At 35.3% G+C, this 143,088-nt stretch overlaps 12 protein-coding genes and 2 long non-coding RNA genes across 19 annotated transcripts in view; 2 read left to right on the top strand and 12 right to left on the bottom strand.

Annotated features, from left to right (window-relative positions):
* LOC113707912 (vacuolar protein sorting-associated protein 2 homolog 2) overlaps window positions 1-1,715 on the bottom strand; it is a 7,432-nt gene extending 5,717 nt beyond the window's left edge. Inside the window, exons 1-2 of the mRNA XM_027230307.2 lie at window positions 1,484-1,715; window positions 1,248-1,292 (exon numbers count right to left, since the gene is read on the bottom strand). Coding sequence (XP_027086108.1) covers window positions 1,248-1,292; window positions 1,484-1,517 — 79 coding nt within the window. The 5' untranslated portion in view covers window positions 1,518-1,715. The remainder of the gene's footprint in view (window positions 1-1,247; window positions 1,293-1,483) is intronic.
* An 18,162-nt stretch (window positions 1,716-19,877) lies between these two features.
* Window positions 19,878-21,836, bottom strand: LOC140014205 (protein FAR1-RELATED SEQUENCE 5-like). The gene has a single exon (XM_072064630.1). The coding sequence runs from the start codon at window positions 21,834-21,836 to the stop codon at window positions 19,878-19,880; it is 1,959 nt and encodes a 652-aa protein (XP_071920731.1).
* Window positions 21,837-24,039: 2,203 nt separating this feature from the next.
* Window positions 24,040-30,540, bottom strand: LOC140014354 (alpha-glucosidase-like). The gene is made up of 5 exons (XM_072065108.1): window positions 30,068-30,540; window positions 27,291-27,967; window positions 26,429-26,659; window positions 25,603-26,249; window positions 24,040-25,108 (listed from the first exon to the last, which is right to left on the bottom strand). The coding sequence occupies exons 1-5, from the start codon at window positions 30,505-30,507 to the stop codon at window positions 24,221-24,223; spliced, it is 2,883 nt and encodes a 960-aa protein (XP_071921209.1). The 5' UTR covers window positions 30,508-30,540; the 3' UTR covers window positions 24,040-24,220.
* Window positions 30,541-37,362: 6,822 nt separating this feature from the next.
* Window positions 37,363-38,468, bottom strand: LOC113710626 ((+)-cis,trans-nepetalactol synthase NEPS1-like). Its single transcript, XM_027233742.2, has one exon. It carries the CDS (start codon window positions 38,362-38,364, stop codon window positions 37,570-37,572), a length of 795 nt encoding a protein of 264 aa, XP_027089543.2. The 5' UTR covers window positions 38,365-38,468; the 3' UTR covers window positions 37,363-37,569.
* A 1,525-nt stretch (window positions 38,469-39,993) lies between these two features.
* On the bottom strand, window positions 39,994-46,141 carry LOC140014313 (alpha-glucosidase-like). Its single transcript, XM_072064950.1, has 5 exons — window positions 45,552-46,141; window positions 43,929-44,605; window positions 42,340-42,570; window positions 41,536-42,182; window positions 39,994-41,014 (listed from the first exon to the last, which is right to left on the bottom strand). The coding sequence occupies exons 1-5, from the start codon at window positions 45,809-45,811 to the stop codon at window positions 40,118-40,120; spliced, it is 2,712 nt and encodes a 903-aa protein (XP_071921051.1). The 5' UTR covers window positions 45,812-46,141; the 3' UTR covers window positions 39,994-40,117.
* Window positions 46,142-49,507: 3,366 nt separating this feature from the next.
* LOC113707740 (vacuolar protein sorting-associated protein 54, chloroplastic) lies at window positions 49,508-78,776 on the bottom strand. Of its 2 annotated transcripts, XM_027230044.2 has the most exons (19): window positions 77,626-78,775; window positions 76,261-76,323; window positions 75,467-75,546; window positions 72,891-72,993; window positions 66,425-66,499; window positions 65,514-65,670; window positions 64,834-64,922; window positions 61,269-61,501; window positions 59,544-59,715; window positions 59,362-59,445; window positions 58,894-59,276; window positions 58,448-58,601; window positions 57,072-57,153; window positions 55,498-55,577; window positions 54,522-54,683; window positions 53,051-53,118; window positions 51,467-51,547; window positions 51,072-51,320; window positions 49,508-49,893 (listed from the first exon to the last, which is right to left on the bottom strand). In XM_027230044.2, the coding sequence occupies exons 1-18, from the start codon at window positions 78,424-78,426 to the stop codon at window positions 51,182-51,184; spliced, it is 3,006 nt and encodes a 1,001-aa protein (XP_027085845.2). In that variant the 5' UTR covers window positions 78,427-78,775; the 3' UTR covers window positions 49,508-49,893; window positions 51,072-51,181. The 2 variants fall into 2 exon arrangements, with proteins under 2 accessions (XP_027085845.2, XP_071921206.1); XM_072065105.1 differs by lacking the exons at window positions 49,508-49,893; window positions 53,051-53,118 and having other exon boundaries at window positions 51,208-51,320; window positions 77,626-78,776.
* On the top strand, window positions 68,483-69,405 carry LOC113707741 (uncharacterized). The gene is made up of 2 exons (XR_011821101.1): window positions 68,483-68,812; window positions 69,148-69,405. It is a non-coding gene; the product is annotated as an uncharacterized lncRNA (long non-coding RNA).
* An 886-nt stretch (window positions 78,777-79,662) lies between the features above and the next one.
* Window positions 79,663-86,236, bottom strand: LOC113707786 (probable choline kinase 2). Of its 2 annotated transcripts, XM_027230108.2 has the most exons (8): window positions 85,590-86,235; window positions 84,574-84,695; window positions 84,229-84,424; window positions 83,387-83,504; window positions 83,260-83,307; window positions 81,883-81,983; window positions 80,435-80,543; window positions 79,663-80,136 (listed from the first exon to the last, which is right to left on the bottom strand). In XM_027230108.2, the coding sequence occupies exons 1-7, from the start codon at window positions 86,163-86,165 to the stop codon at window positions 80,451-80,453; spliced, it is 1,254 nt and encodes a 417-aa protein (XP_027085909.1). In that variant the 5' UTR covers window positions 86,166-86,235; the 3' UTR covers window positions 79,663-80,136; window positions 80,435-80,450. The 2 variants fall into 2 exon arrangements, 1 of the variants encoding a protein (XP_027085909.1); XR_003452332.2 differs by lacking the exon at window positions 81,883-81,983 and having other exon boundaries at window positions 85,590-86,236.
* Window positions 86,237-90,925: 4,689 nt separating this feature from the next.
* Window positions 90,926-102,406, bottom strand: LOC113708011 (uncharacterized). 3 transcript variants are annotated; one of them, XM_072065214.1, is made up of 14 exons: window positions 102,100-102,406; window positions 100,056-100,224; window positions 99,582-99,926; window positions 98,620-98,804; window positions 98,151-98,231; window positions 98,029-98,070; window positions 97,877-97,921; window positions 96,480-96,566; window positions 95,763-95,889; window positions 95,552-95,632; window positions 93,209-93,334; window positions 92,587-92,651; window positions 92,120-92,225; window positions 90,926-91,237 (listed from the first exon to the last, which is right to left on the bottom strand). In XM_072065214.1, exons 1-14 carry the CDS (start codon window positions 102,139-102,141, stop codon window positions 91,140-91,142), a joined length of 1,599 nt encoding a protein of 532 aa, XP_071921315.1. In that variant the 5' UTR covers window positions 102,142-102,406; the 3' UTR covers window positions 90,926-91,139. The 3 variants fall into 3 exon arrangements, with proteins under 3 accessions (XP_071921315.1, XP_027086241.1, XP_071921314.1); XM_027230440.2 differs by having other exon boundaries at window positions 100,149-100,224; window positions 102,100-102,404; XM_072065213.1 differs by having other exon boundaries at window positions 99,582-100,224.
* Window positions 102,407-114,225: 11,819 nt separating this feature from the next.
* On the top strand, window positions 114,226-115,121 carry LOC140014331 (uncharacterized). The gene is made up of 2 exons (XR_011821077.1): window positions 114,226-114,644; window positions 114,897-115,121. It is a non-coding gene; the product is annotated as an uncharacterized lncRNA (long non-coding RNA).
* A 4,262-nt stretch (window positions 115,122-119,383) lies between these two features.
* LOC113708524 (uncharacterized) lies at window positions 119,384-121,163 on the bottom strand. Its single transcript, XM_027230990.2, has 5 exons — window positions 121,078-121,163; window positions 120,650-120,781; window positions 120,382-120,513; window positions 120,058-120,252; window positions 119,384-119,968 (listed from the first exon to the last, which is right to left on the bottom strand). The coding sequence occupies exons 1-5, from the start codon at window positions 121,120-121,122 to the stop codon at window positions 119,762-119,764; spliced, it is 711 nt and encodes a 236-aa protein (XP_027086791.2). The 5' UTR covers window positions 121,123-121,163; the 3' UTR covers window positions 119,384-119,761.
* A 5,435-nt stretch (window positions 121,164-126,598) lies between these two features.
* On the bottom strand, window positions 126,599-128,641 carry LOC140014375 (uncharacterized). 2 transcript variants are annotated; one of them, XM_072065178.1, is made up of 5 exons: window positions 128,534-128,641; window positions 128,120-128,242; window positions 127,842-127,982; window positions 127,528-127,722; window positions 126,599-127,418 (listed from the first exon to the last, which is right to left on the bottom strand). In XM_072065178.1, the coding sequence occupies exons 2-5, from the start codon at window positions 128,222-128,224 to the stop codon at window positions 127,218-127,220; spliced, it is 642 nt and encodes a 213-aa protein (XP_071921279.1). In that variant the 5' UTR covers window positions 128,225-128,242; window positions 128,534-128,641; the 3' UTR covers window positions 126,599-127,217. The 2 variants fall into 2 exon arrangements, with proteins under 2 accessions (XP_071921279.1, XP_071921280.1); XM_072065179.1 differs by lacking the exon at window positions 128,534-128,641 and having other exon boundaries at window positions 128,120-128,512.
* A 3,637-nt stretch (window positions 128,642-132,278) lies between these two features.
* LOC140014397 (uncharacterized) lies at window positions 132,279-135,418 on the bottom strand. Its single transcript, XM_072065230.1, has 5 exons — window positions 135,281-135,418; window positions 134,918-135,043; window positions 134,656-134,796; window positions 133,885-134,076; window positions 132,279-133,784 (listed from the first exon to the last, which is right to left on the bottom strand). Exons 1-5 carry the CDS (start codon window positions 135,329-135,331, stop codon window positions 133,584-133,586), a joined length of 711 nt encoding a protein of 236 aa, XP_071921331.1. The 5' UTR covers window positions 135,332-135,418; the 3' UTR covers window positions 132,279-133,583.
* A 2,935-nt stretch (window positions 135,419-138,353) lies between these two features.
* On the bottom strand, window positions 138,354-140,737 carry LOC140014007 (uncharacterized). Its single transcript, XM_072064275.1, has 5 exons — window positions 140,608-140,737; window positions 140,261-140,402; window positions 139,992-140,141; window positions 139,249-139,422; window positions 138,354-138,714 (listed from the first exon to the last, which is right to left on the bottom strand). Exons 2-5 carry the CDS (start codon window positions 140,378-140,380, stop codon window positions 138,532-138,534), a joined length of 627 nt encoding a protein of 208 aa, XP_071920376.1. The 5' UTR covers window positions 140,381-140,402; window positions 140,608-140,737; the 3' UTR covers window positions 138,354-138,531.
* Between the last annotated feature and the right edge of the window lie 2,351 nt (window positions 140,738-143,088).

Here is a 143,088-nt window from a genome sequence, read left to right as displayed (position 1 = left end):
AATTCAGGGTTCTAAACTATTGCATAAGGAGTATCACAGTGCGTCTGCTTCTTAGCATTGGGTGATCCCTAAGTTCCTAATCACTGAGCAATCCTTTTGTTAATTTTCATTGTAAATTTATGTTAGAATGTACAATGTTTAGTGCATTGACATCAAACTAACATCACATATCCAGCCCAAACATCTACATATTAAGAGTACAAGCAAGTTCCCCTGAAAGGCTCTGGCTCTGTCATTTAACAATAGTAAGTATAATTGAAGTGGTTAACTCTGTTGTCTTGTCTTTCCAGTTCTTCATAACCAACAACAAGACAAAGAACAGAAAGGAGATCAAGCATTTTAGATATAATATAACATCTGCTGGACATACTAAGCCTTCAATGACAACGTATAGAGATGCAACACCCTAGAAGAAGCACCAAGCCAACAAAGCTTTTTTGACACAAAGACGTCATTTTTCCCAATCCAATTCAATCATCATAGATTTGTTGAATCATAAGAGTAGACTAACACCAGATAAACAAGAAGGGAAAAGCCAAAAAAGTGCTAAAGTTTAAGCATCATTCAGCATATTCACATCCATCACCAATAAGAAAACCAAGGAAGAACTTGGTTGATTAACATGAGCGAATGAGCAACCAGCCAACAAATACAAACAAAAGACATCATTTTTCTCAATCCAATTCAATCATTATTAAATTTGTTGTATCATAAGATTAGACTAACACCAGGTAGACAAGAAGGGAAAGCCAAGAAAGTGCTAAAGTTTAAGAATCATTCAACATATTCACATCCATCCCGAATAAGAAAACCAAGAACTTGGTCAGTTAACATGAGCGAATGAGCATCCAGCCAACAAATACAAACAAAAGACATCATTTTTCTCAATCCAACATTCTGAGTCATTTCCCCAAATGAATTTAGAAGCACCACTCTACTTTTCAAACCTCTCAATTTGATGTCCTGCTTCCCAAGACTCACAATGCAGGATTAAACAATAAACCATTTCTGTGTCAACAAGCCCTCTAGCTTATTTTAATTTCAAGTACGGTACAAGTCGAGCCAAACCACTTCAAAATACCACTTAGGCCAACAAATTAACACGAATTCAAGCTTAATCACATCTCTAATCGTCCGACATTTGTAAAAATAGATGCTCCCCACGCCATCCAAAAGGAAAAAAAAAGCCAAAATTTCTAATCGCAAAGCAAATCAAATGTAAAATTCTTATCAAACAAAAAAAGTACCTCTTGTGGCAACTGCCATTTCCCTTTTGCTGGTCCGCAGTGCCTCTGTCAAAAATTTTACTAATCAATTCAGAACAAAGCTTAAAAGAAAAAAAAAATCCACTTTTACATTTATATGAATCTAAAAGAAAACAAAAAATGCTTGATAAAATAAAATCCCAAAAGGGTAAAAAAAAACCAAAAAAAAAACTGAAATAAATAGAAAATGAGAAGTTTCAAGAGAGAATTTTGAGTACCTTTGGGCGAAGTTTTCTTCTTGAAAATGTTCATCGTTCTGTTTTTTTTTTTTTTTTTTTGGTTAATTTTTCCCAAAAGAGACTTCTGCTGCTGCTGCTGCTGATTGAAGGAAAAAGAACCCTTTAACCCTAGCAAGTGGTAGTAGAAGAAAGCATTAACTTTCTTCCTCTTTTGGGCTCTCTCTCTCTCTCTCTCTCTCTCTCTCTCTCTCTCTTTTCCTCCTTTTCTTTCTTTCTCAAACTGAAGAGTGGAGTAGAGTAGAATTGCTGAGTGAGAGAGAGTGGCGAGGGAAAGATGGGGAGTGGGGGGATGCCTAGGAGAGCGTGCTCATTTTCCCCGTACCAAACGGCTACGTGACGTGAGAACTGAGAAATAGCCGTTGCAGTTTTTGCATTTACTTAAATGCCCTGCCTTCTTCCTTCGAATTACTAATTTATTTTGGCAGCTACTATAATGCTATAGAAAAAAAAAATTAAAAAGATGGATTCTTATAAGAATAAATAGGGTTAACAACACTTTGTCCCCTGACCCTATGATGTGGTAATACTTTACCGCCCTGAATTTTTCTCAAGTAAATTATATTTATACTTTTATTTTTGACAGATGCATGTGCATATTTTTTCTTCCTAAATTAGCTCCAGTCTTCCTATTTTCTCAAAGGTCAACTTTTAACTTGTTTCATTTTCTTATTATATATATTCATCACAATATTCTGCTACTACATGATATAATGTTGGACAACATTTTAATTAATTTATTGTGTAGGTTTATGTATAATTTAGCATTGGTTTAAATAGAACTCTACTTGCACCCTGCCCTTGCCTTATATATAATGTATTATAGTACTAATATATATGTATATGTTCTAATTAAAAATTAATAAAATGGTATTTTGTTGGGATAAAATAATATACCATTTATTGGCAATTTTTTATGTTTGTAGCAAAAGTATGATTTTTGTTATGTCAATTTGTTTGTTTAACTTTTTATTTGTCACATGTTGCATATTGTTTATCAAAAAAAAAAAAAATCCATGGATATTGATTTAGATTTTGTGTAGTATCACATGTGAAAAATGACTGATAATTGCCGTTGTTATTTTTTGCTAACTATTCAAAGAACTGATAATTCGATTATTATTTGGTACTATATAATTTTTTAAAATATTAATATCAAACAAAAAATAATAGTGATCACATCAGGAGCACCAGTAGTGAAAAAGGGCCGGGAAAAGGGACAGTTGGGGCTGCTTTTTTATTTAATTTATAATATAATCTAATATCATAACATGCAATAGTGGAATATTATGATGAATACAAAATCGGAAAATACAATAATATAAAAGTTGATTGTTGAGAAATTAAAAAGGTTGGGGGTAATTTGGGAAGAAAAGTATGTCCATTGATTGGATACAAATCCACTCTATCCTAATCTAAGGCTGTGGTAGGGGGTAGTAGATATACAAATCCAATTAGACCAAGAAAGTGTTATGACATAATTCTTAAATTTTTTTCGCTGTAGATGAGGTTTGAACCCTCACCCTACAACCCAAGGAGGGACTTAAGTCCTTCCTGGTAGCCACTGAACCATTGGTCCGGTGGTTAAAATTTACCAGATATAACTTCCTCTTTTTTTGTTGCTGTGGGGTGTGTGTGTGTGTGTTGGGGGGGGTTAAAAACCGAAGTCGAGGAAAACTTTTATGTGATGATGTGATGACCAGCCATGCACGACTGCAGATACGGCGCAGGAGCGGTCCTTCTGAGGACCGCTCCTGAACGGTCCCCTCACAAAATCGAACGTGAGGCGAGAAATGGTCCAAGTCAGCAAGCCTTCAGGTGAGACCAAAACGACGACGTTCTATTAATTGAGAAGGGAAAAAAAAAATCTAAAATCGTATCTGGGGTAACGGCAAGTTACGGAACGGCAGCAACGTTGGTAAGTGTCCTTCCGCCCAAAATGAAAGGTTGAAAATGAAGGTTCCCACTTAGACCCTCTCCCAAACCCACGAAGCAGTTGCCACTATTCGAAATTCATAACTATCAAAAAACTAGGGCAATAGACGAGAGGAGAAATAATAGAGAAAAAGAGGAGATTGGCAAGAACAGTGTGACATTGGAGTCAAGCTGTGGAACTGTGGCATTGTTGAAGGCTGAGCAGAGGAAGCAGAAGGAAGAAGTGGTGGTAGAAGGCCAATTTTGTTGTGAATCGGCTTTAGTAAAAGAAGAAGAAACGTGAACCTCAGCTTCAAAGTTGAAGAGCGTGGGATCCTGAGTAGTTAAAGACCACAAATCGTAAAGGTAAAACATGTGGAAACCTGGGATGATACAGTTGTGTAATTTATACTTCAAAGTGGAAGGACCTTACTTGTGGTTGTTTTTGGTGTACACTATGACGCTTTTGTGTATAGTAAGTAAAAAAGTTCAGCGTGATAGAAGTGTTATGTAAAATTGTATGTGATCATCGAAACAGGAGATGGGAAAGGAGGGGGAAATCTTGCGGCACAACTGCTTGATAAAATGTGTGAATGGGTTTGGGATTTCGTAGGCGTAAAAATGGGTGTAGATGCTGAATTACAAAATGCTAAATAGATAGTACAATGCGTTGACTGTATCATACACTGCGAAACTAAATAATGACAAGATAATTCAGTGCAATGAAGGGTAATATAGCACGTTGGCTAAAAATTATGTTATGTAGGAAAAAAGTGACATGGAGAAACATTGATACGGTGTGTTAAAGTGTAAAACATTAACATAAGAAAGTCAAAACTTGTGAGATGTAGTACATAGTATAAGGAAAAGATCTAGAAAATGACAAAGGGTAGAGGCGAAGGACAAATTAGAAATGATAGTCGGAGATTGGTATGTTATATTTGAGATTTCATTGATGTATGTCTAGTGTATCAGTTGATGTACATGAACATAATGTTGGATAAGTCTTACATGTCGTGGACTAACAGGCACAGAGAAGCAAAGAGTAGAAATGTTAGTGTAAAATTGGTATGTATCATTTTGTGATTTTCATTAGTGTATCTGTTTTATTAGTTCACGTGCATGAAGAGAATGTTGGATAAATCTTACATATTGGTGGATAACTGTTACATGGTGTAGATTAATAGGTACAGGACAGAAAGAAAAGAGAAATGTTAAGACTGAAATTTGAATGGCGTATTTGGGACTTCATTGATGTATGTTTATTGTATTAGTTGTTGTGCATGAACAAAATGTTGGATAGATGCTACATGGTGTTGGATAACTGTTACATGGTGTGTATTAGTAGATACCAGGCAGAAAGAGAAGAGAAATGTTAGATTGAAATTTGAATGTCGTACGTGGGACTGCATTGATGTATGTTTATGGTATTAGTTCTTGTGCATGAACAAAGTGTTGGATAAGTGTTACGTGGTGTTGGATAAATGTTACATGGTGTGGATTAGCAGGTACTGGCGAGAAAGAGAAGAGAATTGTTAGATTGAAATTGGAATGTCGTATTTTGGACTGCATTGATGTATGTTAGATTGTATTATTTATTGTGCATGAACACAGTGTTGGATAAATGTTATATGGTGTGGATTAACAAGTACATAGAAGAAGCAGAGTAGAAATGTTAGCGTGTAACTCGTATGTCGTATTTGAGACTTTGGTGGTATATGTTTATTGTATTTGTTGTTATGCATGAACAGGATGGCACGAATAAGAAGCGAAAGACGGAACAAGAGTTTAGGCGAAAATGAAGGAATAGAGGCAGCGGGTACAAGTGAAGTTAGAGAACCAGTTCCACCGTTGAATGCGTGGATGAAATTTAGGTAATATTGATGTTTATTGAAAATAATAATCATGAGTAGAATGCACAGCTAATTGGTTAATATTTAATGTGTGTAGGAAGGAGTATCAAAGCACCGTTCCAGCGAAAGGCATTAAGATAACAGAGGTATGTATTAAGAACTAAATAAAGCATTAATTGTTTATAGTTGTTGCACGGTAAAAGTAAAAAACACTATTAGAAAAGGGTTAATATCAGAAACCTCCCTTGAGGTTTCTTTTAATCACACCTAGCACCCTCCATGTTTTCGAAATCACACTTAGCACCCCTGCAATGACAATTTTGGTGTCATTGTCAGCCTCTCTATTTCAAAATGATAGGAAAAAAATGAATTGTAGGATAGAGACTTTATTTTTGTTCCACCTGTACCCATAGCCCAAAAAGAGTTTATTTTCTAGTAGCAAAACAGGTCTAAATCTTGTTTTTTAGTATATGTAAATGATCATCTAATAAATAATAGGATAGCATCAGGGTTGTAACACAATTACATATCTTCATACACCATGGAGTATGCTGATATGTATCGTTTGGAGGGATGCGAGGTAGGGAAGGGTGTTAGATCAATCATCCTTGAATAATGTAACACGTTTTGAACATTCTGTAATTTTATGTAAGTTTCTTGTATATCTTTACAAAAGATTGCGTCTCTGCTATTAAGGTTTACAAATAATTCACGTAGAGTTACACATTATTTAAAAAATGTTACATTGATCCGAACGGGGATAAAAAATATGAGTATGGATTCTCATAATGGCAGCAATAGTTTCAGAATGTGGTTGTAGTTGTAAATAAACTTGCTCTTCCATATTTGGGAAAATGCGGTCGTATAAATAGCTTTTTTCTGCATCGTAGTCGAATGGAGTTTGTAAGTTATTAATATTGCAATCCTCAGTGTCTAGATTATTGCTTGTAGATGGTGTTTTGGAAACATATGGATTGCGATACCCCATTATGTAGTAGAAATGGCTCGCTTAGGGTATATACTCATGAATTCCCATCATCTTTGAACTACGTTTAGATTGTGTTATTATGTAGTTAGGAATTGCGATTTTGGCAATGGCACTATGTCCATTGCCAAAAGTTAACATTACTGGAAACGACATGACTAATTAATATTAAGGAGGGGGATAAGAACAGTTGTTAGATCAATCATCCCTAAATAGTGTAACATTTTTTCATCATTTTGTAATTTTGTATAAACTTCTTATACATCCTTGCAACAGAAGTGTGATAAGTTGTTAGTGTAGATATGGGTATAGTATGTAATAATCGTACTTGTGTTGGTAAGTTTTACAGATAGTTCAATTAGAGTTACACGTTGTACAAAGAATATTACATAATTTAGAACAGTTATCAGCAGTTTGTCAAAAGAATTTTTTGATTTTTTTAAATCTTTTTTGGTATGCAGTTTTCTTCTTAGTTCTTGTAGTGGAGTATTGGTCTCCGTATACTGCATTGATTATTTTTAAATTATGAAACTTTGGTTATGGTATAACAATACTTATCCGAATTTCTTTTTGCCTCTGAACGAGTTAAGGTTGTTTGTGGCATGGGATAGATGTTGGTGATTTTTGGATAATTTCTCACCTTTTGATTAGGAGAACCTGTCACATCCTACTGTCGGGAATGCTATGTGTTATTTCAAAAACTTGGGGGATGCTACATGTGATTAGAACAAACATTAGGGGAGGTTTCTGATATTAATCTGTGTTAGAAAATATTGAATTACATATAACATGATTCACGATTATATGCATCCAATGCAGTATAATAAAATGGTTAAAGCAGCATATGATAAGTTGAGCGAGGAAGAAGTCCAGAATCGAAAAGAGAACTATCGAAAAGAGAAAGAGGAATACAAGAGAGAAATGGCGCGTCTTGGAAAGACTATACCGGGAAAACAGCAGATTAAGGTAAGCACAAGGCATGGATGCTGAAATAGGTTGTTACGTGATAATGTGTGTATATCTAACTAGTTTTTGTGCTTGAATTATAATTATAGAATCCGAAGTACACCATTCGTTGTTCACCAAATCAGATGGTTTGGTTAGCATCGAACATTGAAACAAAAAAACAGCAAATCAGAGATTTGGGGTTTGGAGGGCTGCTGGAAATAAAGTGTCGCTCCATTCCGAACGGCATAGCAACCTGGATGATCGACAATTTTAATCCTATACTAAGTAGCTTTCAGCTACATAGAGATGGTGTGCTACCCTTAACAGCAAAAGACATCAGTTTAATCCTTGGAATTCCAAATGATGGCCCATTACCAGTTGAAGATAATGATAGCAGTGAGGGTGGAGATTCTGGACCAAGTCGCCGAACATACAAATGGAAAGAGCTGCCCGAAGAGTTAGTAAGCATGAGCGGTGGGGACGAGTTCAAGCGACTATTTGTTGCATTTGCTTGTGGATGTCTATTAGCTCCAACTACACGGGTTGAGCATAAAATTCGGCTATGGGATTGCACGAAGGTGGTTACTGAGGTGCCCTCATTAAACTGGGCAGAGTACGTTAGAAATGTACTATGCAATAGGATATTAGAAATACAGAAGAAAAGCAGAAAGCAGCACCAATATGTTGGGGGTTGCATGTTTGTCCTACTGGTAAGTTTAGTTATGTGATATTGAAAATTAGTAAGTGATCTAAGTAGTAGGGGATGCAACGAAAAGAAATTTTAAGTAGGCACATGAAGGTTGTTTATGCATAGTACTTGAATTGCAGGTGATATAATTGATGTGTCAGTGTCTAATTATATTGCAGGTGCATTACCTTGATCGAGTGACAATACTGAAGCACAGAGTGGCTCGAGTTACACCAAGAGTAAAGGCATGGACAGATGCTTTAATTTCAGAACGGGATGCATTGAAAATCGATAATCTCGGAGGTTATGGAAAAGGAAAACTAGTAAGAGCGATAACTTTTTTTTGATGGATTTTAACTTACTAGTTTGTATGTATAGGCCACACATACCATGTACTTATGAAGTGATGGTTTGATTTTGTTTTCGTAGATTGGGACGCATGAAGAAGAAGAGGCTGAATCTGGTGCACAGATAAATGAACTACCCCCTGAACTAGTTGGAATAATGATGGACAACGGGCATCATGATATCGCAGTAAGCTGCCTAACTGTTAAAACTGATACTTCATTATGCGCTATTGTTGCTTAAGTTAAAGTTATATATTTTTTATAATTTGAACAATCATTCGTAAGCAGCCACAGCTACGTAACTTAGGAAAGTAATCTTGTCAAATACAATCATTAAGTGTTGACGTACAGCATACAATCATTTTGCGTTTGCTATGTTTGACATACAAAATCAGGAAAGTTAGTTGTAAATCGAGTATGGGACAAAGAAGTAGTTAAGCTTTGTAAAAAGGTGGGAAGATTTTTCGAACGCCGATCACAAATAACACTAGTGCTCAACTATAATCTAGCTACATTTGAAACGCAGTGTGCTCATGTCGTTTGTTCCATATTTTATGACAGAAACGAGAGAGAAAAAAAATTCTCGAATATTATTCATGCAAAATACAAAGTTAATTGTATACTTCATGCAATTCGTGTGCCAAATACAGCTTAGTCATTTTCATGTAACTTTTCTTGAAAAATATTTCACCACCTGAAAGCGAACAGGCAGATTTCATGAGGTCCATGAGTAAATAATACAGATCAATGCATAATATGATGAATTCATCTGTTCAGATTAAGTCGAAACGGGCTATTCATTGTGGTTTGTTAATGTATAAGCAGGTTGAGCTTTCAGAAGTGTACAGTATGACAGTGAGTTGCCAAAAAAGGATATTAAATATTGCAGAATTGCTGTGTTCTCATCCTAGGGCCAAAACAGCAACAACAGAGGTCTTTTCAAACGAAAAGCAGAAACAGAGGATGTCTGATTCAGAGCAAATACATCTTGATATGGACAGTGAAGATCATTCGGAATATCAATCCGCAGAAGCAGGAAAGGACTCCAATGCTGACCATGACGGTGATTGTGAAAAAGAACAAGATGCAGGCGGTAATAATGATGACATTGGGACCTCAACCAGAGCAATAGATGAGACTGAACCAACAAATCGACATTCGATGGGGCAGACGACAGTTGGAAAAGAGCAAAGTGGGAGAACCACTGATGGGAAGGAGGCAGAAAATGTTGGCAACACAAGTGATGGGAAGGACATTTCAGACAGTGTGTACAAGTCAAATAATACCCCAACAATCATCCAAGATGACTCAACAGGTCCCTTTCGAATTGAGCATCCTTTGGATCTGCCACACACACCGAGAAGGTTGCGGTCTTATAGTCGCAAAAGGAAAGGTTAGTGAACAAAAAAACAGTGTCTTGAATTTGATGTACAAGTACTCACAAATTAAATTTATTATGTTGTGTTCAGAAGATAGAAACCTTGATAGTATTTAGTCTGAATTAATAGTTACATCTGAGTTTTGCATATGAATTGAAGAATTCTTAGCTGATCGGTTAAACGTTATTGCAATGTGCTGCCCCATTAAATTTTTGTATAACATGTATACCTAATCATTAGGGTTAATATCAGAAACCTCCCTTGAGGTTTCTTCTAATCACACCTAGCACTCCTCATGTTTTCGAAATCACACTTAGCACCCCTGAAATGACAACTTTGGTATCATTGTCAACCCCTCAATATTTTTGTTCCACTTTTACCCTCCTTGTGAACTCTATTTATGTAACTCACATCCCTTCAACTTTAGTAACACTACAATATCGTGCCTGAACAGCGTAACATGTTTTGAACATTTTGTAATTTTATATAAGTTTCTTGTACATCTTTATAACAGATTGCGTTTCTGTTATTAAGTTTTACAAATAATTCATATAGAGTTATACATTGTTTAAAAAATGTTACATTGATCTGAATGAAGATAAAAAAAAATGTGAATATGGATTGTCAAAATGGCAGTAATAGTTTCAATATGTGGTTGTAGTTGTAAATAAACTTGCTCTTTCATTGTTGTGAAAATGAGGTAGTATAAATAGCTTTTTATGCATCCTAGTTGAATGGAGTTTGTAAGTTATTAATATTGCGATACCCTATTGTCAAGTAGAAATGGCTTGCTGATGCTATATACTCATGAATTTCCATCATCTTTGAATTACTTCTAGATTGTGTTTTATTCACTTAGGAATTGCAATTTTAGCAATGGCACTCTGTCCATTGCCAAAAGTTAACGTCACTGGAAACTCCATGACTATTTAATATTAGAGAGTGGGATAGGAACAATTGTTAGATCAACCATCCCTAAATAGTGTAACATTTGTTGAATATTTTATAATTTTATGTAAACTTCTTGTACACCATTACAATAGAAGTGTGATAAGTTGTTAGTATACATATGGGTCCAATATGTAATAATCATATTTGTGTTAATAAGTTTTATAAATAGTTCAATTAGAGTTACACTTTATACAAAAAATATTACATAATTACAGAATAATTTTTCATAATTTAGGGAAAACCTCAAGGGAGGCTTCCGAAATTAACTCTACATAAATAGAGTTCACAAGGGGGGTAAAAGTGGAACAAAAATATTGAGGGGTTGACAATGATACCAAAGTTGTCATTCCAGAGGTACTAAGTGTGATTTCGAAAACATGAGGGGTGCTAGGTGTGATTAGAAGAAACCTCAAGGTAGGTTTCTGATATTAACCCCTAATCATTATTCTGTCAGTGTGAACTACATAACATTTTGATTTTCTGATGTATTGATATCTGCAGCAGTTGTTGAAGATGAGAATGAGCACAGGCCAACTCGGGCAACGAAGAAAAGCAGCATGCTACGGTCAGCCGAGTACGTTCTGCCTTCGCACGTGACAATCAGCATTTACGACAAAAGGATCGCTGCATTCGCGTGGGAGGTACATAAGAATCCCAAGTAAGGTTCCTATATATTTATCATACGATTATGAGGTTATAATACAGGCACTTAAGGATTTATTGGTGCCACTATTTGTTAAATGCATCCCTCCAGTCCATTCGTAATCAATTCATGCATTTTTATGCTCTTCGAATTGGAATTCAATTTAGTCTAAAATGGTATCAATTGTAACCATAAGATTGTAACATTTCTCCCGAATTACGTTTCTTGAACATCCTTTTTGTAATGAAGAACTAGCATAAGGTAGTAAAATTGATGAATATTAGGGAATGCATGGTTTATTAGCGCTAGTATTTGTTGGCTAAAGTTGAATGTAACGTTATGATAAAGCATTTACTTTTTGTAGAACATGGTTGCTAACAACTGCCAATTTTAAAAGTAACTCTTTATCTGACTTAATGACAGGGAGACACTCATTCAGATGTTTCAACTTTCTCTAACACGAGATGACCTCAGGACTCTTTGTGATGGCATGCATGTGTCGACTCGGGTTAGGCATATTTTTTCAGCCCGAGAAATAATACATTGTGTTGGTTTGGTAAGGTAAAGCGATACGTTTTCCGAATGGCAGTAACTAAACCCATTCTGTTACTTGGCTGTAACTGTACGCAGGTCATGGACATATTTGCCAGGCATATAAACTGGGGTGGGGAGGCTAGTACAACCAGTAGACTCAAGCGCTATATTGTCGAGCCTATAGCAGTTGTAAGTATTAAAATTATTGTTAGATAATGACTACCATTCAATAAAATATTATCAAAGTTTCACACAAATGCATGTACCAATCTATTACCCAAGTCAGTGAAATTCACCCTAAACATCTATATCCCCTTGTACTGATTGCTAACAGGATGGCATTTTGAATCTTCGAAAATTCGAAACACAACCCGATGACATCCTAACTACTAAGCTTATGAAGTTGTTCAAGATCCGCGGGCCTGATAAAACGGCTGATCCATCTAAGTATCAGTTGGTATGGATATAACCTTATTATAACTATTGATGAGACATGCTATATATTGGCAAGTTATTGGTAAACTACTCTATTATGCTCGTGCTGATGAAATTTTTTTTTATACTGCAGATTCTTGTTCCTGTCCTCGTAGACAGCTGCTGGTTTGTGTACTCCTTCCATGTCTCACAACGCATAGTGCATCTGCTAGACCCTGACCCACAACAAGCAAAGAGCAAAGATATTACAGTTCTAAAGCGCTTGGTATGAGTGTTTATAGGAGTTGTTCATTAATTTTTATCATACAAATAATTACTTGACTCTGTTTCATGCAGCAACGTGCCCTCGGACTGATAATGGTAGCTAAATTTGGGATGGAACTTGACTTTGCAACTTTCAAACTCTTAGTTGCTGATGTACCTCATGTGTCACCCGATCGCATGTAAAATATGGGATCTTTCAATACCACCCCAATACCTTACTATTGCAATGTGTACTACAATCACTTTAGTATATTGTCCATATTTCTGAGTCACAATATGTTGATCTGTACAGGTTCGATAGTGGAGTTTTCACGATGACCTTTCTTGAACACTGGAGTGGAAGATTGGCTGTGCGAATTACTGAGGTGTGATCATATTCTATAACTATCTGTTTTTCTACTTGTGGCAATAAAACGGGTAATAAACACCTCAATCCCCGGGTTTACTAATACAAGAGGTGAAATTGTGCAGGAAAATGTTGCGAAATATCGAATTATCTACACCGCGCGGCTTTGTAGTTCGGAGCATAATACAAAGTTTCAGGACACTATTTTCGCCACGGTTGGGAGTAAACAGTAAAAGGTTGCAAGATCATCCTTGTTAAGAATGTAAATTCAGGACTCTTTTTGTATAGTAGCAAAGGATGTTTTTGAAGTAGTAGTTTTTCGACCTGGCCATATTAGCGACGAAATGTGCGTCTTTTTGTAACATACTGTTTATTTATCGGTTTTGGCCATAAAATCTGATTTTAAGTCATGTATTTTGCGTTCTTCGAGTTGCAGTTGTCAGTAATAACATTAGCCGAACATGTATATTTATGTATATTTTCCGTAACTCTATGCCAACTACTTGTAATACGGGCACTATGAAGAGTATAGACAATGAAGACCCATGGCATCAATGCCATTTAGATTGAGGTATGATGAAGAGTATGGACAATGAAAAAAAATTAGTTACATTTTCAAAGCATTAAGATGCATCCATGAAGTCCAAACTTGGTGCGAAGGACGCTGCCCTTCCAAATCTCCCTATTATATGTACCAAAGACACCATTTATTGTCATTAATAACCTCCCTTGTACAAGTATTTTTATAAAAACAAAACGTAACTATATGCTAAGAACTTGTAATACCGATCACAGGCATTAAAGTTTGGAGGTTTTATTATCTGTATCCATTTATTGTCAGTAACTACCACACTTGCTCAAACATAACACTTCTTTGAACAAGGTGTAAAGCCACGTCAAGTACTTGTGCATCAAATATTAAATATGGGGTCAAGATGATAAAGTGTGTGATGAAATAATGTACAGGTAAGGCATAAAGCATGAAAAAATTCTTATTTTTAACAAATACTGCATGAAAAAACTTTATACACATATAAACGGTATACGGAAGGTCGGAAGCCTCAACCAACGCACATGACCTGCTGAGTTTTTGTTAAGTTCCTTTCATGATAAAAAAAGGGCAAGTTTCCGTAACTGTTTAGTAACTCGCCGTAACACTCATCAAACGTCTCGACACTATCTCCTGTACGCCTTGTACTCAAAGTAGGTGTGAAATCAAATGGACATGATTCCAAGAAAGGATGTTACTCTATAGATTTCAATCCCGTCATCTACTTCCTGGCATGCCTATTTCATAGGTGCAGTAATGCAAAATTTGCGGACATACACAGGAAAAGGTTCCAAGTGCAATCGTTGCTGAAGGTGTGTGCATTTTGTATACTCCATAACTCTGTTTGCACATGGTGTAACTCCCGTTCGACAACGTGTAATTGTAGTACAAAATTAGAAGGGTTCCACACATATTGTTAAAAAATGTGGTATAAGATGATATCTAAACTGGACTAATTTTGTTTGGCCGAATATTAGCCATGAACAGCTCGCAAACGTGTCGTTTGATGTCTGAGATGTTTTTGTGTTAGATCCCAGTCAACATGTTACTTATTTCATACTTGCTAATTTCTGAGAAGCATCTTTGCTAGTTTATATCGTCGACAAAAATATAATTTTCACCCTTAATGTTTAAGGTCTTAACCAATTTCATCCCTAAAGTTTCATGCACAACACATTTTATCCTTGTAATTTTATAATTTTGATTAATTTCATCCTTCAAGTTCATAAATACACATTCCATCCTCATAATTTCCTAAATTTGGCAAATTAAGGACAATTGGTAGATTGTCAATCAATTTGAATGGGATAGCGTCACTTAATTAAAGGGCGCAGTTGTACTACAAAATTTCCCACAACAACAAAAGTTTGTTCATCCCCCTTTCATTATCGTTTACACTTTTCATTGTATTCCACTTCACACTTCCCATTTCATACTACTGAAAGGTGGCAATGAACCCGAATACAAAATTTATTATTAGTAGTCTTCCACCCCTCTCAAAGTTGGTGTACAGGACCAGAACAAGAAGACAGCTGCAACATTTATTTTATTGTCTGAATTGATTTGAAATAATTCAGTAGCAGCATGTGACGCAGCATGATGCTTCCACATTTGGGACGACATTGCTGTCATGTAAACGATTAGAAATAGCACGTAACACGTATATTCACTGTCGGTACTACAAATCTAATGCTTTGTATGTAACGAAACTTATCTGACATGGTTCAAGCACTGCATGTGAGTCTACAGTCTCTTCTCCCGTGATATACTAGTTGGCTTCATATGCAAAAATGTCGATCTCATTATTTTAATGAGATATTCGAGAATGCCTCGCTACCGAATGTTTTGGGGTTCGAAATGATCATTGTAACTATTCTCAATAGACACTTAATAAAGTGTCTAAGAAATTTAATGTGTCAGTGGGAGGAATTATCGTTTCTGCCAAGGGCAATAGCACAAACAAAAGAAGAGGAAAGTTTCATCGAATATTAACTAGTTGTATTATCACTAGTTGTAACATCAGGGAATATCTAGTTGGAATATTATTTAGTTTTAAATAGAGCAGACGAAAAGTTGCAGATTGCAAATTCATTAGTTATAATTAATTGTAACATACACTCAACTGGTTGTAATGCAATCCGTACATAGTGAAATGTACAGGCCACTGATGTGTAACTCTTTATCCACGTGACCCTTAATATTGGTATACAGGTCATTTCATGACAAAAGCTGCATAATTTGTTTTATTGTCTGAACAGATGTGACACAGTTCAATGGCATGCATTGAACTCTACAGCTTCCATTGCCAGGACGAAATTGTTTGCCCTGGAATGCATTGTCCAGTGATATTTTAGCACATTGTTCTTTGTTGGCAGACTATAAAAGGGCGCGGGTGCAGTAGTATATCCCTCAACAACAAATATTTTTTCGTCCACCTTTCATTACTACACAAATATTTTTCATTTTAAATTACTTCACACTTCTCATATCATTCTATTGAAGGGTGGCAATGAACTCGTGCCTGAAATTTATTATTAGTATTCTTCAACCCGCCTCTAACTTCAATTGCAGTGTTATCAATAGAGGGTTTACACAAAAATCAAGTTCTTGGCTGCCAAATAGCAGCCAGTAGGTTGTACGATGTTCGAGAAGATCTCGCTAATTTAATGAGATGTTCGAGAAGGCCCCGCTACATCAATTGTTTTGGGGTTCGAATCGATCATCTTTATGTTCTCATTAGACACTTACTAAAGTGTCTAATGAAATTTTATGTGTTGGGGGGAGGACTTGTTGTTTGTGCCAAGTGCAATTGCACAAACAAGAGAAGAGGAAAGGTTCATCAGATATTAACTAGTTGTAGTATCACTAGTTGTAATATCAGGAAATTTCTAGTTGTAATATCACCAGTTTTAAGTAGATAAGACGAAAAACTGCCGATTGCAAATTCATTAGTTGTAATGAATTGTAACATATATATAACTAGATGTAACTCAAAATGGTACATGGCGTAATCAAAATTTGTTGCATTTTAAATATTAGTTACCATACTTTCAAATTACTTGTCCCAACGAAGTATCATGTTCTTCTGTGAAACTGTTACTTATTATGTGGTCACGTGGAACCAAGCCGAACCGCCAATTGTAAGTTCATTTCTGTACTGAAGGAGTACTACATATTGAAGTGCTTGTAGTACTATCTGTAATACTTATCATTAATACAATTATAAACAAATTGTCTAAATTTTAACATACAAGCAAATGACAAGGTGCCTGTACAAGCACATCAATAAGCGGTAACAGCTTATTAATTTCTTGTAACGTACATATGCTGGTTGCAACTTCTTGTTACACTTGAAAGGTAAGGTGACTGACGTATAACTGGGTATTCACGACCCAATGGTTGTTGGAGTACAGGTCATGATCCAATCGAATTGAACCATTATTCCATCAACACATTATACATTTGACCAAACGTTGAGTCTATTCTCTCGTTAATAGGTGGTTGCCATGGTTTCATCAACTCACCTAGGAGTACTATCCTGTGGAGAACAGCATGAAATGACACAGCAAGCAGTTGGTCAAGTTGCCAGAAGAAACCATTTACTATGCATGGTCTGAAACAGGTGCTCCATTAAAAATTTCTACATCTTTTTTTCTCCCACCTTTTTCTTTATCAGTAGATCCTTTCTTTCATCCAACCAAAAAACAGTAGCTATCAGTATAGTCATGCAATCCACAAACGAAGGATCTCATACAAGCTCACCATCAAATGTTCGGCAAAAAAGACGGAAAGTATCGTTGGGTCCAACAAATGCCATCAGCAAGTACGAAACACTAGACGGGAGGATTTTATATGGTACCAAACGCGAGTTCAAGAATGCTCCGCTTAACACCAACAACTCTCTGGGACTAACTGGTCACATTTTTAAAAATACCGTCAATAATCATCTACCGTCTGGCTATTCCGTTATGAACCATGAACCCATATGGGAGCCTGTTCGTGAGCGAAGAATGGAATTAGAGGTACTTTGTAGGCTGGCATGGCCTCCGCGTCCCGAGAACAAGGTCGGCGGATCTTATTATAGGACCACAAGCCAATGATGCAAGCGTATTACATAGACTACAACGAGAAGTTATGCAGATGGAGCGTAGGCTTCACAGGTTTCACGAGATCCAAGCCGCAAAAAGACATGGTATTGGAAAACAATTTGATGTTCAGCACATTTTAGCAGATCCCATGCTTATATCCGATCCGGACCTATCTGACTTTACTGAATCAAGCGACGATGACTTTCAAAGGTACATACCCCATTGTCTAATGCATGACGGCGTTCCCAGGTGTTGTATGGGATACAACTGATAACAAGGGATGTAGTTCAATGTTTGTTAGGGTAGCGGTAAAACTATACTCATTATAATCTCTACTCAAATAAATTGCTTACCATATTTGGATATTAATCATGCCTGTTAAACAGTCGTAACTAGTTGTAACGTAACAGTAACATATCCCTAACTGGTTGTAATCCATTGTGTACTGTTCGTTCTTCCTTTTTTGTTGCATTGTAAAACTTCATTTTAACGTTACAAATTAGTTCTCCAAGAAATCATTTTCTTATGCGCACCTATTACCAACATGTGGTCGTGACCTGACTTGACCATAATTTAATTAACCTAAAAACTTGTAATACCAATTGATATGCCTGTGATATATCATGTCAATGGTGCACTAAATTCGTCAAGCGATGCAAAACAAATGGTCTAAATGATAATGTTTTATAAAAATAGCCCAATAATAATTCAAATTTATCATCATAACAAAATCAAGACAATTTAGACTTTAGATTGTGTTATCCTATATATCGTACTTTTGGCGGTGCGATCTATGCCAATAAATATGTTATTAAGGTATGCAATTGAATGTAGTAGAATGGTATACATATCACGATAACCATTCAACTGTTATGGTCGATTTAGTGAAAAATATCCGATCACAAAAAAATACGTTCAATTCTATTGTAAAATTGTTACTTCAATTTTCTACCAACTTTATAATTTTCTAACAATTTTATACAACCCAATACAAACTATTGATGACTACTAACATTAGATGCGATTACAATTGTAATCCATTTGTCTAAATTTGAAAAGAGTGAAACATCAATGGTGCCTGTATAATCTCGTCAATAAGTTGTAACAGCTTATTAACTGCTTGTAACGTACATATGCAGCATTTTCAAGTTGGGATAACCACTTAATGTCTCGTTCAAAATGTATAGTTACACATCATTCATCAACCTCATTTTGGGGGGAGGCGACATCAACGCGTAGTTGCAATCCCTGTGTGTTATTTCTTCCCTGAAATGCGTAACGATGGCAAATCAGCAAATATTATTAATAAAACATACGATTAATGATATACGATGTCCAAGTCTCCAATTAATAACATTATATAAATATGTGCTGTAACGATAAAAGTTTATCACCTGAGGTGATGGTGCAAATACATGATATGCATCAACATCACAGTGTGTTGAAATTGCCCCACGCTCCTCCTACATTATAGAGTATAAGTAATCGACTGTCAACAAATCATTACCAGTGCCTATATTGCTCACTTATAAAGTTAAATTGGACTAGACATTATAACAAAAATGATATATCAGACCATTAAGATATCTCTGATGGAGTTATGCTTGGAAAAAATAGAAAATTTGGGATGCATCCATTCTGTAGGGACATTTGCAGGAGGCCCCTGATTAGCCAAACGGTGGATCTTGAAATAATAAAAAATAATACGTTATTAAAGCGAACATACGTTAACTACATAATTTGCATGATTTGACAGCCTTCGGGAGCCCACCGTTACAATTAAAGAAAAAAAGGTAGCTCTACTACATGAACAAGAAGGTTTTATTTTAACTACTAAATGCATGCATACCGTTTGACTTTCATCGGTATCGGGAGCAACAACATTTGGAGGGTCATTCACTGTCTGACTCATTGAATGCGTCTACAAGTTTCGTATGGGCCAAATCATTGTATAAGACAAACAAAATACATATATCAGGAGGGATGACGGCCGTAACAACATTATCACACAATGTAACATCAATGTAACTATTTATGCTGTTAGAAACATCCAAATAAAAGTAAGAGTCATGTCCATTTTATACTAATCGAAACAGAGTTAGTAGATGAACGGCATCCCATAAACATGTATTCCTCAAATGAAACTGACGTCGGCTCCGATTCTGAGACCTACAGTATTGACACGGCAATAATATTATTTCATAATGAATGTTACCTAAACTTTAGTTAATAGTATAACAATAACTTAGTTTTAGCATAAATGTTCCCCAAGTACCAAAATTTGATCCATACCGTAGTCTGTGTAGTTCTTGATAATCTAGATTTTCTTTTTATTCTATCAAATTTATCGACCCAACTTCGCATCACTTTACTTTTCTTCCCACCGCCTCGTTTTTTAATGCCTCTTGCGACTACTGCCTCCCCCATTTCATTTACAATTTCAATTTTATCTCATTCCTCCATATTCAGATTTTTTTGATTTTGCAAAGGTTGCTCTTCACTTTCTGAGAGGAGGAGCTCAACTCTCTTTGACAAATCGGATATGACAGTGATTGCTACTTTGCTGGTGTCCTCCGACATTGCTGCTCGAGTTGCGACCTTAATCATGGCTGGAGCGAGCTCCCGATAACGAGTTGAAATCATGACTTTAGGATCAGCCACAACTTCCTGTCCTCGCCGATCAAAACAATCTCCAGCCCGAGCTCTTTTTGTCCATCGCCTCTTAATGTATTCAGGAGGAATTATTTTTATGCCCACGGTATCAAACACCTTCAACGCGTGCCCACATAAAATGCCTTCATTCTCGTATTTTTTGCAACTGCAACGTACACTTAGATCATTCCGATTGAATACTACTGTTCTTTCAGGTCCTCCATCATACCTCATGACCGTAAACTCCACAAACATCGCTGCATCTTGTTGTCTCAATATAACCATAGCTGTTGACTCGCCATATTCATTTTGGAATGCAACAAATACGGTTGGTGAATACGTCTCTGATGCATGCACAAGCATAGGTGTTTGCCTTAACCCTACCATGGGGAGCTTTTGCCTCATTTCATATTCTGCGATCAGTTCATTATGTCTCTTTTCATCAACCACCCGATTGAAATGTCTAAAGAACTGCACAAGGTCATGATCCAGTTTCAAATGATTTTTAATTGCTGCATTTAGGCTTTCGCTGAGTTGGGTGCTTCGCATTCCCGCGGTCCATCTTTCTTTCATCATGCATCTTGCCCATTTATCACGAATTTTGTACAACCCCGAGAGCCATTCATTATTTTCAAGATTGTGTTTCTTCACCGTCGCCTCCCACACCCTATTGAATTGTTCCAATTCTTCAAACTCATACATGCAGGCACCAAACATGTATGGAAGATCACTATTTTCCTTGTAGTGATTGCCAAGATGTTTCATAAAATTACGCCTTATGTGAAACGTACATAGACCGTGAAATGTTTCAGGCATGACAATTGAAAGAGCGGCTGCCATGGCGTAATCTTGGTCGGTTAGTATGGTACTTGGATGTTTTCCGCACATTGCTTCTAAAAATGTACCAAACACCCATTTGAAAGAATCTATCATCTCATCATACATAAGGGCAGCACCGAATATCATAATTTGCCTATGCTGGTTAAAACCCACAAATACTCCAAGTGGCCGGTATTCTTTATTTGTTTTGTAGGTTGTGTCGAATGTGACGACGTCTCCAAAAAAGTTGTAGTCAATTAACATTCCTGCACCAGCCCAAAAGATATTCGTTATTTGTTCTTCACAGTCCAGCTGTATGGCATGAAAAAAGGATGGATTATCGAGTGTTTGCTCTTGAAAATAATTCAGCATACTACCTGCTTCTCCATATTTCAAGCTCATTTCCCCTCTTGTTCGAAGATATCGTTTAAGATCATCCAGAGTATATCCCACATTACCCATCCCACCTGCTTCCGTTCCCATAAGCTCATGGTTCTGTTTCAATGAAAGCCCAGCATCTTCGCTTATTTCAGTTTGGAATCCTTGAGCCACACTCACTTTTCTTTGTGATGGCATCATGTGAGCACATTGAGCAATGTGCAACTCATGATTATGCTCTAAGACAAGGTCATGCACACGGTACTTCATTGTCCCTCTAAACAACACGATAACCATCTTAGCTCCATACCCTGTTTTCGTCGGCGCTCGTGTCCTCTTTGGCATCACATCACCTTCGTACTTGCGTTTCACACCTTCCTTGCAGCAACTATATCTTCTAGACGTGGTCATGCCGTCTTTGTCTTTATTCAGATAGTCTTTACGTACACTGAAACCCATTTTAAAGGCATATTTGTTGTAAAACTTGTACGCATCCTCTTCACTGTTGAACTCCATTCCTAATTCAGGGGTCCCATTTTCTGCCAATTTGCTGCAATCCATTACTTCTACTCCTGCTAATTATGCATCAAACACCATAATTTGCAACATTTCATGAATAGTATGTACATAAACGACAATATAAATGTATATTACCATTTATAATGTGTTATGAATCACACATTACTCGTATACCAAATCCTATTATTACGCTTATCAATATGATTAATGATTCACATCACCTTACTTTTACTCTAAGACAACGGTATTATCTATGTACAAATACAACTCCATGTACACTAACTTATACGGACTGTAATGTATTGGTCACGCGTTGTAAGTCTATTTGAACTGTATGTACATCCACGCTGGTGATTATATTTTGATTCTAGATTCTTTAGCTTACTGGACCTTATGTCATTCGTTAATGACAACTGCATAAACCAACTCCACATTTTCTACTTTTTCTACATTTTGAGGGCCAAACAAGTACTTTCTACTCATTGTAATATATTTCTTACATCATGTAATTGACTTACAACACAAGGTTCACCCATTTATTATTCACATATGTGTCTTTTCCTCTGTTTCACCCCATTCAACTCTACGCCTCTATTTTATACACACTGTATGGTCAGGAGAGGGGCAAACTAATATTACTCCATGAGCATGGACCAATTACTAGATGCACAATAATTCATATCAATTGTAATACGGTGGCTATAACATGTAACTAATTTACAACAAGATGTATATTCATTCACTTGTTAAATGTGACTTTGTTTCTCTCATCTTTCCCTAATTCCAGTCGATGATTTACTTGAATACATAACCCTACTTTCTATTCATTGTAATATATTTCTTACATCATGTAATTGACTTACAACACAAGGTTCACCCATTTATTATTCACATATGTGTCTTTTCCTCTGCTTCATCTCATTCAACTCTACGCCTCCATTTTACACACACTATATGGTCAGGAGAGGGGCAAACTAATATTGCTCCATGAGCATGGACCAATTACTAAATGCACAATGATTCATATCAATTGTAATACGGTGGCTATAACATGTAACTAATTTACAACAGGATGTATATTCATTCACTTGTTAAATGTGACTTTGTTTCTCTCATCTTTCCCTAATTCCAGTCGACGGTTTACTTGAATACATAACCCTAGGTCTTCCAAAAACTACTATCCCATTATAGTCCATCACTGAAAAGCTGAATGCTCACACAAACACAGATACGGTACACACATACAAATACAGTACAACTTCACTATTCTTCTATCATCTTCATATTATGTCTTCAGTGACTCTAATTTCATCATTCCTTTAACAGATGTGCATTTGGGTGACAAATTATTGGCCACAATTACTGACATGGTTCAGTCATATTACCTTGGTCTGCTAATACGCTTCACGTTTCACCGAAGTCGGAGACGTAGCTGCTTCTGCTATTAAGTTGAAGGACAAAATCTGGTTTCGTGAGATGCTGAATTTCCTCTATTTGCTTCTACCTTACCGCCGCTCTTGCACGCATTCAGAATACATACAACACTCTTATACCCAATTGGAGACCACAACTGCTTCTGCTATTCAATTTTCCGGACAAACTTTGGCTTCATCTCTGTTTGCTTCTTCCATGCCGCCTGCCTCTCCACCCATTTTTCTGTTAATTGCTACTTTCATCAGAGTAGACTACACCCACTTCACCTAGAAACACCCAATAGGTTGAATCCCACCTGAACTTCAGCTTTCTGCCTTCAGTGAGTGGTTGGTCAGAGTAGATTACCTTCACAATTTAATTATTTGGCTTCCCTCAGTTTTGTTTTCTGCGGCTAATTCAAAATTTCAACTTGAATTTCAAAAACCAATTCTCTTCCGTTTGCTCCGTCTGCTCCCGTTTGGAAGTCAACATTTTTTTATTTGGAACAGTATCGTTTTTGTGCCCTGCTTCAGCCTTGCTGACTTGGCTCATTTGTCTCCTCACGTTTTTTATTGTGAGGAGACCGTTCAGGAGCGGTCGTCTGAGGACCGCTCCTGCCCCGTATCCCACGACTGCTACAGAGAAGAGGTAATTAATAAAGAAAATTAGCATGCCTGCAACAAAGGGCACTTGTAGCTTGCGAATGATTTTGACTTAATTTTGACTGTCCAAACATATGGTTGCAAAACACAAAACAAAAAATTTGAACGCAGCATGCCTGCAACAAAGAGCACTTCTTTGCTTGTGATTTGTAAATGTTGGATTGCTGGAGTACAAGAAGTATAGTTCTATATGTAAATGTCACTCAAAAAAAGAGTTGAAGGAAACAGCAGATGCATTGCCATGTATTTGCTGGATTCTGGTTCCTGAAAAACATGCTATTGCTTTATTATTGTTATCTGAAACAAATACATTTCCAACAGGAGTATCCTATTTATCTTTTTCTTCGAAGATCACACGCTGAGATTTAGCTCTAACTTGAACTCTTCTTCAATCAACATATTAAGGCCGGAGACCTCAACGGAGGCAAACTGTCCACTGAGCTTAAAACTACTACTTATTCCTGCGTTCTGATTCCTTCTCTGTGCGTTGCTAGTGGAAATTTGGTAGCCCTTTAAAGCTCTTACATCTTCAAGGCCTAGAAATGTCACTTTGTTGATGGTCCACTTCTGGCTTGAAGCAAAGTTTCCATTGACAACCTTGGTTTCAAGCCTAACGAAACTCTTGTAGACATGGCTATTGAATTGCACCAATGTCCACCTCCCTTTCTCACTTCCCATCTCCACTTCCTCTCCATCATCCAGGAACAGTTCTCCTGTACTATTCTCATTTTTGCTAAGAACAACTAGAAGATTAAATTGTGTTTTTCTTGCAGCTTCAGTGGTCATTGCTTCCCCTTGCATGGCCAATACATTGCCTTCCCTAACATGTACATTTATGTGATCTGGTGGTGCATCAAGTGTCACATACTTTCCTTGGCTCAAACTCACCGACTGTGAATGATTGAAGAGGCTAAACCAGTTTCCTGCAGGAAAATATGCATCAACGGTGACTGCTCCCGGCTTGAGTACAGGTGAGATCATAACACCTTTGCCAAGAAGATACTGCGAGCTGATTCCATATGTGTTGACATCTTCAGGGAACGAGAAGAAAAGGGGCCGTGCAATGGGTGTCCCTTTAGTATGTGCTTCATACATTAGCATGTAGAAATAGGGAAGTAACCGGTAGCGGAGCCCGAGTACTTTTTTGGCAGATGCTGCAACTGAATCCCACAGATAGAGTTCTTGAGAGTTACTATCCTTTGTAGTGTGATCTCTAGCAAAAGGATAAAAGGCCCCCAACTGCATCATCAAAGTGAGCTCTCTAAATTGCAGCAGGATCGCGAGAACAATATATAACAATCAACTATCCAAACTGCTTTAGCGAACTGGCAAAGGCTTATAAAAGCTAGATGAAATGAACTTTTACAATTTCAGTTTTAAATAGAGTTAATTGTTCAATTTCTGCATGATGAAAAGTTAGACATGCCTTGCCTGAGAGTGCCCCTAGTTTTTAAACCTACATTGACTTCTTCAAGTTATTTTTAACTTTTCTTCCCCTAATGTTTAAATTCATTGAGTTTTTGTTAGACAGTATCAAAAAGGTGATTCTGAAAAAACAAAAGCGCAAGTTTTACTGACTTCAACATCTGGCGGAAAATTTTACTGTTACTTTAGGAACTAAAAGGGATTTCTCATGAGCAAAACAAACATCAAAAGCAGATATTATGTAACTCTTCAGCTGAAAATCAGTCAAATTCATAATCTAGTGTTAAGAAAGAACCACCAAAGCATACCTGTATCCAACGACGACAAAGCTCTTCTGTGGTGTTTAAAGAGAAACCGCATATGTCTGCTCCTACCATAGGAATTCCAAAAAGTCCAAAACTCAAAATGGTCGGAATTGAGTATGCCAAATCATCCCAAGTGGCAGCATTATCTCCAGTCCAGTGTGCTGTGAATTTTCCAGAGCCAACAAAAGTTGATCTGGAAAGTACAAATGGCCTTTTACCTTTCAGTTTGACTAGTGCCTGATTGGTTGCTCTGGACTCTAAGAACCCATAGAGGTTGCGGACATTGTACTCGGTAAAATCATAAAAATGCATAGCAGTTGCAGGGACAGTTAAGTAAGTGATGGACTTCTTAGCGCCATGGTTGTTTATTTTATAAGGAGGGTCATCAAGGGGAGATGATGGGGTAGGAGAAGAAGTTATGAAATTTGATAGCTCATTCATGTCAATCCATAGACCATCAAATGAGACAATATTGTGAAATTGGTTGATCTCATTGCTCCAAAAGAGTCCAGCTGCGGGGTTCACAAAATCCGGGAAGTAAACATTCCCTGGCCAAACTACACCCTGGTAAGAAATATTGTCACGCTTTATAAATATATCTTCTGCCTTTCCTCTTATGTAAGTCCCATATGTCTCATTGATGCTGATACCTGCGGTAGGAACAAGTAATCCACTCAGATTGTCAGATAGCGACTTCAGTTCCAGAAGGATGACAGACAGTACTTAGTCCTGTTACATGTAGATCATTGCCTAACCTACTAATCTAACACAAAGGAAATAGAAACTAATAATCAGACGAAAAAAGAAGTTTCAGAGGAGAAAAGTTTACCAGGATCAACAATGAGAACATATTTTTGACTGTTTAGATGAAGGGCATCAACAAAATTCTTCATCTTGTCAAAAGGAAAATTGACAGGATCAAGAGTAAAGTCCTTAAATCCATCCATGTAATCAATGTCAGTCCACATGACCTCTAGAGGAATTCCAGCTTTTGCATAATTAGCAACCACTGCCTCAAGATTTGAAACATTTTTGTAACCCCATCGACATTGGTGAAATCCTGCGGAAAAAAATCAACCAGATAGAATTCAGAGGTATACAAAAGGCCACCATGTGCATTATCAGTTTTGCAGATGGTATGGAAATGGAACAGAAGTATCATAACTGGTGTACTTATTCTGTCATTTACAAATCGAATACAAAGTGTAACACTTCCAAATGTATAGTGGTCCTAAACATGTCTTGTGGAGAAAAATAAAGATGAACTTTCTCTATCATCTCGCCAAGTGTAAGAGCTTTGCTGGAAACATGTTAAAATTAAGCATTGGCTCCAGCTTCAGGGTTGATCAGTCATGTTTTATATTAGAAGACACCCTAGAATAAGACTCAACTGTGGAATATCATAGGAACAAACACAGTAGGTATTCAACTTCAAGATAACATGCATGCTAACTGCAGAAGGAAATAGAAGTAAATCATTCAATATAAAGCATTGTTACATCTTCTTTTTTTTCCCTCCCTTCTGTCCTTAGGATTCAAAATTGACGTTTGAAATTATCTTTGATTCTTTCCCAAATGGTGTTAAGAGAATAGCTAATTAGTGGTGATTAATTAGCACAATAGTAAGAACCAGATAGAATAGCTTAGATCAATAAAATCAGGTAACAGACAAAGAGATATGATCTTATTACCAAAGGACCAGTATGGCATAGCAGCCGGACGGCCAATGAGCTGAGTGTACTGATCAACCACCATATTTGGAGTTGGTCCAGCAAAAATGTACAGATCAATAATCCCCCCAATCACCTTATAGGTAATCCTGTCTCCTGTATATACAACGTCCATTCCATTACTGTTAAGCAATAAAACTCCATGGCTCCTCCCATTGGGCGATCGAACATCCATGTAAAATGGATGGAATCCATACAAATTAACATCGATATTTGTGCTCAAAATGTCTGCATTCCAAAGGGTCAATGTCTGATTATATTTAAGCTGAAATGAACTCTTCGTATGCTCGCCAAGTCCGTAAAGATTGGCTCCATCTGAGGGCAATGAGGAGGAGAGCTGGAGATATTGGTCTTTGAAAATGAGGAATGTGTTGGGATTGTTGGTTTCTGGGGTGGTGTCAAACAAGGTCTCCCCGGTTGACAGGCGGCTGACTGAGAAGCCGAATGGGGTGGTGCTGCTGAGGCGGAACTCAAGGTCTGATGTGCGATCAGAGAGGAGGTGGCGGTTGTGGGGCGGTTGAGGAGGAGTGTGAGGCGGTGGTGGTGGCGGTTGGCGCGGGAGAATGTCATATGGGACTTCCCATCTTCGGCTGTTGGGATCAGTAATTCGAATTCTTAAACGGCCATTTGTTTCAAAGCTGTACAAAGAGTCAAAAGCAAAAATAAATGCATTAACTATTGAAATATTTGTGATATCAATAAAATTGTTTGAATTTAATCAATCAAATGAAAGAACAAAAGAATATGTACGTAGTTTTATATGCATGTGCTCAAGTAAAACATAGACACCTCTTACTATCAATAATGTACAACATAAACTTTGATGGTGCAATTTCAAAACAAAGAGGAATTTATGGTATTGGCCTTGTGATTCAGAATTATACATCGTACTTTGTAGCTGAAACACCTGAAGCTGTCTAGGCTAGAAAAACCTATTGCATGATTCCAAGTCTTTTCATTTAAGGCCAGACACCTTTGATTAGTCACCTTTTGCTCAATAGAAAGGATGATTTTTTTTTTTTTTTTTCATCATAGGATCTATTATTCACTATACATGAGTTACTTTGGATAGTATTAGTGATATCTGTGTAATAAAGTTGCAATTGCCTTTGCGTTTTATGGCAACAAATTTGGTTAAAATTATAAGAAACCAAAATTTTGTACATATTGCTCGTGTGATTTATAGTTTTCAAAATCTACTCATAATTCTCTATAGTTAAATTTTTAATTTGACATTTGTGTATTTTTTTTTTAATCTTTTAGTTGGCTTGGTAGAGTAAGTTGTGTCATTTTGACCCTTTGGTCCAAATAATGAAAAGTATAATTGTTTAAACCATAACAGGATTATGTGAAAAGCGTTAAACTATAAAAGGGTAAAGTGTAATGCACCTTGTTTTGAACAATCAAATAATTGTACCCTGTTTTAAACTACAAAAGGGTGGAGGTCAAAAAAAAAAAAAAAACTACAAAAGAGTAAAGTTTGTTGGTTCATGTTATTTGTACCTATTCCTGTAATGATGGTTCGTTTCCCATCATGCTTTTGCTTGGTCTTTCACCCTTTGGTTCTTAGAAAATTAAAGAACTTAACAATGTCTTTGGATAGCTCAAATTTGCCAAATAATATCTGCTTGCATCATATACACATTTTCTAATCCATCTTTTTATATTTTCAATTACCTTTTTGTTTCACATACATCACATCACAAAATATGCTACAGTAATTATTTCAAATAATACTTTATCTAAATTAACTTGGGTATGGAAAGCTACGAAATATTTGAAAAGGTAGGTAGTTTTAGAAACAAGAGTAATATCAAAAGTTTTTTTTTGGTAAGTAGGGTAATTTGGAAGTTGTGTTGGTAATAAATGAATTTTAGGAAAAACTAATACAAGGCATAAAATAGGAAATAGTGGTTCTATTTTTTTAATATATTGTACAGGAGAATATGTGATTAACCATAAAGGCTAAGTTTAAAGCTTTTGTGTGATCACCAAGTACAAACAAAGAAGTTACTTTCCCAAATGGAAACGTATGCATGTTCTGTTTGCTATATTTACATAAGAGACAAATAGAAATGGACCATTATGTATGGACATTTTGACCCCTATAGATTCTATACAACAAATTTGTATTTCTACATATTAAAATTGGATTAACTTTTTATACATTGACAGTATAGTAATTTTTTTTTACTCGAACAACTATGGATACATGATATCAGACGCATGATTTAAATTTCAAATTTAAATTCATATTATTTGTCGTGATCTAAACTTGCTAGCGTACAGAAAATTATACGCTCATAGTGTATTAAAAAAAAAAAATCTCCATTAAAATTTGGCTACAAGTTCCGACTTGATCTTTTCAATAAAAGATGCCAGGTCAATAGCCATTCATTAAAAATCATGATCAAAGAGTCCTCGTCCACTGTTCCAAGTTCACAGGATCACACGACAGAATGGAAGCTAAAAGGTAACCAAATTTAATGGGGAGAAAAAAAGGGTTTTACAAACGTGTGCATAATGGGCATAGTTACGAGGGGTTAGTGTCCAAGTGTTAGTTCTATAGAGAAGTGAAGTTAAATTCGAGAAGTGTCCAAATGCAAGAATGATAAAATCAAGTTTAAATTAAGTATACTAATTTGTGCCGATTTCGTTATCCACAAATGAATCTCTATATCAAATGGTTTCTACAGCTAAAAGATGAGTGTCTATAATATAGGAAGAAGAAAAAGCACCTGGCAGTGAGCAGGAGCTGGGGCAAATCTGGGCAGAAAACGGTGGAATTCTTGATCAACTCAAGATGAGCAGTCAATGAATTTCCAGCAGAATTTATGCCTACCGACTTGACTGTATATCCATAATCTACAAATTCCTGTGGTTCTTCTGCTGCCAAAAGGGATTTTTGCAAGTTGAACACCATTAGCAAAACACAGAGCTGCCACTGAAATTGCAGAAGAAGCTGTAGAAAGTGCAGGTTTCTTCTTGACAGAGATGATAGCTTTGGTGTCATTTTTAGCACTAGTAGTATTGCTTTGCTTGCTGAAAACAATCTTTGGCTTCTGCTTCTTCTTTTTTTATGTCCGAATGCCATAATACCATTGCTGTCTAAATTATATATCTGTTTTCCTTCTTCCAGACAAAGAAAGAACAAGGTGTTGCTTCTAATCCCCCACATTTGCCACTAAGCTTTGTCTTTTCGCTTGCTGCATCTTCTGTTCAGGCTATTGTTCTGTTCTTTGATGGATGGTGGTCACGTTAGAGTATTGTTATAGGTAGCCCTCAAATATACCTTAGATATTCCAAGTATGGAGTAGTAATAACAACAAATGCCTCCCTTTATTTTTTTTTAAAAATTTTTTGAAAAGATAACCAGCCAAAATACCATCACACAACACTATCAAGCCTATTTGGATTGCTATTTCTAGAAGTTCTTTTACAGAATAATGTATTATAGCGAAGGTAAAAAAATGATTGGAAAATGTTTTCATGAAAAATGAAAAAAATTTTCTACAGAAACTCACAATCCAAACAAGTCTTAGGCTGCGTTTGATAAAACTAAAATCTAAAATTTGAAATATGAAATGTGAATCCATTAAGTTATTGAATTGTTAAATATTAAATCAAATATATTTAAGTATATATTACATTCGGTGATAAGTGAGTAACTTATCACTTGTTTTTGGAATCAAGTTTTGCCTAAAAAATTTAGTGCGATGTAATTAATTCAGATGTTCAATTTTTTATTATCAAACACGTATGAATATATTAAGATTTGAATCTATTAAGTTTAAGTGCTGAATTGAGTTATCAAACAGGATCTTAATTAATTAGTTAATTAGCCATTAGAGTAATAGACTGAAGACTGATAATCGAGTACAACTCTCTGAAATCAGAGGGATGGCATTGGCAGCTTCTCATTACATTTGAAAATGGGACCAACCCATTGTACCCCCAAAAAACTAAAACGTAGGATCCAAAAATTATTGGTCACGACTCACGAGCAGGGGAACTGGAGGTCTGGAGGGGAACTGGCGGAAGCTTTTATCTTCTATTCCTCAAAAGGCCAAAAACCATTCCCCCATTTTACTTGGGATTCGCCAAGTTTGCTCTGAATTGTAGGCCAGGATTTGGGCTTTAAAACTTGCAGTCAATAGCAAAATTAGGCAATATCACAGGTGCCAAAATTCTCTAAGCTGCCCTGACATGTCAGGGTGATCCAGCTGGTAAGCGGCTCTTAAGATGTCTTGAGATTCTGGGTTCGAATCTTACCTGGACTTAAGCCCCCGTGACTCGCCCTCGCTGCATGGGGCCATGACACACTCCTCCGGTTTGGTGTGCCGGCTCGAATAGAAATCTTTAGGATCACAGTCTACAAGGACATTGACTCCTTAGGACTCAAAAAACCAGCTCGCAAGGGCTTCAAATCCTTGGTCACAGACATTCGGTGGCAATCCAGTCGCGAACATAAAAGACCCTTCTGTTGAATTCACTAATTTCATCACATGACAATTCTTTTGATTTTCCATGTAAGTTGAGTTACGGAATCCATGTGACAGTGCTACATTTGAACGATTGAATTGGGATCGAAAACTTTCGCAGCTGAGGATTTGAAGCCAGTCGCAAGCGGGTTCCTTGGGTGATTGCTTGCCACGCCACTTATAAACCTTAGCTTATTTCTGCTATTTATATAGATACTAATTTTTTTTTCAATAATACATCCAATCAGAAAAAAAACATACTAAGTAAGTACAAGCAAAGTCGCCCTCGCGTGAATGGTCCAGCGGCAGCACCTCTCACCAGTGAACCTTGAGGTCACAAGTTCGAGTCTCCGCTCCGCTAGATTCTTCCGCGCACTTAACGTGTTTGGGCCGGGTTGGGGCGCCGGACCCGGACAGCAGGGGATTAGTCAGACCCCGTAAGGATTGACCCGGACACCCCTGTGTCGACAAAAAAAAAAAAAAAAGTACAAGCAAAGTCATCAAACCCATGCCTTACTCCAGAATCAAAAAAGTACAAGCAAAGTCATCAAACCCATGCCTTACTCCAGAATCAAATAGCAGAAGTTCCCAAGATGTTTTACACACTAGCCATTTAACAAATTAAAAGCATAATGCCTTTCCACTATGAGACTAAATTCACCATTAAGAAACAAAAACAAAAGGGCGGTTGACAATTTTTTATTTCTACATCTGTTTCCATTAAATATCAAAACAAAGCCCTTCAGAATTATGGAAAGGGAAAAGCTTGGGAGAAATAGTATACCTTTCAGAGCTATAAGGAAAAAAAAAATCACCATGTATAATAAACCACTACATATTCTCTGCATGTCTCCTGGAGTAGGCAGACAAGTCCTTCCTTCACAGAATCTTGAATGAACTTTTTTCCAAAACTTCCACTTATAATTTTAAACCTCTTAAATATGGAAATACTGTACTATTTTGTCAACAAAAAGGTCATTTTACCAAGTGCGGACAAACAAAGGAAGGGGAAAAGAAAAAGGAGGGGCCCTCCATATAATTCCAGGCGGAACCCATTAGCGGTGGCATGCAGTTTCAGGCTTGATGATTTGGATTTTTAGGCTTTACCACCAGTTTGGGCTGTCATTTAGATTTGCAAAGGGCGGCTTAGTTCCAAGTAGAACTTCGACCAGGAACTTTCTCAAGTCGGAATGAAATAGAATCGTGTGCTTCCATGCATTTAAATTTAAATGTGGTAATAGAAATTTTATTATCTTGATGATAATTAATCAATATTTGTGCATACATATCCAAGGCAATCGCCTAAACAATAGCATGAGAAATATATATCTGTGTTACTTTCAAGCGAATTTAGGTATTACAAATGCTGGTAGTTGCATTTATTCTAAATTCATTCAAGAGTATGCTGTGATCATAAGATGCTAATTGTTGAAATCAAAATATAAACTACTGCATGTATAAAAAGGCGAAGTGATTTAAAGCTTGTGGCCATACCTTATACCTTTGGTCTATTTATTTTGCAATTTGTAACTATTATGTCTAGAGTCTCGAATAAGGTGTAATGGTAAATCTAAACATGTTAACTCTAAAATATGTCTAGAGTATCTTAGCAAATATGAAAAGAATGACATTGTGTTTATCATATATGAAAACTACAACAATTAAGGATATCTGTTGACTAAACCTTTGTCAAGGAACTTGGTGAATTCAATGTCATTGGATATGCGTTGAAAACCTTAATCTAAAATCACTTGCAATAGGAACCCTACCTTGATTCTAGCACTACCACTAGATGAAAAGGTTTAAGGGGTAACAACAAGTTGGAAAGTGATTGTGAGAACTAGATACTTTTGCGTACATTTCCACCCCACTAGTGCATATTGTTATAAGAGATTGAGTACATGTTGAAATTATAATCCTAATGAAGTGTAAATTCTTTCTTAGTGCTCGGTCCTATAAAATTTGAAAGTGTCTTCACCAATATCATCATAGAAGTGGTGCCACTTCTAATAAAAGTTGGGTTTGTTTTTGTTTATGATCATGAATCTAAGATGGAGCACATGGGCGGTAATAATGCTAAATTTCTTTGTGAATTAATCAATGTTTATAATACCATGTATATAGTATATCTAGTCTAATAGATTTGGTGATGTCTTACACTAAAAAAAGTTTAAATATAATGATACTTTTCTTTATGCATGGTATTTTATGTGTTAATTTGTTATTTCATTCACAAACTAAGTGGGAGATTGTTGGAATAGTTTGTAAATGAAATAGAAATGAGACTTATTAGAATAAAGAATTTGGAAACTTAAGGGTCTGTTGGAAGCCAAAAGTTTTTGAAACATTTTTGGCATTTTCTGTCGATTGAAGGGGGTTAATAGTGCCTTTCAATGTCCATAAACATGTGAATAGTGGCTGAATAGTTTGTGACGCTTGGATTGGCCTTTTACCATAACAATGACAAGTTTCTAATATATAAACTAACTAGAACCTTGATCATGTCTTTGTAAGAGCAAGTTTGACATTTGCTATCAAGTTTTTCCGAAATCTTGTTGTATCATAGATGTTATTTGCCATAATTCTATAGCAAATACTATGTGCAGTGTGGGTAAATAACACTTTAAAGATAATGTCAAACGCGCCTCAGGATCATCAACAGATCCCCTTGCTTTTGTGTAATTTGTTAGTGAAATTACTGCACTTTTCTATTGTCTTTTAGAAACTTAAGGGTATGTTGGAAGTTAAAAGTTTCTGAAACATTTTTGGCATTTTCTATCCATTAAAGGGGCTTAATGGTGCCTTTCAATGTCCATAAATGTCTGTAAACATGAGAAATAGTGGCTGAATAGCTTGTGACTCTTGGGCTATCGTTTCACTATAAAAATGACAAGTTTCTAATACATAAACTAACTAGAATCTTGATCATTTCTTTGTAAGAACAAACTTGACATTTTCTATCTAAGTTTCTCCAAAATGTTGTTGTATTCTAGAGATAATGTGCCATAACCCCATAGCAAATACTGTGTGTTACGAGGGAAATAACACCTTAAGAATAGTATCAAACACACCTCAAGATCATCAACAAATTCCCTTTCTTTTGTGAAATTTGTTAGTAAAGTTTCTGCATTCTTCTATTGTCTTGTTTTATTTTCTTAACATTTGACACAAGCCAAAATGCTTCTTATGCCAAAACACACATAAACTGCAACCATGAGAATGGATATAGTGTCCAGCAAGGTTAGATGATGGCAGTACGATAGCAATTTTTTGCTCGCAACCAAAAGAACATTCATTGCTACAACTGAATTGTGAAACATCTCCATTGTTTTGGTCTCCATTACAACCACCTCCTTCACAATATCCAATACTTTGGAAGATTTGCATCGGAGCACGTTTATGATTTCAGATTCCGCCATCTGTGACCCAAAAAAAAAAAGAAAAGAAAGGGAGACAAAGAACATTGTATAGAAAATCAGTTATGTCCAACTTATGTTAACCACAAATTAAAGAGAGTATTGTGTAGAAAATTAATTAAAAGAACATTGTGCACAAAATTAAAAGAACATTGTACAGAAAATTAAAAAATGACCTATACTGTGTTAGCCTCAAAAAAACAAAAAAGAGAGAAAGAACATTGTGTACAAAATTAAAAGAACATGTTAAGAAATTAAAAAATGACCTGAGTGGTGGGGTACAAATAGTGAAGTGAACTGCTGCAAGTGGGAGCAAAGACCAGAGGCGAAAGGAGAGATTGGAGAAGACAAATTCTATATTTATAGAGTAATAGAAAATTGGCACATGCATTGGCACATGTGAATGAGAGACAAATTCTGTTTTTAAAAATGTTTTTCTTTTTCTTTTTTTTTTTTGGGACTGAGCTTACTAGTAATTTTTTTCTCCACTGTCCAATTTGCCCATGCAATTTCTTTGTCTTCACATACCACATGTCCATGGATGTTTTTTTTTTTTTTTGACTTCTCATTATTTCTTTTGGGCCGCATTTGCAGTTGTTCGTTGTTTTTGCATCTTTTCTCTCCTTTTGCTCCTATGTCCTTTTTTCGGTTTCACTGAGCGTGTTTGGATTGTAAGTTATTTGCCCAAATATATTTGTTTATATCACTATTACAATTTTCAATACACCTTTTTATCTTTTCAATTACCTTTTTATCTCATATACATCACATCACAAAAAGTGCTACAGTAAAAATATCTCAAATAACTTACAATCCAAACACACTCAGTGTCATTTTTCTGTTCCATTCGTTATTTTTGGTCTTTTTAGCCATTTGATTGATTGTATGGTATGGTTTCCTTAGACTCTATAGTCTATATAGAGTGTTGGTATACGAACTTGTGCATTAGTATAGACCCATTTCTCTTCTAAATTCTAACGTCTAAAAGTCCAAATTCTAATGTCTTCAGTACTTTATCGTGGAAAGGGGAAAGGAGAAAAAAAAAAAGAAAAGAAAAAGATACATAAGCGGATAGGTTCAGTTCATTTTCGTTCTCTACCCAAAATCATCTATAGTGAAGGTTTTAAAGATGTTTAATTATAACTTCAGCTATACGGGCAAATTGCAAATTCCAAGCATCTTGATTTAGGAGAGCGAGGGCCGGTTTTTTTTTTGGCTGCCACAATGGCCAATCCTCTTGTGGTCTTCACTCTTCAGGGTATATATGATCATGTCAACTGTTTAAATTTCTTGACATATATATTTGTCAAATTTTTTTCCCTCTTGGTCCACTAATTGTAGAATTGTCTTTCTTGATTTCTTCCACACGTTGTCCTTAATCTGAAATCAGTAGTGTACTTTAAAGAACAGGAGGATAAAAGGGATTTTGTAATATCCAATAATGGACGTGAGAAAGTGGCTTGAATTAGGGAATAGGTAAGTTTGTTTTCATGTCTTATTTGTAGGCCGGCCTTGTTTTATAATTATACATAATGTTGTTTATTTGCATTGTGCTTGAGTGTAATTTAAATGGATAGGATGGAATTCTACTTCTATGAATCTTAATTAATCCATCATGTTCTGTTCAAAACGTTGAAACTACAGCAATGGACTATTCTCTTTTTTTTTTTTTTTTTTCCTCGAAACGGTAGAATCATTTCATTCAATGTAACGGGAAAATTACAAGTGCGAGCAAAGGCTCAAAAAGACTGTATGTACATCTAGTGTTCGGTAGCGCTACTGAGGAAATTCCATTCCTCATCCACAAGGATGCCTAAGGCATGGGAACCATGGATTTACTACTAATAATAATATCGTAATAACAAAATGATCCCAGTACAAGCTTAGCTTTGCAGGCAGGACTCAAGGAAAGAAATCTGCTAAACCTGCCGATTGCTTGAGATCTTTGTGAAGAAGAGGTGCAAGATTCCCATTCCCCCCCCCCCCCCACGTCAAGTCAAGGTTGCAGTGGGAGGCCAGGAGGTGTGCGTATGAAGGGTGTGAAAGAAGGAAGGAACTTCGGTCGACTTCTATCTAATGATCTTGAGTGAATGTTTATTTTCCCAAATCCAAATGAATTAGAATTACAAAAGCAAGCAGGTGTAACATTAACCCTTCATACACGTGCCCCATAACAATAGCGTTTGAAAATGGGAAAGTACTTCCTTCAAAAAAAAAAAAAAAAAAAAGATTGAATTGATGCTAATTGGTAAAAGAAAAAAAAAGTGAAAGCAGCAGCATATCACAATATCACATCCATTTCCGTTGAGAATTGAAGACTTTTTATGTGCGGGGTGCGGTCGATCAATTTGTAGGTATATAGCCAGCATCCACTGCCAAACTATGCCCCGTAACAAAGACAGAGTCATCACTTGCCAAAAACAACACCGCATCTGCTACATGTCTGGCCTTCAGAAATCCTGATTTCTTGATAGCGATCTCAGCCTCAAAACACCTCTCCGTGTCCTCCGCACTCATCTGAAGCCGCCCGCAAATCATCGGAGTAGCCACCGGCCCCGGCGCCACACAGTTCACCCGTATCCCATGCTCACCTAGCCCTTTACTAGCACACCTAATCAACCCCAGAACGGCATGCTTGGACATCACGTAATCTACAGCCGCCCCGGTGCCATAATTTGCCATAACACTAGCCGTGCAAATTATGCTTCCCTTGACGCCGCCCTCCACCATGACACGGCCCGCGTGCTTCACACACGCCGCCATGCCGCCGACGTTGACGGAGAAGAGCTTTTCATAAGCACTCAGATCGAAAGTCAAGATGTCCTGCACGCATTTGCTGACGATCCCAGCGTTGCTGAACATGATATCCAGTTGTCCGTGCCTCTCGACGGTTGAATCCACGAGGGACTTGACTTGCTCCTCGTCCGACACGTCGCACTTGATGAACGTGCAGCAATGCAGGCCGATTGATTCCGCTACCTGCTGGCCTTTTTCCTCTTGAACGTCCGCAATCACCACTGCTCTTGCACCGTGCTCGGCGAAACGACGGGCCGTTTCCTCCCCTAGGCCGCTTGCGCCGCCGGTTACAATGGCGACTTTATTCTGCAGCTTCGCGATTTGTGAAGGTTTGCTCATCATTTTTAACTGAACTGGCTGCTGCCGTATATTGAGTTGTTATCCCTAAGCGTATGTTATAAGGGTGTTTTGGTGTTAGATTTTGTGGTTATCTTAGCTGTTTTTAGTGAGCATATCATGTCCATAAGATTATGTTGTTAATAATACAGGTTAATAATACAGGTTATTAAGTTTCTTGCACGCAACTCTGAGTTTGTCAGTTTAAATGCTCTGGATCCCATGCAGTTCATGTGAGAATAAAATACTCCCTCCTCCTTTTCCGTCCCTCCCACTTTGATAGTCCGATTTTCCTTTTTCGTCCATCCCAAACTGTAATCCGCTTTTCAATTGAAAAATATAACTGTATTTTAATTTTTATAAAATACCTTTATTCAATATAAGTTGTTGTTACTATAAACTTACTCTATTTAATGAGAGTTGATTCTTTTTTTACCATCATTCAATTCAAGTTTCCATAAAATTATACTCTAATTAATGTGAGGGTATTTTAAAAAAAATGGTTACCTAAATTGATTATTCCAACAAAATTAACAACTTTTTCTTAAACTATGTTAAAAAAAAAAATCAGGACTAATGAAAGTGGGACGGAGGGAGTATTATTTTTGTTTTTTCTCAGATTTGAGAGGAACTTGTAGGCGAAGATGTCGCCCTAGTGTTGATTAATGCAGATTTCAAGATAAATTCCCAGGGCACTACATAATAATGTTATCTATATGACCAAAGGATTTTTGGTTCCTGCAGTCTAGACATTTCATTTATTCTAGATCCAAAAAAAAGAAAAAAAAAAAAGAAGTGCTGGAAAATTATGAAAGAACTATGAAAAGGAGGAAAAAAAAAAAAGGGATCTACAGATCAAGGGATCAACAAGGAATTGTAAATCGAAGAAAAGAAAAAAAAATTATGAAAAGGAGTGCTGGAAAATTTTCTAAATAAAAAGGGACCTGCAGATTAGGGGACAAACTCTGACTTGGATAATTTGATCAACTATATGTTCATCTAACAAAGCCACAACATCAGATTTATTAGATAAAAAAGTATTAGAATAAAATTCTGGAAACAAAGGGACAAAAGAAAACAGGAAGAAAGCTAGCAGGAAAAGAACACACACGAGACATGGAGGAACAAACAAAATGAAAATGGAAAAAGAAGAGGTAAAACTTGTGCACCGGCCTTAGAAGAGGAGGAATGAATTGTATAGAGATTAAAGACAACAATTAACAGAATGGCCATCTCTCTAACCCTATACATGTTCTTGTATATTATAGGGATAAGGAAACTCTAATAGAACAGCAGGAAGGAAATCCAGGAGAGGCCGGTTGTCTATGTTGCGGATAATTATGTACGTAAATTAGAGAAGGAAATTGATGACAGGTAAGAAAAAGGAATATTACCAGTACATTATTATGGTTGCATCAGGTTTCAACTTGAGGCAACCTTTGAACGTCAAATCCAGGTTTTGAGTTTTGACTAGCCCAACTGCGTAATTTAGCATATTCTTCTGGGGGGATGTCACTGGAGACTGTAGTGGTTTGTCAATGTCTTTAATGCCTATTTGTAGTTTATGTGATTTCCTTTAATTCACCTATCGACCAAAAAAAAAAGTGGAGAAGAAGAAAGATTATGCTTGTTCAATGCAAGAAATTTGCTGGATCGTTTAGGTTCTTGAGAATGTATGTTTTATTTGTTGTTGTTATTATCAAACACATGAATGTCCAGTAATACCATCGTATCATCTTAGGCTGTTGAAGATCTTCCCTCAGATGCTGAGTTTAAGCTCTAATTTCAACTCCTTCCCGACAAGCATTTTCATCCCTGAAATCTCTACTGAGGCAAGCTGTTCGTTGACCTTCAGTTCACTTCTCATACTTCTCATTCCAGCAGTTTGATACTTTTGCTGTCTATTGCTAGTTGTGATTGCATACCCCTTTAGTTCTCTTACATTGTCAAGGCCTAAAAATGTGACTTTATCGATGATCCACCTCTGACTTAGAGCGAAGTCTCCATTAACAACCTTGGATTCAAGTGTTACTGTACCATTATATATGTAGCTATTGAATTGAACCAATGTCCACATCCCTTTATCACTTGCTATCTCCGCTTCCTCTCCATCATCCAGGAACAATTTTCCTGTGCTGTTCTCTTTGCTGCTAACAACGACCAAAAGATTAAATGAGGTTTTCCGTGCTGCTTGAGTTGTCATAGCCTTCCCTTGCATGGCCAGTATATTTCCTTCTCGAACATGTACATTGATATGATCTGGAGGTGCATCTAGTGTAACATACTGTCCTTCAGTCAGACTCACTGATTGTGAGTAATTGAAGAGGCTAAACCATTTTCCTGCCGGAAAGTATGCATCAACTGTGACTGCTCCTTGCTTCAGTACAGGTGAGATCATAACGCCTTCGCCAAGAAGATATTGTGAGCTGATTCCATAGGTATTAATATCATCCGGAAATGAGAAAAAGAGGGGTCGTGCAACAGGCGTTCCTTTCAAGTGTGCCTCATACATTAGCGTGTAGAAGTATGGAAGTAACTGATAGCGGAGTCCTAGCACCTTTCTGGCTGATGCAGCAACTGAATCCCAAATGTAAAGTTCTTGAGAGATGGTATCGATGGAGGTGTGATCTCTGGCAAAAGGATAAAAGGCCCCTAGCTGCATCAAAGTGAAAATTGAAAGATTCAAGATGAACATGAGAACAATAATAATTTAAACTCTCCAAATGCTAAGTAATATTAATTTAAATTCTTCAAATAAGGGGACAAAAAAAAAAGCCCAAGAAAAATGAATGCTATCATTTCCAAGCAATTATCAATTTGACAGCTAACATTTAGTTGATGGTGTAGTATTCTGACCTCCTCCAATGTTTGTTATAAGGACATGAACCTGTTGTGGTTTCCTGAATTACAATAACCTTCCACATTAGGTATTCATTTAAGTTTTTTGCCTTTATAATCTTGTTTTACAAGTTCTTTCCTTATAAAGTATCTCTGCAAATAGTATCAATAAAGGTTTATTTTGATTGAAAAAGCAAAAGTGTTACCGAGTTCAACATCTAGGGAAGGCTTGTCTAATATGATAAGAAACATACAAGGAAAGTAACTTCTTGGAAGGGACATTCTGAGCTAAAAATAAATGAAAAAAATTGAGCTAGTCAGGGCACCAAGCAAGCGTACCTGTATCCAACGACGACAAAGCTCTTCTGTGGTGTTTAAAGAAAAACCACATATATCTGCTCCAACCATTGGAACTCCAAAAAGTCCAAAACTCAAAATGGTGGGGATTGTGTACGCCAAATCATCCCAAGTGGCAGCATTATCTCCAGTCCAATGTGCGGTGAACTTTCCTGAACCAACAAAAGTTGATCTGGAAAGTACAAATGGCCTTTTTCCTTTCAGTTTGACTAGTGCCTGATTAGTTGCTCTAGACTCTAGGAACCCGTAGAGGTTGTGCACATTATATTCAGTTACATTGAAAAAATGCACAGCAGTTCCAGGGACTGTTTTCGAAGCGATGGGCAAGTGAGCTCCAGAGTTGTTTATCTTATAGGGAGGGTTATCAATAGTCGATGTTGGGTTAGGAGAAGAAGTATTGAAATTTGATATCTCGTTCATGTCAATCCAAAGACCATCAAAGGAGACAAGCTTGTGGAATTCACTGATTTCATTGCTCCAAAAGAGTCCTCCAGCCGGATTTAGAAAATCTGGGAAGTACACTTCCCCTGGCCAAACTCTACCTTCATAAGGCATATTTTCACGCTTAATGAAAATATCTGCTTGCATTCCTCTAGTGTAAGTTGCATATGTCTGATTGATGCTGATACCTGCAGTAGGACCAAATGATCTCATTCAGAAATGAAGAGAGTAAGCTAAAATCCCAGAGAGTGAGAGAAATTTAGTTAGAATCAAAATGTCCCACAAACCAAACCCATATCTTCATTTAAGCCAGGTATTCAAACAAAATTCAAGAGAAAAGCTTACCTGGATCAAGAATGACTACATATTTTTGACCATTATGGTGAAGCATATCAATAAAAATTTTCATCTTATCCAACGGAAAGTTGACAGGATCTAGTGTGAAATCCTTATAAGCATCCATGTAGTCTATATCTGTCCACATGACCTCTAGAGGAATTCCTGCTTTTGCATAACCAGCAACAACTCTCTCAAGAGTAGAAACATTTTTGTAACCATATCGGCATTGATGAAATCCTGCATCATGAGATAAAGGAAAAATTCAAAAGTAAGCAATATAGAGTACCATGATTTGTATAAGGCCAGCACTTAAATTGCCAAATCAACTGAGCAGATATATTGAGAAGTTAAAGATGGAAGTAGAGTAGAGGATCCCCATTTAGTACTTGACAATATGCCTTATGCACTCATTCACCATTCTTTTTTAGGTGAAACCTTGAATAAACAGAAAGAGATATGCCCTGCTCTTGCAACGTCAAGTATGACAGTGAAAACAAATGTGTTTATGCTGCACATGAATGAATATATACTGGCACTAAAGATGTGCTTAGCATGGGGATAAAATCCATTCGTTGATTTCCTTCTCAATTCAATGAGAAACTGATTTAAAATAGTCATCCAATATGAAATGCGTGTGATTGGTTGTAAAGAGAAGGAGCCCTTATAACCAGAAGCATTGGATGTAAAATGCAAGTGCAAGAAACTGACAACTACTAGGAAGTTCATCTTGTAAGAATATTCTTCACTCCACTAAATTCCCTCAAAATGTTGACACTGAAATTGGATACTCATTCTAAACATGTTTAAGACGTATTTTTTAAAAGATGTTGCCTCATTTGATGCCCTTGTAGAACCACTATGATGTTCTTGAGTGATTAACTTGTGCTTCTCAGTCCTCTATCCTAGTTGCTTGTTATCGGTACATTGCTCCTGAATACTTTGAGTTAAATATGATCGGAGCAACTTGGCCAAACACAACATGATTTATGAAAACCAGGCAGAACTCTAACATTCTGACTGACATATACATTGCAGGCAGTTCGTACTTGTGTGTTTTTCTATTTTTTTTTATTTTTAGAAAGACCCCTTTTGTTTAGCTTTTTATCAATATTGGGCTAACAATCTGTATCTGATGTTCAGATATGTCTACTGCCTTGTCCAGTTAAACCCAAAAGACATCCTAGTCAAGATAACAGATGACTAACACCAAACATTCATTGCTGATTTCTGCGTTAAACAACCAATACTACTAGCCTCTTCTTAGTTCTTAATGGTAATTTTGGGGCCTGAACAATTGTGTGCTTAATAACTGTTGAATCAATTAAACCGGCGAAGAGTGGAGACATGAATGCATCCCTACAACATTTTTGTTAGCTTAAAAGATTAGCATTAATCGTCAAAGAAATGTAAACCGCTGTCCTCAGACTAAATTAGATTAATGCATTAGGATACTTCAATTTAACCACTATTATTTCCTTGTAGCAATAATTTCAAAGTTCAGATATCAAATGCCCTGCTGCTTCCCCTTCAATAATCAATCATATTAATAAAAGTAACAACCCACAAAACAAAAAATCAGTAAAATTAGCACTTACCGAAGGACCAGTAAGGCATAGCAGCAGGACGCCCAATGAGCTGAGTATACTGATCAATAACCATCTCTGGGGTTGGTCCAGCAAAGAAATACAAATCAAGAATCCCACCAATCACCTTATAAGTAATCCTATCCCCTGTATATACAATGTCCATTCCATTACTGTTGAGCAGCAAAACTCCATGACTCTTCCCATTGGGCAGCCTAACATCCAAGTAAAATGGATGGAATCCATACAAGTTAAGATCAAGATTAACGCTTCCAATGTCTGCATTCCAAAGGGTCAGTGTCTGATTATGTTTGAGTCTGAATGTGCTCTTCGTATGCTCGCCGAGGCCGTAGATGTTGGCTCTGTCTGGAGGCAATGAGGAGGAGAGCTGGAGATACTGATCTTTATAAATGAGAAATGTGTTGGGGTTGTTGGGCTCTGGGGTGGTGTTGAAGAGGGTCTCCCCCGTTGAGAGGCGGCTGACAGAAAAGCCAAATGGGAAAGTGTTGTGGAGTTGGAATACGAGGTCTGAGGTGGAGTCAGAGAGGAGGTGGCGGATGTTGCTGTGGTTTGGCGGTGGTTGGAGAAGCTGAGTTGGTGGTTGGCGGGGAAGAATGTCATAGGGGACTTCCCACCTTTGGTTATTGGGGTCAGTTATTCGAATTCTCAAACGCTCATTTGTTTCAAAGCTGTAAAAGTCAATTTTTAAAAGCAAAATCAATATATAAGCTTCTAAAATATAGAAGAGATTGCCTTTTTTTTTTTTTTGGTTGATAATCTCTTTGACACTTTCAATTGTATGGAAAAAAAAAGGCATATTCCAATACATTTTTCCAATTACATTATAAAAGAAATTGGGTTGTTGTAATTATGGTAACAAATAGGGATACTTATGTCTTTTGATATGATTAAAAAAAAAAGTAAAATACACCTTACCCTGTGGTTTAACGCTTTTTCACGTAATCCCTTATAGTTTCAAAAGGTATATCTAACTTCTTCACGGTTTGAATTAAAATGTCAAAATAACAAATTTTGCATTTCATAACGGGGTAAACTAAAATATCAAAAATACATTTATGTAAAGTTAGAAATTATTTATTAGCCATGGGATTTTATGTATATGTTTTGAAAATCATAAGGAAATTATATCGTAAAACATAAAATCAAATAGGGTTAAAGTCGTGCATATTATGTTTATATATTTTAGTCACTTCAATTATTTTAATTTTTAAATAAGAATAATTTTGACATTTTTATGAGTCCTATCGCAGAAGATCATTTTCGTCACTGTAACACTTTAATCCAAACTACGAGGAGATTATATATAACTTTTGAAACTATACGAGAATAATGTGAAAAATCGCTAAATCACGTGAGAGTCAAGCGCATTTTATCAAAGGAGTGCTGTGAACAAATATGAAAGTGTCGGCGACGCATTATTTGACCTTTATAAGTGTAAAGGAGGAACAGAGTAAAATTAATCTCTAATTAGTTAAAAACGAGAAATCAATCTAAATCAAAGCCAAATACCAAATATTCAAAGTTTTGATTTCCCATTTGGAAAGAACAATTATTGAGTACTACCATGGAATAATTTGTTGAGATAAAATCCAAGTCAAATGTGGTAAAGATTACCTTGCTGTTAGCAGGAGATTTGGTATATCAGGGCCAAAAACAGAGGACTCCTTGATCAAGTCCAGCTGAGCAGTCATTGACCTTCCAGCTGAATCAGTCCCTACTGACTTGATTACGTATCCATAACCAACAGCCTCCTCAGTTTCTTGAGCAGCAAAAAGGGATATCTGGTAATTGAATACAAGTACCAAGAGCCATTGGAATTGTAGAAGAAACTGCAGATATCTTCTTCTTGCAGAAGATGATAGTTTTGATGTCATTTTTTCCTCACTCTGATCAGTAGCTTCGCTCACTAGAATCTGTTTAGCTTTGTCCCTTTTATAACTGCGGTTTTCTTGCTTCTCAGTTTTCACCACACAACCAGAAAACAAAAGGAGTTGTTGCCTTCTGAGCCTACATATTGCCCACAGAGCCTGTTTTTTCGTTTGTTTTGTTTTGGCTTCTCGTTTTTCTCATGCCAATGGATAGGATATTACAGGTCAGTGGTCAGTCATGGGAAAGTGAGACATTTGTCCTCATTGAGTGGTTGAACATAGATGGTCATGGAGGACCCAATAAAAAAAGTCTGAAAGAAAACACGTTAGCAGCTCAATTGCAAAGGAGATATGGGCATTCAGGATATGTAGACGCTATCCATCACATCACAATCATGGTTAAATGAAGAAGTATGCAGATTTCCTTCAGAAAATCTTAATTGAAGACTTATTTGACATGAAGCAATAAAAAAATTCTTCTATCCCACGTCGAAAGATCGTGGGGTCTTCACTCTGGGTTTAAGGTCCATGGGAGCATCTTCCTGTCACCAATTGGCTGGATGGATGTTTCTCGTGGGTCCCACCTTAGATTGCTCGTTTGGGCCGGTGTGTTCGGTGTTACCTCTGCGTGTCTGTTCATTGTTTGGGTGTGTGTATTTATTTCGCTTCGGCAAAAAAAAAAATAAAAAAAAGGAGAAGCTGATTTGACAGAATTATCTGGCAGTAGGTCATGTGATTTTATTTAGGGAGCTGATTTTACATTATATTTACACACATATTTTAGGGGGAAAAAAAGTATGGAACAATAAATTAGTTGCAGTAAAAGAAGTAATTACAGGGTACTGCAATTTTCTAATTCTTTTATTGAAGTTAGTAGGAAGACTTAGGATAGATAGAGTAATAGTAGATAAGTACAGTAGTATCAGTTATGTCAACATGGGAGTATGAACATAAGCTAGTTGTATATTACTCTATCATGCAAGCGTGAAATTGGAATAATAAATAATGGCAGATTTTTTTTTTTAAATACCAAATCCATTGCCCATGCATTATATATAGAAAGATATCTAGATTGCTAAATGCTGATTAACATATTTATGCAGTTGCAAGATCTTATCCAATTTTATTATTAGGTTTTGGTTAGTAAGTGCAGGGTGGACATTCTAAGTGTGACATTAGGTGTTAATTTGTCGGAAAGATGAAATTAATTTGGAAATGTATCTCAATGCAACATAGAATAAATGGATTTTATTGCGACAATAATCTTCTTTTAAAAAAATATTTTCAAACTAATGTAGTTTCAAAAATTATTCCCTTGTTAATTTACTTGTTGCCATATGGACTTCAAATCACGCTTAAACTTTTCTTCTTATCTTCATTCTTTTCTTGAGAGGTACAATTCCCATTAAAATGTTAATAACTACTCTTAGGAGCTTAATTGTTAATTCACATTAGATGAATCCACAATTATTTTTAATAGTTCAAAATTTACTACTTGCCTACAATCTCCAAAGTGAATAAAAATTCTTCTCTATTTATTATTGGTTGTCTACTTCGAAATTTCTTAATATATGTGGAAATTTCTTAAATAGTCATAATAACTATCTTGCCAAGTGTATGATGAAATGCCATATAGATAAACTAAAAATCTGTGGAGATCTATTTTTACTAATTCATGATTTTTCACTCTTAGAATACGCAATGATAACTCTTCCAAATATCGACTATTAACTAAACTTGGTGTTAAATCTGGTGCTAATTATGACTTAGATTCTCTATAATGGGTCAAAAATGCAAGAAAAATTTCCTTGTCATTTTTTTTTCCCTATAAAATGGAACTTTTATAGTTCACATTAAATTATGGTGATTATCCTGAAATGCTTATTAGTGTGCCATAATATCTGAATTTTCCAAACTTCTTGAAATGTATAAAGTCAATAGTTCATCATTTACGTTATTACATTTAATAGCAAATAAAAAAAAAAAAAGAAACTTGGTGATATAACAATCAAGAATAATGTTAGGGTGGAACAATGGCAGCCAATAAACAAAAGCATCATTGTCAAAAGATAGGATATATGTTTAACATGAGTTTGTTATTTGGTGCCATAAGAGTACACAATATTTGGTATGGTGTTACTATTATTTTCGTGAAAGGGTAAATTTTTTCTGTAAAATTGTTGCAACTCAAGCGATAATTGATAACTTTGAAGCATTAATTAATATGGATTCATTTTCCTTTCTTAGTTTGGCTATAGTGTGCCTATAAAGCACCAAATAGAAAAAAAAAACCATATAATATAAGAAAGAAAATAATTACGAGTGATTCTTTTCTTTTGATGGGGAGCCTATGTGTCAATAACAATTAGAAAAAACTGGAAGAATATTACTTTGGAATTATTTTCCAAGAAATAGATTATTTTGGCCAAAAACTCAAATTAGAGTTTTTTGCCAAAAATGATTCAGTCCTAGAAAAATATTCCCAAAGTAATTTGAAAAAATTACGCCCTTTTTAATATATTTCATGCTACATGGACTTTTAATGCAAGTTATTGAATGTAAGTATCTTCTTTTACTTTCTAATATGTACCCTATATACTTTCAAGTTTCAACCCCACGTGACAATTGATCACCAACAATTGTCTTGTCCTATGAAATGCTGGTCTGCCTTGTACCATCAACTTCGAGCCGAAGGAAGTTGCATTGCTATTAAGGAAAATAGTTCAAAACGTCATTAATATTTCATCAAATGAACTTTTTTTGTCAATCAATTTTAAAATAGTAAATTACGTCTCTTACAAAATCAAGTCGATAAATTTTAATCCAAATCCAGGTTTTCAAAAATTTTTTACCTTAAATCCATTACGTAGCCCACACATGATCATTTTTTTAGGAGTAAAAAGATTAAAATAACTTGACCCATATTCACTTTTTAAAAAGGAGGATCTAATCTGAATCATATTTCATATTTTTTTTCTCTAAAAAAAGTAAAATCAAGCTTAATCTATATTTATTTTTGCCATTAAAATGGCATGATCCACCTTCTTATATATAATATATATATATATATATATATATATATATATATAGACCACATGGTAATTTTAAACTAAAAAGTGATCAAAAACTTAAATAGGAACACAATTTTATTAATTTAAATTTATAAAAAAAATGTAAAGTTAACATTTTAAAAATGATGAATAAAAAAATTCATTTGACTCAAAATCTATTGAACGATTTTCCCTTGCTAGTACTCAAGGAAAAAGACCAGTTAATGCTGATAGGCTCTTTTTTTTTCTTTTTTTTTTTGTCGGATATAATAGACCTATAACATTCTATACTAAAGAGAGAGAAACCTAAAGAGCCCCAAGGATAATGTGAAGGAGACCGAACCACCATTAAACCATACGGATTACACCCGTATAGACTGTTGTTTAGCAAGCCCACATATTATGACAATTGATGTGGTTCCAGTTAATGCAGATAGGCTCGTACACAGCGAATAATGCATGCATTCCACTCGGTGCGCAATTGCCAATTCGGTTTTACGCCAAAGATTCGGAGTTAAATAAAACAAAGAAAAGTTCTTACACTGCAATTCCCGGGACTCTCATAGATCACGAGTTGCAACAGATTTACACCAACTCAATATATATTTTCCATAGAACTGACAGAAGCGCAAGAAACAAATAGTCTATTGAATTCGGAGGTAAAACGAATCATATTAAACGCATACTTGAATCAGAGAAAGATAATTTATGCAGTAGTTTCACATCCGCACATTGCTCAATTGATCCGTACGATAATATATCAACCTGAAAAAAATTGGATGACAAAACTGAAGAACAAAAAAAGGAAAAAATAAAAAAGGGTAAAAACTCAGCAGCCCCATACTAAAACAACAAAATCATGGGGCAAAATGAACTGCACATATCTGACTCCTTTTCAGCTGTTTTAGGATTTCTATAGACAATGGTTTCGCAAATGGTACACATGATTTCTAAAAACAACAGTTAAAAGAGATCCTCTCCTCTCCTGCACATTCGAATTTGCACGAGGAGTGATACATTGAAAGAGCAAACGAACTCCTGCAAGTCCAAAGTTACCAAGAAAGTGAGATGACTATTTTGATGCCTTCAGTTTCTCACTCTAAAACAGACGGAACGCATAGTACTTACTAGTTGAGTCAGCATCAGAATATTTCATGCAGTGCACATGTTATCAAAGTTTCTATATCACATAAGCTGATTTCCACACACAAACTAAATTTCACGTCAGTGCAAAATACAAGCAAGCAGTGCATGAGAATCTTTTTCAATTGCTTGATATGATAAGATGCTTTCAGAACAACTGTTACACGTGTTCTTTGTTCCCTTATTCAAGAGGCACACAATCATCTTCACTAAAACATTATTGTCATAGCTAGTTAATAACCAACGGTAAATTTCTTATACAACCCATACCATTGAATCCTGAAACGAGAAAAAGGGGATGGGAGCCTAGAAATTTGCAAAAGATAGCAGGTTATACAATTTAACAAGAATTACTCATCTTATTGAAGGTTCACCTATGTCACTAAACTAAACAAGCACCCCCAGTCAGAAACTCATTGTCATGAGGATGGCAAATGGTTGTATTTCGATGTCACCCCTCAAATCATCCAGTGCGGTTGTGCTCAACATGGTGAGTTTCACCAAGTACCACATGCAAGCACACTTTAGAATTTTACACCTATTGTGCCTCTGAATCAAAATTTTGAACTAAGAGAAGCAAAAGGCCCCTAATAAAGACAAAATAGTATTTTCACAACATAAAATTCATGTACTCAAGTTTTGGAACGTCTGGAAGAGGAAACTGTGGTAGTAGCAATGGCACAACGAGAGCATTACATGCTTCTGGTCGATCTTTTATACGACAACTCAACCACCCTATCCCAACACCATTCAGGTTGAAATACAAGTCAATAACATTGTGCTGTTAAATAAGCAAAGCTATTAAATGAAGTCTAATACCATTCATCTACCAACAACTTTGACCTTTAAGTTCTCTTTCATTCTCATCTATCAGATATACAATATAAGGAAAATGACAACTAACTGATCCAAACAAAGGAAGTCAACCAGCTGTATCTTTCTCATACTTCCACCAAAAGAAAACAAAGCAAACTCAGGTAATGGGAGATAAGTAAAATCTTATAAATTTTTTTTGGGGGGGGGGGGGGGGGGGGGGGGGAACAAAATGACGAAATATCTGACAATTCTCTTACCTCAATTGGAGGCATAACAATCCAATTATAGGCTTATGGCACCTCAGATTGTCCCAGCAGATACGATTAGTTGTTAATCCACAATTATCAACTAACTACTTTACAAGCATCTACGGATCAACTTCTCTGCCAAATCTTTGCACCGAGAGTTCATCTAGTTGCCCCCAATTTGGTGGACTAGAGTCACTCCAATTTCCAGAAGGCAATGATCTAATGCATTGAAGAAGGCTCTCAATATCACGATGAAGTCTGTTTGAAGGGGGAAAAGAATCCAAGTCAAATAAGAATCCACCGGAAAAGTAAAGAGAGACATTTTTCAAATGAAGGGATCATAAGAAGAAATTAACCAACTCTTAAGAACTCAAAAATGCGTGCCAGCTTCAACATATAACTACCTGGTTTTAGCTTGTGGAGTGCTAATATCAATTTTGGATAATGCCTCCGAAATTTGGGCATGGAATATCACAACCACTTGCCTGCAAATAGCACACAATGCAATGCATGATGATCAGCTGAAGATGAGTAACTTAATGATATTGAGAGCACTTGTGGTAAGAGTAACACTTTGACATTAGTAAGAAGGGATAATTCTCAGGGAGAATTCTCAACTTCTTATTAACACTAAAAGAACAACTGCTTATTACCATTTTGATGTTAATAATAAGGAAGAATTCTCAACTTCTTCACACTGAAAGAACAAGTTGATTAAATGAAGGTAGACTAATTAACCCTGTAAAATGAACTCAAAAAGGGATTGACTGCTTGGTATTAGAATTATGGCTAGATACGGGAGAGTTCATTTCTTACTGGATTAAATATTGTATTACTCTTCCAAATATCTGCTAATTCTCTAACCAATACTCTCTTCATTGTATACTACCAGATAAGTGGGAAATACAAGAAACACCACATGCAAAATAATGTAAAACAGATAATTCCATATTTCAAATTGTAAATTTCTTAATCCCAGGGGACTTTAAGTATAAACAGACTCCTGCTTTCTGTTCCCCCCCCCCCCCCCCCAAAAAAAACACAACTATTGACAAAGGAGTGCCAATACGTGAAAGCATTTTTCCAGATTAATCACAATAATAAAAGGTCGTTTGGACCAACGATCACAGTGAGGAGGGAGAATGGTGGGGGTGGTGGGTGGAGGAAGGGTGGTGGGGGTGCTCGTGTTGATGTGCGATTTTGGTATTTTGGGGGTTGTTTTTGGGTGTGCTTTTTCGGGTGTTTCTATAAAACTAAGTTGTTTTTAGAGAGCTTTAAATTGTTACCACATATGGTGTTTATAGATGAACTTTGTACTTCTAAAACAGGCCAAAAACAGGCCTGTCAAACAGACCTAAGGATCATAGATACAGACCAGAAGAACATAGTAATAGGCTTACACCAAAAATTCCTGTCTATTTGCAAAAAACACAAGTTTCATTTTCAGATGCAGACTACTAGGAGGTAGGTTCAATTCTTTTACCAACATATATTCAATCACAACATCCCTCTCACTGATAATTAACAAGCTAATATTTGATTTTGTGGTGAGCATTTTCCAACTTTACAACTATGGCTCTTCTGATAATTGATTATTGAGGCCCTGATACCTTAACATTTCCAGGTAACTACTGCCAACAGACTTAAGCCAATGGTATTGTGATCTGTTTTTCCGTTCAGCACTGAGATGATATATTAAGCTCTTGGGAATAAAGCCTCATAAGACAAAGAAACTTCGTTCAATGACCAGATTTGTGTCAAACTCAGCCTGTTCAACCTGAATAATTAGCTCTAGGAAATCCAACACATAAAAGAGAATCATTACAAGATCGGCTCTAAGGTAGGAGGTGTACACTACCACGAAGCCAGAAGAAAAATCTGGTAGGCACACATGATTAAGTATGTCCTACATGAAAAAGGAGAGCTAGAGATAGAAGGGCAAGAAAAAGGTGACATGGACTCCTTATGATGTCAAAATTAGATCAAACCTGAAGATAGATTGAACTTCAAACTCATGTAGAGTACGGGATAAGACACGCTGTAGAACGTTAACTTCCTGCAAAGAAAGTAGACATCCACAAACTGTCAAAGCGAACTCGTATTTGGAAACTGTGCCAAGCAAACCCTTCACTCAAAATCCAAACCAATCGTAGAGATGAATGAATACAAAAACAGAGATATTGTAACTAACCTAAACTGAACAATGAAACAGGTTCTGGAACTCTATCAAGAGCAAACATTCATTTCAATAAAGACCAGAAAGAGTTTTCACATCAAGATGTCTACATTGAGCTCAAACTGTGAAGCAGCAGAATGGCTACTTTCAGTCATGTCTCCATACTTTTTCCCCATCTCCAGTGGGGCGTGAGTGCACATGACAGACCTAACTAAAACTAACATTATGAGAAGGCAGGAGACTCAGTGCAAGCTGAGAAACTGGAATGGCTGAGGTTTTCATTTCTGTCTCAGATTGGAGTTAATGACCACAGTTTCATGTCGATTTCCCCATTGGTAAAAGGAAAACTTCTGTCAATATTCCAAAAGGCTCTAAAAATGTAAACATAAGGAACTTGGTTTTTGCAAAAACTCGAGGCAGAAAATTGATCAGAAACCGATGTATTAAGAGGCACAAGATGATTACTATCCCATGGTCTAACTAATAAGAATCACAGCCCAAAATCTTACAACAAATTTAATATGCTGATACTAAAAAAAAAGAAGTAAAAGCTTATACAGTAGTTCTTAACAGCTTCAACATAGTGGTTTAACTGATTGAGCCAATTCTTTTGCCACAGGTTGAGTCTTAGCAATGTTACATGCATATATGCATTTTCATTTCAAGCATTTCTGGGTCAAAGCAAATCCCAATTTCTCACGAAGAAAAATGTCTCTGGTTCACCAAAGGAAACCTCTAGGATTAAACCTTCATGGTTTACGATTATTATACATCTACGGGGCCAAATAGAAGTGGAGAGTAACTATGAAATAGACATACATGTAGACAAACAAAGAGCTGCAAGATCATTTACAAGGGAATTTTTCTTGTGTGTGTGTCCAGGGAGAAAGAGAATTTAATGTGGGATGGCCAATGCATAGCCAAGGGTTACCATCAGCCAGTCCGAAAGTACAGTTGCTCAAAAAAATTAGGAAAAGGGCATCTTAGTTGACTCTGGTGATGCCAAGTGAGCATGAAAGAGTCTATAAGATGGCATAAAGGAAGTGGAGCAGGCCAAAGAAGATCACGAATCAAATCCATGCAATAACAAGAGGTTTGGGCCTCCAAGAGCAGGTTGTATAAACATCTAATGGTAAAATATTGTACTAAAAGTTGTAGTCTTATTATCCTTTGGGTCACAAACAGACATACTGTACCAAGGCAGTATACTCCAATAAGAGGAAGGCAACAAACCAGAAGTTCAACTACAGCATATCATATAACAACTCACTGCTCCTACCCACCTTAGTGATAGACCGAGCAAACTGACTTGGCTGTGTATTGGAATCTTCAGAACTGCTCCAACTGTCAACAATTTCTGGCAACCCACGGAGATGAAATAGCAATCTTTCTTTCATAATCTGAACCAGCTTTGAGTGTATCTCATCCTGGTGAATTTTATAATCCTAATAATATGGAGAACAAGAAAGCATCCATTATTAACATGTTTGACATGAAGGCCGAATTATGCATTTAGTTTTACTGCTCTAATCCATTTTGGGACTAAAACTCATAAAACAACCATAAATGCACTTGATTTAGCATCCTATGGTATGAAATCAGATGGATAAAATTCAAGCTGCATTTTCCAATACAAGTTGTTGGACTTTCAGGATTCATGTATCACTTCCTCAATTATTTTCAACAACAACGGAAGATACTTGCAGGTTGTTTTGCTTACTTTTCATCATGTTTTCCAAGACAGAGAAAACCTGTAATAAAGATTTGAAAGCTCAAAATGCAATGACTACACCGAAAGTTTGATAAACTATTAGGTCAAACCACATCAGAAAACCTTATAAAATCCTGATAGCTCAGTACGTTAACCATTTGCATAACTGAGCAGATTCCTAAAGACAACTAAGACAATCTGAAAATTCATATCTTGGACATTTCAAGGTATGAAGTCATGAACATGGACAAAGTAAAACATTGAATGAAGCATTGGCTATAACCAGCAGAATAAAAATACGGCTTTTAGAAGCCTTAAACTAAAAGCTATCAGCTTCTTTATGAGCCAGAAGGCCTTTTAGTATAAAGGAGCGGTTATTGGTGTCAGACAACTAAAACCAATTTTTTTGGCTATAATTAATGTCATCAGCTAATTCCTAGTTGATTCAAAAGAATTATTATTGACTCGTAGTTTATTATCAACAAAGTTCTTTTTTCTTACATATAGATGCATGTGAAACAGAAGAAACATCATGAAATATTGCATACCTGTGTCACTCGATCAAACTCGAATGCAATTACAGTCTTCCGCGTCTCATGTACTTTAGAGAAAAGAATCCTCCTGATTTCTTTTCGATGCAGAGAGCAGTCAGAAACTTAGGCATAGTTTTACAATAGTCAACTGAAAATTAGAGCTTATAAAAATCATGATGATACAGCACAAACAAAATTATGTCTCCTTGAGAAAGAAATGTCTCATTTACATGGTATTGTTCACATAAAGGCAAGGAGATACAGAATATTTTTGTGTATAAATTTTGGTATGCATTCAAGTTTAGCCAGAGTAATCACTAAGCATTCTAGAATGCAGGAATGCCAAAAACTTGAAGTGCAAAGCATATCAAGCAAGGCGGAGGTAATGAAGCTCGTATCCTACACTCTGCAGGACTGAGGTGATATTGGCTGCTTTTATCATGCAATTTCTTGAGAAAGCAGAGCTGGCAAGAAATGGGAGAAGTCGGATGAAAATAACAAGGTCAGCTTTAAATAGTTATTCTTCGGTGCTAAGTATATCTTAGAAAATTTAATATTCCAAAAGTATGTAATGTTGCCTCCGACGATGCCATGCATAAGTCTGCCAGCCAAAAACTTTAAAGGTAAAACTATGCATTGCATTTCAATACATTGTGCTCAAAAAAGGGTAAAATCTCCACATATTCCACTATCTCCTTAAGTTCCAGTTAAAATTACTTCTGTTGGTCAACATAATTCCATTCTCATTTATACAACAATAGATCTTCAACATTTTCCAAGCACTCTTCTTCGTCAAACTAATACACTTTGGGACATAGCACATTACACATGATAACACTAGGCCCGCATCCAGTTTTCCTACTTTCATTGTCTTTCCTTTCTTTGGGCTAATAAAATCAATAATCAAAAACTACATGCAAAATCCTTTATGGCCAGGCACGAAGGTGGGAATAGAGTATATCCAATCCCTGGCAACCTCATAACAGAAAATTGTGCTGCAAAAAAATAATGATAGCATGCATGACTCAATAAAAGTGCCACAAACAAACATGCACAAACATACAAGGCAATATGTCGCTTTCATCCCATGTTGACTACTATCTCTAAGCTCCTGTTGTCAAAGGTTTTGTCATCCATATAATGTCATGTATATTTATGTTGCCAATTCCATTAGTCAAAAGAAACAGCTAAAATAAAAAAATAAAAAAAAGCAATATATCCCAATTTTTTCAGAACATGCAGATAATATTATGCATATTTATCATACCAAATTTCATTAGCCAAAAAGTAGGCGAAATAAGACAAGGAAATATGTCAAATGTTTTCCAGGGCACCAATTGACAACACAATACTGAAGCTCCTAGGTCGAGTTATCTTAAAAATAAACCAATTCCTTCAATCTATTAACCATTTGCCATGTGAAAATCTACCTTCAGGCATCCTACTCAGGGAAAAACTTTTTTGTGAACTGCAGGTGTGATGTAGAGAAATGACATTTTCATCAACTCAGTGTTAATATCCATAAGCACAAGCCAACTAATATGCCATAGAACATTGAAATTGCAGGAGATTTAACAACTACTACCTACCAGGAATGACAGCATACGTGAAGCCGATGACCTGACTGGACAAAGCCAGATGCTTAGAAGTAATAGACTTCAGACCAGACACCTGCAATGCAATTAAGATTCAAATGAAAACTCATAGAGGCCAAGTGAAACACAATCACTGAGAAGACAAACATTCAGGAATAGAAACATAAATGAACATAAACTTACAAGTGAAAATGTGAACTAAGTTAATTCCAACATAGAAGAAAGACAAAAGAAATAAATAAAAATAAGTAAATAACCAAATAAAAATCAACCAATGACCAAAAGCAAGGCCAATAGCCTGAAAAGCCTGTTATACGTGGCAGCAAATGTACAAAACTCTTTCCAGCAATGTCACATGAAAAAATATACCATACAATTAACCACCATGCCTTCCCTTTTCTATTTTTGAAAAACCTCAGAAAAGCAGAGGCTCCAATCCAAACCAATAACTGTAAGTCATCTACTATCAAACCTATTGAAGAAATCTTCCCGGTGGCAAAAACTCTAAGTAAAAAACTCCTAAGTCAGTTCAATACACAATTCCAATACAAAAATTTTTATTTAGCATCAAGTCACGTCTGTGCATCAAGAGTTTCATAGGAAAACACTGTAAACCGCCAACAGATTTAAACTAGCAACAAAAGGCAGATAGCATGTAGTTAAAAAAAAAAAAAAGGCAAAACCAAAAACAAATATAATAGGGACATTCATCACAATCGCATCTTATGGTTATCTCATCTCCAAGATAGCTCAAATGGAAGTAGCATTAATATTTGGATGACTTTATTATACACTATCAGTGTATAATTTTTTTTACACTAGCAGGTTTAGATCATGCCACATAATATGAATTCAAATTTGAAATTCAAATCATGCACATGTCGAATACATTCAAAGCTGCTATTGTAAAAAAATCACTACACTGTCAATGCATAAAATGTTAATCCGTAAAATTTTTTAGAAGTCTTTTGATACTAAGTATGGGTGAAAACATCCACAATGGACAGCAAACCAATATCACGTATTCAGCACAAAAGCTGGCAAAAATATGTTCAACAGAAGAAAGATATCAAAATTCTTAATGACTGCATTTCCTCTCAATTTAGTTTAAACAAGGGACATGGTCCAGAGAAGTATGCAAAATCGAAAGGAGGACAGAATTCAGTGGTCAACAACAGGTACATTTCAAAGCAAATGCTGAAGTTGACTAATTTATAATTACTGCAAGGAGACTAAAGAAATATATAGCAAGAGAAACAGATAACCATCCACTGATTCTAATAAATGAAATGAACTGGCAGCAAGAAGTACAGGCATCTTCAAGATTTAAGCAAAAATATGAAGTTACTAATCACTAGGTCAAGTAGTACCTGCATGGCTCCAGCACCAAGAACAAGCTGAGCAGTTCTAGTATTGAAAAATTTCAAGAGCTCCACGAGACGCTGACCAATTTCTGGAGATTGTGCGGGCAAATACGTAATCATCTCAATGTATTCTGACAACATCTTTACCAAAATCAAGCCACTGAAATTTCAGGAATATGGCTTAAATTTTAGTGCAAGTTCAAGGAAAACAACAGCATACAGTAAAGGCACTTATAATGAAACCACCATCATGATGAACGGTAAAATAAGTCACTAGGATAAAATATCCCATAAAAATACGCAAAATTGCATTGAATTTTACAGCACCAGAGGACCAAAGCAGCTTGTAAGTAGAAAATTATAGTAAAAACACAGCAAAGGAGGACCTCCAAATGAAATAGCAACATATCAAACTAAAAGAGCAAGGGGAAAAGCATTGTCCTGTCACTCACCAATTTACCATGTGATATGCAAGGCCCTTAAATAACAGAGTTCTACAGGAAGACCTCCCACGTTCCCTGTGTCTAGCATCACTACTTTGAGCTACAGAAGTATCATTTTCGGTAATATTGTTCTGCGCTGGCAGAGGCTGCACAACACTATCTCCACTTGATCCAACGGAATCAATCCGGTCAACATTTTGGGTTGAATTTGAACCATCACCGTTTGTGCCCATTTCACCATTCCTTGTTGCTATATCAACAGGAGGATCATCTGTGTCCCCACTTACTAGCAACTCTGAAGAAAACAATGAAGTGACAATGTTCTGATATTCCTCAGGCACGTCTATTTCATTCCAATTTTCTTGTTCAAGTATAGCTTTCATCTTGGTCATCTGCATATACCAATATTTCATAGATAAATCACAATAACAAGAAGCTAGGAAAGAATAATAGAACTCTTCAAACAGAACTGCTAACCTGAGATTCATGGTGGCACTCAACAAAATTTTTAGCTTGTGACTGCAATATCCCACGAATGCTGTATCCCAACCTTCCACCAATCTGTTTATGTTAGCAGGATATGCTATCACAACCACAATCATGTCCACAGGTATCTATAAAGGAATTATAGTTATCATAACACAAAAAGCAAGTAGTACCTTCTCTGTTACATTCATGAATTCCAGAGTCAAGTTATAAACACTTAAAAACTCCTGTAACCTCAACTTTTCATGAGTTTTAGCACGCACTCCAAGAAGCTTTGCCCATCTATGATGAGCAGCATCACAAGCAGCAACCACAGCTTCTGTGTTCTCCCTTAAAACATCAGTTCTGAAATTAAACAAAAAGGATATCAATTATATTAATATTAGTCATCCAGTAAGCAGCATATAAACATCAGCTTTTTAAGACGTAGAAGCTTAAAGATAGAATCTCTAGACTTTATTCTGTTCTTTTGTGTAGATAAATAGTAAGCTGAAGATTCTGGAAAATAGTGACGCAGCACAACAGCTTGGTAGGCCGAAAAGATTTGTAGGACAGGCTTTGGGCTTTGAAACTTGCAGTCAATAGCAAAATTAGGCAACATCACAGGTGCCAAAATTCTCTAAGATTCAGAACAGAGAACTTGAATAAAATCACAGGAACACGCAAACAAGGAGATCAGAACACTCTAGGAATCACTACAAGAAATCTTTAGAATCAAAGTATGCAGGGACGTTATAACAAACCTTCCTTAATAACTCCAATTCTCACAACTAAAATACTAATGATCAAAAGTAATATCCAAACACAAAACTTTGATCAACATAAATTTCCTGTAACCAACTGAAATTACTAAAATACCCCTGGTGGCTAAAATCAGAAAAAAGACTCCTTAGGACACAGACAAACTTCCTAGTAGGTTCCTTAGGTGATTGCTTGCCACGCCACTTATAAACCTTAGGTTATTTCTGCCATTTATCTCAATCAGATAGATACTAATTTGTTTCACTAATGCATCCAATCACAAAAAACAGATAAAGAAATAAGAGCAAGGAAAGTCATCAAATCCATGTCTTACTCCAGAATCAAATAGCAGAAGTTCCCAGATGTTTTACACACAAGCCATTTAACAAATTAAAAGTACAATGTTTTCCACTATGAGACTAAATTCACCATTAAGAAACAAAAACAAAACGGCAGTTGTTGAATTTTTATTTCTACATCTGTTTCCATTAAATATCAAAACAAGCCCTTCAAAATTATGGAAAGGGAAAAGCTTGGGATTGTGCAGCACTTGCTCTTTTCTATGTAATAGAGATGAAAGAAATACTATGCCTTTCAGAGTTAAAAAATCACCATGCATAACGAACCACTACATATTCTCTGCATGTCTCCTCGAGTAAGCAGATAAGTCCTACCTTCACAGAATCTTGAATGAACTTTTTGTCCAAAACTTCCAATAATAATTCTATACCTCTTAAACATGGAAATACTCTTTTGTCAATAAAAAAGTCATTTTACCAAGTGTGGACAAAGAAAAAAATACAAAAGCCCTCCATATAATTCCTAGCAGAACCCATTAACAGTGGCATGCAGTTTCTCTTTTCAAACTAGACTTCTTTCAAATGACTCAAATGCTGCCAAGAAAACATTAATAGTCCACAGTAACCAAATCTATAACTGATTATTCTAGTTGACAACGAAAGTCAACACTAAGCCCTCTGTATCAATTTGCAGCAAAGAAATACAAACCTTAGCGTAGATAAAAATTTCCCTCAAGATATCTTCTACCATTAACAAAGATAACCTCATTTTTTTTCCTTATATTTTCCCCTTCTTCTGAGCACGTTTGAGGAAGCCATAAATACTCAACAAGAAGGATGAGAAGGAAAAGAAATAACCGAAAATCTCCTGATGAATCTGATGGCCTTGTTGCATCATTGTCTCTAGCATCTCCGATAGATGAGTATGACAAGAGATTACTGCCATGACTATCAGTCTCTTGAGTTGTTTCTGCAGCTGCTGCACCAACTGCTATTGCAGCAGCAACAGTATTAGCAGCATAATGACCCTCACGACTGCACATTATCCACTCAATTGCTTTTTTTACTTCAGAAGCTCGCACTAAGTGTGCCTGCATTCACTAAAACAAAGAATCAAGTTACCATTAGAATAAAGAACGCAGAAGCCAAATACCAAATAGATTTCACTTAATGATGGAAACATATAATCACACAATGAAATAATTCTTTAAAGACCTGCAGGAATTTCTCAGCCCCACAGGCCAATTAAGTGAGAAAAACTTCTTAAATGATATTCTAAAATTTTCATAAACAAATCGGCAGTCTTGCTGGAATTCCTGCTGCAAATAAACCATGTTCATCAAGCACCTTCATATAAACCATGTTCATCATTGTAAGGAACAGCCTCCCCTTCCCTCCCTTCTAGGGCTGTCAACGGGCCGGGTCCGGGCCGGAATTCATTATTCCGGACCCGGACCCGAATTACTATGCCGGATCCGGACCCGACCCGTTTACCCGACGGGTCCTTTATTCTACGTTCCGGATCCGGATCCGGCGGTCCCGGATCCGGATCCGGGTCTACCCGAACAAATTTACCAAATTTTATAATTTCTAATAAAAATGAGAAAAAAATATATTTGTAAACTAATTTCTAACTAATGCAAAGAAAAAATCAAATAAGAAAAGAAATCAAATTAACTTTATTAAAATACATCACCCTAATCAAATTATATTGATAAATATATATTTTTTAAATTATTAATTCATTTATATCCGGATCCGGGTCTAATACGGGCCGGAATACTATATTCCGTATCCGACCCGTTTTTTTGTTTGACAAAACGGATCCGGATCCGGATCCGGGAAACGGAATTAAATCCCTACCCATACCCGCATTAATTTCACGGATCCGGTCCGGATCCGGGTCTAGACCCGACCCGTTGACAGGCCTACTCCCTTCTCTCCCCCCACCCCCCCCCCCCCACAACACAAAAAAAAGGGGGGGTGGCAACAAGGAGAAAGAGAAACAATTTACGATAATGGAAAACAGAGTAATAACAAACTAAAGAATCTCTTGGGTCGTGCGAAAATCAAATACTTTTGGTTCTTCCAACGGGATTGAACTGATCCTTGAAACTCTAGTGCTAGAATTGAATTCAAATGAAGAAAGTCAGAATTTGATGCAGCTATCTAAAGATTGCAGGAACAGGAACTAATTCTAAAGATTAAATAAGTAGGTTATCAGGCAAAAGGATACAGGAGATTCTTGGAATATTACCAAGGATTTAGTAGGTATCACTTTAGAATATTACCAAGGATTTAGTAAGTATCACTCCAACAAAGGTTAAAACACACCATTATAAGAAATTCTCCTGCAATTCGTAGCATCTCCTTTCACAGAGGTGTATTTTGCAAATGGTCCCTGGTACGTTTTACTAGGTCACATCACCTTGTACAAGTCAAAGAAAAAGCCTCATTTCTAAAGGTTTTGACAAGAGAACACTTAGTCCTAGAAGTAACTATTTGTCCTAACAAACTTTGAACCAGCAAAATCTAAAATTAGAATTAGGATTCACCTTTAGTAGTGGCTAAAAACTTGGGGTTAAAAAGCTAAAGCCAACTTGGTCACATGCTGAGGTTTAACTCTTTTGCATCAGAATTAGTTGACACAAGTACAAAACTTTGATTCAACAGTTAACCACACAACCTTTTTGCAATATACTCTAAAGCATTAGTCATATAACCGTCCAACTATTAATGGAAGTTAGCTATATTGTTGTCAAATTAGTCATAATGCTCTACTATGAAAAAGCAAATATATTTATCATTGCAAAATAGAGTTTGATTTGCTGACAGGTATGCAAGTTTGCTTCCATGTTAGTCTAATCCTCTATGATAACTAGATAAAGATACCAGTCATTGTAAACTAGAGTTTAAAATTGTAACAAAAATTCTGATAAGTTGTTACGGAAAAGATTTATAGAACATGTAAGATACAAAAGAGATTAATTACACATTGATAATTAGGAAAAAAGAAGTAAACTTGCAAGAAAAGTTTGGGAGAACAATGTGACAGCAACCCAAATCTAAACATATATTTCGACGTTTCCTATTTCAGAGAGAAGGCAAAGAACATGGCCAGGCTCGTTAAAAATTCTTTTCAACATTGATGGCAACAAGAAACAAAAATGAGTTTTCCAAAAGAAGAGAATTGATGCAAAAGTATCTTGAGCTTTTAATATTTTTTGTTCTGTAACTTAACTTGATTGCCCAGAATTTGTTAAATACTGCTGTAATTTTTCAAGAGTTCCCTGTGGACAAACTTGGAACATTTCTGTATCTAAAAAAGAGGCATTATCATCCATGCAGCAACTCACAGAAGCATACTAAATGGCAATAAACCAAAGACGCATAGCTCAAGACATTAACTGCATATGCCTTAAGAGTGAAGACAACTAACCACCTGGCTATATGCAATACCATTGCCAGAACAAAGAGAATACAACTTCTGCTATATGAATGGACCAACAAAAAGGCCTGCTGTATAGCTGAATCTTTTACAGCAGGATAAATGAACAGAACAGACCCTTTGGACTGCTCACTACACAAACTTCTGGCTACTATGATAACAAAGAAGAAGTAAAGCTTCCAAAGGACTTACGAAAGTTCAGAACAGCTATAGGCAGCCTTTTGGAAACTTATTATTGAGAAACCACGAGGCAGCAAGTTAAATCAAAAGGAATAAGCTATGTACATGTTAAAATTAATGGGGAAAAAAGCAAACAAAAAGCAAAAAATGAGCCTTCATGAACGTACAGCTGAGTCAAAGATCAACAGCTACTCTGCATCCTACTACAAGAATTTATGGCAATACAGTTGAAGAGCTAAAGTTATGTGTCTAGAGTTACTTCATTATCAAATATTCATGAATAGCTAAAAAACTATTCAGTTTTATGCAATCTGAGCAGGAGGATCACTTCAAAGTGAAATTGGTAAAATCTACCCTAACAAAATATAGAGCTGCATTAGTCTTATTCAAGTCCTCTAATACAAGATTACATGGAAATGGAATTCACTGGTGACAGAAAATGAATGAAAGAGGAGAAATACATAACTGTTTAAGTCAGCATCAAACTCATTCGTAGATCCCCATAATTCAAGAAAACATGCACAATTTACATCCAAAAGGAGGGAAATAGGTGACTCCAAATACCATATATCTTAAAGAGGAAGGAAACCATTCAACAAAACCTAAACTAAGGGCAATCTAAACTAATGTCGGCATCATGAAACAAGACATCAGTCATTACCACGTTTGAAGTGGTAATGACTGATTTCCATTTTGTAATGAACAGTTAACCAAGAGATAGTTAATTAATATTAAGTCTAAAAGATGAATAAAACAGAGAATGCAGCATTAAAGTAATGAGCACATATGCATTACCTGTACGACAATGAAAATAGCACTTAAAAGTTGGAGAAAGCATTCAGGTGACAGATTTTTCAGCTTATCTGCAAGCGAGGAACCTCCCCCTGACAATTTATGTTTGTCAAAAAGAGGAACAATGAAAATAAGAAAGCAATGTACTAAAAGACATGGAATTATCATATGTGCCCGGCAAAGAACTTGAGGATGATATAATTGACATCAGCATTCATGATCAATTGTTACTGACCCAACACCCCCCCTCCAAAAAAAATATAATAATAATAATAATAATAAGAGAAACAAACAAAAGAAGTAAAATAAAAAAATTCAATAGTAGCAACTAGCAACAAACAACTATTGATGTTGTCACTGGTACTACTGAAGCTGTTCTTTCCACCATAAAAAATAAAAAAGATCTAGAAACAACAAATGCTTCAGCGATATCAGCCACTAACCAATGACTATTTAAGCTTCTACAGTACCAATGGCAACTGGCATTATGATCCCACCATTAAAAAAATTTGAGATAAAATTTTTTAAAAAAAAACCAATCATAATAACTACCAACCTAGGAATATTGAAGGTTCATTAGTCGTCAGTTGGCAACTAGTGCTGTTGAAGCTTTTCTTTACACAGTAAAGGGCAAAGAAAAAAAAACAAAAGGATGAAGCGAACAAGCATGTTATGAGACCCACCATCTGTATTCACCATTCTTCCACCTGAAATAAACTCCAAGCCCAAAGATTTCGCAACAAGAACTGGAAGCAGCTCAGAAACTGCTGCCTTGAAAGCAGCTTTCATATCAGCAGTAAGTGTATCACGATATATTCTCAACACAGCAGGGAGTCTTGCCTGAAAGCAAGCATCATATATTTAACAAATTATCCTAAGTGACACACATGACTAAACTCTAAACAAATCCATAGAAGATGGAAAAATCAGTAAAGCAGAGAAAGCAAAAGAAAGAAAGAAAGAGAAAAGAAAAGAAAACAAAGGCAACAAAAAAGTAACTAAACAAAAGCAAAACTAAACACTTATCACAAAACATGTTAACAAAAACTTCGATGAAACCAACTAAAGCAATTCATGCACAAGTCAGGTAGACTTGTCAGCGTATGAGAACAGCAAAAACTCCTATACCTAAGGAGGAAAAAAGGGGTGAGGAGTCAAATCAAATGCTCAGATGTAAGCCACCTGAAGCACTGCATAATTTAAGCAATCACCTATGAAAAAAGCACGCACTGCAAAATTCCAGTAATTACCTATCCTGTAAGTAAGCACTGCATCAAATAAGTAATGACCTATATGACTCCATCTAGTTCACACAACAAGTTACTCCTCATCTTTGACTGATACAAGCTGTCAAGGCAGTCTATCTTTATATCATATAAACGTTTTATGTAAAATTTTTCTTTACCTTCATTGCAAGAGCAAACAATAATCTTAGAACAACAACGCATTTCCTTTTCATTCAACATGCTGCCAAATCAAATACTAAAGAAAAATATTTGACACAGTTTTACAGCCGAATAATTCATCTTATCAACAAGTAACAAGTCAACATGATCTTCAAGAACAAAAATGGCATACAAGATATAGAACTTACAGTTCTAAGCAATCCAATAATAACAGGAAGAAGCCGATCACGAAGATTTGACACCTCTTCTTCATTTAACTCAGTCTGCAATGTCAATTTCAACTTTTAACATAAGCAAACAACTTAAGCTTGGTACCCAAACATCATGTTTTCACGTCTCAGTACATAGGAAATCAGCCAAAGTTAGATCCAACAGGATGTTAATAAGCAATTATCATTCAATATCAAAAAATATAAATCAGGGAGCAACACAAGCTACTATTCTTATTTCACAAATGCTCAAAGAAAATTAGCTGGAAATGATATTTAACTTGACTCTTGAGCATCATATACTTTCTTGTACTTGTGCTTCCTCGTTTTCCAAGATCGCAAGAATCAAGAATATCAGTCTGAATTATATGGGTTTACAAGCAAAATTACCTAATAAATTAGTGTCTTCAACACTTCCCTTGGCCAGGTTTATATAGAGTCATCCTAGGTTTTCTCCACCATAACTTAACTGATTATTAAAATATTATTCGAACATCCATTGCTGTGAAAGCCGACCTGGTCTTCAAGACCAATAGTTACCTTAGTTAAGCAATTTATTATAAATCTACAATACTACTTATGACCAAATCAAACACATGCTTGAAAAGTAAAGACTCCTATCTTTGGATTCAACGTCCGAGTACAAACCGAGGAGAGATCAGAAACCACAGCGATGTTGTTTATCATTCTCAATCCATTTATCCTTGTCGAAGATATTATCTCCTATGATTATGGGAGATATTATCTTCCATAATTACCTCCCATAATTATGGGATTTTATTGCTTATGATCAATCAAGTTTGAATAGATAGGATATGAGTTGATTATGTAATCCCTAAAATCATGGTTCTATTACCTTAAGTGATGGCAGAACTATGATAGGGTTGTCCTATATATGCCTACCTTGTAAGCATATTTAGTTAGTGGGAAAATAAAGAAAAGGAGAGTTTTTTGTTCATTTTTTCCTTTTCTGTTAAAGTTTACATGGTATCAGAGCTCCGGCTCTGTACCAATTCCTGCCATGAACTACCGAGCAGCCATGACTGGATCGACTGCTCACACAAGAGAAGACTCATCCTCGTCTTCAGTAGTTATCCAAACTACAGATTACTCCGCTTCAAATTCTTCTTCCCTACAAATAACCGTTCATAAATTAAATGGTTCCAATTATCTGGAATGGGCTCAATCTGTAAAGCTGGCTATCGATGGCAGAGGTAAACTCGGCCACCTTACTGGAGAAATTCAACAACCAGCTGCTGAAGATCCCAATTTGAAGAGATGGCATTCAGAGAACTCTCTAGTTATCGCTTGGTTGATAAACTCTATGGAACCAGCAATAGGAAAGCCACACTTATTTCTGCCCACAGCCAAGGATGTGTGGGACGCTGTCCGGGATATGTATTCCGATATAGAGAATTCGTCTCAAATTTTCAATCTCAAGACGAAATTGTGGAAATCAAGACAAGAAGATAGAGATGTTACAACCTATTACAATCAGATGGTAACTTTATGGCAGGAATTGGATCTTTGTTATGAGGATGAATGGGACTGCCGTGCAGACAGTGTTCGATACAAGAAACGGGAGGAGAACGACAGAGTCTATGTCTTCTTGGCTGGACTAAATCAAGAACTCGATGAGGTGCGAGGTCGTATTTTGGGCAGGAAGCCTCTCCCCTCCATTCGTGAAGTATTTTCTGAAGTCAGAAGAGAAGAATCAAGGCGTAAGGTGATGCTGAAGTCATCACCAAAGTCCAAGGCAGAGGATGAAGTTGAGACTTGAGCATTGGTTTCTAAGGGGACAGATTTGGACGGGGATAAAAGAAGGAAGCCTTGGTGTGAACACTGTAAAAAGTCGTGGCACACAAAGGACACATGCTGGAAATTACATGGGAAACCATCGAATTTCAAGAAGAAAAATGGAGGTGATAGCAAGGTGTTGCAGACTGTGAATGAGGATTCTCAAAAGCAACAAACTGACTTTGAGACACCAGCCTTCACAAAGGAACAATTAAGCCAACTGTACAAACCCTTATGAAGTTGAGACTTCAGCATTGGTTTCTAAGGGGACAGATTTGGACGGGGATAAAAGAAGGAAGCCTTGGTGTGAACACTGTAAAAAGTCGTGGCACACAAAGGACACATGCTGGAAATTACATGGGAAACCATCGAATTTCAAGAAGAAAAATGGAGGTGATAGCAAGGTGTTGCAGACTGTGAATGAGGATTCTCAAAAGCAACAAACTGACTTTGAGACACCAGCCTTCACAAAGGAACAATTAAGCCAACTGTACAAACTCTTTAAGTCTCCACAATTTTCAGTCACTGAGCCAAAAAGCTTCACTCCTTTCTGTTCTTTTGCTAAAAATGGTAAACCTTTTACTATTGCTCTTTCATGTAAAACATCAAATGCATCTTGTCCACGGGTTATATGGGTTATTGATTCTGGGGCCACTGACCATATGACTAGTGTGTCACAATTATTTTCTACCTACAGTCCATGTGCAGGCAATAAAAGGGTCAAGGTTGCTGACGGATCATTATCCGTCATAGCTGGCATAGGTTCCGTTGTCATCTCTCCTACTCTAACACTTCATAGAGTTCTTCATGTTCCAAAGTTATCATGCAATTTGCTGTCCATAAGTAAATTAACTAGGGATCTCATGTGTCGGATTAATTTTTTCCCCTCTTTTTGTGAGTTTCAGGAACTGACCACGGGGAGGATGATTGGATGTGCTAGAGAAAATGGGGGACTTTACTTCCTTGAAGATGGATCAGATATGACAACACCAATCAAAAACACATGTTACGGGTCTGTCTCTATTACTAGTAATAAAGAGATTATGTTATGGCACTTTAGACTAGGACATCCTAGTTTTTATTACATGAAATACTTATTTCCAGATTTGTTTAAGAATAAAGATTCATCTTCTTTTCAATGTGAAATCTGCGAATTGGCTAAACATCATTGGTCTACATTTTCTATGCATCCTTATCAGCCCTCAAAACCGTTTTTTCTATTACATACTGATGTTTGGGGTCCCTCTAGAATTTCAACTTCATCTGGAAAAAAATGGTTTGTTACATTCATCGATGATCACACAAGAGTTTGTTGGGTGTATTTGTTAAGAGAGAAATCAGAGGTTGCAAGTGTGTTTCAAAAATTCTACAGCATGGTTTTGACACAATTTCAAGAAAAAGTCAAAATTGTTCGGAGTGACAATGGAAAAGAATATTTCAATAAAATTTTGGGAAGTTTTTTTCTTGAAAAAGGGATTGTGCATCAAAGCTCCTGCAATGATACCCCACAACAGAATGGCGTAGCTGAAAGAAAAAATAAACATCTTTTAGAAGTGGCGAGGGCATTACTTTTTTCAAGAAATGTTCCTAAATATCTATGGGGCGAAGCAATTTTAACTGCTACATATCTCATAAACAGAATGCCCTCAAGAACCTTGAATTTCCAAACTCCTCTGAATTTTTTCAAAACCATTTATCCCATGTCTCGATTAACATATGAAGTCTCATTAAAGGTGTTTGGGTGCATATCCTTTGTTCACAATCATGAACAAGGTCGAAGTAAGTTAGACCCTCGAGCAAGAAAATGCATTTTTGTTGGATATGCACCCACGCAAAAGGGGTATAAATGCTTTGACCCCATTTCGAAAAAAATGTTTGTAACCATGGATGTAACATTTTTTGAAGATAAACCTTTCATTGGAGATCCTCTTCAGGGGGGGACTCGGCATGTAGAAGAACTTGTAGAAGATGATGATGTTTTTCGTATTGAAAATCAAATTCCTGATCAAAATTTTGTTGATAGGAGAATTGATTTTTCTGATTTTTTAGAAGAATCTGCAGCACAATTTCCTCAACAAGAATCTTTTCAAGATAATAATCCTGAAAAAACAAATGACACTCTTCAATTTGCCCGTCAAAAGGATTTTGAAAAACGTGTAAAAATTGATCAGGGATTACAAGAGGTTCTCTTGTCTTTAGTGCCAATAACAGAGTCGAATTCTCTTAGTGAAAGAGATGGGAATGTAACTGAAAAAACCTTGAAAACCTATGTCCGGAAAAATCATCGAGGAAAAGATAAAGCTCCCCCTTCTCTTCACGACAAGGAATCCGAACCTAGGACAGAATTTAATGTTTTTGAGTCATTAGATAAAGTTTCCTCTGATTCAAAGATTGCTGATTTGGATCTTCCTATTGCACTTCAAAAGGGAGTGCGTTCTTGTACCAAACACCCTATGACTAACTATGTCTCTTATGAAAAGTTATCCCCTACCTTCTTGACATTTACTTCACAACTTTCTTCTGTGGAAATTCCAAAGAATGTACAGGAAGCATTACAAGTTCCAGAGTGGAGAAAGGCTATTGAAGAAGAGATGTATGCTCTTGAGAAGAATCAAACATGGGAAGTAACAAACCTGCCACAAGGGAAAAGGACAGTAGGATGTAAATGGGTCTTTACCATCAAGTATAATTCCGATGGGACATTGGAACGGTACAAAGCTCGATTGGTGGCTAAAGGGTTCACTCAAACCTACGGGATCGATTATCTTGAAACTTTTGCTCCAGTGGCAAAATTAAACACTGTTAGGGTGCTTCTCTCAATAGCAGTAAACCTTGATTGGCCGCTCCAACAACTTGATGTCAAGAATGCATTTTTAAATGGTGATCTGGAGGAAGAGGTGTACATGGAGTCTCCCCCTGGATTTGAAGGGAAGTTTCAGTCTAGAGTTTGCAAGCTAAGAAAATTGTTATATGGTCTCAAACAATCTCCTAGGGCCTGGTTTGAAAAATTTACTAGGTCGGTAAAGAATCAAGGCTATACCCAAGCTCAGAGTGATCACACCATGTTTGTTAAACACTCCAAGGACGGGAAGATAGCAGTACTCATTGTGTACGTGGATGATATCATCCTCACAGGAGATGACTTAATTGAGATGGAACGGCTGAAGAAAAGTCTTGCTTCTAGCTTTGAAATCAAAGATTTGGGAACACTACGATATTTCTTAGGGATGGAGGTAGCTCGGTCCAAGAAGGGCATTGTTGTGTCCCAACGCAAGTATGTTTTGGATCTTTTAAAGGAAACAGGGATGAGTGGATGTCGACCTGCAGACACTCCTATGGATCCGAATCACAAGTTAGCAGATATAAAAGATGGAACACCAGTTGATACTGCTCGATACCAAAAGTTAGTAGGCAAGCTAATTTACTTGGCTCACACTCGTCCTGATATAGCTTTTTCAGTGAGTGTTGTGAGCCAGTTTATGCATTCTCCATATGAAGAGCACCTTGATGCAGTATATCGAATTCTGAGGTACTTAAAAAGTACTCCAGGAAAGGGATTGTTCTTTAAAAGAGGAGATCGAAAGACCATTGAAGCTTATACAGATGCTGATTGGGCAGGATCAGTCATTGATAGAAGATCAACCTCGGGGTATTGTACCTTTGTATGGGGCAATTTGGTTACTTGGAGAAGTAAGAAACAAAGTGTTGTAGCTCGTAGTAGTGCAGAGGCAGAGTACCGAGCTATGGCTCATGGTGTGTGTGAGATGTTATGGCTGAAGAGAGTTTTAGAGGAGCTGAAAAGACCTATTGAACTTCCAATGAGGCTCTATTGTGATAACCAGGCGGCAATTAGCATAGCTCATAATCCTGTGCAACATGATAGAACCAAACATATTGAGATTGACCGCCACTTCATAAAAGAGAAACTTGAAGGAGGAATTATCTGCATGCCATTCGTTCCATCAGCTCAGCAAATAGCTGACATTCTCACCAAAGGACTCCTCAGACCAAATTTTGAACTTCTTACAAGCAAGTTGGACATGATAAATATATACGCACCAACTTGAGGGGGGGTGTCGAAGATATTATCTCCTATGATTATGGGAGATATTATCTTCCATAATTACCTCCCATAATTATGGGATTTTATTGCTTATGATCAATCAAGTTTGAATAGATAGGATATGAGTTGATTATGTAATCCCTAAAATCATGGTTCTATTACCTTAAGTGGTGGCAGAACTATGATAGGGTTGTCCTATATATGCCTACCTTGTAAGCATATTTAGTTAGTGGGAAAATAAAGAAAAGGAGAGTTTTTTGTTCATTTTTTCCTTTTCTGTTAAAGTTTACAATCCTCACTGTCTTGGCTATCTTACTTTGAACATTTTTATTTCTAACAAACAAATATTTTGAGCAAATTAGAGGATTCACAACATCAAGTAGAATAGCGCAGCCTAAGCATATATCTTAATTGAGTTGATTCAAACAGATAGCAGTTCTTCACATATTTTGTAAAGAACTAAAAGCCTAAACCATCAACAAAGTGCTAAAGATTGTGCTTTTAAAAGGGTGAAACCTATTGAATGCACCCATGCAGTACATACATTAATGAGAGAAAAAATAAGTTGACAGAAATGGCGCTTACCTTCTCCTCCTTTCCATTTGTAGCTATGCTGGTGCTAGCTCTTACACCCTCAATGCTGACCTCGTCATGCATAGTCACGTGCAGAAAGTCTGCAGAAAGGATACTGCAAGAGTATTTATGAGACAACATGCATCCAGACAAGCATCACTTCATAAATTCATGGTCCAATATCACATGCAACACAAATTTCAGTTTACCAAACAAATAGACAAACTAATAGTTGGATAAGATCTATAAGGTTGTGATTCCATTAAAAAAGCAATGGATAATAAACTAATAATACCCAAAATCCAAATGAGCACTAGATAACTAATGTACTGATATGCAAAAAACACACTCAGGACATTGGATGATATCTAAAAGGTTCTTCTTATACTAAAGTAACAATGCTATATCTAATAATGAACCATTTATGTTCATAATCCAAATAAGCATATAGTAAAAGAAACAGTAACATGAGCGACCATAAATAAATAATGCAATTCCTCTTTACTGCCATCTTCACTTGATGCTTAACCCAAATTCCCCCACATGCAAGCACTAAAATCAAGCCTACCTCATTATTTTTATAATATGGACATCCAACACTTCTGAAGAATAGGAGCAATATCTTCAGCTGTATAAGATTAACTACTTAAAGAATTGTTTTATTAGGACCAACTCCTTTTCAATCATACGATTTGCCTATTTCATTATCACCCAAGATTTTGAATATTCAGGCAGTTTGAGCAAAACCATACAGCTTACTTCTCACTTATTTTTGTCAGAAGAAACAAGATGAAGAAAGAAAAAGATCATACTCCATCCCATTTTGTATGTCTTGGTCTACTTTGCACATAGTTTAGGAAACATAAAATTTGTCCAAAACACATCAGCTACTGAAGCGACTCTTCCATTATTGCCCCCTTAATCATAGTTCAATATTTTGTAGGTTGACTTTGGAACACAACTACCAAACTACAAAGATGGTTTATAACACTAATTATTGAGGGAACATAAATCTTTTCTTCTCAGAAATAGTACAAAGGGTATAATAGGAAAGTTGAGCTTTATTTAATTCCATTTTTAAGCCATGACAAGTATTTTTGCACAAACCAAAATAAAATGTAAAATGGGACAGATGGAGTACTTAAAAGCAATGTACTGTAATACCCATCAACGTCACAAAATTTGCCTGATGAGAGTAGTGCAATGCAAGGACTCCTATTTATCATCCTTGAAGACTATATAAAGTTGCACCAAATTCATACTCCGAGAAAGTTTCAAATAAGGAACAACATACCATTAGAAAAGATGGGAAATTGACTAATTTCTTCATGTAGGATGTAAAAATAAATTGTAGTCAGCCAGAAGTTTCCATAAATTAATCTCATGTAGAAACACAGAATTAATCACTTAGTTCATTACCATATTTTGGGAAGCTAAGGCATTCAAGAATTTTCATTTGGTCTGTGCGGAACTTTCAACAACACAAGAAAGGACCAGATGGTAGATACCATGTAATGACATATAAACTTCGTTTGCATCCAGCGACATACAAAGCGCCATGATTATACACATGGTTTTCAAAATGGTCATTGGCACTTTTAAGACTTGTATTCTACTTCAATTTGACAAGATTGAAAGTCCTACTTTGACTAGACAAACACATTACCAGTGGAAAATAAATAATAGCCCAAAAAGAAAGTAGAAATCCCATTCGATCACAACATTAGTCAACATGCATTTAAGGTAAAAGTTAAAATCATATGCGTCCTTGTTGTTTGGTGTGGAAATTTCAACACAAGGATAGTGTGAATATTCTGACAGAATCAACGAGGAAAGATAATCAAGTTGGGAGAGTAATGATCACAGATAGACAGTGAAGTACCAAAAGCCAACTCCTTTAGATCTTAATATCCATCCCGGTTATAATATTCCCCTTCATCACTAGACTCATCTATCTGTTCCTCTCATAGATCGATTTTGTTTAAGAAGCACACTCACAGTTAAATATCTAATACATAGAGTCATGTTCCATTCACATAATCTGCATATGCTATTACCAGTCTCAATCCCTTGGTGGAACATAAAACAGATTTGGGAAAAGGAACAGAGGCCTATTGGGTGGGCTTACAATACCATCCACTTGGGAACAAAATAACCCATTGGAATTTTCAATAATCAATAGTATGGGTTTATTTCCCCTTTATTCCAACAAATATAAAGGAAAAGCATGGCCATATTTTTTCACTCTTGTTTTCCTGTTCTCTCAAGTGCACAAGAGTTTAAGAAATCTCATTTCATAGTACTCAAAGAACCGATGTTATTGTTAAAAAGTGGGGCACTAGAATCATGAAAGTAACTAGAAGATACTAGCATAAAATTGTCATCAATTGAACAGTACAAACTATTCTCTGACATTTTCTCACAGAATAACATAGATATATAATTGCTTTTGATCATACACGCCTACATAGTCATCAACTGCATCTACAGCATTGGATTTTAAAGTTTTCTGTTACCTAGATACAAAGGTCCTCCAAGACTGACAGTAAGGAGTTCAACTATAATAACAATTGCAGCGCCGAACAAACCTGTTAATAGAGTCCACAGAAGCTGCTACATGATCACGAAGGTTACGAAAGCAATGCATACCAGTCAGCTCATTGCCATCCTATGAGAGAGAAACATGAAATCATGAATCATCCACAACAGATTGCAGAATCAACTACAGAGACAGCTCCCTAATCTGCAAAAGTATTTTTCTAGACTTCCAAGTAAAAATCAAATTTGCAAGTTTCATTAGAAATTCAGGAAGCAAAATCCCAAGATTATTAAAAGATCCATCCATGAGCTCTTAATTGCATCTCAAGGGCTAATGATTCTCAAATCCATAGAATCAAAACAATTCTTCCTTCACATAAAGAACAGATATCCCCAAATACAGGAATAGACCACAGAAATCATCCACACAAAGAAGTGAGAACTTACTTTTGGTAATTATTTTCAACCATTTTGAAAAACTGTTATTACTTGAGCTTTGTTGCTTTTGTTACTTTACATTCTACTTATTCTTTAACATCAATCTAACACACGATGAAGAAAAATGACAGCAATCTACCTTCATTTCCACAAAAAGGAAATAAAGAAGCAGCAAAGACACAAAAAGGAAACATCTGAAAAGACTAATCCTATAAATTTAAACTAGTAAAAAATAGAACAAAAAAAGGGCGACAAAAGCATCTCTAAACTTGTGGCGACCATCAACTCCTCTATAACGATATGCAGTGAGAGAACAAGCCCTCCTTTCTAGCAAAGAAGTTAAATTGAAGAAATCACCAAGACAGCTAAAGATTAAGCAAAAAGATTTTGGTTGTGATAAACATACCAGTAAATGCTGCAAATCAAGAGTAACATCTAAAGCTCCAGCACAATCTGCAGAAGTAATAAGCTGTATAAAGCAAATGAATGTAGCATCAGCCTAAAGTCTAGACAGAGAATAACCAACTATTAGCCAATAATTTAGATGATTAAACCTAAAAGTGAAACCAATCATGCAATTAAAGAAACTGAAAACTAGATAAGACTAAATCCTAACTAGTTTATAGAAACCCTATTAAACAAATCGGTGCAACAGCTACATCGTGTGCTGAAATTCACTGCCTAATTAAATCTCAGACCAAGAACATCATTTAAGAAAAGTTCTTGGTCCAAAGGAAAGTCTAATGTAAGATCTTCCTGATTTGTAACTTAGATACCAAGCCCATTTTATTGTTTCAATCCAATTTGCTAAAAATTTGGCTGCAGAGAGTTTTTTTTTTTTTTTCCAGAGCTGTGAAAGGTCATTGACAGAGGCACATTATTCATTTTACTCGATTAATGTCCAACAGGGCAATACCTAAAATTCGGGTTTGTTGGTGTGCAGAATTTTAAATTTTCAATCTAAAAGGGTATAGTTTCTTTAACTTTTAACTTCCTTAATTTTAAAGAGCATACTAGGCTGATTTAAACCCTCAGAAGTTTTAGTATTGTATAATCAAGTTCCTCCCTGGTTTGTCAGCCAGTGTAATTCTTCTTCAGCACGCTTAGCATATTAAGTTTAAACCTCCAAACAAATAAACTGCAACTCAATCAACTTAGTTCCAAGGCTTTGCAACTAGGCAGTTGCTAGAGGTTCCCCTTGGTCAAACCTAAATAGAATAATTTGAGTATCATTTTTTCCCATAATCATGTCCATCTTAAAATTATCCTCCATAATCTTAAATTTGCCAGGGGAGTAATATTCTTTATCTGAAACCCCTTTTTACCCCCAAATTATCATCCAAATTCTCAAAGTTTTATGGGAGAAGCATTCCATGTTAGTGCTTCTAACCCAAAGAAAAAAGTCCTCCTTCCAAACAAAAGGACTCCAATGTTCTCCTGCAACATAATGCGGACTAAGACTTCAATAAGAACGATATCATAATCTAGAATCTGCAGTCAAGAATCTTCTCCATCCTCCACCGTCCAAAATAAAATAATAACTAGCATATTCAACATCTTGTTCAATCCATTATATTTGTCATCACATCCAGATTATCCTCATGCATGTCTTAGATGGAATTTAACTTCTACACTAATGCAAGTCTTCGTCCACCGGAAAACTAGAAAAGCAAATTGTACACAATCACAAATGTCAAAAAGAATAACTTGCGAAGCCAAAGCCAAAACCAGAAACAATTTCCGAAGATGAAATGAAATACACAATGCTTACCAACTTGAGAGTTGAGAGTGCTTGGTTCACATACTGTATAAGCATCAACTTTTTCCTCAAAGCAACCATATTTTCCCTCCGAATATTGACCTCCTGTACCCGCCTTGCCGACCCCACCAAGTCACAGTCCAGAAGCCTTATAGTCTCCTTCAATTCCCTAATTCTATTACAACCTTCAACAATCTTAGCATTTAAATCCTCCAACTGCCCTTGCGCCTCATAAAAAGAGCTCGACCGGAGTGAAATCTCCTTTACCAAATGCAGCTCCACCGTATCCAAGTACTGCGAGAGCTTCTCCTGCAGAACTAAATTCTCCGCCGTCGTTTTAAACGGACACGCCGCCTTAAAAGTCCCGCCATCTTCCAATTGAAAGTCCTCCTTGAAGTACAAAGCTGGAACTTCCCTCAAGCAAGCCACCAACGCCTCGCCCTGGCCTGCGAACTCACTGTCCTGCCCCTCGAGCGATTCATGCTGCTGAATATCGTGGAAACGACTGTAATGCTCGGTAATGGAGCTAAGATAGGGTCCAAAATCAGGTTTGTTCACTTCGGATCCGGGTTTCGGGATGCCGGCAGAATTGGCAGCGGGTAAAGGCGCGAATTCTGGCGCGGGGATGGAGGACGTTGGTGACCACCAGTAGTCCGATTTTCCGGCGTGTGGATTATTAAGAATTGAAGCTAGACTTTGACTGCCGGAATCGGAAATCGATTTCGCCAACGACGACGAATTCCGGACAATTTTGCTACTGTGATTGGCGAGATTGCTTTCGTACCTTCCCAATCGGGAAGGCGATGAATCCATTTGCCCTAACTTCTTCTCAAGATCTACTCAATAACTACGCAGTAGCTACCGGCACAACGGCGACGTCTCCCGCGGCTGCGACGGCGATGGAGAGTCTGAAAAATAATCTATTTTCTTCTATTTTAGTTGATCATAGTAAAATTTTGGAGAATTGGGTTGAGAGAAATGTGAATAATATACTGGCAGATCTATATATGAACGTGATTTTGATTGGGGATTGGGTGATCAAATTTTTTATTCGGTGAAGATCTGAGAAAAGATTTTGGATCTACGGAAGGGGGTAATAACTAATAAGTAATAATAAGAGGAAATGTGGGGAAATCGGAAATGGACCGGGCGCCGGCCGGTTTGAGACGGGCATTGGATTTAGTTCGCTTTGCTTTTGTTGGTAATTACATTTGATTCCCCAAAATTTTGAAAAATAACAGAAAACCCCTTAAGGAGCTTAATTTGTTGTATTATTGCCCAAACAAGTTTTGCAACTAGTTTTGTATATTTTCTACCACATTTTCACGTATATTATATTACGAGAACAACATGGATCGCGATAAATAACAAAATGGATGTTATGAATTATGTACAACGGTTAATCATTTTTTGGAATGGAATAATGGGCTTCAGTTCTCGATCAAAAAATCTAGCTACTTTATATCACGAGAACATCATGATCGCTATAAATAACAAAATGAATGTTGTGAATTATGTACAATAGTTAATCATTTTTCGGAATGGAGTAATGGGCTTCAGTTTTCGATCAAGAAAACCAACTACTTTATTTATCATTTTTTCAGCATCGAACGTAGAATATGAAATTAAGTTAAATTGTTTAAATGAATATTTATGAAATCTCGAATCACACGTAGTGCCTAATTTAATTGTTTCGTTTCAATTTTTAGTATTTCTTCTCAAACAATCTTTTGTACAAATTGACATAAAACAGTTTTAAAGAAAAAGGTAATTTATCTTGTTTAGTGGTATGAAGAGATTTTGGTAGATTGGAATTTTTAATCCTCAACCCAAAAATAACAATCTAAAGGGGCTCTTAGGGACTTGAGTTTGTAAGCTTTTACTTCTGCATTCAAGCTACCTACCTCCTTGAGTTTGTAAGCTTTCAATTCTTGTTCTTGAATTGGTAATTCCCATGTTTGACTCTTGAGAAATTAAGGAAAACTGCTATTGCAAGAAAACAATCTAATGTACATCAACTTAACAGCCAAAAAATAAATAAATAAAAACTTTAAAAAAAAGAGTTCAGATTTTATGCTCTTCACAAATAGAAGAAACTAACACAGATATCAAAGCATGAAAAGAATGTCTTACATTTAAGGAAAAAATCAATCATAATTTTGCACCCTAACTAACAAAAAAAACTCTCTCTTGCTTTACAGAGGATAACTGCCACTTGCACCTTTCCTTAGCCAAGAAAATTCCAATCACCTGACTTAAATTTTCAACAACTTGACAACAAGCCAAATAAGATATCACAGCAGCATTTCATGTCAATGACTAGCACCCATAGATGATGAAAAAATCCGACTCAAAAGTTGATTCCCATGTTTCTAGTGGACTGCTACGCTGGACATGGTATTTGTCTACTTACAGGAAGAAGCCAAAATGGCAGGGGCTGCCAAAAGGCCGACTTGTGAACTGTTCAGCTTCCACATATGCACATAAAGAGTTGGCACAGAGTTTCATACTTTGCTTGCTAGCCTGCACACAAGTAAATAATGATAAAGAATTACAAAATCTTTCGAGTCTGAAATGGAAGAAGACATTTTCATGCACTTCTCTCATCGACCTCTTAATGAATCAAAATTTATGATCACAGTGGCACACAAGTTGGACTTCCTAGGTCCAACAAAATACAGAATGATAAAAGAGCTGCTTGTCCCATAGGGAATGATTTGTATGCAATAAACTGGGATTGTGTACTCTTCTTGTCCACTGGATATCAAGACAACTCCATATGAATAAAAGCTCATGCTCCAAGATTACCATCAGTTCTTACCTGTTAAAGTATAGCCCTAGCACAATAGATCTGGCTTCTTTAACCTGTACTGCTGAAACCTCTGCCTAGCATACTCCAAATAATCGAAGTCGATTTTGTTAACGTGTTCCTGAAAAAAATCAATGCAGTTAAGTTGAACACTGAATTTGTAAATATGCATGAATCTTATGACGCTCAATGAAGTCTTATTATTTAAAATGAGACGATATCAACTATGTCAAGTGCCGGTATCTTTAACTGCAATACTAAGCTAACTTCAAAACTGTCAGAAATTATCTTGACGACCACAAAATCCGTAACCTAAAAGTACTCCTATTTGTAAATATGCATGAATCTTATGACGCTCAATGAAGTCTTATTATTTAAAATGAGACGATATCAACTATGTCAAGTGCCGGTATCTTTAACTGCAATACTAAGCTAACTTCAAAACTGTCAGAAATTATCTTGACGACCACAAAATCCGTAACCTAAAAGTACTCCTAATAGCTATATAGTCCTACCAATCACCCCTGTTCTGTGTGTCAATATATGTTGAAAGAATTACAAGAGATATCTCTTGTTATTTAAGGGGCAACCAAATTTGAACATGATTTCATAAATAACCACAGTTTGCTATACAAACCAGTTCCACAAAGTATCCAAAAGCCTGCACAGAAACCCAATCAACTGCCAAAGTCCCTGCTTGTCGTGATGACTCATTTCTAGCATTCAGATCTTAGAGACCAAAAATAGAGAAACCAGGAGAAAAACATTACAACCATTTTGAGACATAAACTGTCAATTGATGAAGGGCATAAATTTATCCTTTGTAATCATGTGGGAGGACAGAGATCAGGAAAGCATCAGAAAATACTGGCTCTGATCCTTATTTGAGCAGTCAAATGACATTTTTTCAGCACAAAGTACTTATTCTGTGAAATGAATGAATACTATAACTTGTTCACATTTGTCGAAGGCACTGAATACTAGGAAAGACCAACTAACTATAGGAGATATTCTAGTCCACAAACATTTTAACTTGGTACAAACATGCAACTCCGTCAAAGAGGATGACTCAGCAGATAAAACATTTCAGACACCTTATAAGGTACAACCATGCCTTCAGTAGAAGCACAAAGCAACTTATTCTATGGGAAATTGAGAAATAAAGAACTACAGATGTGCACAGGACACTGTGGTGCCTCATGGTCAAGAAAGCAATTATCTTCTCGGTAAACCCCTATCACCCAAATTCCACATACCACACGTTTGATTTTTCATAATTGCTTCGCGCACATCCTTGTTGCTGTCTAGATTAGACTTGTTTAGCTTGTAACATTTGGGTGTTTCTCTTACCCTGGCGCAAGTAATTAACTAATAGTATTCTAGACTAAAAGCATTTAATGCTCAGAGTATTATAATAGTGTACTAAAACATTTATGCAGTGAATGGATCTCATACAATACCGAGATAATTCCCCACAGGCCCCAGAAGAGATGGCTTGCAAGAGTATATTTCTCTACTTCTTGGACTAGCTGGTCCACCTTAAAGGTATTAGGTTGATCACCTACACAAAAGATCACAAAGATTGAGATTGGAACTTATAAGAAAGTTCATCCAAAATTTTCTTCTATTGAAAACGAAAAAGCACTGGAAATTAACAAATACTAGACTTGGACCCCCTGATTAAAATTTCTTAACGCATGTTCTTCTAGCATCAGTGCATGCAAAAACCGCTTGGTTGACCTTCCTACCTGACAAATGCCTATTTTCTATCTCTGAAGCCTACAACAAGAAGTGGGAGAAGCAGGATTCGAATCTACATAGAAAAACTTCTTATCAGGGTTTGACAACTTGACTTGAACACAATATCCCTTGTCTTTTGTCTTTTTCTTTGGTACTCTATGGCCTATCGACTGCCCTTGCTTGCTGGCAAGTGTTGAGGTGACATAAGGGAAGACTCCCTATTCTGCTGGACCTTGGTTCTCAACCGTTTCACTAGAAGGGCTGCTGCTTATGGAAGCAAGGTCGCTAAGGTGACTAATCCATCACCCATACTTTGCAGGTAATCCCTTACAGTGCCAAAGACCGAAAAAATGCATATTGATTACCTTAATATTTCTTACAACAGCTACTATTCATTTTCCTTTGAGTGGTTCGTGAAGCAATTGATGAGGCGCAGTATATATTAGTTCTTACTAGGACATATTCCAGATGCTTACCTCTGCATGTGTAGATCACTATTTGTTTTTACTAATTTCCTTTTGTATGCGCTAATATTGGTTGATGGCCAGCATTTACATTAATGTTTGGTTCACTTCTAAGACATAAAAGCCTCATGATCTGACAAATGGCGGATCCTCTTTCATTGATCAAATTGAGACTTTTATGTTCTACCATTTGGGAAAGGCCCCCTTTGGCGAAGTAAAGTAGGAGACTGCATCAACTGGTTAGTGAATTAGATACATCAAAACTTCACAGGCAGGATGAAGTTTGGAATATCCCAAGTGAGCATGAGCAAATCCATGGAAAAGGTACTACAGCATGGGACAATATGAGCCCCATTCATAGAGAAATTAGAACGTAGGCTGTATATCACGTAGCTGAAGTATGCCTTGGGTAACTTGTCAGGCACTGACGGCCACAAATTTTTTATTGTTGTAGGCGTGCATCTAAGCTACATAATCTGAATAATCTCCCATGCCCCCCATCATATACAAAAGACAAGCTATGGATACATATACTTTTACATACACCACAGACAAACAGCCCTCATATAATGCACAGGGAGAGAGAGAGAGAGAGAGAGGGAGGGAGGGAGGGGGCTTTAAAATGTTCGGTACCTGAATTACTTAAATATATCTGGACAAACCGCTTCCGCTCCTCGACATCTGTTCCAAGTTGTTGGTCAGTGAAAAGCAATTCAGATTCGGTTTTCAACCTAACACAAAGAAAACCATACAGACTCACCGGGATATTTACTGTAGTCCAAAATATGAGGGGTTTCTGTGTGATAGTCAGCAGCCATTTCACAGAAGTGATTTGCGATATCAAAAGCAACAGGATTGTAACTTGCATATTCATAATCCTGTGAACAACAACAACATGATTTATAAAAGATTAACAATGAATAAAACTATATAGAATACAGAAGGAAAGAAGAAGAGGAAGAAGAGATTACTCTGTTTTTAAGCAGAGAGACATAGATAGCTATCAAGTAAAAGCATATTCGCTTAATTCTACAGAAAGTCACAACGGAAACACACACACACACACACAAAACAAAAAGAGGTGATTCAGTAACACTATGTTTTATTTGAAATTGAATCACTTGAATTCACTTGCAAAACAAATTACCCTATATTAAGGAGGAGCAAAACCATGGAATATAAGATAACAAGCTCATCAACAAAAAAAGGGACCACAGATCTCTGTAATATAAGAACCCACTTGAAGGAAAAATCAGGTCACAATCTCAGGCAGAATACTTATCCTGATCACAAGATGGAACGTTTCCAACGTACTCCATGTTTACCAAGTATATAGTAACTGGATGGTGACTCAATTGAAACAAAAAGAGAAACTGCAGCTACAGTTATTTTCCCTGATTCTGCTTCAGCGCAATATACTTACTGACAAGAAACAAAACTAGTAAAGAAATCAATTTAGCAAATTTTGCCAACTGGTAGATTACCCAGCTGACTTTATTACTTCAACATAATATAAAGGATGAGGATCACATGAAACTACAAGAATTTTCCTTCAACATGCTATAATCAGAAAGCACAAAAGTAGACGGCAGTTATACTTACTATTATGGTAATGGATCTGGTCTCTTCATCAATCATTATGTTCCCATACTGTAAGTCATTGTGGCAGAAACCTATTTGTTGATTGTCACTTGTCATTTTCTCTTGCATGCCAGATATTTCATCCTGTAGGGTATCCAGGGAAAAGGCTTTAGCTTCTTCCGGTGAGCACATGTTCTTGGCAGCATTCAACCAATTGCTGCAAAATCAATGCATGAAAAGCCTCATCAAACATCTATTGAATGAAAATGAAAATAATTATCTGTAACCATTCAAAGACCTTCATTTTGGTAAAGGTGTCAACTTTGCCTCTTTTGTCAAAGATGACTTGAATTTAGATGAGCATACCGCAGTCTATCCCAGAGGAGGATAGTCTTCAGGGCAGGCATATCAAGTTCATGAAATTCCCTCATTTTGACGGCTATAAGAGCAGATATTTCTGGATCACGTAGATCAGGTGCTGAGAGAGTCTGAAACGCAACAATGGAGTAAAAAAAAAAAAAGTTATACTATAGTGAATTCAGAGCATGTATCAGAATGTAAAGAGGCAATTTGCTGGGGAACCCAATGTTTTACCTGAAAGTTCAAAGTCACGCACATAAAACATCTGAGAACTAAAATGTCCTAAAGTCCACGATTGGAGGCATGTATTACACGTCAACAAACAATCTCTTCTTTACTTCCAAGCTACCTTTTAAGAGGCTAGATTAATGATTAACTTTAAGCAGAGTGGATCCTTCAGAAATATGTGATGCTTCATCTCCTTCATCCTTAGAGTGGGATGGCTTAAGAGAATATCTTCAATGCAATTAATCACAAACAATTAATCTAGGAAAGTTTCAGGAAACAAGATAAGGATATATCATCGTGTATTTAACATCTTGGTACATTACATTCTTTGCATTGCAAAACAAACTTAGCACTATGATTTCAATACAAGTTTAATTCTGGAGATCAAGTTGTCTTCAGTGCCAATTGAAGTTGCACCCAGCAACTTCGAGCCCACATCATTTGCATTTAAAAAGGATTCTAAGTCATGGTAAGACAATTAAAAGTTTGGCCTTTGAATGAAGAGCTTGGATCTCCAATTTATAAACATTAGGTTGCCATGGAATCTTAAATTTTAATATTTAAGCCATACTGAATACGCAAACACATTATTTTTTCAGCTCGCAAGTAGAAAAACAAAAAAAAAATCACAATCCAGTGCATTGAAATTGATCCCATCTCCCTATAATTACATATTAGAAGTGCAGAAACAATTCTAAAATGTAAAAACCCAAAGCAAGTACCACTGTACAAAAACATAAGCAAGCTTTTTCTTGATAAAAAAGGTAGAAAAGAAATAGGAAAAGTTTACGTACCCTGGCACGAATGAACTCTTCAACACGGCCATTGGAGAACCTGGCAAGCAATCTAGGCCCCTGACCCTTCTGAGACATAAACTCAAACGTCTTGATCTCATTCTCCCTATCAAAGAAGATATCCACCCCTTTACCATAAATCCTCACGAGCACTTTCCTGGATCGCTCGTGAGTAGTGGGCCATTTTATTTGAAAAACTTCGTTAGTCATAGCCCCCTTAAGTGGGATCACGTGCAATTGATCCGGGTTGATCGTATCCTCCCATTTTGAAGCCAATGCTCTCAAGATCTTCTTGGCCTCTTCAGGAATGCAATCATTGTTGTTGCTGCTGTTCTCTGCAGGCGAATTGGATTGGTTTTGGAAAGAGCCCATTATTGGGGGTAAAGAGGTGCTTTTTCTTGGGATTTTTCTCAGGGTGGCGGGTTCGTTTGTGGGAAATGGAGGGAGAGGTGGCTGGTGGGAGGAAATTTTGGAAAGGCCGTTGTGGAGATTCGTCATGGAACTATGGAAGAGTATTGAATTTGGAGTCAATGGTGCTGCCGAGTTGGGAAGTTTGAAAAGGACACGTTGCGACATACTGGGGAGAGCGACTGGAGCATCAGCATTGCACGTGCGGCTCAGGCGCCAGCAATGGACGCGAGGCAGTACGGTCGATCTGATAACCGTTTAATTAAATGGTATAACATTTTCTTGAACGTTTTGTAACTCTATATAAACTTCTTGTATATTATTCTGATAGTATCTATGTTGCAGGCCAAAATTGCCGTAGGTAATTGTAAAAGTTCTTGATCCAAATGGCAAGGGAGTAGGCATCCCTAGGCAACAAAGGCATAAAAGTGAACCATGGACAAATTGGATCATTGCACTGTACACAATAGAAGTAAGCAATATATAAGCCTCCGGGGTTTTGGTCTGGTGGTAGTAGCCTAGTGTCAGTCCCTTAGGGTGCGGTCCAGATGGAACATGCATGATCGTGGCAGATTTCGGCCGGGCATGACCTAGGTGGAAAGGCCGAAAGTGAACCTAGTTAGAAACGAGTGAACAACTGTTTGATGATGTTTTCCTAGTCTAAGTATGGATTGGGGGAAAGTTTTAGAGGCAACAAATGTCTCTAAGTTAGAAGGGGAAAAAATGGTGCTTCTACTAACGGTCCTAAGTTTTCCTCTAGGACATATATATAGAGGGATAACTGTGACTAAGTCAAGTCAAATCCAAGGGCACGGAATGATTATGGCTCGGTGGGTTGTTTCGAGTAGTTTCAAGTGCTAGGAACCACGGTGTATAAGTTGCCAAGTGTTGGGGCAAATTGGGTGCAGAACGTTGCCGATGGCAGGAAGCTGGGCGCACGGAAGTGTGCGGCCATTGCCCATGCGCGTCAAAGATGAACGTTGGGCAGTTGCTGGTAGTTGCTGGCGGTTACCAGCCAACTCAGCCTTGTTCTTAGCGAGTTCCTGATTTCGTAGACGTTCAGATCAGACCAACAGTTGGGTCTTATCAATCGTAAACATGCCTATAAATAACCAACGGTTGGGTCTTGTCAACCGTAAATATACCTATAAATAACGAGTTAGGCAGAGACTAAGAGAGGAGAGTCTCAGATAATGAAAATCACCCTTAAATATTTTGCACGCCAAGTGTTTGTAGAATTGTCATTGTAAGCTTCATTGTGATATACAAGGTTGACCGTGTTGGCTGTAACTTGTGCGTGTGTTCCCTTGTTTTGCTTGAGTGTTCTATGTTTTGAATACTTATGTGTAAATGTGTTTGTGTAGGCTAACTGGTAGTGTGGCTTACCAGTGTCATTACGTGCGTGGTTTGCTAATGTCAGTAGACACCTCGTAGCACTAGTTAGGTGAGTACCACTACTAAGGATCGAATCCCCGATAAAACAACCCACACGGTTTGGGTAGGTTGGTGTGTGACACGTGTGGATTAGTTGGTGATTCGGGATACCACACATGGTCATATGACAAAAAAAAAAAAAAAGTAGGCAATATATATGCCAAAATATGTGTGTATAAAGACATACGCACACTGTGATAACAACATACAAAAACAAAACAAAATTTGTATCCAAAACTCAATCCTAACCGTCCAATTTCAATTTTATTCATTTTCACCATAAATTATTTCTGCAATCATTATTGTGATTACAGAGAATATATAAAAATGGTTTACAAATATGGGTCTTTTAGGATAGAAAATTCTTTAGAAAAATTTTATAGAATAATATAACACTATTTCTATGGTGTGATGTTTATTAGGTGATACGAAAGATTGAAAAACGTATTTATGACATAACTAAAAAATAATTTGCAAAGAAACGACTACTTAAAAATTTATCACATTGTTAGTTATTACAAATAACTTGTATAACTTCATTAGGGACTAAACTTCAAATGCTAAATATTAAGGACAAAAATTACATTTTTTTCATAAGTCTTAAGGACTATAATAATTATTTATGTTTGTAGTGAAAGTGCAAAAGTAATAAAGTGATAAAGATCTTTTAGGAACATAATTTTTAGAAATTTCACCAGTTAAATGGAGTTTCAAGGTGTTGAATTCCGTCGTGCCTTATCAGGATCATCGGCATAGAAGGAGAAAACCCAATGTCAGAGTCATAGTTGGCCGAATTTTTTTTCAAAACACGAATATTCTAAGAAATTAGCCTAGTAAATGAGTTAAGACTTGCCAAAAGCTAGTTTGGAGGAGTGAAAAATGATCTCCAAATTGCATGAATTAGGCATACCCTCCAAGGTTTCTTTAACTTGCAAAATCTTTTTAAATTTTCAGACTTACATGGATTATTGATGACTTAAGAACTAGTTGTGTTGAACAGTTTGCCCTCTTTTCTTTTTTTTTTCCAATCTTATAATTTGAACTTCCTTTTTTTTCCCTGAAAGTAGGTTTAATCTTGAATATCACATATTATTTGGAGGAAAATTGACTTGTTTTAAACATTGAGAGCATGCAAACCCTCAAAATTTATAGACTGAATGATGTCCTAACAAGGAAGGAATATTCAAGAAGATAACAACTGTAGTATATACTTTCTCCTAGAAAAGAATATTCACAAAAAGAACGACAAAATTAAGTGGCATAAATAAAAAATTCCTAAAGAATACGCTTCTTCGAGATGCAAATTATAGTGCTAAAGTTATGTATAAGAGTATGGACAACCTGCAGAATCCTTATCATGTTGTTAGATGACTCAAAAATAGAAAACTGCCACATTCACAAACACTCAGATTCCTTGATGTATGGAACCTGAGTCCTGAAAATATCATGTTCTTGTCCTAAAATGCCCTTTAAAGAAGATGCAGATATATATACCTTATGGCATTACCTATGAAGAACTTGGATTGAAATTATTACATGTCAAAAATAGAAGTTCTCATAGGCAAAAAGAAACACACACACATTTTAAGTCAATTGATTTTTTTTTTTCCCTTTAGCAAAGACAAAATTATCTCATATCCGGTAGCTGAAGGCTCATAAACCTTTTTCAGTGAAGAGAGGTTATCTATAGGTGCTATACATCATTGACAATATCAAAGAGAAATTTCTAAAATGACGATGAATTTTAAAAAATTTCTGCAAAGGGGGCATTTTGAGTATGGTATTCCGTCCAAGAGGGAGGTCGCATTTGCTGAATGCGAAGTCGCTTTGAATTTTAGACCCACAAAGTCCAAAAAAAAAAAAAAAAAAAGAAAACCAGACCTCGCAACAACTTGAAAGCTTTGGTATTTACTAAAAGGAACTTGTGTTAAGAAGTAGAACCGCTAAAATTTTATGGTCGTAGACCTCTCAGTTTGTTTTCTCCTCGTTTGCTGTGTTTTATGTTCTTTGTGGGAGTTCTTAACCAGCATTAGTAGTTCCTCTAGAGAACGTCCACTTTTGAAACCAGTTAGGAGATTCTAAAAATTGACCATTACTATAATTGGTGCAAGCCATTTTGCTAAAAGCGAGCTCTCAAAAAAATTTTTTTTTTAATGTTAGAGCTATCATGAAATAAAAAATATTTGTTCTGTCAAAGAAAATAAATATTTTTTAAATATTTATTGTAAGTGTGATCATTTTGCTCTTTTTGACCACTTCGTATATTGTCATTTACTAAATGCGAGGTCCTAAAAAATTAAATTTAAATAATATTTGTTTTCTTCTAGCGAGCTCCTACAAAATTAAATTTAAAAAATATTTGTTTTCTTAGAGTACTAAATGCAAGCTCCTAGAGAATTTAATTTAAAAAATATTTGTTTTGCAGATCTCTCCTTTACTAAATGCAATTTTTAGTAAAATCTTATTTTTTAAAAAATAATTATTTATGCATTCATTGAGGGGACGAGGAAACTTCTGAAACAAAAAGAATGGAAGAAGGTGAAATGCTTTTGCCACTGTTGGGTCTCGCCTAGAGCTGTAAACGAGTCGAATCGAATCGAGTATCTCATGTTTGAACTTTGTTCGTTAAACGATTCAAACAACGTTCGTGTTCGTTCATTAATTTTTGAACTCCAGACCTGTGTTCGTATTCGACTCGTTAAACAAAGTTCATGTTCGAGTTCGAATTCGTGTTCGACTCGTTTAACATAAATGAGCCGTTCGCGAATATGCTTGAAATGCTCAAATCCAAATTATTTTAATTCTTAAATATGTCATACAAATCATTAATCATTTTAAAAAACAATTAAAGCACTAAGTGACTAAATTCTATTATTCATTAACTATATAACTAACATTAACATAAAAATAACAAATAAAACCCTCCAAATATATAAGTCTAGCCATAAAATTAACCTTAAATTTGTCAAATGATAATTATGTTCTTGTTCGCGAACGTTCATTAAAACTTGCAAACATGCTCGTGTTCGCTAGATTGAACGTTCAAACTCGCAAACATGCTCATGTTCACTAGATTATTAATCGAACAAAATAATTCATTCGAACTCGATTCATTTAAAGTTTCGAACGAGTCTTTCACGAATACGAACGCGTCGCGAGCTACCGAACAGTGTGGTTCGTTTAACAGCTCTAACTGACTCTCGCCGCTGCCTTTTCACTTTGTAGCGGTTTCACTCTTGGAGGTGCGGCTCTGTTCTTTTACTCTCCCGGTCTGTCCCACTCTTTGGAGTTACTCTGTTTTGGGAAGATAGGTCACAAAGCTCGCATTTTACAAATGTGAGCTTTGTGTCTTTTTTTTTTTTTTTTTCCCAAAAACTTTAAAATTTTTTTTCCTGAAATCACTAACTTGCATTTCTAAAATGCGAAGTCATTGAACTCGCATTTTACAAATGCGAAGATCCTAATCTTAGAATTACCTTAAAAAATAACCCCTCTTATAGAACAACTTTTTTTTTCATAACAATTTAAGAATTTTCTCCAATATCAAATGTGTGAATAAGTCTTTACAGGGACAAAATACTGACAGAGAAAAGGGGTGGCTGGGGTTGTAAGCTGCTTAAACTTCCTGCAAGAGATTGTGGCCAAGCAAATTTGAAATTTCTGTACCTAGATGTTTGGCACCAGTGTAGATCAGGCATAAATCTTTGGTCAATTTGAAACCTCAATATATTCTTCCAAGAGTCGCTCAATCGTCTTGCGAGATGTGACTCTGTCAACTTCAAATGCTTTCATCTCCTCTCGTAGATCTGCACAGCCATAAGATAAAGATCTCATTCAATGCAGAAAGTAAAATGGACGACGCATACCTAACTATGCTTATCCAACTTTCGGAGACAGGCAATGAGTGGACTGCAAGATCATTTCTAATTTGTAACAAGTGATTGTGGGAGTATGAGAGTTTGGCTTGCTTTAGTTATAGCACTATGGCATGGATAATATTCACTTCCATTATGCTAAAGCTATTAGGAAAAGTTGGCTTCCTCAGTTACTTGTGCAGCTGCATAACATGATATTAGGCAAGCACCCCCCAAATTTGACTTGTTTGGATCTCTTATACTGTATCCTCATATGAATTAACATGGAGAAGTATGAAGCCAATTTCATATGAGGTGAGGTGCGTTTTGATGCACAGGATCCCCAAGCTACTTCTATGTTTCAAAATAGAGTGCATTTAAAGATAAAGTAACAGGATTTTGAGATTGGACAGAATGAAAAATAGGAAAATAAAGGTGGGCACACTGACTGGCACAGATTTTCCTGCCAAAGGAAAGCAAAACTATTAGCAATAGAAGGTAACAATGTTATCAATGTTAGCTTTCTATTCCAACCAAGTCCGATATGTTTTAGCCTAATCCTCTTGTCTGCTTACACAGTACGATAAAAGCACAAATGCAGGTTCTCAAAATATTTGACACTTACTGTATATGATATCAAGTCTAGACAATATGCAGGTTCTCAAAATATTCATCACGGAATCAAGTTTGCTTAAAGACACTGTGAGTGGAAACTTGAAAATCTTGTATAGTTGGTACCGGATACACTTCCACACATGTTGGTAGTATGCTAATGTTTTGTAGTGCATATTACTCTTAGTTGAGTACTAATCAGATCCACATCAGCAAACTCACCTGGATGATGCAAAATTTTGAGCGGTAGGTCAGGAGCACTTGATTTCATAAATTGGATCAGGTTTTTCAAGAGTTCAACTGATTCAGCAGAGACCAGGATTTCCCTCTGAATTGCAGAAAAATTCAAGAACTCAGTACATCCATCGGCAAAAAGGTATCATTACAACAATTGAAAACACAGTAAGACCATCTAGAAATCATGCATAAAAATTTCAGAAGGTCTCCAACAACTAACAACTCCATATGTCTAGAAGGTTGTCACTTCCTGAGTTCCTGTCATTTCTTTTCATTTGTCTTGAAGCCAAAAAAAAAAGGAGTTACGTGATGTCAGCAGAAATATCTCCCTCCAAAGTAGGCACAAGTCGTGGCCTACCTTGATGCAAGCCATATTTGCTAAATGCCTGCGATGCGTGCAACATGATCTAGTAGGAGGCATAAAAGAAAATGCAGAAAAACACTACTCCAACCTTAAAGTTCTTCTCAGCATCATAATATCCAGAAACAATTAGAAGGAGGGAAAGTTTCTCCAAGCCTGCAGTTAAGAAAGAGATCGTGATGATTCAAAAAACTTAAAAAGCTTTACTATTTCTAGAGTGACGCATTTACTCAGTTGACCATGAGTATCTCAAGTTTCAATGTTGTAACAGGAAAGATGATACACAATAAATAGGGTTTCAATTTCAAGACGTCTTGTAAATTCTTTCTTTAGCTATCTAACATAGGTGCTGCAGATCATCAGATAGATGCAGTGATAAGAACAGAAACACCAGAGGAACATTTATTATATGCCATTCCCCAGAAGCAATCCCAACGCTAGAAGTGCAAATAGCTGATTGAATGGTCAATATTACAAGAAATATGGACATGCAAATTGCTAAGTTTGGGTAATGGATATCAAGAAAATTGGACAAAGCACATCAAGGGAAAAATGGTTAAAAAGTACTAAACAACAATTGAATGATGATAAGCACAGGGCAATAAAAAATTTTGATTAACAATTGGCTGAAAAAATTGGAAAGGGGGATTAATCAAAAGCTTGTAACAACTAAACAGGTTCTGAATCTAGTACAAAATGAGGCCAAATCTTACGCTGAAAATGTGAAATCTCCAGATTTGAAGTTGAATCAAGTGAAAGGAGCTGTGCAATTGATATTCCAATTGAACTCATCCCAATGTTTAACACCGTCAATCTAGAGTTACCACTGATTAGTTTACCTGCTTCAACAGAATTTTATGGTTAAATGATATGTACAAGTCTATTGAAAGCAGGAACCTAGGAAGCCAAATATGCATAGTAGCATAAATTAATGAATTATGCAACAAGAATTCACCAGACAGGTGAATTAGTTATACAGCTTAGTCAGCTGTACTCTTAACATAACTTCAGGAATGTTTACTCTTTTTATCCAGTGGAAAATATATGCTTCATATTGGTTAAAGCTAGGGAAGCAAAGATGCCCTAATAACTTTCTGTGGCCTTGGCATTCCAACAAAAGGACTCATTTACGTATTTGGTCATTTCAAGAACCCTAACTTGGCTTCTCAAATTTCAAAAGCAGCAATTTGAAGCATTTTTTAGTTTATCTGGAAGAACAGAAGTCCTCCAGGAAACTGTATATTGAGGCCTGTATAATACAAGACCTTAGACTGCAGCCGCATCGGCTTATTTTTCATTTTTTTTATTAGTGAAGAATATTCAAGAAACCAATTATCTAATTCCTATAATTAAAAGTTATTATCCAAAGGAAAGTAAATTTTGTTCTTTGTATAGTGCCTCAATTAATTGACATAAACAAGCCTTATGTACCATTAGGGGGAGAGGCCAGAAAGAGAGAGGGGGATGGGGAAGTATTAGAGCTGGAGAATAGTCTTCAAAATCTCTGAACCCCTAAGTATCTGACTAGGAAATTAGTGTCCATAAATGTATTCGTATCAAACAATTCATATGATTATGAATAAACCACTACCCTATTAATATTGTGTTAAACGTGATTCTAAATTTCCCAATTTCATCCCATAAAACATTGCAAAACACCTGTCTTCTATTTACAATATTCTAGCCCACGTATCCAAGACTGCAAGACATTATTATTGACAATTTAAGGGATTCAAGCTAATATTGCAATCTGAGGCCTATTTCATATACTTTCCAGCTAAAAGGTACTATTGCAAGAAAGAATTAGCTATACACAGTCTTTCCCAGACAAAGTTTCCTAAGTTTGCTCATCGCGTCCTGAGTTGATGCAGTGAAGTCTACAAATGGAGTTTAATGTAAAAAATTTTATGAATCCAAAATGGAACATGTAAGGAACTCTGAAACCACACCCAATACCTTTATGCAGTTAAAATTAGTCAGGAGGGATGTGCTGACCCATGCCGGATCTTTTAAGATGTTAATAGCTTTGAATGTCAAAATACTTAAACATTACGGCTGAAGGGAATTGTATTTGGGCAGAATCTAACGGTTGAACAGAAAAACTCTGCAGTAGAATTAGGGAAAAAAAAAAGAGAAAAAGAACAAAAAAAGAGGAGGAAAACTTAAAGATCACATGGAGGATTACTCATACATCATGATTACGGGTAGGAATCATCTATCAAACTCGAGAAGATTTCCAATTTGTAGGAAATGCTTCTGAAGCTGAACTGTGAAAGTATCTATGAGTAGTTAAAACCTTCTCTTAACTCAAAAGAGTTCATTGGTAAACATTCAGATAAACAAACTCAGTTGTTGCTCCAAGATGATATTGCAAATGTTCAAACACTATAATCTGAGCATCGAATCTGCCAACATAAGATGCCAATGCAAGAACTTGTCCAAATCAGTTATAGATTCATGTTAAAACTCAAAATTGGAGCCAAAGATGCTGAGTTGCAAATGTAGTAATATTAAGTTACGATGACATAAATGGTACATTACTAAATATTTTTGACAGCTTAAAACCCAAAAATAATTAAAGTTTATAGAATCTCAATCTCTAGAAAATAAATATTTAACAAAGACTTTTAAGATGAATAATTTGAGCTTTTCAGTTGAAAATACAATGCATGTGTTAATATTTGAGGCTTTACACATGTTTAGCATGCTTTTGAGGCTCTACACACGTTTGCTATTGATAGACCATAGCCAACTAACACTGTCTTTTTGTATCAGGCGAGCTCCTTCAAACATGGAGGACAAGAGCTTTGTTTAGTAAATGATGCATTGTGAGGTCAGTAAATTGTTATCTCCAATCTCAACTTGATACATTTACAAACTTGGTACTCATAATATACAATGGTATCTCTTAATAGGTACCACATTGCATGTGAAGAGGATACCATCTCATCTTCTTTTCATATTACCACATTCATACAGTCAATGAACAGAAACAGAGTTAAAATACTATACTTCACAAGTTAATGGCAGTAGAGAAGCACATGAAATAACCAAACCTATTTTTGTCCATTTTTTGATATCTTTCTGCAGGATTTCCCCAATGCTCAGTTCAGGTACATCATACATTTTGTATCTCACTGGAAATCATAAAAATTAAAACAAACTTTAGCCCTTTGCATTTTTTATGTATACAAATAAATTAAAAATATAAAGGAATGAGGTAAAGAAATATTATTTGAAGTAGAGCCAAGGAAGTTTAGAGCATACAGATCTGGTAAAGCCCATTGCAACCATATCGACCGGCCCCATTAATCAACAAGGTTGCCATGTAGTTGTCTTTGGAAGTGGAAAGAGGACTTCTCAAATTCCCAGTATCCATAAGGATGCCGGCTAGCTGCATCACAGAGACCAAAGCAAAGGAATTAGAGGCATAACAAACCTTTAAACTCAATATTTCCTATTTACCAGCTAAAAAGTCCATCAGTAAACAAGATGAGTAAAACTAATGGCCAAACTGTTTTGGTTGGGGAGAAGTAAGCAAGCATGGTTTCAGTTATAAGCATATCATCACAAAATGGATGTATGTCATGGCTACAAAATACCCAATTTCTGCATCTGAAGTTTACAGCGGAGATGAAGTAAATCACTTTTAGACCCTGAGTAAATGGTTAAGAAAACTCACGTATGAAATAAATTGTTACTGAACATAGGTCACTGCTTTTCACGTTTTGGTTCAAGAAAAATTAAAAGGATACCTAATATTGTCATTGCAGCCTAAGCATTTGTAATCAAACAATTATCCAGAACAGTAACTAGGTAAAAAATATGAGCGGATATTTGACAATTGTATAAAAGAGAGTAAAAGAATAAATATCAAACATTCTGCATTCCAACAAATACTCCTAAAACGATGCTTGAGCAACAAGTTTCTTAAATAAAACTCAGCAGGGATGCTCAATTATTAAAGCATATAGTAGTTGCTACCAGAAGTCGGCTGAATCTTTGCCCAGCCAATATCTCTGGGGTGGTAAGCAGAAACTTTTCAGCAATAAGTGTAGAGCAGGATGCTTCCTGAATCATAAATCAACAATAAACACAGTAAAGTAAGTTAAATACAAAAGGCAGGTGGCTGAAATAATGAACTCTGGGTGTGGGCACAACTAGTAGATAATATGATGTGAAGCCGAAATTCTCATGGATGCAGTGAAAGCTCAATCAATTTAATTATAGTAAGGAATGCCAAACAGATATCATTCCTGAGAAAGCCCTTTTATGTTCAAGTATTTCAAATCCGTAATATTCATAATTATATACTTTATCTCCACACAAGTCACACAGCATACATGATTATGCATGATGATGCCTACTTCTAACACTTCATTTCAATTCATGAGTTTCTAGGCATTTTATTTCTTCAGTTGATTATAACTCATGAATTTCCCTTGATGTATAGTGGGAAAAAATTTGAAAGGAAATTCTTCTCAAGAGAGACACAAATAACTGCATCGCTCAGGCCAGAACAAGAATATACGCAAGTAGGCATAAATTTTTAGGTGCAGAGGGAGTTCAAATATGACATGAAATCCTTGAATCATGCAATTTATGATTTTACCAGATGATTAAAAAATTGTTGTTGTTATAACCAGATAAATGCAATCTCTCTTCACAACTTACTGAGAATCTGGTCTGAAAAGTGTATAAAACAAACCGACAAAACAAGGCTCACACAGATACATTATTCTTCTGCATTGCCATGGAGAGCTGAAACACACCAATTAAGTTTGCTTACGCTCTCTTCCAAAGGTTCTTCCCCTTATGTTAACATCTACTAGTCACACTTTAGTCTACCAACAATCTAGTTCATAAGAAAGTTGACCAGAACATTTGAAACAGTTAAAGAAACATGCGTGGTTTAATACTATGTGTAACTTTCAAGAAGCTCTCTTGACATTCCTATTATCTCTCTTGGGACAGAGGAACATCAATTTTAGTTAAACCATCCAAGTGGGCCATTTATTTGATAACTAGGCTCTGATCAATCTGTTGTACTTGTGTTTAAAGAAGAATAGTCATTATTACTAAAAATAAAAATAAAAAAGACCTTTCTACTTACATGTCTGTCATGAAAACTATGTACATTCTGAGTCTATGTTGGGGTTAATTAGTCACATGAAATACAATATTTTCCTAGGTTCCATTTAATACAATGAATTGCACAGGAAAATGCAGCAAAGCTCATTATAACTGATGCATTTTAGGAATATATACTTCTTACCAGATAAGAGAAAAGTACAAAATACCAATTTTAGCATAGAGATTTGTTTGTTAAACATTTGGAAGCAAACAAGACGGAAAGATGTACTGATTTAAAATGATAGTACCTCTCCAAATGTGGCACTTTTAACCCAAGAATAGACATCATCATGCTGCGAAACAAGAAGACAAAATGTTGTAATACATTTTCTTGACATAAAATTTTCAGTAATTAAACAAGACTTCTTCATGTTAACTCTAGCACAGCCATCTATACTACCTTCGAACAACTGAATATTTCCACCAAGGCTTCTTTTAATGCCTGTACCATAAAGAACATTTGTCATTCATTTCAACTAATTAAACCATAAAGAAACAATAGACTCAGAATAAGAAACTTACTTCTTGTCTAGCAGGAAGCTTGTTGCAGTTCAGTAAAACTAGTTTAAGGCTTCCAAATAAATCATAATAGGATAAGTCAATCTGCTCATTATCACAAAACAAAAAAAAAATTGTGACCTCAACTGAAGTAGTTTTATGTGAATGTTAAGGAAAAACAAATTGCAACTGAGTTAGATGCAAAATTTGGAAAGGGGGTGGGGGGACAACAACAACAACAAAGAAGAGGTTTGGGTAATTTGACCTTACAACAAGAGAAAAGAGATATGAATAACAAGCCAACATGAAAGGGCAAATATACAGCTTAAAACAGGTTTTCAAATGCAATATTAAGATCCAGACTATAAGTAAGACGTTTCATCTATTCCTACACACATTTTATCTATGCCAATTTTGCAGATAGAAGATTTGCTACATAACGATTTTTTATAACATAAAACATTTAAATTTGAAATTGGTCTACGGGACAAACCTCATCAAGAAACACCAGTGATGACTGATCTACATGGCATGCATCAAGCAGCCATTTCAGCTCAGCTCGAGATTCCATGTCTACCCTTGTCATGTTGATTATAGGCACAGTGCAGAACAGTTTGTTCTGTAACGATTCATTCAGGTAAAAGGCATACATGATTGTTGTAGCAACAGAACCAACATCTGCTTGTAGTAACTTTTCTAAATTAGAGAGATGTTCAACTAGTACCAGTTAACAAGGTAATTGGTTCATGAAGCACTTACGAACAACAAAGTGGCTATTTAATTATTTCCCTATTTGTGTAGTTCCTCTGATTAGACTTTGGAAATAGGATCACATAACTCTCTGAAGTATTTCTTTAATAACTTTATTGAACGTCATAGGTATATCAGAAAATATCTTCAATCACGCAGATTAAGTTCCTGAGTTCAAACTTTATAAAATTCAAATTATCCACAAGCTTCAAAAGAACACGTTAAAATTGTATGTACAAAGAAATAAGTTACTCTGGCTACTAAGTCCTAACATTTGGATGGGGAAATGTTCAACATTTATCAGATAGACACATATCGTTATTTTGAGTTTTTTTAACCGCTTAATTCTAATTCTTCCATGTCCTAGTTCATTAAAGATCACCTGGCCACTACCGGAAGGTGTACGCTTAAGTATATCAATTAGATGAAGTGATGATTCTATACAAGGCTAAAAAGTCCTGGTATTGACAATATGATATACACTCAACTGAAAATAATGGTTTTGCAATATCTTTTAAAACAAAGTATGATCACCATTCTGTGTAAAGCTACAATTATCAAATACACTTCAAGGCCAAAGTTATTATAGAGGTGAACAAGAATTCATTGTTATAGCCAATTCTTCATGGTTGTGGCAAAAGTATAAGGTGCGCGTTGTAAAAGAGAATTCTGGAATCTAATCTTTGTTGGAAGCATACTACTTACCACAGATGTCAGGTCCTATTACAGCATGCAAGAACCTTCCTGGCACACCAGCATTGACATCATCTTTTCGAGCTCTTAGATACATATTTAGCTTGTATATACTTTGACATGATTCAACAACTTCCATTTGTGGTGAATACCCATTGTAAAATAATGCTGCTGATGGAGGAAGTGGAACTTTAGAGAGATTTGTTCTATCCTTGTTCACGCTGTATGATTGTTCGATCATGGGCTTTGTAAGTGCCAGAGTTTGAGTCACTTCATTTGCTAGACTAGACTTTGGAGGGCGCTCTTTCTGTGACTCATTTACATCCTCAACTCTGAACTTCAGTGCCGACTGGTGTTCTGACAATGGAGATGAAGTAGCATCAGAAATCCTTGACCATGTACTGGAAGCCGATCGACCATAATGTTCTAGAATAATATCTGAGGGTGAAGTTTTTAATGGGCTAGAAGGATTTTCTAGTACTTCACTTGTGATCTTTCTAGATCTTCTGGAACTAACATCTGAAGCAGTACGCATCATGCTTTCACCTGCAATCTTCTCATTCAAATTAAAATTACTACCTTTATCCATTATTGCTGCCTCTCGTCTTCTCATACCATCAAAGAAAGGATTATCCCGAGCACGAATATATGTTTCCTGACAGTAAACATTTAACAGATGACTAAGTAGAAGAACAAAGTTATTAGACTTGTGAAATCATGTCAGCTCTACGTCAAGAAAAGTGAATCATAAAAAACTGCCAATTTAAGTACTAGGCCAGCAAAATAAATTAATAAATAGAGATTTTCTGTAGCAGCTAGTATCAAGCTAAGCAGGAATAGTAATGGGGACTCAGAATGAACAGTCAAATGAAGGACAGTAATGTGGACTCAGAATGAACAGTCAAATGAAGGACTATTGAATAAAGTATCGAAGTAAAGATTTATAGCCCATGGAATAGCGCCAGATGACAAAACTTCCAAAGAAATAGGAGGACTTCAAATTTTTCTGCAGTGGCTCATTGGTCTGATTATTACCTGACCTATCCAAAACCCACAAACAGGAGGCAAAAAGCTTCAACTAATAGAGGAACTTCAACAGATACTCAAGGAGCAGTTTTGTATTTGGTTTGACATTATATAATGGCATATAGCAATGGTATAGTACCTATATAGGCACAAGTCACTACAGAAAGATGAAAAGGTAAAACTTTAAGAGGAGGCACCTAGGTGGTGCAGGCCAGATTGATAATTTAGCACAAACTATTAAGACACCTATGACTCTGATATAAGAAGTCAGCAAAAGATGGGAATTATATGCATGTTATTCATGTATCCAAAAGTAAAGAGTGTTGTCTTCGAGAGACTAAATTTTAGTAATTCAATGATCCTCTAACTTCTGTCAAAAGCCCTATTGCTCATCTTTGCAAAGCAGAGTCCCAATTGGGAGTCCCTTTTTTCTTTTTTCTGCTTCAGTATCACCAAATCAACAGAAGAATCTTCACGCTCTCTGGCATAGCCGGTGCAGAAAAAACCATGGTAAAGAGGGTTGTCCAGCTCACTTGCAACTTCACAATGCATTGAAATGGATGATTAGTTGTCTCTTCATTTCTGAGGCATGGTAAACAGTAGTTTTGCAAAATAATGTTCCTTGCCTGTAAATTGCTGGGTTAGTTTGAACACTGGTTGTTTTTGCTGTTGAAAACATATTTAATCTAATTCTTCCTCAGTTCTCAACAAGAGGTTTAGGTCTTCCTATGGGTTATTCCTTCCATTCTATCAGATTGTCAGTTTTCTCCAATCTAGTTCTCTGCCTCTTCTTACTGCTCCCATCTTTACTTCAATCTTTCTCTTTCTTTCTGCTGGTACTACACTTATCTGTGTAGTTTTTTGAAAGTTGAATTTAGTAATACCAAGATAACTCAGACGAGAAGAGTAAGATAGCAAAAACTTCATGGTTCTTAAGATCACTTAGTGCTTGCTGTTAGTCACAACAAATCATATTATTTCATTTCTGACCAAGAAATAAAAAAAATGTAAGGAAGCCTAGCTCAGGAGATTTCCTTTTGCATATTGGATTGCACAACTATTTGCAAAAGTATGAGCCCGGTGTATCCGATCTTGCCATTTCATTTTATTCCTCCTTTTTCTCATCTACAAGGAGCCAGGGCTGAAAACAGACCAAGAGATAATCTCTGCTTGCCCAATATTTAATTATGTGACAATCCCAAAAATCCTTAAAACTCGTCCAGTTACTCTTTCAAACCACTTCACCAATCTTGCCACTCAATCAAAAAAGAATTATCGATTCAGCAGTTATGCTAAGATGGACTCTACAAGTAAATTGAAAACAGCCCATTTCATTTCGCTATTACGTTATGTAGAACAAGTACTTTAACTTGAAAAATATGACATTCTGCAAGAACTAATAATAATCATCCACGCAACATTCATAATCCAGTAAATTACTGTTATCATACATAAACATAAAAACCAGAGAAAACTGAAGATGGGTTCTGGAATTCAGTCCCACCTGTTGACGGTTGGCAGCCATTGAAGCGGAAGAAGACTTCATGTTGGCCTTGTTGGGTAGAAGTGCCAAATGTTAGCGCCAAAACCAGAAAAATGCATATCTATCCAGCAGGAGATACAGAGAAGCAGCAATATGATGGGACGGTTGAATAGGAGAAAGCCAAATGAGGAAGACAAAACTTCCCCATTTGCAGTAAGCTAGACGTTGTGGGAAAATCCGCCATTTCTTCTAGGAAGTCTTGAACTTTTTGTTTTCGCTTTGGTATTATCAAACGCCGAATGTGGCATAAACAAACGCCTCGTGTTTTAAGTATTCCAGTCTGTCCACCATTTATTTAGTTTAGTTTTTTAACGTGGTTTGGTTGCATGTCTTATATATTCCCGTTGTCCCATTTTAACAGTCTTAATTTTTTTATATAATTTAAAAAAAATAGTTAATTTTATTAAAAAATAAATTTACCTTACTATTTTTTCTAAAGAAATAATATCAGAAACCTCCCTTTAGATTTCTCTTAATATCACCTAATACTCTTAAAGTTTCAAAAATATCACTTACCTCCCTTACTTTAGTTATTTGTGTAACAAAATGTTTGAAAACCCTAAACTACCCTTTCACTTATTAAATAAAAATGTTCCTAAGTCACTTTGTTCACTTCAAGAAAACCATCACTTCAAAAGCAATCTCTTGTAGTACTACTACATCACAACGCTATACCCCATAAAATTATAAATTTGAAAAATAAAAATGATATTTGAAAAGAAATACATTTGTATCAATTTAATTCGATATGCTCAAAATCGATTTCTTATGAATTTATATTTTTTCCACCATCTTCTTAACCCTTGCTCAAACCAGTAAATTATACCAATTATTATAAAAATCAACTCAAAATAAGCAAATAAATAGTACCCTACTTTATCACAATCACAAAAAGTAAAAGATAAATAAAATTTAATTTGATATAATTTATAATATAATATTGCATATTCATTCAAAAAATATAAGTAAGAGAGAATGATGGAGAAAAGGAAAAAAGAAGAAAGTGACTTCCATTTTTTTTAAAATTTTGAGTTTCATTTATTTAATATGTTGTAAATTATGTGTTAAGTGAGGGTTAATATAGTCTTTTTACAATTATTAGGGGAGGTAAATGATATTTCTAAAACCTCAAGGGTGCTAAGTGATATTAAGAGAAACCTCAAGGGAGGTTTCTGATATTATCTCTTTTCTAAAATACTCTTACATTAAATTCAGTACAACTTTATATTAATTATTCATAGAAACTTGAATTGATGGTTTATAAAAATTTGAATTGATGGTCAAAAAAGAATGGGTTAATTACATTTACCTCCCCTGAGATTTGACCATATTACCATTCAATCCCTGTAATTTGTCCTAGTAACGGTCTCACCCTTTGAATGATCAAACATTTAACAAAAACCCCCTTAATGCCGAAAATGCCTTTTTTGAGGCCATATTGCATTAAAAAAAGAACATATTTTTATTTATTAACTTTCAAATAATCCAAAAAAATCATCAAAAAGTTTTTGCTTATTATTTTATAAAAATCATATCTTTGCGTCCATAAATAGTATGGGTGGCAATTCGGGTCCATATCAGGTTGGCGGGTCGGTTCGGGTCAACCCGTCAGAAAATCTGTTGACCCGACCCCGACCCGCCAACCCGTGACGGGTCAGGTATGCTGACACGAACCCGAAAATTTCAGGTTGACGGGTTGGCGAGTCGACCCGAAACTTAATTTTAATTTATTAATTTATCACTGTAATTTCTAATAAAATAAATTTCTCACAAAACTAATTACATAATCAAATAATAAAATTTTAAATAACTAATACCAAACCAAATCTAAAATAAATTAAACACCATAAAAGTGTTTATCCCAAACAAAATATAAAATAAATTAAAACAGTATAAAAATAAAAAATAATATAATATATTATTTGTCCAAATATAATAATTTCAACTTCACACAAATTAAATAAATTCATTTAGGATTAAATAATTAATGCCTTTGAAAAAAAGAATAACTTAGTTTAGTTAGATAGAATTATTTTTATGTTTATTAAATTATTTTTTAATTCGTAAACGAGTCATATCGGGTCATATCAGGTCACCACGGGTTGATTCGAAATCGATCTGTTTTCTTTTCGGGTTCATCGGGTCCAACCCGATTCTGACCCGAATTCCCGAAATCTCAACCCAAACTCATTAATTTCGTGTTAGATTCGTGTCATGTCAAAAATTGCCACCCCTAATAAATAGTTTTGAATCAATAATTATTTTAAATCTTAAAAATGAATATTAAAAATTGGATAAATTGAAAGAAAAATAAAAAAGAAGCAATTATTTTAAATCTCAAGTATGGTTCGAATTTGTGGTTCAAGGCATGTTGCGGAGAGCACAAGGCACGTTTTCCTCAATTTGAACCATACTTCAGGAATTAAAATAATTTCTTCTTTTTTTATTTTTTTTTCAATTTATCTATTTTTTAATATTCATTTTTAAGATTTAAAATAATTATTGACTCAAAACTATTTATGGAAGCAAAGATATGATTTTTATAAAATAATAAGCAAAAATTTTTTTCTATTTTTTTGGATTGCTTCAGGGTTAATAAAATAAAAATATGTTTTTTTTTAATGCAACATGACCTCAACAAGGGCATTTTCGGCATTAAGGGGGTTTTTGTTAAATGTTTGATCATTCAAAGGGTGAGACCGTTATTTGAACAAATTATAGGGATTGATTGGTAATATGGTCAAACCTCAGGAGAGGTAAATGTAATTAACCTAAAAAGAATCAATTCTCATTCACATATCAATATGCTTAGGAAAATCTAAATGTTTTAAATGAGCTAGGTTATATCTAATAACAATATATATTAAATAAATTAGTTTATACTAATAACAATTTATATTGAATAAGAGTATTTTAGAAAAATTAACAAATAACTACATTTTTCAATTAGAAAGTAAACTACAATTTGAGACAGACGAAAAAGAAAAAACAGAACTATCAAAATGGGATGGAAGGTGTAATTAATAAAAAAGGTACAATTTGGATTATCCGTTGGAAAGGAAAATTAGGTAATGTGTGCATCGTGGCTTTGGTCTAAGGGCATCTACAATGAGGTGTCATGAAGGGTGTACAATCTATGACTCCTATGCATTGTACACAATGAGCCCACCCACCCTTTATGACACCTATGCATTGTACTCTCCTATAATGGGAGTACAATCATTTTTTTTTATCACAACAATAACATTCATATAATATAATCTATCATATTCTACAAGAAGAAGAGTCTAAAGAAAATGTATAAGGGGCGAGCAGACCCAACTAAATTAAAAAGGTACTCTAACACCTTCTTTAAATTTTTTCACAGCAGGTGGATTCGAATCTCCGACCTACAATCCAAAGAATGACTTAATCCCTTTTTTGTGGCCACTAAGCCAAAACTCGGTGATTATAGTGGGAGTATAATCAATGTTGTTAAACTCAACCCGAATACTAATTCGACTAAACTATTGAATCAGAGTTTAATTGGTTGGATCGGTCAGACCGTTCTAAAAAAATTGATGACGTCAGTATGATGTCATAATTATTTTATATTTCATAATTTCCAAAAATATTGAAATTGAATTCTTGATTATATTTCGGTCAATCATACAAAATGTTCCAAAAATATTAGGCTTGCAATCAAATATACATCTAAAAATTATATATAAAAATGTGAATTCATGTCTAATATATGTTTATTCTCCAAAACTATTTGAAAAACTAAATTAGAATAAATCATAGTCAATTTGAGATCTTTTTATTGGGAATATTGCTTTCTAATGCAAGTTGGAATCACTGAAGATAAATTGATAAAATGATAGGGATGAAAACTTTTTGGTTTAGAGATCATTTAGCGGTGTGAGTGATTTTGGTATTTATACTAAATGGATGGCATTTTTTAATTCTATTAATAAATAAATATTTTACAATTTAGGTAACTCACATTATGTTTGGAAAAAACAAGAAAGAAAAGCTTGTAAACTGAGTCAAGCAATCAAACTGGGTCATTGATCTGGTCGATGTTTTACTGTTTTGACTGATTTTTATCAAAATGGTTTTATACTACTAACCAACTTGAAAAGAAAGTCGATTCATAGTCAGACTATTCAAATCAATGGGTTCAATCTGAGTCTAACAGCGCTCATATAATGCACACTACACACATAATTGAAGCACAAAAGCTGAAAAGAGTGAGTCCCATTTATCCAATTATTCAATACTTTGCAATGGTCCCATTTTGTTCAATTATTCAAAATTTTGCAACTGTCCCTTGAATATAATTCTCAACATGTTTACAATGGTAAAATAATGACAGCATTGTTTCAATTTCACCAGTTTGCAACTATATTTTTTTTCACTTTCAATCCTCAAAATTTTGTCTATAAATATTGTTGGGTATTTGTTTAATAATTACTGAATTATTTTTAGAAAATAACAATGTATTTATTTTTGAGAGCCATAAAAATATATATTATTTTTCAAAAATTAATAAAATTATTTTTTTAGAAAGTAAAAAAATTTGAAATGGAAAATTTTCAATGAAAGTCAATAAATTATATTTGAACAATAATGAAATTATTTTTTAGAAAATAAATTTATTTGTATTTATGGGATTTGTATTGAGAATTATTAAAATAAATGTGTGATTTGATTGTTGGTCCATGCTATTATACCGTGATGTAGAGTGTAATTTATAGTGAGTGATAGCATAATAGAAAACGGGATAATAAAGTGATAATACAACATATAAATTATCTTCTTCCAAATATAATCCATTGTAGATGCCCTAATGGTTAAGGAAGGAAAAAAATTGAAAAAAAAAAAAAGTAATGCGTGTACTAATGGTTGAGTCATATGTACGGCTTCAAGCACGTCCCATAGATTATGAGGTTTGCCGTGCCAAATTTGACTTAATTTTACCATATATAGAACTCGAGTTCGAAATTGATATAACTTTCAGTATAACTATTAACTCAAGTTCAAATCTAGGTGAGTTAAAGTTTGAGCCTTACCAAGCTCAAATAAATGTAAAAATAAATTCATATATATGTATATATCCATTTTACCTTTGAACTTTTAGTTTAGGTAAAATTAAGCCATCTAACTATTTGTAGTCAACTTTTAACCCTCAAACTTGTAAAATGGGAACTCGTGGCCCTTTTGACTAGTTTATTCAGTTTTGCAACCGGAAAACCAAATCACACGAATAGTAGTATAGTTTAAAGAAGGGCATTTTTGTTCGCATAGAAATGAGCAAAAACTGAACAACTCCGTCTTCTTCCCTTTCCCTAACCCAAATCGCTAATAGATCTCAATAAACGAATTGCAGAGGGAATGGAGAGAGGTGTGTAGAGAAACAAGCAAAAATGCGTAAATATCACAACTCTTCGCTTCCTATTTGTCCTTACGGTAAAGTCATAAAGATGATTACTTCGTGGACTGATAGAAACCCAGGGAGAAGGTATGCCGTTTACTCAGAAGAAGTTAGTGGCTGTGAGTATTGGGATTGGATTGACGAGAAGATGTGCCGCCATTCCATTGAGTTGATACGCGGCCTTCTAAGGAAGATCAATGCAACAGAAAAGCAAAAAAGAGAAATTTGAAATTGCAGTATCAAGATTTGAGGCAAAAGCCGCTAAGTTGAAGGCAAAATTAAGAGAAATATAGGAGCAACTATGGTGGCAGAAACGGTCGAATAAGTATCTTGTAAGGGTACTTGTTGTGAGTTAGTTGATTGTTGTAATAATGATGCTTACAGAGAAAAAAAAAAGGTGGAGTCTCTATTGGGATACTGCAAATTGGGGGTAAATGTAATGGGATGATGCGAATTGAAAGTGATACATGAAGGGCAGTGTGTAAATGTGATTTGTAGCCATCAATACTGCTAGTTTTAAGGAAAATGGAAGGAGCAAATGGATGTATGGTGTATGATGTAAAGGGTTAGGGAGAAGTGTATTATATTTTTTAATTTTACAAGTCTTTGTAGCGTGTTGGATTAGTGTAAAAGTGTGGTGGAACCCAATCAATGATAACTACAATTTTTTTTTTCAAGTAACGTGATGAGAATTATTTATCCTAATTCCCATGTCATGCGCTTTGTTGGATGCATTTGATTTTAGTAGTCAACAAAAACTGCTATATCAAACCATACAAATGTAAGATAGCAACTGCATAACATTAGAATATAATTAGCAAAAGGAAATTACAATGATCTTTGTCTGTAAATACATAGAATAATCACTTTCATAGAAAACAGACAAATGCCCAAATGGCAGTGATTTTTGTCCGTATTGTTAGATACCAAGCACAGACACATGTTTTCATTCCCCACAAAAGACTAATAAAAAATCTTCTAATCTAGCAATATTTCTAGTTACATCCATTTACAATCAATAAAATCATCACAAAAATAGCAGGTCTTCCCCTTTGCTAAGCCTAGTGACAAAAGATGATGCAATTTATCAAGAACTTGTTCCAGATCTAGCAGATCTTTCCTTTCCTCTTCTCCTTCCCCCGTCTCTTCTTCTTCCTCCACCTCTTTCCTGCCAGTTTCCAACATTAAAAGGTGGATCTTTACCCAAGTAAATATAGTTGAGATCAATAGAATCTTTGTCTACATTAGTCAATGGCTTTTTTGATGTACTTCTCTTCTGCCTATGAATTGGTGGCCTTGTGGTGGATTGTTGGGATTGAGATTGATGTGTTGGCTATTGCTGAGTTTTTTGCTGCTTTCTTTGTTTCTGATTGTTGCTTACCTACACATTAAGGAAAAAATTTCAGATTACAAAAAAATTTCAAAGAAAAGAAAGTTACCATGAAATCCAAACTCACACATTGTCTTTTTGTTGGAGCATGCTATTGCTGATGATTATATGGTTGTTTAACAGGTGCTGGTTGTTGAGAAGGTTGTTGTATACCAGATGACTCAGAAGGATCCTTGCAAGTCGTAGCATTATATCCAATCCCTCCACACTTTCTACAATGGATTACAATTCTCCTTCACAACCTTTTGTCATGATTCTTTTCTTTTGTAACATCTCTCCTCCTAGCTTTCTTTAGCTTGCCAGGTTGAGTGACACTTGCTGATGGGTCCAACTCCAGCATATTTGACTATGGCCATTGAATGTTTCCATTAATAGGCTATAACACTTTATCATAGATGGTAAAGAAAAACTCTATGCGATAGCAGTCAGCCAACATTTTGTGTGGATCCTTATTAACTCTATGTAAAGTAGTAATTGTATGGCAACATGAAATGTCACTCAAGACTCACAAATTGCATGTGTACTCATTTTTCTCTAGGTCAACAGCAAATTGGGCTTCCCGTGGCCCTTTGCCTAATAACTTGTTTTTGAATTTCATGTTATTTTTCATTATGCTGCACGTTTGACCATTTCTTTCACAATTTCTCTAATGAGTAGTCCATCATCTAACCTGTATATTTTCATTGCTATCCTTCACTTTTGGATTCTTTTTATCAGGTATTCTCTAATGGCTTCCATCATATCACACCGTGTATGTATAGAAAAAAAGACCTTACACTAATGACTAGAGTGTGGTGCCTTCTTCACCCATGCATGTGTTTTTTTGTCATATTCTTCAATCTCATCTATGGTTTTGTTGAAATGTTCAACTGTTGTGCGGGTTGCTATACTCCACAATCTATCCTTTAAGCCTAATCCTGGATGTTTCTTCTTGAAATTTCTATACATGTGTTGAACACAGTATATGTGCTTAGAATTTGAGAGAACCTCTGCAAGTGCCTTATCCAGTCCATACACAAAATATCAAAGCAGCTATAAGTTAGATATCCAAGAAATTTCATAACATTTTAGTTATTTTGTACTTGTACCTTCTACTGGTCAGACGTGAAAGTATAATGTCCCTGATTTTGTATCTGCAGGTCGCCACTCAAGAGGGTTAAGAACCATCTCCATTACTCTGTAGCCTCCCTCTCAACAGCTGCCCATGCAACTGGCCAATAGCTATTGTTGGACCCCTCTGCAATAGTAGTTAGTAGCTGATCTAGATATCTACCTTTAATACGACGCCCATCCAAACACAAAATAGGTTTGCATCCATCTTTAAAGCCTTTTTTTAGTGAGCCAAGGCAGCAGTACATCCTCATAAATCTTGGATTACATCCAAATTCTCTAAATAGAGTGAACATAACCTTTATTATACTGCCAGGATGAGTTGTCTTAATCTCTTCACAATATTGCCATATTTTCTTGTATTATGACTCAGCTGAGACCTTAATCTTCTCAATGGATGGTATCTTTGTCTTAGTTGCAACATACTTAGAGATTTCTGCCTGGTAGTCTTCGTGGACTGTTTGCCTTAACTCTCTTGTTGGTAGATTGTTATTTGATCTTATCCTCTCTACATACCTATTAGACAGCCACTTGGCAATAATAATCTTCTTATTTTTCCATGCATGGTTGCATGTTTTATAGATATCATGTATAATTTTTACTACCAAGTCCTTTGTGCCGAGAGCTTTTTCTATTGAAGCAAATACATATCATTTACATGGCTTCCTACACTTGGCCCTCACCTTGGTGGATTCATTTTACAGGTGCAAACACGTTTACCCATCCTAATCCCATACTCAGTAACAACATATTTGAATTGTGCTGTTGAGTCAAATTTCATCCCAATCTTGAACTTGGCATCTTTGAGAAATTTGTCTAGGGCAAAGTCCTTGTATTTCTCTTTGAATTTATATTTGATGAGCCATTGTCACTACTTAGGTGAACACTGTGTCTGGTTAGTTGTGGTGTCATCTCTCTGGTGTTGCTGTAAGGTTTCACCACTGCCATCAACATTGGAAAACAGAATGTCCAGCATTTCCTCTTCGCCACCATAGTTATTGGCACCACTAAATCTATCTTTTTTTTCATATGATTCTGATTCAAATTCATTTTCAATGTTTTCTATACCTATTGATTCATCAGCCTCACAATTAGTTGCTGCATTACTACAGTCTGCTTCATTTTGACCCTCTGCTGTCCCAACATTAGTAATTGCATGACTGCATTTTGCTCTCTTTTCACCCCCTACTGCCCCAACTATAGAATCCCTTCTAGTACTTCTCTTCTGAGTCTCCACATCTCTAGTTATGCATTCCTACTCATCTAATTCCTCTATGACAACTCCGGATTTATTTTTTTCCCTCATTTAGTGAGTCTATTATTAGATTATTATTCAGTTCTTCAATTTCTATTACGGTTAGATGATGACAATACACTTCCATCACCTTGAAATTATATGCCCAATCACAGAAGGTCCTAACATGAGTATCAGTGAACAATTCTCTCAAACCAGTCTCCATGTCTACAATGGGTTCTAAGTACTAGTACAAAATGGCTACATTAGGATGATCAACTTTTTCAACCATTTTATTCAACTCATGGATTGACATATGCTCATAATCACACATATCTATGTAGTCCATTTGTCCATTCTCATACCTTACGTAATTTCCCCAATTTATTCTTCCCCCGTAGTTCAATCTTATGCTAAATATTTCAATTTCTGGAGCTGCATACCAATATGTGAATTTTTCGTTTCAATACAAGTTCGGCTTACAAGAAATGTAGATAAATATGCTATTCAAAATTAAACTATAATTAATTAATTTTCAATTTTTGCCTCACATGTTTTTTAAAAAAGTAACCCTAATCTAATACCCAAATCCAAGTTAAACAATAAACAAGTTCCAACTTTTAATCAAATGCTTAAAGATTATTCGCAAACCCCTACACTTTTTGAACAACCAAACAACAAAGTTAGGTCCCCACCATCATACCCCTACATCTAGGACCACTACCACGTCACTTTCAGTAATCCCCACCACCAAAATATTGCTACCCATCCAACTACTGAATATGCTAGCTATTTCACATTTAAAAGTTCCAACAAAGTTACGTACCATATAAGCAAGGACCGCATCAAAGTATTCATTTTGCGGCTTGATTTGCCACTCTATTGTTGCTTCAATATCAATGATACCTAGCTATTGTTGAATCCGACAGTGCTAATTGTCTGTTGCTCTTTTCCGTCCACAAAGATCCTCAAGGGAAGATGAAGAGGGGTGTGGTTCGACTTGTTTGGCTGGATTAGGGAAAGGGAAGGATTTGTTCACTTTTTGCTTACTTTTATGCGAACAAAAATGCCCTTCTTTATAGCATGCTGCTATTCGTGTGATTTGATTTTTCAGTTGCAAAATCGGATAAACTAGTCAAAAGGACCACACATTCCCAATTTTACAAGTTCGAGGGCTAAAAGTTGACTACAAATCATAGTTATTAAACCCGGCTTGGCCTGACGGTTCGACCGATAAACCCGGTGAACCAGCCATTGACCAGGCCGGTTTGCTAATTAGATCGTTTCTGCAAGTGAACCGTTAACTTTTCAACGGACTAGCGGTTCAACCAGTCAACCAGGTGAACCGTCCGATTTTGTAGGAAACCTGGTTTGCATGTCTTTTTTAATATTATATATTATACTTTTATTCTTATTTTAATTTTCCAAAACATAATTTATTTGGAATCTTTTAATAAATTTTATTACTCCCCAAATTCTATAAATTATGAAATGAACTTAAAAAATAACATATCACACAATTCATGCTAAAGGCAAATATCGTTCCTAATAATATTTTGCATTTAAAATTCATAAATAAACTAGATAATTATACTTAGATAAAATTTTATACTTGAAATTTGATGGATTACTAATTGAATTTAGGTTTTGTTAATTCTTATAAGAATTAATGATTCTATAATAAATTAGACTAATTGAGCATTTACTATGACATAATTTATTATAGTTTTAACCATATAAAAAAAATTATGAAACATAATATTTAAATATATTTTGTGACCCATCGGTTGAACCACTCACCCACTGGTTGAACCAGTAACCCGTTTACCCACCTCTTTCGCCGGATTTTCCTCCATACCGGGTTTAATAATATGCTACAAATAATTAGAGAGTTTAATTTTACCTAAACTAAAAGATCAAGAGCCAAATGGATAATTTGCCCATATATATATATGAACATTTCATTTTAATAAATAATACAAATGTAGTGGACATACACATAATTTTGCTCTTAACAAAAATTATTAAAAATATATAAAATCAAATTGACTCTGCGAGGACTCAACTCGATAGGCTTGCTTAGCTAGCTCTAGATCACGAGCCGGCTCCCTTCCCTTAATCCCTTATATTCCTAGTAATGTGTACGATTAATTTTTTTTAAAAAACTATGTCTGATTTGCAGTTTCCCTCTTAGACTATCAATTTTAATGCTTTTTTTTCGAAGCAATCAATTTAATACTTTTATACTTTATACTATCAACCTGAGGCACATTATATAAATTAGTTAAGCACCAACAATTTTTTAACCAATTTTTATTTAGCACCTCTATTTGTTTACCAATAGTCTTTTTGGTTTACTAAGAAGTACTAATGTCCCTTTAAACTCGATGTTAATTCTCTGAAGTCAGTAACAAGTATCAAACTTCTTAGTCTCAATTGTCACTACTTGGAAAATAATTACCATAAATTTGTGTCATGATAAACAATAATATCATCAATCTAGTTTCAATTCGAATGCTTGTCGATTAGATGGTGTGATTAGAGTAAAACATTCTAAATTTTGATGCTTGACCATAGAAGGTGGATACTAGAAGGTGCAAAATGGTCAGTTTTGAGAAGAAATACATGCAGCTTTAATCTCCTTAACTAAAGGCACTGATTGAGCCTCATCCTCAATATAGGACCATCTTATTGGCCATCTCATTAGATGAAATTAAAGGCAAGTTTTCCTTTTCTTTAACCCCTTTGCTCTTTACCCTAGGTTTTCACACTTATTTTGATTCGAACTTTGTGGGAGAAAAGCATGATGAGAAATATTGTTGACTATAGTTGAAAAACTCAACTGGAAAACCTCTTACATGGCTTGCACGCAAATATGAAACCATAGATAGTAATATCTTGAATCTTCACCTACTATTGTTTGTCAGCTTCTCTTGTTTAATTTCAGGCAATGATGAAGGAGTAATGGGGTGACTAACATACATTTGGCATTTATGTTTATGACCAACTTTTAGTGTAACTTTTGAACCCCTTTTATCCTTTATCTTGAAAAACATCCTTATTTTAAATAAGGAATGTAATATTAGGGGTTATTCCTATCACCTATTCATTCACATTCATCAATGAGATCTTTATATATTTGCCTTCCCCCCTGAGTCAGACACAGCATACCACAGAATCTCCTTGTAAAGAAAAAAATCCACACCATTATAGTCTTTGCAAAATATTGTCAAGTTTCTTGTATATTTTCTTGAACCTGCAAACCTATTTGCTCATCAAGTAGCATGCCAAATGGTGGAAAGACTGTTGATTTATGAAGAACTGGGATTTTGGTGGTTGATGAATGAAGGAAATAGGTGTAAAAGGTTGTGCCTGGCTCCCTGCATGCCACACATTAACAGCAATCCGGTGGCGGATTCGCCATGGATGGGTGCCATGTGGGGAGTCAAGCATGCCAAAACTCCATTTTCTTTCTTGTTCCCCTCTACCCTAGACCTTCTTCTTTATATTATGATAATTTCCTCGTATCTGATGTAATTTTTTTATTGTCCTTTCAATTCTTTAACAACATATTTCTGATTCTTTTTTTTTTTTTTAATCTTTTTCAGGCTGGAAATCAAGACTCGACACAGAGAGAAAGGAGAGAAACATTTAATTTTTGGTTGCTGTTCAATTTCTCAGTTTTTTTACAGATTAGTTGTGCTGCTGCACTTGGATTTCTATGTTGTTTTGATAGAGCCTCAATTTGTATCACTTGGGGCCTTCTATTTCCTTTGTATAATCACTTACTTCGACTGATTACTAGTAAAATTATTCTCTTTACCTTATTATAATTTTTTTGCCCTTTTTGAAAAAATATATATAATTACTTCGAGTTATGTCCTGATTATGGATAAACTTTGTCTCAATGCTGACAAACACAATTTGAGAACTGTAGCTTCTCTCCCTCTCTCTCTCCTGGTTTTTCAGAACGGTAGTTTTCTATATATTCTTGGTACTTTCGGCCAAATCTTGCCGTTTGTTTTCAATAATGAAAAGACAAAGGATACGGTCAAGCCGGTTACCACGTCGTCTTCCCCAGTTATGTTTTCCTTTTTTTTTTTTGATACGGAAATATTCTGCATCGGTCATCACAACGATTAGAATATATCGTCGGGACTGTAAGTCGCTCGCAAGATCTTACAGATCGTCCCATCAATACAGTTCTCGTATCGCTGCTCACAAGGGCTAGCTAGTTATGTTTATCAATCCTTGGTGATCTTGCTTTAGAAAATGTGTCACTTTTCCCAAATTTCCTAGTTTTCTTTTTGGTATTATTATGGAAACATGAAAAATATTGTGGATACACTATAAATGTTAAAATCCTTTTTGCTTAAGATTGATCTTACTTTGCCCAAATCGCTTTTTTTTGTGTGTGTGTGTGTTTGTTATAATTGTGGAAGTATAAAAATATTATTGATACACTAAATATGTTCAAACCGTTATTAGAGACATGACATCACATAGTATCAATATAATAATTTTGTTATTTTCTTCATCATTTTAAAGAAGATCAACAACGACTATGTGTGCACTAATTATCATTTTCGATGATTCAAACTACAAACCTACAGATTAAGAGTGAAATTAAGTATCTTACTAACTAAATCGCACTTCAATGTCTAATTAGAACACTGGATGTAAATTAATGCTTTGAATTCATAATCAAGAAGGGTTTTCAACACAAAAGCTCATATATACAACTTCTCTATTCTGCTTTTTCTCCAAAGAATTGATATCTTTCTCAGTAGCAGCTAATCTTTTCTTAAGCTGCAGGTTAATCGTTAGATGATATGCCCTCTGCAGCTTGCTTGCTCCTTGCACTTCACTGTACAGATGCTGAAAAACAGTTGCAGATGAATTAACTTCAAAAAATATTCCATTTAGATGTAACCAATAAGTAAGTAAATAAAGAACAAGAATCTTGCATTTAAACTATTTTTGATCGATTTCTTTGAGTTTAAAGCGTCTCGCACTCTTTTTTTGTGCTTCAATATCACCATAAAACTTTCCTTTTTGTTGTTGGGCACATTTTTAGTCTTTCCAAGGATCTTCTTCTCTTCCATCTGATCAAAGGGTTTCTCCCACTTTTTAACCGATGAAATAGGCACTTGATCTATTTTGCGAATTTAGAAAGGAGATTTAATGAATTCCATCAATTTTGATTTTCACCTTGCACTTGTTTAATTTTTCATAAATCTTTAATCGAGCTTGAATCTCCTTCTGAATCAAAATTTGTAGATGTGCAACCTTTTCTTTAGTGGTCAAATACTCCATTTTTGCAGAGTGTTAAAAACTGCAGTAAATCAAGGAGAAGCAAAATTTTCACATACCCGAGTGCAACATTTTTTCATCAGATAGCTTTTGATCAAACAAGTGAAATCAAATCAAAATAAGCAATGAAATCATATATAACAAAAATATGTACCTCAAGAATTTTCTAGAAAATTTTCTCACAACCAACAAAAAAAAAAAAAAAAAGAAAAATAGTCGCTGGAAAAAAAATCAGCGATAATTTTATCAGTTTTAGTACTAATTAGCAATTACAGACGTAATTATTTTTTTAGAAAAGTAAACAATCTTTTTTCTTTTCTTTTTAATTTTTTTCACACCCTCTCATCCCATCCCATCCCACACATTTCTCACCCTTAACTTCGGACGGGATTCAAATTATAAATCTGACAACAAAAAAACTTTAAAAACTCTCCTTTGACCACTGAAATGTATCAAAGCAAACAATCCAACAAGAATATTACTAATCAGCAAAATTTTCTCATAATAACAACGAAATAAGCAGAATTTTGGAAAGAAATCAAGACTAAACTGAGAATAAAATGTGGTCAAACTTGTGGTGGTATCAGCGATGGCTGTGGGAGAATTAATGAAGGCAATATATGAATCAATCAGTTCGTCCCCTTTTGCCCATTTTGCCCAAACACGCTCATTGTCGCGTTTGGAGCACGATGTTTTTGTTGACCAGGTAATCCCATGTTTGGCTAATTGACTTTTCTAAACATCAAAGGGATATTAATACTAGCAATAGTGTATTAGAGTAATTATTTTCTAGTCATAATAATTTCCACTAAAATTTCATATTTGTCCTCCTTAGTCAACAATCATGGGCGGAACTAGTAGGTGTTGGAGAGAGATCCACCCCTCAAGTTTTTTTTTCTTCGAAAAGTTGAATTTTTTTTTAAAATTTTCTATGTAATTTAAAATTTTGTCCCTATAAAAATTTAAAAGCATTTTAAATTATATATTTAAGTTTTAATTGAATTAGAGTTTGCCTCCTCAAAAGAAATTTTCTGATTTTGCCTATGTCAACAAATATAATCCCATTAATTGTTGTAGGTCGTGATCCGGTTTTTTTTTCTTCCTCAAAGGTAGAAACACATACACACCCACTACACTCAATGGCGCAGGAAGCATCGAGAAATCACCCCAACAGAACAATCTAAGGGGGATTCACATAGAAATCCTATCCAACCAATTAGTGACAGGAAGGGCTTCCCATGAACCTTAAACTCAGAATAAAAACCCCGCGATCTTTCGTGATCCGGTTGGAAGCGCTTGAATTTAGCGGTCAAAAACTCATGGCGGTGGAAGATTTAAATGACGGCAATATATGAATCCATCTGTCCGTGCGCCTTTTGCCCATTTTGCCCCAACACAATCATTGTCGAAGGGTAGTATCGCCTTTAGCAGGGTAGTATCGCTTGAATTAGCTGCTAATTCCAGGAGAACCATATGATACTTTATCATCCACGAAGGCGAAATTATTTTCAAGGGTAGTAGAATATATTGCTCCTCAATTTTCTGTTTTGGATTCTGGTTTTTCTCAGAAAAATTTATACGTTTTCAGTGAACATATTTTTAATTATTTTTTCATCTCACGTATATTAAATCGTTTCAAACAACTGTACTCTTCCTTCGTTCTTATTTATCTAATTCGCCGTTGATATAATCTAGTGCGTGCTATTAGTCTAACAATCTTTAAGGCTAAAAAGTCAACTTCTTGCATGAACCAAGCCCGACAAAGTAGAAAATGTTATGAATACGGTAAACCATGTTGCAAACATGATCTCACTCACATGGTCATTATAGTAAAATTCCATACTCAAAACGAATAATATGTGGCATGGATTTAATTGACGTACAGCAGCCCCAAATCCAGACTCCACATGATAACTTTTGAATTTAAACTGCTGACTGCATTTGAGCCACATGATATGACTTTTAAACTTAAGAAGTGTTATTAACCATTCTTACTTTACTTCTGGGTGTTAGTGTTACCCATTTGAGCCACATTTTTAAAAAATTTTTCTAACAAACGAAGGGTGGAATTGAAGAAGGGAGAGGGGAGGGAATGAAATTCAGGACCTCTATGTCCTAAGTGGGAGGCAAGGGCTCAAACCTTGTCTCCCATCAAAATGCCACATTTAAGTGGTTTGCTTCAAAAAAAATTCAGGCGGGTGTGTTGTGCACCCGTTTGGTCCGGTGATGGTTCAGTCCCCTCCGAGTTATATTTGGGCCTCCTTAGGTCCACCCCCTCCCCCTTAATATAGAATAGATTAGGTTATTCAACTGTGTCGTCTCCGAAAGAAAAAAAAAATGTCCTGAGTGGGTTGTCAACACGGCCGCACTCCATTTGGCATGAAAAAAAGCCCGATAAACCTTATGTTTAACAAGACTAGATAGTGTTTGAAGCTAAATAATAGGTCTGAATTAAATGTGAATTGAATTTTGGGCATTATTGGGCTTATACCCAATCAAGGTCCGGCCCATTCATATGTATAATTATATATATAATTGCATATTAAATTATATATATAATATATAAGTATACATATTATAACATTAAAATATTAATAATTTATAAATATTAATATATCATGTATAATTATGTAGTTAATTATGAGGTTGGGTTGAACCCGGTATAAATCCAAAATTCATATTAAATGATGAACCGAACTTGAGTCTTCTAACCTAGGCCAGAGCCTAGAAGCTCGAAAGTCCAAAAACTTCATTTATTTTTTGAATCGAGATTGATCTTGTTAAGACCCCGACTAATGGAGCCCCGTTGACATCACTTGAAATCCTCGGTGACATGTTTTTCTATGCCAATTCAATGTCACCTATAGTATTGCGCCAAGTGTCCCGTTATTATTTACACTTTAATTTTCTAATAATTCAACTTGGTTTGGTTTAACATAAGTGTAAATAATAATAGGACACTTGGCACAATATTATAGGTGGCATTGGATTGGCATAGAAAACATGTCACCGAGGATCCCAAGTGCGTTGACACCCCCTCGTGAAGCTTCAACCTACCCATTTGTGCGACACTACTATAGTATACATGCACAATACGGCTTCGGCCTCCGTTTGACCAAAAAAATCCAACTTTATTGATCTGGGCGATAGTGCTTTCAATTCATAATCCAGAACAGGCGTCGACACAACCTCTAAGTTGTTCAAGATGCTCATACAATTCCTTTCTTTCGCAATCTATTTTTTCCAGTTTTTTTTCCAAAGAACTAATCTCTCTTTCGACAGGAGGCAATCTTTTCTGAAGCCCCTTAATCTTTGAATAATACGCCTTCTGTTGCTTGCTTTCTCCTTCAAGTTCATTGTACAGCCGCTGAAAAACAATTGTACGTAGAGGAGAAACTTCAATATATGTACGTACATCCATATTCAGTAAAAACTGCAAAAACAAAAACATCTTACATCCAATTGACTTTTGATCGATTCCTTTGAGTTCAAAAGCACCTCTCCTAATTGCCAGTGACCCCAACTTTTGGCTTCAAGATTTGCGCATGACTTTTCTTTTTGTTCTTGTGCACACTTGATTTCTCTGAGGATTTGTTTCTCCTCTGCTAAGGAGTTTCTCCCACATTTAAGCCGATGAAACGAGCACTTAATCTGTTTATGCAAAGTCGGATTGGAACAAAGTTTGTAATTCAGATGGTATACTAATTGAAATATGTTAAATTGATATCCAAAGGAAAAAATTAAATCATATGCAGTCAAAAACAATTTTTTCTGATTCACCTGCTTTGTAAATTCATCGACATGATCATACTCATCTAGAGCTCCCTGTAAATATCGAATCGCATCAACTTTGTAGTGTCCATGGTACAGAGATAGGTTCTCTAATTGTGTTCGAATATGGAATCGATCAAACTGTATTGGATATATAGTTTTAATGGAAGAAGAAAAGAAAACAAATCTTAAGATATTAGAAAGAAAATTGAAGAAGTTGGAACTGTCAGTGTAAGAGAAAGATTGAGGTCATATATATATGGTATCCAAATTTTACCTCTCTCTTCTGTAATCTCTGAACAATCTCAAGTCGAGCTTCATTCTTCTGATGAATCAAAGCTTCTGCACTTTTAACTTTTTCTTCAAGATTCAAAATCTCCATGACCCAAAATACCAATAAGCCTGCTGTCTATCAAGATTCAAGGAGGAATGAAGTTCACCACATATCTTCAAATTTATAGCTAGGCAATTAGCAAGTTTACTAGGTCGATAAACAGTACTTCATTCATCAAATAATAGCATTAAGAAATGAGACGAATAAAATTAAAGCATACTACATATAAAATCAAAACAAACTTAACAGTAATTATGAAAATGCTGGTGAATTTTTATTTTTATTTTTTTTTTAAAAAGAAGCATACAATTCATTTCTGAGTTTTAGTCCTACTTAATAAGGGAAGAATTTGGGAGGAAATGAATACCAACCTGAGGGAAAGCAGGTGGTGGGATCAAATATGGTGGTGGAACCATCTAAGGAAGGCAATGAATTATTTTCGTGTTGGAATAGAATAGAATTGTGGACCAGGTTTACTCCATGCATGCTTTGCAAGCAAGGCACTTCCTCCCCAAGTCAACCATGTTAATTAATTGCCTTAATCTTTGGCTAATTGACTTTTTTTATTTATTTTATTAATAAAGGAGGAGTAGTTTAGAGGTTCTAGTTTGTTTATTTGGGTTTTGCTATTCTCAAATGACTTTAAACACCTAATTTTAGCTTTAGAGAAAAAAAAAAATAGAGAGCTGTTGTTTGTGTTCTTAGTTGCTTTTTAAATCCTGGTTTTAACTTTTCTATAGGAAAAATGGCTGAAGATAGAAGCAACAAAAAAGGCACTTTTAGATTCTGGAAGTCAGAATTAGTTGATAGGAAGAGATTAAGGATAATATCATGTTTAGATTGTTATTTTCAACGTTCTATACAGCAAGGAAAAATTTGTGATTTCTTAATTTCCGTGTTCTTTGGAATTTTGATAATTTCAATGACTTTTTGTGACTAAAAAGATTTTTTGAATATTGGTTAGGAATAGAAACTTGGCATAGGTTTTGTATTGAACTAAATCTACAATTGGCTTACCATTTGTCAATATCAAATATCTTAGTTAATATTTGTCAAGCTTTTCGGAAGCGGTATGAGGATTATGTAAAAAAAAAAAAAAAAATTGTAACAGAAATTTTGCACATAATAGTTTTTCTGAAATAAAAAGGATTTTTCAAACGGGTGCTCACAAGGCACTCATTAACATATTTAGTATTCACCTAACCTATCATATATATACACATACTAACAATTATTATCCTCTCTTGCATTTATATATTTTTTCTATTTAATCTTGTTTATGCTTCCTTATATTTATTTACTTTCGCTAATTAATATTATATTTTCAAAAAAATATATATCTTTACAATAGGGCACTCGTTAGACAAATCGAATAAAAAAATCAGGGGATAAAATGGGAAACGGGATATACCTTAAGGGGATTAATTGAAATTAATACTTTTATTTATTTCAATGGCCTTTCCATAAACGAGAAGTTATTTCAATTTCGTTTTAGTGCCAAAATCTTTACTATACTAAAAGTGCGAGTTGGAGTTGCTACAGTGCCCATGGACCGGTTATCCGGTAATTTTGAGCAACTTCGGTGGCTTTTTCATAGGCAAATAGATTGGTTATGCTGTAAATTTCGACAATTCCAATGGCATTTCATAGGAATTTGTTTGGATTTGCCCTCTTGCTCCAGAGTTCAGACGCTAAAATTCTTTCCCCTCTCCCTCCAGTGGCATTTTTTAGGAAGCATATATGTGCCATATATAAAGCTTGATGCCCTTTACGGTGTTGTATTGTTACTTCTTTCTTCTTCTTTCTAATTTTGTTTGCCTTTATTATAAAGGATAAAAGGGATTTATTCTCTAACAAAATAATAAAACAACAATTTTACTATAACTTCGAATCTTCCCATATTTTTACGTTCAATTTCTCCATGTTTATCTACTATATTTGACACACATTTCTTCAATTTTTCTTTATTAACATCACCGAAATTAAGCCCATGCACTTGTTTCCCCTATAATACTTCACTTTTATAAGAGAATTATTATTACAAATATTTTTATTCTAATTAGTTATACACACATCTGAGTGTGCCTTGATCACTATTATGTATAACGAGAAAAGAATTATTGAACATGTTTGAACTAATTCTTGATAAGAAATTTCAGAAAAGTAATGTACTACCAACCTTTAGCTTTAGATACTTTTATTCGTATTTTCTTCATTCAGAGTTTTAATTTTTGTTTATATTCTTAATTAGGCTTGCTATAAAAATTGAAACCTAGAAATTGGAACATTCGATTTGTTTTCTTAGGGTTTGGGTGTATGTATGGTGGAAATTGGACCAGTTTTGAGTGCTTCAACTTTTAGATATAATATGGCATATCCATTATTATCCTCTTTAGTTCTCTTCGTGTAAGGCATTAATAGTGCAATATCATGCAAGCAAACTTTTCTTGCTGCAATAGAACGATGAAACTTGGCATCTTTGTGTTTGATTCACGTTGAAAGCAGCATCTTACATTTCCACTGTTTTGCATATGTAGCTTTACGAAATATTCTTTAATTATCTTACATTTCAACCAAGAGTTTTAGAATATACAGTATACACCTATCATTTTTGGATACATGTCATATATACAAAAGTTGATATTAGAATTCAAATTTGGATTAAAATGTGAAAATGTATACTGTCAATATAAACAAGAGGGTCCTCCTGTTTTGGGAAAAAAAATTAAAAAAAATATGACGGAATCCCGTGGCCATGTAAACATTTTTTCTTTTTTTTTTTTTGCAAAAGGATAAACTTTCTTCATAAAAAAAATATGCAATTTAAGAAATGGATTATAGTTTTTAAACTTTTACAGTAGTCCCAATTTTTCTTTCGAGTATGAAAAAATGATTCTATAAATACATATTTTCGGATTTTAAACACGAGTTTGTTACTAAAAATATGAAGGTATCCCGTGGCTGTGTAAACTTTTTTTTTTTGCAAAAGGATAAACTTTCTTCATAAAAAAAAATATGTAATTTAAGAAATGGATTATAATTTTTAAACTTTTAAAGTAGTTCCAAATTTTCTTTCGAGCATGAAAAAATGATTCTATAAATACATATTTTTGGATTTTAAATACGAGTTTGTTACGCCATTTGTAAAATAGATCCACCACCTAAATTATGGGCAACTTCGGTGGCTTTTGCATTCGTGCTTCAGTTGTGTGCTTGGTCAACTTTGGTGGCTTTTGTGTTTGTGCTTCAGTTGTATTTGTATCTTCATTGTATAGTTGTAGTTGCTTGAGCTCCCTGGTGAGTGGGCGGTGGGTGGTGTCCGAAGCGGTCTGTGGGAGCCGCACAAAACTGTATTGCCTATGTAATCTTGAGAGAAAGCCATATGAAAAGCAATATATTGGATGTGTTTCTTTCTCCAATTGAAGACTTGGATTTGGCGGTTTTACAAGGTGAAGTCTTCGCACTCTCACCTAGCTGATCTTGTTTAAACTTATTTCATTCTTGATTAGATACAAATAGTGTGTGCATAATTTTAAAAGTGATCAGCATCACCATATTTATGATATATGTATGTACTTGTACATTTTAAATGAATGCATCATTTATTTATAATATCAAGAATTCGCAAAAATCTTAAGCCAAAGACTGACTATCTAAGAGAAAATTATAAATCAAATGAGTAAACGAGTAACAACAATATTCAATTTACCTAAAGTCAAATTCTCCACATTTATTAACACCTATCATGTATTAAATATATAACCATTTTACATTAATCCACTTGCCTTCATTTGATCTTGATTAACATAGACTAGGGCATCCTCACGCATTGCGTGAGGCTGAAAAAACTAGTGAATTATAAAGATACGACCAAAAACAGAATAGAAAATTGCATTGGAAAAGCTTCCATTAGCTTTAATTATTGTGGTTGTGCTTAGTGGGTAATTGTGGGGTAGGCGTGCTGTTAAAACTTGAAAAAGGGCTAGCTAAGTTTAGCGAACGAGAGTTACCCCTTCGGGTTATCCCTCCGGTGGTGGTTCAGTCCCCTTTGAGTTATTTTTGGACCTCCTTAGGTCCATCATCTCCTCCTTAGTGTAGAATAGAATAGGTTTATCATTTAAAAAAAAAAAAAAAAGTTTAGTGAACGAGAGTGACTCCAAGTACTTGCTTCAGCCTTTGATTTACACTTGCTCTTAGTAGAGCCCCTTTAGTGAGAAGCGTATTGCCAAAGATTGAACAATCTTTTCTACTCCGATATCCAAACAGAAATCAAATGACCTTGCATCTGCAGTGGTTCGTTTATCATGACTACGCTAGTTATGTCAATAAATAGAGTTTGAAATGGATCTCTTTAATCCATATTCAAACTCATTAAATTTAATTAAATCGAGACTTAGGTCCCGTTTAACAGATGAATTATTTTGGTGCTTATCTAAAATTTTACTGTAATTTATTGTAGAATTTGCAGAAAAAAATTTTAAAATGTAAAACTTTTTCTTTTATTATCTTTTCTTATTCTTTCTTTCTTTTTCCTTTTCTTTCCTCTCCATTTCTTCACCTTCACCTCATCCACTTGTTGGCTGCCCGCGCCGGCAGCAAGAGAAGGTTTTTTTTTTCTCTCTCTCTCTCTCCCTGTCTTCTCCCTCTCCCTCCCTCTCTCCTCTTCCCTCCTCTCTTCTCCCCTCTTTCTGGCCACCTCTCTCAAGTTCAAAAACCTTTCAGATTTCCATTGGTATAAGGATACTTTTCTGACTAGAATCTATGATAGAGCAGATGGTAATCAAGCCAATTAGAAAGAAAGGTTCCTTAATAGCCTTCTTAAATCATTATGAGACTTAGTCCAAGACGAGCTCCAAAATCAGTATGATCGTGTTGTTTCATGAGAAATAATCACCTATAGATAGCTTATAAGCCAAATCCAACAAGTTGCCTTAAAAGTTTATAAGCAAGACAAGAAGCTTAAACAATTTGCAAAAGATATAGTACAACGAAATAAGGATCTTGGCTATTTCTATGAGCAATTTGGTCTCTCAAATTGTCATAGGTTCTATTTTGGACTCTTAAATAATAGACGTGATTTCACATTAGCCTTTAAAGTCCAATTTTGGGTACTTTACCTCATAAAACACAAATGCTGTCCTACTTCAGCATAATTATTGACAACATTGTTGAAACTAATGCAACAGTAGGCAAGTAATGCTCAAAATAGGATGAAATACTGTAACGTCCTGAGTTCATGTACTGGTCTAAATAACTTTAATCAGAATCACAAGTTCAAAATGATTAATCCAACTTATTGAGTAGCCCATGGTACATAACTCTTGGACCTAAAAGGCTAGACCCAAATGTACAAGCCAAATTATTGGTGACGCTTAAACAAGAATTTTTTTTTTTTGGACAAAAGTCAAATATTTATTGATGATTAGCTATCAGTTTACACAGCAGTACATCCTTATATATTGTAATATCTCCTTATCTACTACTCTATACATTAGTGATCTACCATAACTACTGCAAAAAAATCTTAGGACTAAAATTTCATTCTAAACTCAGTTCCCAATTTGCTTTGGTTCTTGGGATGTTTTCCCAACCTGCCACAATGCTGCTTATCACCTACACTATCCCCTACATCGCCATTTCTGCTGTTGTCGCTTTTCCTCTAAAGACTCTTCTATTCCTTTCTCTCCATAACATATACACAACTGCTAACATTGCAAGTTTCCTTACCCTGTTCAAGAATGAATCATTTGTAATATTTCGTATCCACCATTCTACTTCCTGATTTCATCCATGCTTTCCTCTATAAAGAAGACACGGTTGCTGGATTCTACCCCGTACATAGGCTGAATAGTCACAAGAAAAAAACAGATGGTCTATTGATTCCCTGGCACAGGCACAATGGACACCAATTTTCTGAAATAATCCCCCGTCTCATTAATCTATCTCTTGTAGCCAACCTGTTTTTACATACCAACCACATTATGAATGCATAACGAGGTATATAACCCTTAAACCGTACCAGTTTAAACCATGCTACAGTTTGATTGCTGCTTCTCAACAATTGAACTGCTGATATAGTTGTATATATTCTTGCTATGTCTCCTGCCCATCTAAATGAATCGTGCTCCTGAGGTAGTGGCCTGCATTCTGTAGGGACTGCTCAGATTAAATCTTCCACTTTTTGGTTCCTTACTTTTTCCTGCAGGCCAGCTCCATTCTCCATTCTGCATTAGTGATTCTAATTTTGCATCGATAGAACTACCAAACTAAGTTACAATCTCCCTTCCATAATGTCTGATTAATGGGCTATAAGTAAATGTTTTGTCCATTTCCCACCACTGCATCAATTTGCTTCCAAGCAATCTCTCTTAGTTGCCTTAAGCAAGAATGTTAGTAGCCATTCCTGTGTTACTTATCCCTTGACGTGGGATTAGGTATCATCTGAGGACTTTTCTGACCGTAGCTAATATAGTTAGAGCAACTCTTGTAAATTAAGGCTTTCAAGTCACAATCAAGAATAGTTTTCGAGACAAGTTCTGAGTTCTTGAAGATGCTCATACAACTCGCCTCTTTCGCAATCTATTTTTTCCAGCTTTTTCTGCAAATAACTAATATCTCTCTCAACAGCCGGTAATCTTTTCTTAAGTTGGTGAATCCTAGAATAACATGCCTTCTGTTGCTTGCTTCCTCCTTCAAGTTCATTGTACAGTCGCTGAAATATAGTTGTATTGGTGAAACTTCAATATGCATCAATATGCACGCACCCAAGAAGAAGAACAGGGGAGAAAAAAAAAATAAAGCAGAAGCAGAAAGAGTCTTACATCCAAGTGACTTTGGACCGATTCCTTGGAGTTTAAAAGGACTTTTGGGAAACGCCAGTGACTCCAAGTTTTGGCTTCAAGATATGCAGAATACTTATCTTTTTGTTCTTGAGCGCATTTGATTTTTCTAAAGATTTGTTTCTCCTCAGTTAAGGTGTTTCTCCCACTTTTGAGCCGATGAAATAAGCTGTTAATCTGTTCTTGCAAAGTTGGAAAGGAAAAATATCAATCACCTATAATAAAGTTAGTCAATTCAAATAATAGCTAATTGAAACTTGTCAAATGAAAATAGTGGATATGGTAAATATACCTACCTGGTTTGTAAATTCTTCTGCAGCTTTATACTCATCTACAGCTCCTTGTAAATATTGAATTGGTTCTTTAATGTTTACAGCAAAATTTTCAATTACGAGCGCCAGGCCTTCTAATTCGGTGAGGATATGAAACCGATCAAACTGTATTTGATTTTTTGTAAGGCAGAAGAATAATTAAGAAAAAATTAATAGTACACTTCAAACTGGAAAAAAAAAAAAGATGAATTAATTGGGTTTTTTACTGTAAAAATATTGAGCTCATACTACTGAATTTTCACCTCGCTCTTCTCTAGTCTTTCAACAATCTCAAACCGAGCTTCATTCTTCTGATCAATCAAAATTTCTGCATTTTTAACCTTTTCTTCAATCGTCAGCGTCTCCATGATTGGACGCTGATAAAGCTGCTGTCAATCAAGATTCAAGGAGCGAGCAAAATTCACATATATTCAAACTTAGAACGAATTGATTAGTTTGCTAAGGTGATAAATAACTGATTCATTCGATTCGATCATTTGAACTTTTTCATGAGATAATGACATGCATCAAGCAGAAAGACTATTCAAATAAACAAGAAAAATATAAAATCACATAAGAACTGATACATGTGCTTCAAGAATTTCGTCGAAATTTTTTCCATAGCAAACTTTAAATGACAAAAATTGCTAAAATTTGGGAAGGAAATGAATACTGACCTGAGAAGTGAGATGTGGTAAAGCTGGTGGTGGTGTCTGAGTATGGTTGTGAAGGTGTCTAAAGAAGACAATGGATTATCTTGGCGTATGGAATATTATACAATCGTTGACCAGGCAACTCCATGTTTTACCAATTCATGCACACTTGCTGCCCACGTCAATTTCGCTGATTAACTTTTAGTGCAATATCTTTATACTTTGGCTAATAGGTTTTTTTTTTATTGGAGCCCCTTTATGAATTAATCTTTCTTACACAATACACTATTGAATGAATTACAACTATACAAAATTTAAATTTGAACTCTAAATTTTATATATGTGTCATAAATCCAACGATGATAATGTATATATTATCAGTGTATATAAGATTTACTCTATCTTTATACTTTGACTAATAGATTTTTTTTTATTGGAACATGAAAAATGGGTGGTAAATTGCATTAAATTCCCCCCTAAAGTTTGATCCAAAAATCACTTTGCACCCAAATTGTATTTATTAAGCACTTTGCTAGCTCCCTGGACTAAGAGTTAAAGCTAACAATTCGGTGAAATGAAGTGTTCTTCAATTAGCAATTACCCCTATCAACTATGACTTTAGTTGTACTTTGTCATTCCAAAGAATTGAGACAACAGTTTATTCTCTTGATTCATGGCCACATTACCTGGCCAAAATCCAACTAATAATAGAAAATAATTACTAATACCTAATCTTATATAAAAAAAGGAAATAACTTCTGATTATTAAACTTATACAAATAGAAAATTCTTAGGCTACTATTTCAAGTAGGAGGGAGTGATGGGTTGGGTAGTTCGGGGGAGAGAGTGTGAGTGAGAAATCTCGAGTTCGAGATCTCCCACTTACACTAAAAAAAAATCAAGTAACTAAAATAATTAGAAAATTAGTTGCTTTCACACAAAATAAAGAATCTATCTAAAGGAAATTAAGTCAATTCCCTAATAGTCCATTCATCAAATAATAACATTAAGAAACAAGATGAATCAAATTAAAGCATACTAGTTATGAAATCACAATGAAACTGCGGATGAATTGAGAGGAAAAAAAAAAGCATACAATTCATTTCTGAGTTTTAGTCCTAATTAATAAGCGAAGAATTTGGGGAGGAAATGAATACTAACGTGAGAAGCACAATGACGGAAAGCAGCTGGTGCGATCGAATATGGTGGAGGAACCATCTAAGGAAGGCAATGAATTATTTTCTTGTTGGAACAGAATAGAATTGTTGACCAGGTTTACTCAATGCATGCTTAGCTAGGCACTTGCTCCCCAAGTCAACCTTGTTAATTTAGTTAGTTAGATCACTTTAATCTTTTGCTAATTGATTTTTTTCATTAATTAAGGGGGAGTAGTTAAGAGGTTCTGTTTTGTTTATTTGGGGTTTGCTATTCTCAAATGACTTTAAACACCTAATTTTAGCTTCTTCTTCTTTTTTTTTTTTTTTTAAAAAAAAAAGAGTAGTTTTATGTGTTCTCAGTTGCTTTTTAAATCCTGGTTTTAACTGTTCTAATGGTTGAAGTCTTGAAGATCAGAAACAACACTTTTAGATACTGGAAGTCAGATTATTTGATAGCAAGAGATTAAGGAAAATATTATGTTTAGATCGCTATTTGCAACGTTCTATACAGCAAGGAAGAAAATTGTGATTTCTTCGTTTCCATGTTCTTTCGAATTTGATAATTTCAATGAAATAATTTTTTAAATATTGGGTAGGAATATAAACTTGGCTAGTTTTTTTTTTTATTGAACTAAATCTGCGATTGGCTACCATTTGCCTATATAACACTGGTCAAATATCTTAGTTAATATTTGTCCAGCTTTTTGGAATCGGTACGAAGATTATGTTAAAAAAAAGGATGTAACAGAAATTTTGCACATAATATTTCTTCTAAAATAATCTGTCAATAGCCTATAGTTTTTGTGGCTGGTAGTAATTATGCGGGTTACAAAAATAGTTGCTTAATTGTATGATTTACACTAGTTACGAGTGAGGATTAGCAAGGACGACCAGAGCAGCAGCTTACTTCTTTAGTCCACTTTTTCTTTTATATATATATATATATATATATATATATATATATATATATATATACACACACAATTTTGTATATATTGCCTAACAGGGAAAGGATGGAATTTAAGAGGCGAGAAGATGAGGAAGAAGGAGGATTTAACCCAGGACCTTTGAGCCCTAAGGTCTCGACTTGTTAATATAATTCCTTTAGTCTACTTGTTAATATACAATTTTTGACATTTGAAGTTAGGGGATCGATATTTGAATGAACTCCACTTTGTATTTTTGAACTTGTATTATTTTTTCACTTTACATCCTATACTTCAATTTTGGATACTTTGCACCTTAAACTATTAATTTTGAACGTTTTGCACACTAATTCTCAAATTCCTCCCATTTAAATCCAATGAATAAAAACTTTAGCAAAATTAATGGCATAAAGGATCCAACAAATCAATAATAATGTGTCAAAAGTGGTCCAAAGGTGCCACCACAGTCCTATAGCAAAAACAAAACAATATATCATCATTAATTTATACAATCTTTTATCTCATTAATTTTTCTAACAATATTAATGATTGAGACCATAGACATCAATGAAAGTATTCTAAAAGTGTCAAAAAAGTTAAAAGATTGAAATTAGAGCAAAACAAAACATTATTATTAATGTTTGCTATCTTTTATCTCATTAATTTTGTAAATGTAATTATTGATTAGACTTAAATAGGACAAATTTGAGAGTTTACGGTACAACGTGTCCAAAATTAAGAGTTTAGGATACAAAGCTATGTTTTCAGACTCGGACCGGGTATCGACTCGGTCGATCTCAAGGGTCAGGGTTCGACCGGGTTCGATCGGGGTTGAATTGGATGACGTCATAAATAAAAATTATTTAAAAATTAAAATATTATATGTAAAATACCTAAGAGTTTGTTAATATTAATAAAAGTATATTCATATATATTTGATGTTTCAAATATATTTAACAAGAAAATACAAAAAAATTAGAACAATCAAGTATCAATTTATATTATTTAATGAACATTAACAAGTTTAGAATTAAAATTATGGACTTAATTGAAAAATAACACCAAACTTTAAGAAAACATTTATAAAGTATGAAATATTTGAGGTATATTAATAATTTTTAACAACTTAGGGGTCAAAACATAATATTAAAAATGCTTTGGCCTTTCAAAAAAAAGAACTTTGACAACCGGTTCTTCATTTTTCCCAGACAAACCCGATTTTTTACCTGATTTGATCGAGTTTTTATTTTTCCGGTTTTTAGGGATAACTTGGACCAGACAGTTGGCCGGTTCTCGATTCGATCGATCGGACCGGCCGGCCCGGTCTGAGTTTAAAAACATAGATGCAAAGTGTCCAAAATTGAAGTGTAAGATGCAAAATGTCCAAAATTGAAATTTATGATACAAAGTGAGAAAGTAATATAAATTTAGGGTGCAAAGTGAAGTTAGTCCTCAATACTTGCACCCCTAAAAAGTTCTTTGCACTTCCGTACTATGCATATTGCTTGCCACACATGCTTATTATTTCGCTTAACACTAATTCCAAAACTATGTAAGATATTGAAGAGTATGTATCAAAATCACTATCTTCACATAATCTTGCACTATGACAAACTTCAAATAAAGCATATACACCACCACAATTATTGAACAGCATGAATCCAATTCAATTCATTACACGACATGGATCTGAAATTCTTTCGATTTGATTAGTTGTGTATACAATCCTTCTGGCAACTTTTAGTACTTGCATAAGCTGCTTGGCCTTAGAATCGTATGCCTTTTGCTGTTTCCTTGATCCTATCAATTCACAAACAAAAACTACAAACTACAAACAGGAACAGATGGAAACAATATGAGCGATTGAACTTCATATTACAAAGAACTCAAAAATAAAGTCTTCCCTCCTGACAAAGACTTGCCATCTGACTCAGCCCCTCAAGTATATTATCACAATCTGCCACATCACGGAGATCTGTCAACTGATTTCTCCAAGAAATACTTAGTGAGCCTTAGGATCTCCTTGTTCAAGTCAACTTGTCTAGAACCCCTGTCCTTGAGAAGGGCCACGAGATTGTTCTTTGAGATATTTAATAAGGATCTCACCAAACATGGATGCATTTTCTTTGACATCTTGAGCAGATGTCCTGCGCAACACTAGTTTAAAAAGGAAAGGTAGTGAAACCTCAGACAAATCAGTGTGATGGGATAGGAACCCAAAGAGGCTGGGGCTGCGGGGACTGGGAGTAATTGATGGGAAAGCTTGCAAAATTAGTGAAGGAAATGCATAAAAATCGAAATGCATAAAAAATGAGATTTTTTATGGTATTTTTTAATTTTCTATTATATATTACTTTTTTGAGACTATTGTATTTATTTTTTACTAAATTAATAGTTATTAGGTGTTAAAGAAACAAAAAAGAACTAAAACATAATATTTATGAAGGAGAAATAGTAATATAATAAAAAGTAGGACAAAGAGTGGCATGAAGTGGGACAGAAGATTCGTCGTGTACTTTAATTCAAACTATAAAAAGGTTATATATAGTATTTGAAACTATACAAGAGTTATGTAAAAAATCACTAAATCACAAGAGGGTAAAGTATATTTTACCCTTTGTTTTTTCGCCGACATCAAAAGGGTGTTCGAAAAACTAAAATTGGCTCAAAGTTCACTTCTTGCATAATCTGAAAACAAAAAAGACAAAGTAAAAAAAATACTACTGATAGAGTAAAAAATGTATTATAAATAGATCCCACAACGATCAATTACTATTGATACAGTAAAAATGTTTTATAAACATGATACCGGGTCTAGACTTGCAAGATGACTCTTGGACGACCTAAAGTGCTAGCCTAAATGTTTAAACCAGATTATTAGTAGCTCTAAACCAAGGGTGTTAATAACCATTCCTACCTCCCTTATCCCATTGACAGGGGATTTTGACTCTAGTATGGTTAGAGTAACTCTTGTAAACCTTTCAATTCTAATCAAGAAGGGTTTTGGACAGAACTTCTGAGTTGTTGAAGATGCTCATACATTTTTTCTCTTTTGCATTCTAGTTTTTCCAGCTTTTTTTGCAAAGAACTTATATCCCTCTCAACAGCAGACAGTTTTTTCCCAAGCCGGGCAGCCTTCGAATAATATGCGGTTTGTTGCTTGATCCCTCCTTCGAGTTCATTGTATAGACGCTGAAAAATAGTTGTAGATGAGTAACTTCAACATACATCTATATTCAACCCAAAAGAAAAAAACAAAAAAAAGAGGATGCAGAAACAAAAGGAATCTCACATTGAAATGACTTTTGACCGATTCCTTTGAGTTTAAAACTTCTGGTAAATGCCAGTGACTCCAATTTTTTGCTTCAAGATCTGCACAAAACTTTTCTTTTTGTTCTTGGGCACATTTGATTTGTCTAAGGATTTGTTTCTCCTCAAGCAAGGTGTTTCTCCCACTTCTCAGCCCATGAGACAGGCTCTTAATCTATTTTTTGCAAAGTTGAAATTGGAAATTATCAATCACCTATAACAAGATCATCAGTAAACTCAAATAATAAACTAAATAAAATTGGGTTTTTCTTCTACCAAAAAAACGAACAGTTTGTCCAACGATCTCATTAAAATGGATTTAAGATGTTAGATTTTTAGAAATATAAGATTAATTAGAGAAAGTATATAAATGCAAGGGGCTTAATTAGAAAAAAAATATAAATGTAAGAAACAATAGTAATTATTAGTGTATATATATCCGATATGTTAGGTGGAATATAAGTGTTTTAACGTTCGGTAGAAAAACCCAAAAACAAATTACACCACAGTTACCACACACTCACATTCATTGTTTCCTGCTTTTAAACCATTTCCATATTTAACTTTGATGTTCTAAATACCTCTTTTAACAGATGCCCCCAATTAGATAGACCCATAAATATTTGTACAATCAAAGTACGTGAATATGGTTCATATTATCCAAAAAAAAAAAAAGGAAAATCCAAATGGTAAAGTTAATTTACTATGGAAAGAACAAAATAAATGGAGTAACACATGATTATTCCAGATTTACCTGCTTTTGAAGTTCATCTACATGATTATATTCATCTAGAGCTCCTTGTAAATATCGAATTGCATCTCTTTTGTTGGGCATAAAATCCTTGTGGGACAGCAATAACATCCTTAATTGTTCCCGGATATGACGTCGATCAAACTGTGTGGGATGGTTTTCATGGCGGAAGAGGAAAAAATATTAGATAGTACATATAAAAAGAGGGAAAAAAAATGGGATTTTGTACATGAAAATTATTGCAATCATAATATTCAATATTCACCTCTCTCTTCTGTAATTTCTTGGCAATATTTCTTCCAGCTTGACTCTTCACCTGAATCAAATCTTCTTTATTTTTAACCTTTTCATCTACAGTCAAAAGCACCATGCCTGGCTGCTGATAAATCTTCTGTGAATCAAGGAGGAGCAAAATACACAGATGGAATAGCTGATCTAACGGGTTTGACGATCAGTTCAGCTTTTTTAAGAAGATAAGTTAAGAAGAAAAAGACTATTCAAATCAAAACAAACTAGGAAATCCCAAAACAACAAAAATATGTACTTCAAGAATTGTGCAGAATTTTTTTTCCACAACAAACTTTAGAAACAAACATGCAAAAATTTTGTGAAGGAAATGAATAGTAACCTGAGAAGTAAAATGTGGTAAAGCAGGTGGTCGCGTCAAATGTTCAAACATGGTGGTGATCGAAGTGCCTAATGAAGGCAATGAATTATTGTCACCATTGGAATACTACAGAGGAGGAGAGAATTGTTGACCAGGTAAAGCATGCACTTGTTCCCTACGTCAAGTGTGCTACAGTAACAACTTGACTACTGACTATTCTATTACATCTAAAGGGCGGTCAAAGGGCATAAATGTTTCATTAATTTTTTTTAAACTTTTATAAACACTAAATTTTCATTACAATTAACTAATGATAAAAATTACACCAGACATACAACAAATACGAATGTATATCATAATCAACAGATACAATAAATCTAAAATTGAATAGAGTTAGATGAATAATTTGGTTAGTAACAGCAACAGTTTGAATTTGTTATATTCTCTCTTCTTTCAAGATTTTAAACTATGTCAGCGATGTTTTGTTGCCAATATGAATTATTCAGATCGGCTTATGAAAAGTCTGCCTATATGTTGAATTAGACTAACGGTGTGTTTGATAAAACTGAAATCTAAAATTTGAATATGAATTCATTAAATTATTGAATTGTTAAGTATTAAATCAAATATATTTAAGTCTGTTTGATAACATAAAAAAGTGTTAAATTTGAATTTTTTCAGACATTCAGATGTTTTGAGTGTTTGATAAACAAAAATCTATCTACTGAATTTGTTAAGCAATGTTGAACTTGTGTGTATTTTTTTCAGCACAAGAATCCTAACTGAATGCTTAATTCTGATAAGAATCAATAGAATTATTTCAACTACCTTATCTTATCTACCAAATTTACTCTTGTTTGTTAATTATGTTCAAAATTCTTATCTAATTAAACAACCCGATATTCTTTATGTAATAGTTTTCAGTTTCTCTTTTCTCCCTTTTTAATGACTTTCACATCTTCTCCGTACTCCTCATATAATATATTTCATCTTTTATATTAATTTGATTTAAAAATAAATATTATCATTTTTATATCTAACTATTTTAAACTAATTAAATCATAGGTTCTATTTCTTTTTTGAATAAAAGATATAAGGGTAAAATTATCAAATTAAACTTATTAAGCATTCAGTTATAAAAATTTATCAAACGGTATAAATAGATTTGGCATTAAAATTTAGACATTCATATATTTCTTTTCCGTACTTAAAATTCAGCAAATTAATTGTTTCAGTATTCAAATTTCAGAATTCAGACTTCAGAATTCAGATTCAGTTTTATCAAACGGAACCTAAGTGTATATCACATTCAGCGATAAGTGAATAGTTTATCACTTATTTTTGAACGTAAGTTTTGTTTAGGAAATTCAGTGACACTTAATTAATTCAGATGTTCAATTTTTAGTTATCAAATACGTCTGAATATATTAAGTTTAAGTGCTAAATTACTTTTATCAAACATGGTCTAAATCTATGAGTTGGCTTACTCTAGTATTATATAACAGCTGGTCGAATTTTTCATTTGACTGGGAAAAGTTTGGTATTATTACAAAGAGTGTGGATGACACTTACAAACTATGGAAACTGTTTCTTAACAGTATTTGCTATCCAAACTATTTCTTACAGTATGGATGATTCTTACAGTTTAATAAAGAGTTGCCAGCCTTTTCTCACCCTGACCCCGGTTCTTCTATTTTATTTATTTCGAAGTCCTTTCAAACAAAAAAGAGGAGGATGTTTCCCTTTCGTTTAATGCCAGAAGGATTTATTAAGATACTCAACCACAAGAAACAAAAAATTCACCAAAAACAAATAATTTCATAAATTCACCAAAAGTTTCTAACAATTTCATGAGGCTCCCCTCTAATTTTTAAAAATTATACCGACCCTAACACCATGACATATTGAATTATCTAAAACAGCCTTCACTTTATTTGCTTTTTTACATGGAGAAAGAATAGGTTTTACTTCAAGAAAAATAAAACCCATCGCACTCTCTCCACTATCTTACCTTCATTGTTCTCAAATTCTCTCCCTTCTCCATCCCCTTTCCATTCTTGACACAGGCTACCCCTCAAAAAATTCTAATCCCCAAAATTTTCCTGCCATCTAAAAAAATTGCCAAAAGGGAAAACTAATTTTAGTGGATGCTTTGATTCGGATTTCGGAGAATGCATGTGTACATTTCTATATTCACTTCCCACTTCTTCAATTCTTTATTAATGATCTTGAATCAAGTTTTAGTAATATTATTTAATTAAATTCTAACTTTGCTCTGGTCTTATTTGCCAACAATCTCCAAAAATTGAGCTTGATCCTTTTTTTCTATTAAAGTTTTGAGCAGCTCTAATTTCATATTGAGTTGTCAAGACCTCTATATTCATTAAATTTCACGTAATACTAATGCATTTGTGGTTGATGAATAAAAGGGAACAAGATTTATACACTCAAAATTTTGGCTATGCCGGCCTAAGTGGTTTCATTAGTTGAACTTAATTCGTTTAATTAAAGTCCATAAATATCAATACAAACAAGAATTAAAATAATAGAAATTTGTGTAAGAATAAAAATACGTAGCTCCTCTAGTATGGTATGAGAAAATGGGATCATTTTAATGATATAAGAAAATGTTGGGATGGAAATTAGAGAAATACTTAGGTGGCTAATCTGGTGTAGCGGGGCTACGATGGGACAAAACAGGATTGTTGGCCAGCCTGCCTATTTTACTTAGACGACACCGTTTTAGCATAGACAATTAGTCCCTCATGCGCGCCCATATTAACTTTTTAGTCCCTCATGTTTGAAATGAATATATTTTTATTCTTCAGATTTTAAAAACTTGATTTTATGGTCCCTAAATTCATTTGGAGTCTATTATATTTCACCTCAAAAGCAAATGGGCGAATCACTTGACCACATTACAATACGAATCCTTTCTGCATTAATCTTTTGTTTTTTTTTTTATCTCATCCTTCAAAACACATCACCTCATAATTTAGGGATTTGGCACAATCCATGGTAATTTTAAATAAATCCATAAAAAGGGATCTCTAAATTGTTTTGTTTGTCCTCTTCTAATAGTTGATACATAAAATTTACAATAATATAAACATAAATTCGCATTTATTTGCTCAATATAATTTTGACCTTTCAAGAAATTAACACTTGGAGCCTAATGAAGGAAAGCTGGCTAGACTACCAAATAAGATTTAGTACATGCACATGTTGGGTTTGTACAAATGCCATCAACTCTTAACAAAACAATAATACTCTCATCTTTTGAGTTCAAGAATGTATGCATACATTCTTCCCTTTTCCCTGTTTATGTTTTCCATTTGCCTCTGCAAAGACCTGATATCTTGCTCAAGAACCATCAATCCTTTCTTAAGATGCTCGACCATCCGATCATGTGCTTTTTGATCCTTCCATATTCCTGGCATTTCATCAAATAATAGCTGCAATGGGGCAGGTAAGAGCAATATTATTTGAATACATTTGATATATAAAAAAAATTTCAAGTAATAAAAAATAACAATAATGTCAGCCTGTAAAACTCAACAATTGCAACGAAATCCTTTAGGTCCCAAATTTGATTATGTGAGTCCTGTACAAAACCAGAATTCAAGTTCTAACAATTAAAACCCCTCAAATCATTGTTGGACTTTTGACTTTACCCTTTATATATGGGCCGTGCAAGGGACACAAAAACTTCTTTTTCAAGAAACTATCTGTATTTAAAGATTTTTTGAAAACCCAACAAAACTTTTTCTATATTTAAAGAATTTTTTTCTAATATACACCCCCAAAAAGGATTTTTGTGTATATTTGTGAAAAACCAACAAAGTTTTTCTATATTTAAAGAATACACGAGATCTGTGAATAAATCAACTGCCACTAGAAGATTTTATGAATACTTCAAGTACCAACAAGGCAACTTTCCTCACGAACTTTAAGCCACAAAAAAAAAGTTTCTTTAAAAGAAACCTTACCTCTATATGACTTTTGATCGAGTCTTTTGAATCCCAAGGTACAAATTCTTCTGTACGAACACCCCCACAAGACTTTTCACATTCTTCTTGAGCACATTTGACATCCCGAAGGATTCTCTTTTCCTCAACCACAGAGTTTCTTCCATTTCGCAATCGGTGAAATAAACACTTTATCTGGTGGGTAGAAAAAGGAGGTAAATCAATTGAGGAGCCCATAAAGTTTCTCAAGAAGATTTTTCTCAGAGTTTAGCCCTCCTTGTTTCACCAGACTTTGATTTTTCTCCTACTATTTCATCAATTTCGATTTTGCACTCCAGACTTTCATCATAACATCTTAGTTAAGTCCGAAAATTTAACCAAAAGATGCAAGAGACTTGCATCCCTTCCTCAATAGGAATTTCTCGAGATTATAAGCCCTAAAGATGTAACATAGCATTGATGATAGTCCAGATAAAAATGCCAAACTTCCAACAAGTAGAGCATAAAGATGTCAAAGTTTGTTGTAGAGAAAGGAACCAGGTGGAGGATATTTTGGTTCAGATCTCAAATTACATTTCCAAGCCAACTTAGAAAGCTTTGTTTTGGAGCTAGCATTGAGATAAAGGAAGCATATGACATATTTCCAGATAGCTGTGCCTGCAGCTAAATGTCCAAATGCAAATTGAGAAATTTGCTCAAATAATTTTCACAAAGTTGTGGCAGAATTCTTAGTCAGCGTTGTGTAGAATGATATCCTTAGGTACCTTGAAAACATGTTCACTATGGCCGACGCCATTATGCTCATCAAGAGCTTGCCGTAAATAGTGAATTGGATGTTTCTCACGATATGTAGAATAGTATCCTCTCTTCCATGGTGAAGGGTTCAGTCTCAAAACAATTCTTGATCGTTCCTTCTGCAAATATGATGAACAAAAATCAAAGAAAGAGAAGAATATTATGTTATTTTGTTTTTTTTTTATCTAAAAAATCATTGTGCATGAGAGGTTCTTTTATTTTATTTTTTCTGTTTCACCTTCTTCTGCACAAATTCTTGATACATTTGCACTCGAGCTCGACTCTCCTTGTTAATCAAACTTTCCACGTACTTAATTTTTTCATCAGTGTTTAAAACCATCAGCTTTTCAGGGTCCATGAAGTTCCTCTTTCAAACAAACCTGTCATCGACAACCATAATTTAAGTTACCATATTCTGAAGAGAAAAAAAAACATTGTCAACAAGCACTTAAAAGTGGAAAATGCACTGAAATCTTAACTGGATTTGTTAGATACCGCAAACATTATAACTTATTTTTTAAATTTATTCTAAAAAATTGCAAAAAATAGAATTACAACAGGGGAAGTTGTATGACCTAAACATACCTCAAGCTTTCTCGACAAAATATACTGTCACCTAGTACTGAATGCAAAAAGAGAAAGTGATTGAATAAGAAGAAATTTTTAAAGAAGGGAAAAGAAGAAGGAAAATATTGGAAAAGCAAATGGAGAAAAATTGAACACTTGGATTAAATCGAGTTCAACTGGCTTTATATACCCATATTGCAGTTGGTCCGGATCAGGTATACAATAATTGGATCGGAATAGAATAAATTAATATCGTTGATCTGGTGATTTCTTTTTTTAATAGCACTTCGATTAGCAAACCACTTGCTCCCCACGCCAAGGAAAGGGTCCTAATTTTGCGACTTCTTTGATAAACAAATAAGCCCACATGGCTTCGCTTTCAACACTCTGTGCTGTTGAAACTCGTTGTTTAGATTAACATAATCTTTTTCGAGTCAATAATTTTATGGTTAGAGTACTCTTTTTTTCCCTCAAGAACCAGTTCAGTAGATACTAAAAATTAGGGATAATTTCAGAAACCTCCCTTGAGGTTCTTAATAGTCTTAGGATGCCCACCTCAATATTTTAAAATTACACATATCACCCCTATTGGTGCAAAAGTACTCTACTACCACTAATAGGATACTCAAATGACTTTTTTTTGGGGGGGGGGGGGGGGGGGAAAGAAGCTCAGAAATCCAAGCAAAGACAAAAAAAAATCAACCAATTTTTTGTTTTAGGCTTTTACGCTTCTGCGGTCTACCTTTGCTCACTTTCACCATGCCCATCTTCCTACAACCACTTTCCCAATCCCCTCTCCCCCAACTTTTCCCCTATACTTCGAGACCAATTTGTGTCCATCAACCCTAACTTGTGCTTTGTTCCATTACCTTACTTTCTCCTTTTTTGATTTCCCCTACATCTCCCCTTGTCTTTTGCAAATGTGACTAGGCTCATCTCTCTTTTTTCTCTTATTCTAAGTGTAGTGGGTTTGATTAATTTGCATCTATTTTATTCGAGTTTGGTTGATTATGGGTGAAAAAACTTGGTGATGTCAAATATCAAAAGTTTGAGATATGGATATTGGGTTTTAGCCAATGATTTGCTGAAAAAAAATGGCTGCAATGAGAGAAAGAGGCAAGGGGATTTGAATGTGGGGTTGATTGTTGATGAATTGTTGTTTTGGGTAAAATTTGAGGTTGAGTTTTATCAAATTTGGCAACTAGTGGCGAGACTTGTTCAAGTTGCGGGAAATAAATTGGATTGTGATTTTTTGGGTACCCACAATCGTTGTAATTGGTTTTGATTCAAATTGGGGTGGTTGCTTGATTTTCCTAATAGTGTTGCTTAAAAGAACACAAGCATCAAAATTCCTTATTTTTGTCTTTTATTTTTTTGGTAGAAAAGATTTCATGACTTTCATGATAGTCTAATTTGGAAGAAGGCAATCAACGGATGCAACCAACATTCAACAAAGCTCTTGTTCTTTTCTTTTTAAGTTTTTGGGTAAAAAGGGTAGTTTAGGGTATTTGAGAGAAATGATAGCCTATTGGGCCTATTTTGAAGCACAAACAGTGAAAGTAAGGGATGTTGGTGTAATTTCTGAAACCTAAGGGGAGCTGTTTGAAATTATCCAAGACCTCAGGGGAGGTTTCCGAAATTATCCCTAAACATTAATCTGATTTTATTCAAGTGTCGAGCTTTTCCTTATTCTTCTTCCTTTTTGTAAGATATACAGTTTCCCTTGAACTCATAAAATGAAGTACTATTTGTGTACTAAAGTATACAAACGACATACTCAATTCCCACATTAGGTAACAATATTTTGATACTACCTTTGTTCTTCTGTAGTTTTATAAGTTTTGGTCCATAGGATAAATATGATGCTGCATAAAATCAAATGTCAATGGATTCTTTTGTGAAATTTAATGGTGGAAAACTAATTGTCAACTTTGAAGAAGTAAAACATGACGACATTTTGCACTACGGAGTAGATTTCCACTTTGGCAGCACCATGAATTTCTCTTGCAGTTATTTATAGCAGCATAGCTCGCTAAATGGTTATCTGGCGTATATTTTTTCTTTTGGTAAGAAAAAGTCTCTACGGATTTGGACCCGATCACTATCACAAAGTAGGGTATGTTTCCAGAATCATAGGTTACATACAATGATTCTCACAGATCACCCATCAACAACACAGCTCCCTCACATCAATAATCGGATTCGAACATATGATTTTTTGTAAGAAAGTGATCTGTTCTTACTAATTAAGCTAACTTGTGTTAACTTATATGGAAACCAGGAAATATGGTGACACTAGAAATTGTAACAAAAAACCCACAGCCTTATAAAGGTTCCTATAGCATTTGCAAATTGTCCTCTCCCCCCTTTCCCCCTTCCCATCCAAACTAGAGTTTGGAACAAGAAGCTGTGATTGGCTAAGAAAAAGAATGTATCGCTCAAATTATAAAATATACACATTGATTTTAACATGTGTGGAAGCTACCAAAAAATATACTA

The sequence above is a fragment of the Coffea arabica genome, chromosome 9c (assembly GCF_036785885.1).
Source record: "Coffea arabica cultivar ET-39 chromosome 9c, Coffea Arabica ET-39 HiFi, whole genome shotgun sequence".
NCBI classification, from domain to species: domain Eukaryota; kingdom Viridiplantae; phylum Streptophyta; class Magnoliopsida; order Gentianales; family Rubiaceae; genus Coffea; species Coffea arabica.
This window is presented reverse-complemented; position numbering and strand designations above follow the sequence as displayed.

Coding starts and splice junctions, on each gene's coding strand:
- LOC140014205 (XM_072064630.1), bottom strand. CDS start 21,836: ATGGATTGCAGCAAATTGGCAGAAAATGGGACCCCTGAATTAGGAATG.
- LOC140014354 (XM_072065108.1), bottom strand. CDS start 30,507: ATGTGGGGGATTAGAAGCAACACCTTGTTCTTTCTTTGTCTGGAAGAA. Junction 26,250..26,428: donor TGTTCTCATTGTTGATCCTG/GTAAACTTTTCT, acceptor TTCCTACCGCAG/GTATCAGCATCAATGAGACA. Junction 25,109..25,602: donor TTTGTCGTCGTTGGATACAG/GTATGCTTTGGT, acceptor TTGATGATGCAG/TTGGGGGCCTTTTATCCTTT.
- LOC113710626 (XM_027233742.2), bottom strand. CDS start 38,364: ATGATGAGCAAACCTTCACAAATCGCGAAGCTGCAGAATAAAGTCGCC.
- LOC140014313 (XM_072064950.1), bottom strand. CDS start 45,811: ATGACATCAAAACTATCATCTTCTGCAAGAAGAAGATATCTGCAGTTT. Junction 42,183..42,339: donor TGTAGTCATTCTTGATCCAG/GTAAGCTTTTCT, acceptor GTCCTACTGCAG/GTATCAGCATCAATCAGACA. Junction 41,015..41,535: donor TTTGTCGTCGTTGGATACAG/GTACGCTTGCTT, acceptor ACTTTGATGCAG/CTAGGGGCCTTTTATCCTTT.
- LOC113707740 (XM_027230044.2), bottom strand. CDS start 78,426: ATGGATTCATCGCCTTCCCGATTGGGAAGGTACGAAAGCAATCTCGCC. Junction 75,547..76,260: donor TTGATTTGCAGCATTTACTG/GTATGTTTATCA, acceptor TCTCTCTCATAG/GATGGCAATGAGCTGACTGG. Junction 65,671..66,424: donor TTATTGGATTGCTTAGAACT/GTAAGTTCTATA, acceptor GCTTGCTTTCAG/GCAAGACTCCCTGCTGTGTT.
- LOC113707786 (XM_027230108.2), bottom strand. CDS start 86,165: ATGTCGCAACGTGTCCTTTTCAAACTTCCCAACTCGGCAGCACCATTG. Junction 81,984..83,259: donor GATATATTTAAGTAATTCAG/GTACCGAACATT, acceptor TCTTTTGTGTAG/GTGATCAACCTAATACCTTT. Junction 80,544..81,882: donor GCCTGTGGGGAATTATCTCG/GTATTGTATGAG, acceptor GATTTTTTTCAG/GAACACGTTAACAAAATCGA.
- LOC113708011 (XM_072065213.1), bottom strand. CDS start 102,141: ATGAAGTCTTCTTCCGCTTCAATGGCTGCCAACCGTCAACAG. Junction 98,232..98,619: donor CACTGGTGTTTCTTGATGAG/GTTTGTCCCGTA, acceptor GATAATGAGCAG/ATTGACTTATCCTATTATGA. Junction 97,922..98,028: donor AAATATTCAGTTGTTCGAAG/GTAGTATAGATG, acceptor CTTGTTTCGCAG/CATGATGATGTCTATTCTTG.
- LOC113708524 (XM_027230990.2), bottom strand. CDS start 121,122: ATGGTTCCACCACCATATTTGATCCCACCACCTGCTTTCCCTCAG. Junction 120,514..120,649: donor AGAGATTACAGAAGAGAGAG/GTAAAATTTGGA, acceptor TATCCAATACAG/TTTGATCGATTCCATATTCG. Junction 120,253..120,381: donor TCGATGAATTTACAAAGCAG/GTGAATCAGAAA, acceptor TTGCATAAACAG/ATTAAGTGCTCGTTTCATCG.
- LOC140014375 (XM_072065178.1), bottom strand. CDS start 128,224: ATGGAGACGCTGACGATTGAAGAAAAGGTTAAAAATGCAGAAATTTTG. Junction 127,983..128,119: donor AAAGACTAGAGAAGAGCGAG/GTGAAAATTCAG, acceptor AATCAAATACAG/TTTGATCGGTTTCATATCCT. Junction 127,419..127,527: donor CGGTCCAAAGTCACTTGGAT/GTAAGACTCTTT, acceptor ACTATATTTCAG/CGACTGTACAATGAACTTGA.
- LOC140014397 (XM_072065230.1), bottom strand. CDS start 135,331: ATGTTTGAACATTTGACGCGACCACCTGCTTTACCACATTTTACTTCT. Junction 135,044..135,280: donor TACCACATTTTACTTCTCAG/GTTACTATTCAT, acceptor CTTGATTCACAG/AAGATTTATCAGCAGCCAGG. Junction 134,797..134,917: donor AGAAATTACAGAAGAGAGAG/GTGAATATTGAA, acceptor CATCCCACACAG/TTTGATCGACGTCATATCCG.
- LOC140014007 (XM_072064275.1), bottom strand. CDS start 140,380: ATGGACCCTGAAAAGCTGATGGTTTTAAACACTGATGAAAAAATTAAG. Junction 140,142..140,260: donor AAGAATTTGTGCAGAAGAAG/GTGAAACAGAAA, acceptor TCATATTTGCAG/AAGGAACGATCAAGAATTGT. Junction 139,423..139,991: donor ATAGTGAACATGTTTTCAAG/GTACCTAAGGAT, acceptor TCTACCCACCAG/ATAAAGTGTTTATTTCACCG.